Genomic DNA, 124,110 nt, shown 5'->3' on the forward strand with positions numbered 1-124,110 from the left:
TATAATCCAGCCATTGGTGATCATTCTGAGCATCTTCCCTGTTAATCTCAGCACACACGGCGAGACAGTTAGGATTAGCGTCTCGTCCGTCAAATGTCATGCAAAACAGAGCCCTGAATGCAGGAGGGGGAGGACAAACATGAAGCCTGAACCCAAATCCCTCCGCCCGCCTCGGAACACCCTCATCATGCCACCTCTCTCTTTCCCAGCAGGCTCTGTCTGCGGACAGCCTTGTGGGGTCCTCTGCGGTGGTGAGTGGGAGGAGGAGATGCATGTAGTGGAAAGTGATGGCGGAGATGGCGGGCAAACAGGCGTGATTAGCATGGCCAGCCGCCAGCCCGGGCTGCATTCATTGTCATCAGGCTGCATTAATGAGCTCAGTACACATGCAGACAATGTGCTGAATGCACGCGGCAGGACAAACACACACACACATGAGCACTCACACACGTGCACACGTATGCACTCTTGCACATACGTGCAAATTGCATATTCAGTTGAACACGCACATAAGACCGTGCAGTTAGGGTGTCAGTTATTATAAGCAGCAATAATAGTTGAATAAAGATAAATAAAGATGGCTGCTTCACTCCAATGGTTAAACTCTCCTGCATGACTCTCCTCTCTACATATCGTGAGCAAGGTCAGGTTTACCCGTATGGTCCCACAACGCACATGCTTTGTACTTAAATGATTGGCCAACTTAAGAGAAACTATTCTATGAGTTGTACGATGCTGATATTTTTTCATTGTTTGAGGAATAATTTAGAAGAAATTGCTATTTTTTGGTGTTCAAGAAACTCAACACCTTTGGGCGTCTCTGCCAAATCAATGTTTGGTCTTTTGTGACCGGAAACTTCAGTTAAGGTATAAGTGACACTGCGCTGAGACCGAGTCGTAAGAAACTGAAGCTTTGATACAGCTTGAGCAATGGATAGAAGATGGAGTGATTAAAGGAGAGACAAAAAGAGAGCTACAAAGAGAGAGGGAGGAGAGGGATGTGACGTCAACACCATGGCCTGGTTTACAAGTTCCAGGGGGAAAGGAGCTGCTTTTGCATCTCTGCTGCCAACCGAGATAGGCTCTATTTTAACACACGCACACGCAAACACACACACTGACACACAAACACACATACACACACACACACACACACGCACTCACACACACACACACACACACACACAAACACACACAAACGCATACACACCCATGAGCACATACATCCCTCTTTTTGGAGTCAGGAATACATTTGTAGGTCTTTTGTTGAGGCAGCATTAAAAGACTGGCCCAGTTTAATGGAAGAGCTACCATATGTACGGTGCTGTTAACACTTAGCATACTACAGCTTGATCATAAATAAAACATCATTATTATTTACACTCTTAAAAAAAAGTTTGTGTCTTCGAAAAGTTTTCGCTAAAAGTTAAGCAAATAACAATCTATATATCGAGTACCCAGTGGGTGGGTGTGTGCGTGCCTGTGTGTCCGTGTGTGCATATATCTATATGTTTATGTCTAACAGTCGGTGTGACCTCTGACCTTCCCTGCTGTGAAAGATTTCCCTCCCATAGGCTGGGGCCGCTGCTGTCTACTCCAACACACACACACACACACACACACACACACACACACACACACAACACGCACAGGGCTCGCTCTATTGGTATAGTTGTCGCTCGGCCACCCATTTAGGGCTCAGTCACGGCCACTTAGAGCACAGCAGACTTAGGGGTTCAGACGAACGGTGATCCAATGACATGTATTTATAATGAGGGGGTGCCAGGACGTCTTTGTTGCCTGGACACAATGTCAGAGCGGGGAGCGGCGGTGGGCTGCTGGGGCGACTGAGGGGACTAGAGGTCTGGGGGGGGGGTAAAGTAGGAGTCAAACAGAAAGAGGGAGCTGGAAGAGAGGCTGTGTGTGTGAGAGAGCAGGGTCAGACTACCACCCAACCACACACCCCTTCATGGATATGTATTCAGTCCAGAGGAGTCCTTTCTCTGTGTATTTATGCCCCTCTCTTGCTTGCTCGCTCACACACTCTCTGTGTCGCCTTCGTGGTCTGGGGGGAAAAAGGAATTTTCTGGTTACCATGAGAATATCATCTGAGGCTGAGTGCGTCCACTGGAATGCTTTTGTCCAGGGCTTCATCTGGTATAAATAAAACATACAGAATAGTTCTTAGATATGAATATGTACGGATATATCTACATGATATGTTTATTAAGGAATAGAAGATTGTTTGGCTAAGCTCTAACCCTGACCCAAGACAACATGGTGACATAAATAAGCAAGAAAAATAAAAGAGAAATAAATAAAATATTTTTGACTTCTTCAATTCCACCAGAATACAAAGATTTGTATTACCAGAAAATTTAGAACAAAACAATATCATAAATGAATTCCTTGTGTCTTTGTGTGTTATCTCTTCACCGAATACCTTAAAATGTCCAACATACTTCCCCTTTGGTTTCATGTACCAACATAAAAGTCAGTAATAGATTGTGAATACTTGAGGTGTGTTGTGTACATGTGTCTATGTGTGTGTGTGTGTGTGTGTGTGTGGTTGTGTTTCTGTTGTGGTGGCTGTGGTTGTCAGACAGCATTGTTGCAGCCAACCACCAGCCCCACCCCCACCTGCACCTTCACTACCCCCCTCCCTGCTCTCCCCCTTGGGCAGACGTGGAGGCCTGAGTGCTGTGGCCCATGACTGGAACTGTCCTTGGAGTCTGAACATTGTCCTTGGAGTCTCAACACTAGGAATCTAGGCCCGGATCCTGTCGTCCACAGTGAGACCACGGAGACACCTTTCCTTCCTTCAGTCTATTTAGCTTTAAGAAGTATCCCTTGGTTGAGTGGAATTGTCCAGCTATTGTTACAGTGTACGCTAGAGGAGGTTAAACAGCTGCACAGCCGTCCCCGAGATAGCCAGGTGCGTGGTAAAAATAAAGTGTTGAGTCAGGGAGCAGGTCTGAACATCTTGCAACTCTGTCACCTTGGTCTTCAACACTGTGCTCTTTCACCTGGCCTGGTGTGTGTTCATAGGGCTTTACATATAGGATTAATAATGTAAGTTATTATCAACGCAGGAAAACAGCGCCACTCATTTGTTTGTTTACCATTGTTTAAGATAAAGATTCAAGCCTTGTTCTCTGAATCAGAAGCGTCCTTATCTTACCACATCTAACCAATTCAAATCCCAGTCAGTCATGACGTTGCAAAACCCAGACAGGGGTTGTGTCTGGGATTATGTGAGTGTGTGTGTGTGTGTGTGTGTGTGTGTGTGTGTGTGCGTGTGTGTGTTTGTATTTTCCCTATGGCATAATTGTGACCGTCCCAACTGACTACGCCTCCTCTGAACACACTAGCCCAGACATAGAGGTCAGAGGTCAACACTGTTGCAGACGCACACACACACACACACACACACACACAAACACACACACACAGGCACACATACACAGACACGCACACACATATGCACAGGCACACACGCACAAACTAATGCATACAGCCACACACACACACACACACACACACACACACACACACACACACACACACACATCAGTAGTCATGAGGTTCTGTGATGGAGGAAGCATCTCCGTCCGCCAGACGTTTGCTCTCTCTGGTTTTATCTCCTCTTCCTCTTCCTCTTCTCTCTCTGCTGTCTCAGCACAAAACTGCTGTGTCAGACCTGTGACACCACACAGGTGCAGAAACACAGAGCATGCAAAAGCACACTCGCACAACCACACACACACACACACACACACACACACACACACACACACACACACACACACACACACACACACACACACACACACACACACACACAGTGTGTCACTGAAACTCATAAACCTGTGCACTTTGTGCCTCTCCCCCCTCCCCCCTTGCTGTTATTTTATGTTTAAAGCTCTGTGTGACAAACACCACATTTTACTCATACTTTGTTTTCTGTTTATTTTCTCTTTGCAGAACGACATCCTGGGTGCCAGAGCCCTGGTGTACATGAAGAAGGACTCTACCAGCCACAGCCAGTCCATTTGGCTAGACCTTGATTGTTAAACGGCCGCTATAAAGTGTTGCAATGAACAGTAATGTTGTGTTATAAGAACTGAAAGCCCATGCGAGAGTGAGTTGTAAAGTATATGGAGTGCTTGGTTCCACAACGCGATGCTCTCGTCAGTGAGTTATGTAAGAGGACAGCGGGAGTGAGATGGTTGGGGGGATAACAGTTGTCTATTTAATCTTTTAATAACTGTAAGCTTTTATGTCATTCATTTTGTAGGATGCATTGTGTATGTTGTATGTTGTCCCGTTCTGATTTCAATGTTTTTTTTGTATTATTATTTTTTTGTCTTTTTCAGTTCCGTTTTTCTCTTTTGTTGCAAATATGCAATGGTTTTAAAGAGTTAAGCTTCTTATTGTTGTTGGTTTAATAATGTACAACAACTGTATAAATATTTGACACTGCATGGTGTGAATAAATATTATTATTTGCATCCTGTTTCTTTTCACAAGTCTCATGGTTTTTCCAATATAATTTGCCTTTCAACCTTTGTTTATTTGCCCACGTTCAGAAACGTCACATATTATAGTGTAGTTAGCCGATAATGATTCACTTCAGGCGACAGCCTTTCATGATTGGCTATTATTGGCTATTATAAAAAAAAAAAATGTAGTTAAAGGAGGGGAGTAAGCCTGTAACGGACAGCGATAGAGAGAAAGCTAGAGAGACAGAGCCAGCCTTATCATTGTTCAGTTTGGTAGCCTACATATTGTTACATAACAGTAGAGTTACAAATGAATAATGAACAGAGCATGGTGCTTCCGACCTTCTTTCCCCTCATCGAGTTTAGCCTATTATTGTATTCCGGCTGGCACGCGGATTTGTTCGGCGGCCAGAACTAATAAAACAATATCCAGTCCAATATTTTAAATAAAAATAGAATTTGCTCATTGTTAGAAATCTTAACAAATGAAGATCATTAGGTTGGGCAGGCCCATACGTTTGATATTTAGGTCACCTCGTGCTGTGGTTCAATAAGCAGCCTGTATCGGAGCAGTGATCCTTCGATGAAATGCCGTTCATAGGCTAATAAACCATAGAAAATAAGAGATTCTATTAACATTTGTAAATTATATAATATAGGTTAGGCTTATTGATAATTTGAATATATAAATAGGATTTGAGCCAATGTTCTCTTTATGTAGTGCGATGGGTATAGGCCTATTAAATTTAATTATGGACCTGGATTTATCTTTTAGCATACAATTTATAGTATTGGCTTGCATTAAAAAAAAAAACCTGCAGATAATTAAATCATCTTACAACTACAGGCCTACTATTAATAAGACACAAGAGGTCCTAATCTAGCCATTGCAGGTTTAAAACGGCCAACATACTAAATACATATTCTAAATACTAGGCTGAATACTAAAGAAATACGATAAAGACTAGGCCCAAACGCAATATTATCTGAGGTAGGGGGGTTTTCATAATTTGCCAGACAAGCATATTTTATCCACAAAATAGAATAGGCCTATTGTAGATTTCCTTTGAGCTAAAAAAAATTGCAAGATAATACAGGTTGTCTGAACTCTATTTATTAACTATTAAGAATTATATTTCAATGAAAGCCTACTGTATAGTTTAGCCTGGGCCTAATTGGATTAGTTATGGGAGGGTGGGGGTAGCAACAAGCCATCTGAATAAATGCAAATAGGCTCTTAGTGGGCATCATGCCAGGTATCTATAGCAACCACATTTTGTGATCTTTGTCTTCCTCCATCCCTCCTTCCTTCAATATCTGGGCTAATTACTTCTGTCTCCCTCTGCCTTGTCTTCGCTGGCGGTTTCCTCTTTCCAACAGACCCTTTGCCAAAAACTAAATTTGTAAAATAAGAAGCGTGCTGGTTAAGTGATCAGTTTTAATGTAGGTATTTTTGCAGGGTAGGCCTGTAGTATTTTTCTGTTAAACCGTCCTAATAGCTCCTTACTAATATCGAATATCTTTCATCAGTAAGCCTATTGTCGCTGGTCCACTGTATGATGGGCCTCACACTTTTTTGCTATTAATCATTGAGGACTGGTCAGTCAAGGTCAAGTTCAAATTCACAGCGTGACCCCAAATTTCCACAACCACTTGACAAGTCCAATTGTTGTGTTATACTGTCACCTATCGACCACTTTCAAAGCTAAAAAAGATTTGACTTGGTTTTGAGAACTCTGTATTTCTTTTAATATAGTGCTCCCTTGTGGTCACTTTAAATAACACAGGTTTTAATGGAACAAAACACAAACGTCACTTGTCGATTGGTTTGCATTGTATATGAATCCCTAATGGTTAACACATGCCATCACATGCATAACCTCTGATTTGTTGATATAGTTACCCGATACCTACTAATCTCTTTTAAACTTCAAATATATAAAATACATTCATATTTACAAGGCAAAACGTTGAATAGGCCTACCTTAGAATACGTAAAATTGTATAAAGAGCTGTAATGTTCTTGGAATGAATAAACATAGTATAGTTCATGTCAATGTCAGGTTTATTAAAGAATCTCTGAGGCTGCCTACAGATCACAGTTAGTGTGTTTACATTCATGTTGGCACAAACCACTTTACAAAACAGATAATTCCCCTGTGTCAAAACAATTGCAACATGCACATACACTGATCCCATGTCTTTGAACGTCTGCATATGATTAAATAACTTTGTTAAAACTTTATCTATTGCATTAAATTAGCAATGGCTACATTAGGAACACAAAAGACAAACCCCAAAAATTTAAATTTAAAGTAACACATCTTGTTAACATACGTATTCTTTCATATTAAGCCACTTTATGGTCTTACGCAAACAATTGAATAGGCCTATTAATAATGTAAAAAAAGAGGAAATCATTGTTTTGGCATTTAATGATTGTCTTAATTACTCTCCAGTTCTTAGGTAATACTCTGAGACCAGCTGTTATACATCTGTTGTATACTTTCAATATTGCCCTGTGCTAGACAGAAATGTCCCTTTGTCCTTTGTACCTCTCCTTATGTCCACACACACGCATCTTATGAAACGAGAGGACAACAACATTTCCCTCCTGCCAACTCTCAGCACACAGACTCCAGCAATCACTGAGTTACGGTTACATTTTAAGCAGGCATAACACCTAAATTACTGTTATGCCATTGAGACAGGCAGGTTACAAACAGACCTCACGAACAGGGATCTCAATTAGTACAATTAACAACAAAAGCGATATGAAATATCTATTTAAATGTCAAAATTTCAGTTTCACTGTGCTATAGCAAATTCTGGAAAAGCCTATAAAAGTGAACACAACCTGCTGCAAAAAGGTCATAGGTTTAGTATTTAAGTCATAGCAAGATCATTACTATTCCCTATGAGGCACTTGGAGGTCAGTATCGAGAAACCAAAGAACAGATCCAGCCGTTGACCGAGAGCAGCATAACGGAACAGCCAGGAGTAGCAACATCGAGCAGAAACATCGCACACATGGCATTGTTATCAGGCCGACATGGGGATGGGTTGACCCACCGTGGGTAATAATAAAACGATGGACCCTGGATCCACCAGAGGAGAGCTGGGCTCCACATTAAGACGACCCACTCATTGGGGCGTCCGATGGGCAGCTGATAATAGGGGAGGCTCCCTTTGTGTCCCTAAAGCCTTCCCATACCTACTCTGAAGTAAAGCACTATCGTCTTCTTCCCTTAACGTTTGTGCTGATATTAACATTGCCGGAGCATTGTATGGTACCGACATAGATCAATTGATTCCGGGATATAGCAGAGATACAATCAACAACTCTCTCTACAAGTCTTATACCAGTGTATGGTAAAGCAGGGAGTTACATAGACCGGTGGGGGGGGATACCATGTCCCCCTGGATGTGTGTAGGATGCAACCCCAACACACACACACACACACACACAGTATCGGCCTACCACAGGTTGCAGGTTCGAGGTTGCAACAGCGAAATACACACACAATAGTGCCATACAAGGTACATACATGCCTCCAATCTACGTACATGTAGGAGGTCCCTTGGCCCCAGCACAAAGCTTCCTGGTGTTGGCACACATGTGTTTATAAACGGGCTTCCTTACCTAGCCCTCTTTGAATCTGACGCCACAGAGCCGGTCCTCACTTCCTCACCACCAGCCCAGCTGCTCGCATTACTCATCCTATAGTGAGAGCAGCGGTCCTCTCAAAGCTTAATGGTTCAAATATAGCAACTATGGTTGATATTTAAAGCCTCTGCTGGTGCCTTGTCAATGCCCCCTGAAATGTGAACACAGCAAAAAGCCAGAAGGCTCCATGGGACACACTGGGGGTCTAATGTTATACAATACTACTTTTTTTTTACAATTAAACTAGGTGATGCCGATGAGATAATTTTGTGGGATGTTATAATGCATCATATAATGCATTGTACTATTTTATATTTTAAGTATTTGATATGAGGTCATGTTATCAAGCCAATTATTCTCTGCCTAGACGTTTTAAAGTGTCAAAATCATGAACGGGATTAAATCAAAACAAAGCTGAACCTTGTCAAAACTATTAATGGCATCAACAACTGGCCTTATATGGGTTCACTTTATATAAAGTACTAATGCTCGGGTCAAATTCAAATGAAGCACATGTTATCCCCCCTTACCATTGAACGCTTGACACTGCTCTGACATCCTCAGCTCGCACAGCAGATGTGTCCAACTGGATGACCCTGTTGTTACTCAATTGAAAAAATACGATCAAGAGGGAGAGCACTATTAAACCACACTACCATCAGTAACCTCTATTCATCCATCTGCTAACAGTCCAAGATCCAAGATGCCAAGCACATCCAAATGAGTCGAAGTCCGCCTACATCACGAGAAAGGGTGCAGGTGCGTCGCACAGACACACGCGCGCAATGTGTTTATCGGCATCGTTGAGGCGGCAGATTCACAAGAAAGTAACACATCTTTGAAAAACGACTCGACGACTCAAAGATTATTGCACATGAGAGGGCCCAGAGCGGGTCACGGACGACCGCCGGTCCAGGGGGGCTTTGTGACCCACCGGCCCCCTGCATCCAGGCGACGCCTCCAACCACCGGCCTGCCACACCAGAGGCAGCGTGTGTTTGAATCCTCCTAAGTGGCGCAAACCGCCGACACCACAAACCCCCCGCCCCGCCCCTGTCCCCCGCCTCACCGGCCACCTCCAGGGGGTTTTACCGGGACGTGTAGCCCATTCGGTGCAGCTTCCTCAGGAGGATCTGCGTGAGGTCGAAGGTGGTGAAGCTGATGCCCACGGCGATGGGGCCCTTCACCCAGTTCATGCTCAGGCCCTTGTAGAGGCCCCGTACCACGCCCTCCTCCGCCACGATCTCCCGCATGGTGCCGGCGATGGTGCCGTAGGTGTGGCCCGTCACGCCCGCCGTCTGCATGCGCCGGCGCACCACGTCCAGTGGGTAGGACGCCGACTGGCCCAGCAGGCCCGCGCACGCCCCGAACGCCAGCCGCTCGTAGGAGTAGGGCTGGGGGCGGCCGCTGCGTTCTGCAGGGTGGGGAGGGGGAAGAGCCATCAGAGGGTCCCGACGGGAAGTCGCTTTGAGTTAATATAAAACGTCCTAAATTGTTGAGACGCTTTTACCTTCTTATTCTTTTAGACACAATGTAATTAATAAGTAGGTTAGGGTTGAGGCCTCTTGCCTCAAGGACACCTGGCAGGTAGGCATGTGAATAAGTGGGATTCAAACACCACTAACCGCCGCCCGGGCTTCCCTGCAGCGGTCGGGGGGGGCGTACCTGCGTGCACTTTCTTGAGGGTCTCGTAGGTGAAGAAGCTGATGCCTGCGTAGGGCACGACGCCCAGGATGGTGGGGGTGAAGCCCCTGTACAGCGTCTTCAGGCCCTCCTCCCGTGAGATCCGTCCAAACACGTGCACTATGTTACCGTACCTGTGGGGGGCCAGTGAGGGGGAGGGACGTGAACCTTGGGGGTACAGGCGATGGAGTGGGTTCAAGGAAGGACATAACGCCTCTGAACCAAGACATCGACAGACATTTCTCCTGAGGTTGAGTTTTAAATAAAGAAGGACTGGTCTAATATCGACATTTGACTTTGAGTTAGTGGGAGATGACCGGCCTTACATTTCTTTGGGTGTGACTGCCATCCTCGCACGTACCATGTCCAAAGGATAGGTCAACATGGCTGCAGTGGTACCTGCCATGGAGCCAGCCAGTAACCTTGGTATCGGAGGCAGGGCCCTTGAAAGCAGAGGTCAGGACACGTTATTAAAATCAGCCAAGTTGCCGAATATAGGAACCTTTCTCAATAAAGCACTGTAAAACCAAAATATATATTTCTGTACTTTTCTGTGCTTTCAGGATTTAGATAATGACTTAAAAAATACTTCATATCGGTCTAACTAACACACACAAGTTAGTCTGTTAAAAAACATAATCAATGTAGAACCTTTTAGTTGAAGGCATATTATGGTACTGATCACTACTCACTTCCCTTGGAAGCCATATATTCCCCCCAGGAATATCTTGTACTGCTCATGAGCACAGAACTGGATGGCAGCGTAGGGGATGACCCGCACCATGGTGGCAGAGTTCCCCCTCCACAGGCTGAGGAAGCCATCCTTCAGGTAGGTCCGGTAGATCAACCTGTAGGCCTCCTGAAGACACACAAAAACAAAGTATTAGTGTGTCAGTTGAACAGGTGTGTGTTTCACTATCAAAGAGATCAAATGTCAGATGTGCGTCAACCTACCTTGGCAGAAAATCTTGCGGAGGACACTGAAATAAAGAAGACAACACACACACACACACACACACACACACACACACACACGTAAACATTGGCTTCATGATACCCCTGACCAAATATTTGATGGAGCGAATATTCGATTTACTGAAGCGAAAACATGATGAACAGATTTTACAGGTCCTTCTGCTGTATAATATCCTGCAGGCTAGATCCCATGAAGTTTGGTAGCTTGCCTTGGAAGATGATCTTGGTTCTGTCCAACGGGGCTACAGCTGTCTTGGCCAGGGCACCCGCTAGAGCGCCCGACAGGAGGGAGTTGAGGACAGATGGAGTTGGCTGCAGACGGACAGGGACACAGCTTAGAATCACCACCTAGTTAGCAGGGCCATGGTGTTCAAATCAACCACACACACACACACACACCTTACCTCGGAATGACTGGAGGAGGCCGATGGCAACACTTCTCCCGGTGTGTGTGTTGCCCGTTGGTCCTGGACACCATTACCCATCCCCAAGAGCTACACACAGCCGGCCCTGGATGTGCTCATGTACTCCGGCCAGCAGGTGGCAACATCAGCAGTTGCTTGCAGCTCAAATGTTGGTTTGGATTGTTCTAGGAGAGGAGAGCGAGAGACAGAGGAAAGTCAAAATGAAAAGGAACAGTAGATATGTGTTTAAGATAGTAACATATGCAGCTGACAAGTTGGGGAACTTTCAATTTATTGGGCTAGCAATTGATCAATGCTTAAAGATAATTGTTCCTACAAAAAGTAGTTGTCGTTGCTTGGTCGATACAGGAACCATTCTCACCAATCAAATGGTCTGTCTAGTGTAATGGAAAATTCAGGTTGGTTAGTTTTAATACTTTAAGATTTTAATTTAAGCTCTTCAGGTTGTGTTAACTAGTTCCCCTTTGATAACCTTTTGACTGGGGTGAACCGGTCACAAGAAAACCCCTTATGTTTACGAAAAAAAATCCTGTATATCAACATTTCCCTCACATGAATATATGAACAAATGCATTGCAGAGAGAGGGTGAAACTGTGTTAAAAGGCTGTTTGAAACTCGATTCTGGGCTCACTCTGCAGTGTATGCATACATTTAAATAGAGTAATTATCTACAACTATTATGCGCTTTGTTGCATTTAGAAATCGTACATGTCCTAGACGTTATATCTCATAAAGAAATTGCCACGACACTAGGCTTGGAAGTTGAAAGCCTAACCCTAACCACAATAGCAGAAGAAAACACCCATGATCCACCCATACATTCTTTGGTAAGATAGAAGCCTGTGTTCTAGTTTGTTCCATTGAATAAGAACCATTAGCAAATAAGAAATAAAACATTGATCACTCACAAGCCCATTCGTTAAACATTTAGTAGGACTATGGCCTTACGATTGGGACATTGTTTAACCGCGGTAAAATGGATGGAGGGTAAGGGTCACTGGAGAACAATATGACTCTCGGGAAAAAATTACAGTAGGCGTTTCAGGAGATGTTTATACAATGCTTTTGTAAAAGCTGTGTTATACAAGAGCCAGAACCTATCATACACCCAACCCTACTTCCTCCCCACACCCAACGAAAGACTTTAACATTAATTCAATGTCTGTCACTTCCAGACAGTGTACATTATCTGATCTTCCGACTTACCAGCACGTTTTGTATTGGATGTTCCTGCAGTCAGTCTGATATAATTTGCCAACTTTTAGACGGGGAAATGTCCGAGTTGAGGCTTTCCCTAAAAGTAATTCAAAAACTTTAAGATTTTTGAGGTACTGGTATGTTTTGTTTAGGTCCTTCATATGCATTCTGTGTGTGTGTGTGTGTGTGTGTGTGTGTGTGTGTGTGTGTGTGTGTGTGTGTGTGTGTCAGTACTGAGGTCAAATAGCCTATTTGTGTGCGTTACTCTGCTGATCACTAGTAAATAATGTTTACGATGACGTTGCAGAAGCATTGCCACCCGGCCTCCCTTCAACATTACCTTTCATGATCCTCGTGATGACAACCAGACAGAGAGCCAGGGCTATCAGTGTTGGCGATAAATACCAACACAACAATCTTTGTACACAGATACCCCAAACGCTACTAGCTTACAACCTCTAAGTTGTTCAACACTGCCCTCGTCGAGGAGGAAGATATATAGCAATCGACGGTCAACAGTTACATACATGGTAACTTCCAGCTCGCTTACCTTTATCGTGAATTACACCCTCGTTGGTGTAGTTATGCTGTATGATGTGGTGTGTCCTATTCGTTAGCAAGTTGCTAACCAACTCTACTCTACGAATTCCGCAGCGTTAGCTATTCTGTATAACATGAAAATGGAGAGTTTTGCAGAAATTGATCAAGCCGTTACATAAACTTTCTCCATAGTGTTTCATGCACTCATTTCTCCAACAGTGACTTTGAGTGACTAGAATAGTCCATGCTGTTATCTAGCTATCTGGAGTTACTGCTGCTGTCACCGATCTCAACAGCAAGGGCGAGCCCAATGGGATTGTGGGAAATTGAGTCAGTCCGTCAGTTTCTATTGCCCATCTCTCTACAGCTTGGATAGGTCCATTCGATTGGCGTGAAAAGGAGGAGGCGAGATTGAGACTTGTTTCGATTCTCTAGAAAAATGAAGTACATGTCTTGAATGACTTTATTATAACCAATTACGCATAATACTGCCAATCAAAATTGGATTGCTCCTGCAATCCAAGGACCCAACCCATAGCTGTAAATTTGAATCATGCCATGTGAATTAGTCAGCTCAAATATTGGTCAATTACACAATAGTAAGGAGACACCCACGGGCAAATTTGAGATAAACACATAACCAACTTTAATTTCATCTAAACATCTAGAGACGCATTCTACATACATACATACAATAATATTATTAAGCAATTGGGAAAAGTGTGAAAGCCTAATGCAAAAAAAAACCTAATGGAATACAGCATTTGTAACAATATTGAGTTGACAATTGCTTATGACACAATTAGCATTAAGAGTGACCATCTTGCAGGGAAGGGAATTCAACACACACACATTTTGATTAAGAGGCTTCTAGCGGTAGTGCATAATCCTTTCAGGAGTTCCATGGAAGGCTCTTCTTCAGTATGTGAGGCTGCCCTTCTTGCCCGTCCACAGCTCTTTGAGCTCCACCTCACAGCCCAGGTCTCGGAGGGCCGCTTTGAACACATCCCCGAGGTCTCCGTGAGTCTGCAGCGCCTGGGCTATCAGCGGCTGGGCGCCCATCGCCAGGATTGGTTGGCAGAAGTGTTCCATGCTACTCACCAGGTTCCTCAACAGCATACACGCCTGTCTCTGTTGGGAGGAAATTAAGGAGACATCAGGGTAGAGTTTGGTGTCAGGCAGAAGGCCTAAAAGGAAATGCATTCGAATATGGTTGCTCTTCTAGTACCTGCACATTAACCACATCCGGGTGTGTCCTCATACACTGGACCGCTGCAAGAGTACCTCCGTTCTCCATGATGACTGTGCAGTTCTTGGGCTTACGCAGGGCCAGGACAGAGAGACAGGCACTGCCCTGCTCACACACCTACCATGGAGAAACATGTTTTGAAGCGGTTGTTCGATTTCACATTGTTTTCTACCAGATATTTCTGCCTGACAATATACTCACATGTGGGTTGCCCATATGTCTGTTCATGGCGATGACGATGAGTGGGACTCCCCCCGCGTTGACCACGGCATCTTTGACATCGTCGTTCCCGGCGATTGCCTTTAACGCGCAGAAAACCTGACGGACCAACTCCTAAAAGGGAGGGGAAAACATGCAAGCGTTAAGGGAATTGTGATGTCTAAGATATAGAAATTGTGTTAAGAACTATCCACTTGGGTGAGCTACCTGGGACTCATAGCTGTCTACAAGCAAAGTCATCATGAATTTTAGTCCTCCCAAATCACAGATGTCTTGACAATATTCATTCCTCACGGCCAGTCGAGACAAAGTAGCACACAATTCACTCAGCACAGAGAAATTATCCACATGAGCTGCAAGTAAACAAAATAACAAATACATGATTCATGTCAAATTATAATAACAAATCCGATGTCTTGACAATATTCATTCCTCACGGCCAGTCGAGACAAAGTAGCACACAATTCTATCAGCACAGAGAAATTATCCACATGAGCTGCAAGTAAACAAAATAACAAATACATGTTTCATGTCAAATTATAATAACAAATCCAATAAGGAGGTTACCCAAAATTTTGTGTCAATCCTTTATTTAAATTCTACCTTTAGCAGCTGCAGTTATGATCTTCAATCCGTTGTGGTCCTGAACAATCATCTTGGCATGCTCGTGGGCGTTCCCGAACGCAACTCTGATATCATCATCGAAGGTCATGTACCGGAGAGTGGCGCAGGCCTCTTTGACCAGTTCGCCACATTCTGTGTTATGGCTGATGGCGCCGGTAAGCAGAGGAAGCACTCCCCCTTTCACCAAATCTTGCCTGTTCTGCTCATGCTTCAAGCAGCAGTGACGTATTGTGCGAAAGCCAATAGACGTAACGGCGGGGTCTTCTCGATACTTGTTTAGGATCAGTATGAGAAGGGTTTGACCCTCTGCGTTTAACAAGTCCGGCTGTCCATTGGTCAGTGCAGACAGGGCAGAGAGAGAAGCTATTAAACCTTCCTTGTCCTCTAAACTCCTTTTGCAGCAGGAAAGAATGACAGGATATGCATCTTTTGTAGAAGCCAGGTGCCGCTGGGCAAATCCAATGGAACACTGCTCTGTGAAGCGTTTTAGGTCGGAAATGGTCTCGCTCTCTGCAGAAATGGTTGTTATGTCACCACTGTTTTTTAAGGCGTCCAGTGCCTTTAAGAGAAAATAAAGGGATGCAATGACGGATGAAGGTACATGGCATTTTATTTGGGTATTTTAGTAGTGCGCACACAATCTTCTGAATAACCTATTCCAGACTCACCTGTAAGACCTTGTGAACTTGCATTTGGTCCCCTTTTTTGTCCTCAGATGTAACTGGTACAGCTTTGACAATGCAGGTGAGATCCACACCTGCATTCATAGTAGAAATATTGGCTTACAAATGAAAACCTATAATTGACTTTTTCTGCTTATATTGTTAATAACATTTATTAACTTCCATCAAGAGTAACAGCAACGCCAAAGAACACCTGAGATAAACCCCACTGACACAATCTAGCAGACTACTCATTTAGATGATGGTGGTATTTAGATAAACATGTAGAGTAGACCATGGAAAGATGAGCGTGTGTCTGTTTGTGTGTTGCTTGTTAAAACGTTACCCTGAGAATCAAACTGCTCCACAGCATCCTTCAAAGCATCATCAGCATCCATCTCGAAATCATCCATGTTTTCTTTGACAACCGCATCGAAGGTTTCCTGTGTGATCCTACGTCTTGCCATGGTCACAGCGTTTAGTTATATTTTAGACTGTTATTTTAACCTGGTGAGAATGTTCACCGATGTTATACACCACAAACTGTGGATCACAAACCTGGCAGAGCAACAATGACTTCGCGTAAACGTTGGCGCCGCAAGTTAAGATATTTGCGCAAGATATGAAAGGCCAGAATATAAAGTTATCGGGGTTCGGCTCTGCTCATTACAGCTCAGGTTCAACTGTAATAACGGAGGGATAGCAACGATACGAATAGAAAAACCCAAAAGACGTCAGAACATCTGTTATAAACGGAGTCGGTTGTCACCATAATACCTCGCAAAGACAGAACTCGTAACATGGGTGTGCGAATATACACCATGGGGAAAACACGCAGTTGCGTTTCCTGAATATCAAGTGCCGTACATGTGTCCCGCTTTCAAATATGTCCGGCTTTACATTATTCGATCAAAACGTTCCACAAACATTACATGCAATTCAATTTTCATTTTATACTAGATAAACCAGTCAAATAACACTATCGCTGATCTCAATATTAGACAAATCACCATATGGTTATACATATTGTATATTAAGCATGGTTGGTGGCATTAATATTGGCTTTAATTCTGAAAATACTGGACCGGATATGGCCGGCTAACAGACGACCTCGACAAAAAATTTAACCATTTTCCCCAAGGTTTGTTGTTGTTTTGTTATCAGACCATTAAAATGGCGACAGCCACAGAAGCCCCGGAGTCGTGGTACCTGGCCCTACTAGGATTTGCAGAGCACTTTCGCACGTCGAGTCCGCCAAAGATTCGTTTATGTGTCCATTGTTTGAAAGCCGTGTTTCAGTTCAAGCCGACCCAGAGGATAGAGGCCCGGACACATCTCCAGCTCGGCTCGGTGTTGTATCAACACACCAAGAACATCGAACTGGCCAGGACTCATCTGGAGAAAGCGGTAAGGAGATCAGCAGATCAGAGAAAGCTGGATAAAACACTCCCGCACCATTGCCCACTACGCTCTGAACCTATTTAAATAATCCAGGCAAAAACAGACATTTGTCAAACTTAGCATCACGGGGTTGATTCTGTGAAGACCACTGCGATCAGCTTCTTTTTTAAAAAATATAAATTTAAATCAAGCCGTTTCTCTTTTTCCCAACAGTGGTTCATCTCCCAACAAGTATCCTTTTCAATTTTCAAAGTGTGAGAGGTAAAGTATGCGTGTATCTTCACGAACTACAAATATACACTATTCAACAAAAACAGTAGTCCTTCATCAACGCTCTCAGATCCCTCAATTCGAAGATGTCCAATTCGAAGCAGCAAGTCTTCTGTCAGAGCTATACTGCCAGCAGGTATGTACATAATATCTATTCTCCAACCAATATTAAGCATGCATCTTCTGTAACATCAGAGGATAGGCCTATCTACCATGTTGGAGGAATTGCATGGGATCAGGATGTAAGGGCATGTTGCTATATTATTATTAAAGATTATGAACTTCTTGTTATTAAGGTGTATTCTGCATTTTTTTTCAAAAATAACAACAACCTTTTTGGTCCAAATAACAAAATGAGTCCCTTCTTTCATCCTCATTATTTTTAGTATTAGTTTAGAATATAAAAAAAAGTTGTTCAACCTCCTCTTCAATACAAATCACTGGGCTCCACCAATAGAAAGGACTAAACCATCTACAAATGATCTGTCCTTAAAGTCTTGTTTTCCCCTGCCGTGTTGAACCTCATCTGTCCCACTCTGGTCACAGAACCTGGTGGACTCGGCCAAGCCACTGCTGCGCAAGGCCATCCAGATCTCCCAGCAGACGCCCTACTGGCACTGCAGACTGCTGTTCCAACTCGCCGTAAGACAACAATAGTCCCATATCACAGGCCCTACTTGGATATAATTGTGGACACCTGTGGTAACTTTGTTCATGTACTTTGTACCGTCTCTCTCTCTCTCCTGCAGCAACTGCACACCCTAGAAAAAGACCTGGTGTCCGCATGCGACCTTCTAGGGGTAGGAGCGGAATATGCAAGGGTCGTAGGCTCGGAATACACCAGGTCAGCCGATCAATACCACAACCCTTTAAAATATGAACCTTTTTTTTATTTTTCCAACATTTAAATATTTTTTAATATTTTTTTTAAATAATCTTTTTTCTGTTGCAGAGCACTTTTCTTATTGAGTAAAGGAATGGTAAGGTTAAAAATATATATTTTACATTCAAAATGTTTAGAAATATATTTTGCGCTCATTGCTTTTGAATCCATGTCGCTTTGGTTACAGCTGCTTCTGATGGAGCGCAAGCTGAGCGAGGTGCACCCTCTGCTCACCCTGTGCAGTACTATCGTGGAGAACTGGCACGGAAACCCCATCCAGAAGGAGTCCCTCAGGGTCTTTTTCCTGGTGCTGCAGGTCACACATTACCTGGATGCCGGACAGGTGCGGTGACATTCCCAGTTGGTTTGGGCATACTTTTATTTTGAAGTATGGATTGAAGTGCCATGTTCGGGGCAGTCTTTTTCAAGGAAGGTTTAGTGGCTTTATTGAGAGATCCCAACCCTATTAACATGTTTTTTTAAGGTATGGTTTCGTCGTAAGCTATTCATTACTAGTTAAACCTCCTTGTTTGTTTTCTGTCTTGATATTGCAAAGCATCATGCTACTTGTATATTTGTATTAGATCAAGAGTGTGAAGCCGTGCCTGAAGCAGTTGCAGCAGTGCATCCAGACCATCTCCACGCTGCACGACGACGAGATCCTGCCCAGCAACTCGGCCGACCTCTTCCACTGGCTGCCCAAGGAACACATGTGTGTGCTGGTGTACCTGGTGGGTTTGCGCACACACACACACACACATGCGCACGCACACACACGCCTCTCATAAAACTGATATAAGAGGTGTGAGATAATGTGCTATTTGCTTTACAGGTATTTCCTTGTCTTTATGTTGTCTTTGTGTATTTATCTGTCAGGTCACCGTAATGCACTCCATGCAGGCCGGTTACTTGGAAAAGGCCCAGAAATACACAGACAAAGCATTGATGCAGCTGGAGAAGCTGAAAAGTAGGTGGTTCTCTTCTCACAGTTGCCTTCCATCCCAAGGTGGAATAGTGACGGTGTTGCGTGTGTAGAGATTTGATGTTGATTCGTAGTGTTGTGATGTTGATGTGTAGTAGCGTTGTGACATGTGGATGGGTAACGTTGGGATGCTGGTGTGTAGTGTTGTGTTGTTGGTGTGTAGAGTTGTGATGTTGGTGTGTAGGGTTTTGATGGTGTGTAGGGTTGAGATGTGGATGTGTTGGGTTGTGATGTTGGTGTTTTGTATTGTGATGTGGAGGTGTTGTGATGTTGCTGTGTAGTTTTATGATTTGGAGGTATAGTGTTGTTATGTGTAGCGTTGTGATGTTTGGGATGCGTTGTGTTCCAGTGCTGGACAGCAGTCCCATCCTGCCAACGTTTCAAGTCATTCTCCTGGAGCACATCATCATGTGTCGGCTGGTAACGGGACACAAGGCTACAGCTTTGCAAGAGGTGGGTGGTCCTACCATTGTTGTCTGATTGGTTGAGAGGTTAAAGCAGTATTAGTCGATTTTCTGACCCACTTAAACACAGAAAGTACACTCCAAAGTAATCTTGTAAAACAAGCTGACATTTAGTTAACCCCCTCCCCTAGCTGTGTCTAAAAAAAATTCTTACACACAACTGCACTTTTACGACCTGGCCACTGTATTTAGAAATTATTGCTTTGTTGGATTTTAATTTGTTTTTTTTTATTTTGAGAGGGGGAAAGAGATAAAGACAAAATGTCAGTTTCTGGTGGCCCATTGTAGTGTTGAATAGGTGACCCTATGACCAAGAGACAACATCCTGGATTAGTCTAATTGAAAAGTAGATTATGGCAGTTTCACGAAAAAGAAGGGCTTATTTAACACTCCTCATATTTTTGGTGTTTGATACCAATGAAATTGTGCACTTTTTTCTAGGGCTTAAAGATTTGGGAAAACAATATAAATGTATGGAAGCATATATGTATCAAAATTCAAATGGAAATGCAATTTGCAATTCAATAAGTCATTACATTATGCTATTGACAATTCATTATGCAATTTAATTATGTCATTTGTAAATACGTTGTTCAAAGTGCATTTGACTATGAAATCCTCAATTAAATTTGCAAAATTTATAACAATAAAAATAGAATAACATTTTGTCCATTTTTTTTAGTTCCTTTATTCAAATTGAAAGCTATAGTGTCCCTGTGATTGCAATGCACTTCGCCACGCTCCGTGTGTAGCGAAATTCAAATTACATTTCAATCCGCAAAACGCTTTGCAAAATGTTTTGCAAAAGATTTTGCAAAACGTATCAGCCAATCGCGTCTGGGAGTGAACTACGTCACTTCCTCGTCAGACCAGCTGATCATCCACACTTGGCACTTTTTTTTCTATGCCTAGCATTGTGCCAGGTTGAGCTGGGTTGACGTATATAGTAATAACGTGAAAAGGCGGTGGCGGAGCTGCTGCGGGAGGCCGCTGCAGCTCTAGTGGAGCAGCGGGATGCAAGGTCCGAAACAGTGACCAGCATGCCTGCACCGGATCGCACCGGAGAAGGGCGCGCAAACCGGTGTTTCAGTTGAAATAGCGACCGTGTTAACTGGTGACCATCAGCCGAATGCGTCGCTTGTTGTCGTGGCTACGGCAGCTGTTGGAAATCGGGAAAAGACTTGTTCGTAGCTGTCCTTGCGAATGCCTCATTGATTTGTTTTCAATAAAATGTCAGAAACATACCCATCTCATTCGTATTTGGAGTCTAATTGGAAGAAACTTGTCACGTAGAACCATTTTAAGCCAAAATAAATGGAAATGTGTGTTTTTTTATAATTAATATGGGATTCGAACTAATTCAATTTTCGGGGGGAAAATATTTCAAGTGGAGATTCCATTCCACTGTGCCATTTAGGCAACAGAGACTTTATCATCTGCAGTACTAAAAAGCACAACTAGTCTTCTTCCTAAGAGCAGGAGGCAGCCAGATCAACTTGTGACCCGACTGTCCATGTTATTATAGACCATGGTATTTGTCTCGTTTCCAAAAAGAAGAGGCCATTACACCAGTTATTCAAAACCTAATGTTGTGCTTCCCTCTACTGCCTACAACCCTGCCAAAAATTATGTTATTCGCTCTTTCGCTATCATTTCGGTCGCCTGATGTGGTGTAGTCTCTTGCTCTGGATCGTCTCTAAGCAAAGCAGCGAGCTCGAGAATCAGTGTGCCACCACACAAGTTCCCAAATTGAACGGACAAGGGAGGGGGCGGGGGATTCATTGCAACACACGGAGCGTGGCGAAGTGCATTGCAATCACGGGGACGCTATAGCTTTTCAATTTGAATAAAGGAACTCAAAAAATTTGACAAAGGGTTATTCTATTTTTATTTTTATAACTTTTGCAAATTTAATTGAGGATTTCATTGTCACTTTGCATATTAAAATACAATTTGAATAACGTGTTTACAAATTAAATTATTAAATTGCATAATGAATTGTCAATTGCGTAATGATTTATTAAATTGCAAATTGCATTTCCATTTGAATTTTGCTACATATGTGCTTCCATAGAAATGCATATTTATTTATTTTTGACCAGTATTGCGATTGCAATTTAGTATGCGATTTTTCTTTTTAAAGTTCCTTTTCTTCTCTATTATTCACTAAACACAAGCAATAAATCATGACCAACACAACATTGGATACAGTCTGTTTCCTGCAGACTTGATGCATGAATTTATATTTGAAAAATAAAAAATATATATGAATCTTAATGATCTCAGTAACAGTCACAAATCAAACAAACTAAAGTGCAGAAATATAAAAAAAACCAAACGTGTCTCTACCACTATATGTAATTATCTCCAAGTTATGGTAATAAACATCTAATATGTTAACATGTTTTTTCAACAAATCAAAGTATAGCGTGGCCAGTTTTTTTTTCAATCACGTGTCACGTGAACTTACAGTAGCGTCATCTACTGAACTGTGGCCCTGTGTATCCTCTGATTGGTTCAACATTAAAAATACCACTTTATTTTATTTTTATCGCAGCTATTTGCGATTGAAAAAAAATTGCATTCTATTACATTGCAATGTCGGTTTGAATTAGATTAATCGTTCAGCCCTACTGCCTAACTACCAAAACAGAAATAAAGCTATGAAATAGTCTTGTCAATGTTTTCATGTTGATTTGGGCTAAAGCCGATAGGGCACTTTGTATGTTTTCAACCAGATGGGTATAGATATTCTGCATTCATATCCTAGACAATCTGCAGCGGAAGATATTTTGAATTGTACCTAGCTTTGCTAGTTCAACGATAGGTTAACCGAGTTGTGTTTTCACTGGTCTTTGTGCAGATCTCCCAGGTATGCCAGCTGTTCCACCAGTCGTCTCGGCTATTCACTAACCACGCTGCCCAGCTTCATACGCTCCTGGTAAGTGCAAGGAAACTGTACTTTACCAAAACACTTCAGATTTACAATCCTTTTAAAACCGCCACAACCCTCATGTTTGTTGTTATGAAGAGTTTTATTGATTTTCACCATGATACAAAATGCACATTAACAAGGAAATTGCAAGACAACAATGCATAACAAAAATAAAAGGCTGATGGCAGGGGGGACGGGGGTGGGGAGGGTTGGGTTATTCATTATTTACCCCGCTTAACATTTTTCATACAAGCTTGAAAATGAGCATGGGTATTACTGCAGGCCACACAAAGCCAGAAATAAAAGACAAATGAGAGAAGAAGGACAGAAGGGTTGTATTATTAACTACTAAGTGGACACTGTGCCCAGTTGGCCCTCCCTGCCCTTATCAAAGTCCTCTAACAGGCAGGCTGTTCCTGTGTTCAGCCATCCAGGTATTCCTCCATCCCATATCCCAAGAGAAGCAGGCTGCTTAGTGCTCCCTCCAGTTAAATATACATTTTATTTTAGAAGATAAGCCGTAGAGGCCATAAAACAACAACAGAGATAGCTGCCGCAGAACTGTCTGTTAATCATGGTATCGAGATTAATAATTATTATATTAATTATTATTAATTAAACAAACTCAACGGTATATTTTCACTTAAACAAGAACCAACGACTGTACTTTTGTTGAGAAGAAGTTTGTTTTTTCACCGCTCACTGCTGCGTCATCCAGTTGTTGCTATGATTGGTGGTAGGCCTATTCAATAACGTCCAGAGGCATTCTGGTCTCTCGCCGTTGGTGACGCCCTTTGGTATTCCAGACTAATTACAGTTTGCAAGTTAATATATGCTTTACTCTGAATTGTTAAGTGTATAATCCTAATTCTCATACATTTAAAAGAGCTCAAAGCTGGCCTCTTAAATTGAATTCCACTGAGTAGTAGTGAAAGATATATTAGGGTCATGTTCCCAAGTCAGCTTGACAGAAGATTATGCATTTAGGGCAGCCTTAGACATTAAAGGCCCCTACCCACTGGGCGACAACCCCCCCCTTCAGGGAGGAGAGGGGGATGGGGGCTGAGGTCAGCTTTGATGATCATGTAGTTTGGGGGTCTCAAGTCACGCCATTTTGCCGCCCACGTCGATTTGCAGGGCCAGAGATTTTTTTCAACCATGTTCAATATTTTGAGGCCCGACTTGTGTAAATTGAGAGACACTGAGAATAAAATCTGTGATTACAGTGGCAACAGCCAATTAGAACAAACTTTGCTACGGATGACTCAGATATCGGGATTCAATGTTGACAATCCCACATAAAACCATAATTTTCTTCCTTGTAATTTGAAAACTACTGCCTAACTATTTACCGGAGCCGTCATATTTTCCAACCTGCAAGAATCCAGGGTTGAACCATTTGTTTCAGTGGAAATTACTTTAATTAGAGAGGTGACAATAATTCCCGCTGCTACTGGGCAAAAATACACCTCGCAGACCTCCCGTTGACATGAGCGGAAGGGCTACTGAGAGCTAATGAGATTTGGTGAGTTTTCGGAGAAGACTCAGATTATCTGGCAGTAGAGTCTTCATGTGTGTAACCCCCGCATGTTCCAGTCTCCTAGTGTGGACCAGAAACCCCAGGGCCAGGCTGGCTCCTTGCGGGCAGTGGCCTGACGCTATAAATATTTGAGATCATACTTCTTGATAGGGTTGCCTCCTCAAGAGGCTGATCCCACTCAACCCTCTGTACGTTTTGCTTGGCAGGGTCTGTATTGCATCTCAGTGAACTGCATGGACAACGCCGAGGCCCAGTTCACAGCTGCTCTTCAGGTGAGTTACGTGGGAAACATCCAACGCGGTTGAACAAGCACACTGGGTATTTAGGGGAACCCTATATGTCACACACTGAGGTGACGGGAGCGATAAAGGTTCCTTGCATAAATTAAGTAGAGGTCCGTCTTCTCTCCTAGATGACAACGCACCAGGAGCTTTGGACCTTCATCGTGACCAACCTAGCCAGCGTCTACATCCGGGAAGGGAACCGGCAGCAAGAGGTGTGTGTGTGTGTGTGTGTGTGTGTGTGTGTGTGTGTGTGTGTGTGTGTGTGTGTGTGTGTGTGTGTGTGTGTGTGTGTGTGTGTGTGTGTGTGTGTGTGTGTGTGTGTGTGTGTGTGTGTGTGTTCTGTGATCATATACTCAGTTCTTATTAGCCCCTTTTCCTGTTCACAGCTGTACAGTCTTCTGGAGCGCATTAATCCGGACCACAACTTCCCCGTTAGGTAAAGCAGGACTTCATCCCAGATCCATGGTCCTATCACTTGTTGTGTGAGTGTTGCTCCTCCGGCTCTCCACTAACGTGTGTCTTTTCTGCAGCTCGCACTGTCTGCGAGCGGCAGCCTTCTACATCCGAGGGCTCTTCTCCTTCTTCGAGGGGCGCTACAACGAGGCCAAGTAAGACTGTGCTCTGATAAGCATTCGCATGCCCCTTAACACAGATGGTCTAGTTATCATGACGGCCGACACACAGTGTGACACGGTTGCACATCTGCACCAACAGGAGGTTCCTGCGGGAGACCCTGAAGATGTCGAATGCAGAGGACCTCAACCGGCTGACGGCCTGCTCTCTGGTGCTCCTGGGCCACATCTTCTTTGTTCTAGGGAACCACAGGGTAAACATGAACTATTATTTGAATCGCATCTTTAGGTGTGTGTGTGTGTTTGTGTGTATGTTTGTGTGCGTGTGCCTGATCCATACAGTCTGCCTCCCGTGTTTTTTTTTCTCCAACAGGAAAGCAGCAACATGGTTGTTCCCGCCATGCAGTTGGCCAGCAAGATCCCGGACATGTCAGTGCAGCTCTGGTCCTCGGCGCTCCTCAAAGGTAGGATCCGCTGCTCCGACGGCAGCGCCAGACTCCTACGAGTGTCGGTCTCACCGGCCGCCCGCTGACACTGCTCCGTTCCCCCTCCGTAGATCTCAACAAGTCCTGTGGGAACACCATCGACGCCCACGAGGCGGCCCAGATGCATCAGACCTTCTCCCAGCAGCTCCTGCAGGATCACATGGCGGCCTGCAGCCTTCCAGAGCACAACCTCATCGGAGTAAGCACCACCCAATCTCTCGTTTACCTTCCTCAGCTCTCTCTGTTTCTGTGTGTAACTTCATCGGTGGTTGAAAGGGGATGGCACAGTGAAATCACACGGTATAAAGAGTTTCTGTATTTTATGTAAGTATGTAAATAAATGTAACTTCCAGAGCATCTATGTAAGGTATCTTATGTGGGTTGGCCGACAATGATGGTGGTTTGCCTTCCAGCTCACTTACCGTGGGGGTATTGTATTGTAGAGCAGAGAACCAGGGCATGTGCAGTCGTTTATGCCATTAGACCCATTGCCTGTAGAGAGCGGCTGGTTGTAACCTTGTTTTTTGTTCTTTATCTGAAAACCCACCTTCCTACTAATGGAGTCTAGACAATCGAGTGTCCCTTTACTTTGGTAAACAGTGTGTCTTCTGTTTCAGTGGACGGAAGGCCTTCCACCAGTGCAGCTGCAGCCTCAGAATGGCCCCACCACCGGCCTCACCAGCCTGCTCTGAGAACGTCAAGGAGGCCTGACAATACAATCGGGCTGTGGGGCAAACGCAACGGTCAAATGAGGCAGAATAAGAAGGTTAATCTGACTCCATGCTTGGAGCTTGACAGACATTGGACAAAGAGGGTGATTTTTATGAATGGTCTCCCGTTGACCCAAGTTTATATAAAGAAAAGGGGGTGTATTACGTCCCTAGTGCTAGATTTGAAACTGAGCATGCAAGGTTTTGCATACAGCCCAATTATAATCTTGGGAATGATCTGAATGGTTTTGTTATCTTTCACACTGCCTGGCACCTCAAGATACTGTTACTGTACAGGGACTCTAACAAATACTGTCGTTTTTTAATTCCCTAGGTATGGCGTGACCATTGAGTAGTCAGTCCGACCAAAATCAATTAAGTTATCTGATGTAAATACGTGACATTGGAACCCATGATTGGATGGGCTCAGATGTGATTTCCACATGAATTGGAAAAACAAGGTTTACCTTCCCTCTCCTCCCACACCCTCCTATGTCCTGATACTCAGAACAGCAATAACAATGGCTATATTGCTATCGTTACCAAGTCTCTATAGACCCTCCTACAACACATCTAAAGTGTATTTAGTATGTTTCTTTGATCACTTTTGAGGAAAGAATGTGATGATAAAACTGTGGAATGATGAAGTATTCCATGTCTCGCAGACCATCATTAATGCAACTCTATTATAATAGAGCTGCTCATGTAATAGAGTAGACATGCTTGGTGAGGCCATCACTCACCTTGTCCAGCAGTAGATATACGTAGGCCTATCACAAGGTATATGGCTTGATAGCTGTTAGTAGGACAAGTTTTGAGACAATTTCAGGTTTTTCATTTTATTGCCAGTTGCTCTTTCAAGCCTGTTGACTCTTTTTACCTGTGTTGTCTTGAGTGTGGTGCATGTGTACATATCTCCTGGATAAATACAATCGGTCATGAAGTATTTTACTAAAGTTTGCTTAATTTAAGCCTTTTAACGATTAACCTTTTACATACTGTCCTTTCTTGGAAATGATTTACTTCAGTTCTACCCATTACTACTCAAATCCCTGATGGCACACATTTGTTCTGTTTTTAGAATTTCTTCACTAAATTGTGATAACTGTTTACTACTAGTTCATACTACTTGTTACAGTTTATCTATCGCTACATAAATGAAATCTTTCTTGCCTCCCCATACAATTGTAACAAGAAAAGGCATGGTTTAGTGACTTTAGGTTTATCCATGTTTCTTGCTAGTATTGAATATCTCAAAACAACATACTCCTTTTTTCTATAAATTTTACATAAAATGCAAAAAAATCACATTGTTCAAACACAACTTGATCAATATTTGTTGCTTTGTGTTACAGCACCACTAATCAAAGTAATAAACAGTTCAGAATGTATTTGATTGAATGTCTTTTTGTAAATCTTAATCATTTGTGCATAATGCTTTGCGTTGCTTATTCAACTATATGTGTTTTACATGCATCTTCCAAATATATTTTTTGTATGCAGATATAAAAGCAAAAGAAGTGTGCAGCTTAAAAACTAACTTTACAGACATTTAACATTTGATGCGGTCACTTTTTACTTTAATAAAACAGTTAGATGGGATATGTGTGTGTGTTTGGTAGAGTTCTACGCCTTATGTAGTTTGGCCCATTCTTAGTCTATCTACTTTAGGGTTTTTGAGGGTTTAGTGCTTCCCATTTCAGATTATGAGACATTCAATTATTATCTTAACAAAACATATTTGGAGTGTCAGCAAAAAGGACATGGAGATATTTTAGATAACCTTCTAAGCAACCATGGATAGATATTGTGAACACCAAACTAACTATTTAAAGCATTCTTTCTCTCTCATCAAAGCTGAGGTCGGAACGCCTGTTATATAAGAATAAAAGAGCGGAGTAATAAGTAAAGTTAGAACTTTATGTATATAAAGGTGTCTTGGACGGCGCTGAGAGGAGCCATTTCCTGCCAAATAGTGAGCCCGTCTAATCGCGTCTGCAGCAACGACTTCCTGCATTGTTACAGTAGTCTACTTAATGAGGATTAAGTTGAAGCTGTCATGTTACGAGCGGCCATTGCTAAATGCATGAAGAGAAAGACTTTAGGACGGATCCACATTCAAATATGTCCCGTAGGCGTCCAATTCAGTTGCCCGCTTAGTAAACTATGACACGTATATTAGAATGCAGAAGTATTCCCTATAATGTTGGAAATGCAAGTATACATGCTGCTCAACACAGCATGCAGGATAATACCAGACATTACACTGTTGCGATCTAATTGTGGCTTATTTATTTTAAAAGCTATAAGCAAAATATATGAAGGCCTTTTCAGGCATTCTTTTCTATTGCCATCTTTACAAATAAAAAGAAAAACAGCAACACAGATATGCTAGGTCTACAAGACTACAGTCGGTGGCGTCTCTATTATTTAATATTTGTATATTTAAGAACCGTCACCATTGGCCATTAGGCACTCAGGACAATTGTCATTCAATACTAATTGGCTTTGGTCTGAGGAACTTATCGTTTTGGTGAGTCGAGGATGGGTCAGACTGAAAGGTTGGGGTTTGTAAGCAGACTTCACTCATCTGTGGCAGCAGATGGAGGGGGGGGGGGGGGGGGTCGTGGATGGAGTGATGGAATGGGAGAACCATCAAATCTGACGACACAAATTTAACTTCAGATTTTTTGAGCATTTTAAGGTAGGGCAGTATGAAGCTGATGAGCTTTTGCGAACACGTCATCCTCCAGACACAACATCAAACTGAAGGAGACGTGCGTGTGCCTGCCTGGGCGTGCATGTGATAGTGTGTATGCGCGTGCGTGCATGTGTGTGTGCAAACGACAGTGCAGCCAGTGGAGGTGAACGCCTGCTTCAATTCTATTCAGATTTAAGCCTTGATGGTGATACTTGATAAGGATATCACCTGACAGGAGGGTGCATTTTTTGATACATCATCAATACAAATAAAACCCTGTGGGTCTTGTGCAGGTATCTCGGCACAAATGCGACACTTGTCCTGGGTCTGTGGTATCGACATGAGACAAAATAAGGTGCCAAGGACCACTGGCATATCCAGGCTTATTTTGCCCCATGGTGGTCAGTCACTGGTTATATTATGTGCTGTGGTCGCCCTGGTATGTTGAGGTGCGCATGCCCACTAAAGAGGACGCAGCGGCTCCATGTGTGTTGAGGCGCATTATTTGGCAACAGAGGCGGCAGCGGGGAGGGCCGAAAAAAAGAGGATATCCCCTGGATTTTTAAAAAGCAACGATTTATCGAGGTTAATTGCAGATAAAAGATCCCCTGGTCGACCATCGGGGGAGAACGGGTCCCAAATCGACCGAGTAAGTTGACTTAGGTGTATCTGAAGTTTTTCTGTGGCTGGATTGAGGGAAGCCTTTTATTCGGACTCGTCGCGAGGAGCCAGGTTTTCCTCCACCTATCTGTGACGATAGAGGAGCTGATGGGCTGCTGAAAAGTAACACTTCTCCGCAGAGCCAAAGGTTGAGCGAGGGAGGGCGGGTGGGGGGTTCGACACGAATGTATCGTTTGTGCTGTTTTTCTCTATATACGCTACCATGTATACATCCCATCTGGACTTGGATGTTGTTATTCACAAGTCGTTGAATGAGGTAAGGGTAATTACGTTAGGTCGTCATCGATGCATTGTTGATATGCTCAATCCCAGTCGGCCGGTAGTTGATCCGAGTTTCTGACTTCACCGTTCTTATTCGGAGAGGATACCCGGGGGAAACAGTCAGTCAAGCGGCCTAACATTACACACTTGAGGAGAGTGGGATGAAAGTTTGCCCTAATCGCACCATTCCCCGGTTTTTCAGATGTACTCAAGAGATTCGGATTCGGTTCTGGTTGGTATGGGTCATGCAATCCGAGGGCAATGGTGCTGTGGACCTGGGTGTTATTTATCACTTTTGTGGGTGTCCACTGTGAACTTGCTAGCATAGCAAGGTCAGATGATTGTGATAAACTGCTTTCCGAGCTAAGCTGGGTTGATGTTTTGTTGTGTGATATGTGTAGTGTTAGCTCGCTAACTAATCACACAGTCGGCTCCTCCGGAGCGGCTGAGCTGTTCGGAGGACGCCGGGTGGTCTCGCAGGGTGGGCTGGGTTTACTTTTTAAAGGGATCCGTCTCCACGGATTAATAGATAGTGTAATGGTGGTCGTTACAGTCTGGTTTCAGCCCCGTGGCACCACCAGTGTTGGTTCTGTATCTGGTAGCTGATCTTCATACTTCGCTGTGACAACCGGAGTCTTCCTCCTCTTAAAGCTGAACGCACACACACGAACTCTTCCTCTCGCGCGGCCAGATGCACGCACACACATTTCCTCTCGAGACGGAGCTCGTCCCTTTGCTCCGACAAAGCTGTAGTACATGACTCCTGTTAATACTATTCGTTTCTTCTACATGGTTTCAACCCCAAAGCATGACAGATTAACATTTGATGATTCAGCTTTCAACATTACAAGATGATAATTACAGTGTAACTATCATAACACTGTTGTCAGAACTGTTACGACCATAGGCCATGTAAGCAACGACTGTTTGTTTTAATGGCATTTTGAAAGGAAATGGAAAACTATTTTTGCGTTTGCTATTTATACAAAAGGGCTGTTCTATATATATCCGTTTTATAAAGAAGTAACAACAGTTTATCCGGCGCCGGATAATGGAGCGTGGTCTGGTGTTGTGAGTATGCTGATGAAGAGGCAATGGACAAAAACAAGATATTAAAGCGTGGAGACAACACGCTCGTGCGCATCATTAACCGTTATATATTGACATATGATACAGGATGCATAAATATGTAGGATGTCGTTTATTGATCACATTTAACTGGAAAAGAATGGGCAAAGAGCCCATTTTCTGCCACTTCCATTTTTTTTTAGAATCTAGAAAGAACAATGTCCGTCCATCTAAACAATGGCCCTGAAAGGCATCATTTGAAGATAACAATAGGTCCCTGGGTTGCTGTGTTGATCGAGCACCACTGTGAGCACAATGCAGGTTGGCTTCAGTTAGGGCCTGAGGCACTTCTCAATGCCATTATGTCGGACGGGTTGGAACAACGCGCAGCCATTTATTGAAAAGTTGATTAAAATGGTTCTTGATCTCTTTTTTGTATGTGCTCCTTTTAAACCCTTATCTTTCACATTTTGCTGTACCCCGTCTCTGCTCCATACTATGATATGGTTAAGTCCCCACAACCAGTCTTTCCGCCCTGTTTGCTTTCCAGGAATACCTACCCCAATGTTTACATTCAGAAAAAAGCCAATCCGAGTCGTTGTGTAATGAGCCTCTGTTCTGGAAAGGCTCATCGGTTTGCCACATTGTGAGCCTCTGCACATGACTTTAGGGGTCACAGGCCAAGCGCTTGGTCAGCACTTCGTGACTACAACGCACACACATCCACACATATGCTTGTATGTGTCTTTCCCTACATCTATCTATATATATCTCGATATAGATATAGATTAGACACCCACACACTTTATAGATACATGTAAGATGTCAGATACACACATTTTTAAGCTAAAGCCAATCACCTAGTGCCTTAAGATGGCAGGGCAGGTGTCTAGCAGGGTCTAGCTGGTACTGCTCAGCTCTGGGTCAGCCTAAGTGTAAATGTAGAGAAGTTGGAAGACAGGGGTTTACTGTTAGTCATCCTCTATGTATCCCCTGCCATCTTATTTAGTCTACGATATGTCTTGATTAACCCATACACATGCCTCACAGGGCAGATGAAGGCCACAGAAAACTTATATCATGTATCTTTCTGTTTAATACCCTCCCCTCTAGCTTGCCATCTGTTTAGTCTAAGGATGCAAACAGTCAAAAGAGGCCTCCCCAACTTTTAGCCACAAGGTAGTGCATGTAACATCGTGATAGAAGTAACAATATGCTTGATGAACCCGTGTGAAGGTGAATCATACAGAGCTTTGTATGGTGTGTGTGAATATGGTATTTATTGAATTATGAGTATGTTTTCGCTGTGTAAATATTTGCAGATGCTAGGCCTGCACTAAGGTTGATAAACAACGGTAAACGTTTTGACATTTCAAGCCTTACAAAGATATTTTCAAGAAAAAGTCATAAACAAATAATTCGTCAGGTTCAGGCATCATGGACGGCGGACGCATAACAGAACAAAAATGACGATGCACGTTGTGATTGTGCCATGAGATTTGTGGAATTTTTGTATCGGTAAGAGGTCATGAGTTGGTAATAATGATGTTGAAATTGAAAAATGAGAAACCATCAGTGTCAATATCTGCCTTTTCCTGTGTGTGTGTGTGTGTGTGTGTGTGTGTGTGTGTGTGTGTGTGAGAAATGTAGTTGAGCTTCCATGCAGATGACATCTGAAACCTGTCAGCCATCCTGGTCTACCCGGTTACAAAGATAGGGTCCATGTACGTGTGAGGTTGGGAGGGGGGGGGGGGGGAGAGAAGAAGGGGTGGTCTGCAGGGGTTGATCTGGTTCGGTTGGGTGTAGGGAGTGTTCTAGGTAGTGAACCTGAAGCTATACTTGAGATCAACACAACTAACAAAGAGGCATTTGAAATTAGTTCATGGCTTGTAAGATTGTGAGTACTGCAATGGCATCCCATCTCCATCACCCCTTCTATCCTCCTCCACCACCTTCCCTCCGATCCACACAGAATGTAGTTCACCCCAATCCCCTTCTCCACCCAGCTCCACAGACTGTATAATTACCGCCAACGTCGGAGCCCAACGTCTGATCCTGGACCTAAAGGGTTAAAACCTGCCTCGGCTCCCCTCTCTTACAGTCACACACAAGCACACACACACATAGCCACACACACACACACACACACACACACACAGCCACAGTCACACACACACACACACACACACAGCCACACGTGCAAAGCCACACGTGCAAAGCCACACATAGCCGCATACAATCACACACACATACACCCAGCGACATACACACACACGCACACACACACAGCCACATACACAAACACACACACACACACACACACACTGGCTGACCGGTTTAAACTGGTTCTCAGGAAAAAAAAAAGTGCTTTGTGTGTCCCACCAAATCCTGGGAAGGGGCATGTCATATGTATCTCAATGATATCAAGGTAATTAGAAATAAATATCCAAATAAATGACCACCCCCAACCTAGCCACTGGGTATGAGGCGTTTCTGTTGGGTTTCAAGTGGGTTCTCCTTCGCTGGTCCGGTTCGGTTGGTGGTAACGTGGGCTCGCCACCATAACTATTTTAAGAAGGGGGGGTGGGGCAGGGCTGTGTAGTACAGAGTATGCCACTGAAAACTAGTCCAAACAGAAAGGGTTAACCGTTTTCCCCCCTCAACACACAGCTTCCTGTATTGCGTTGTTGGGTGCACTGTGGTTCCGGGAGACCAATGAGTGGTCTCTTTATAATCGTGGTTTGGTGGCACGGGGGGCTCATTGAGGCCGTATGAGGGGACATCACCTCACTCTGCTCCGTTTGTGTAATAATGTGACTTTGTTCTCCGATTGTTTGAACCGTTTAAGGCAGTGAGCAGTGTCTCCATGTAGACCCTCTCGTGAGGGGCCCGAATGTGATTTAAGAGCCACCATGTTGATGCCTGGTCCAATACATTTGTGTGAGAGATGGATGATGTCGTTTAGTCTGTTTTGTGTGTGCGAAAACCATCAGCTCAGTCGTAAAGCCATTTTAGAGAGAGGACCCCTGTGGACCAAACTACCATCAAATAGCGTTACAATTATAGTCATATTAAAGACACTTCATTATTGGTGTATTTTAATGATTATATTTCCTATATTAGGGTCAATTATTTATTAAAATACCTTTCCTACACTGCACTCAAGAGCAGCACCACAGTGACCACATTCATCTCCATGGGTGTCGTCAGAGGCCTTACTGCTTTTATCACCTGTAGCTGATTCAAGGTCAGCCAGCACTTGCGAGGGCACAGATAATGCATGTCACTCTTTTCAATAGCAGTCTCCATTGCAGATCAGTGAATCTGATGTCTTCAGAAGGTGCACCGATTTGTGCCCTGCTCCTGACGGTATAGAATGCATTGGACTTCACATGCACTCAGGTGGCGTGGTGACTCATGCACTCTCGATTATCAGTTTTAAGCAGACACAGAAATGTGTGAAACCTCAAGGGCAACATTTAAGTTGTTAAGTTAGGACATTTCTCCCTAAATGTACAATATGTGAGGAACTGTATCAAATCTGGGTGTTATTACATTGGTAACATTGGTATGTTTCTGTTGAATTCTATCTAGTTAGCCCATTTGGGAGATGTCTAAAATACAGCTATGGTTAGTCATACATTCTGTTTATTCACTTGGAATGGGAATAGCTTAGTCTATTTAGATTCTTGCGCTGAGTCCAACTACACAAACATGCTACAGCAGTCTAACATTGTGTCTTGTATATTGTCTCTATCGTCCACCTTTGGTAGAGACAGTCATTGTCATTGTCGTTGTCGGTCATGTTTGTTCTTTAAGATTAAAGCTCAAATATGGCCCTTAAAACAGACACAGGTTCAAAGTATCTTCTGTCACATTTAGAAATATTTAAGATTTATATCCTCAACATTTAAAGAAAATAAAGACATATTGCTGAATAACCTGTTCCAGCTGTTTCTCTCAAGGCCTGCGCTTATGCTTACGACTTGATGCCAGTGGTTTTGTTGCCAAACCAACACATCTTTAGTGTTATTTCTGACAGCCCATCTCTAGACATTTATTTGCTCATAACTGATTGTACCTCAGCATTTCATTTGTATGAAGAATATCAATGGTTTTATCTTCATTGGGGCATGTCACATGATGTCGAGGCCCAGATGCAAAAACATTCCCCTTTGTCCCACAAATGATCAGTATGCATTCTGCATTAGAAAACACATGTGTGGTTGTAACTGCTAAGTAAAGGTGGATATCTGTTCCTTCTCCCCAGGAGGATGTCTGAAGAGGCGGTTCGCCAGACACGCAGCCAGAAGAGAGCGCTGGAGAAAGACGCTCCGGCGGCCTCCTCCGAGCAGTCCGACACCGAGAGCGACAGCAAGAAGCCCAAGATGGACGACCTCGAGCCAGAAAACCAGTCTGCCCAACCAAACCATGACGTCAGCCCTGCACTTACTGATGAACAGAGTCCATCCCGGGTTGAACCTGAGGCCGCGGCGAGTGGCGAGGAACCTGCGCTGAACCGGCTTCTGCTGCCTTCGGTGCCGACTGAAACCACTCCGCCGCCGAAGGAGGACCCAGAGCAGACCCCAACTCCGATCCAGACCCCCATCCAGACTCTGATCAAGACCCCGATCCAGACTCCGATCAAGACCCCCATCCAGACCCAGACCCTAACCCCGATCCAGACCCCGACCCTGACCCCAATCCAGACCCAGATCCAGACTCCGACCCCGGCCCAGAACCCGACCCCGACCCAGATACCGACCTCGCAGTCGGTTGAACCCATCCCAGACAATCGGACTGACCAAAAGGACCGGGCCAGCAGGGTAAAGGCAGAACCCGCCGTGATTGTTGATCCCCGGAGCCGGCTCCGCCCGACAGAAGCGAAGGTGTCTGGCGGTATTCTGGCTGCCGGGGAGGTGAAAGCCACCATTAAAGTGGAGGTTCAGACAGCGGAGCCTGTGGACATGAGCACCTCAAAAGGGTGAGAATAACACGTTCGTGTTTAGCTCCCATTAACTAACTCAAGATACAAATGTAGCCCTAAATATAGTTTGAGGTGATCCTTGACGTAGAAGGAAGAAACACATTGCATATGTGTACATGCGCCAAGACTTTACAGCTTATAGAAAGTGCATGCGTAGGTGTGTGTATTCATGTTATAGGTTCCCCCAGCCTCCCTCCATTTTCCCCGCTCTCCACCTGAACCCCAAAAGTCCGCTCACACAAAATGAAGCCTGTGTGTCACAAACCGGTTCCAGCCGGGGGTTGCCATGGTTTCCACGGTGTGAGGAACAGCAGGGGGGAGGGTGGTAGTGTGGGAGGGGGCTCAACACACACACACGTGATGATGACTTTTTGTCATGTGAAGGAAGAGTAGTGATGAATCCACAGGAAGTGATGTCGCTAGGCCCAATAGACTAGCGCTAATACTCAAAGTCCAATAACGTGGACACCCCCACTATGTTTTTAAGTGGTCAGTCAAGAGAGAGATCGGACTCTCTGTAAATTGGCCCAATCATCCGCATTATCTGCATGCCCTGATGTCATTAAAACTGATGCCCACATTCTGAAACAGGAGGGTCTGTTCAAAGACCTCCCCATACCTGTGATTAATATTAATCAAAGTAATTGCAAATGAGACATAAGTGTAAGCATGCTATGAAGTCATTCATCTTAAATGTTTGACAGTTAGCTACCTTCCAGTTTACCCAGCCTTCCCTTGTGAATAAAGAAAAACTTTTACCACCTACCATATTCTATTTATACCCATGCCGTTTCTATTAAAAGCTTCCCCCACATGTGGCTTGGCATTAGCGGCAGTTTAAAATAAACATATAAAGAAGGCCTGACTTGGCTTTCAGAGACACGTAAGATATCAATACTTGGAGTATTGAATTTAGCCGGAGTCATGAGTGCCACTAACTTAGTCTCCATCTCTAAATGTGTTCTTAAAGTGTGTTTAGAGTAAAGAGGGAGGAATCTTGTGAAATTAATGTTTTTAATGCTTCATGTTGACTCTGTTAGCAGCAGCGTCAAGAAAGAGAAGCGTCCGCCAGTCAATGACGACGATGACGACGACGTCATCATCCTATCAGACAATGACTCTTCCAGTCCACCAATGAACGGCCTGAGCCACTTCAAGGAGTTGGACACCGATCTGCTCATGGTAATGGTAACCCATCACATGTGTCTAAGCATGTGCACAACCAAGCTTCACTCCCCATTCCCCAGACCAAATAAGACCAGAGAGTAGCCAGGTTACGTCACTCCAAGCCCAAAGGTTACCGTGTTCGATCCCCTGATTGTTTGTAGCTTACCTTTTTGGCATGACCTCGTCTCATAACCTGGTTATAATATAAGATCCTTTTGATAAAAGTAACTGATAAATGGCAAAATTACATTGAAATGTAACTCAAATCACAGGTGTATTACCAATGAGGGGTCATTTTTTATATTGTATATTGTGGCATGGCCTACCTAATGTAGAGCTACGTTGAGTCCAGTTTAGGAGTATCACCTGCTGATGCCGAGTACATACGGGGAACATGGGGATATATCTCATGAACGTATGGAAGATTCTAATGTTTACATTTATGCCTTGATTCTCCATTTCTCTTTTTGCTTTCGTCTTATACCATTTATTTAGTAAATTCAGGCTGTTCATACTTTCTGCTGTGACAACCTACTGTCCTCTCTTGACTCAGAAAATAAAATTAGATCTAACTATGATGACGAGCAACATATTTGACAAATACATAGAAAGCACGCACAGGCTCTTGTACACTATCTGTGGTCCTCTAAACATAGCCGACGTGTTGTGTATTTGTATTCTTACCAGTATCTGCACGCTGCCACCACTGCACAGCTCTACCACCCCCGTCCACTGTAGCATGACCGGAGTTACTAATTGATGTTATGGTCTTGTGGGGGTGTGTTTGTGTGTGTGCTTGTGCAGAAGAGCAGCCCAGAGGAGAGGGAGCGCATCATTAAGCAGCTGAAAGAGGAGCTCAGGCTGGAGGAGGCCAAACTGGTGCTGCTTAAGAAACTCAGACAGAGTCAGATCCAGAAGGACACACTTCAAAAGGTAAACACACACGTGCGCACACACACACGCACACCGTCGTGAGCAACATCATCACGCCTTGCATATTCCTATAGGGTGATTTATGACCATTCTTCTCCTCTGTCGTTCCTCTCCCAGCCCTCGGGCCTGTCCGGCTCCGCCGCTCCCCCCCCCCTGATCCGGGGAACCATTACAGGGAATAAGCTCTCCCAACAGGTCAGTGGTCGCTTGACAAACCTACACACACAAATAGTGCATCTATCTATCTATCCGTCTCTATATATCTCATGTAAAAAGAAAGCAAATAACCTTTTGTTCCTCCCCCCCCACAGATTGCGACAGGTCGTAGTTCGGGGACGGTTATCCCCCCCCCTCTAGTGCGAGGCGGGCAGCAGTTGTCGTCCAAGCATGGCTCCCAGATCATCATGCCGCCTCTTGTGAGAGGGGCTCAGGTAAGACACATTTACATCAGCATTTGATCATTTAAATAACTACCAAAGCAAAATTTCCCATATTTCAAAGCAATATCAATTGAGTCTGGTAGTGTACACTGGGTGGCAAAGAAATGTGAAAGACTTAAAAGCCATGGCTTATTTTATTTTGCTTTGTCTGTCTGTCTCTTGTGTCTGTCTCTGTGGTCTACCCTGCTATGGTGCTATCAATGTACCCCTCTTCCCCCACCTGCTCTGCCCTCGCTTCCCTGTGCTGTCCCCCTCTGGGCTCTGGGTGTCCTTCCTTTTTGTTTTCCTGGTTAGCCCATCTCTGTTTCTCCACAGCAGATCCAGGCTCTCCGTCAGCAGCAGCAGCAGCAGCAGCAGCAGCACCAGCACCAGTTGGCTGCTTCTGGTGGCCCTGGTTCAGGCCCCCCTCCCTTGCTGCTGGGGACCAGAATCTCAGCTCCCGGCTCCCAGGGCCAAAGGGGTATGGGCCAGTCAGGCCTCGTTAGGGTTGGCAATGTTGGCAATACTAACTTGCTAGTCAATATGTCACAGGTATGTGGTCGTTCAAAGTTAAGATATGCGGAAAACGCACTCAACCACAATTGTGTGGAAATACAAGCTAATATCATAATTATATCAATTTTTAATATAGTTTTTTATTTAAATTAGGTGGTATTCATTGATAGTCAAAATAATTCACATTCTGTATAATTTGATCATACGATAGTTTACAAGTGGCAAGGTTCTGTCATTACCATTCATTACCATTAATAACCCATTTGTATTTTCCCCATAATTTTTGAAAAGACTGGATATTTTAGATATCAAACAACTTGTTGCATATTCAATAATGAGTGATGTTTGTATAAAACAGACGTCTGTTTGAATCTGCGATTGCGCTACTGAATGTGTTATGAATGTGATTTGGTCTAAAGATGAAGGACAAAAAAAAATGCGGACGCTCTTAAACCGGGTTGCCGTATTTGAACAGATCTTCGTCCAAGCGCTCACATGGACGTGTTGATATATAGAAGTTACTGGGGCTGATTATGGTCCCACGTTCACGCAACGCAAGGGGGTTACGGGCCTGTTACGTCCTTGCGGTACCTCCTTGCGTCCACCGCAAGGGCCTGACGTGCCCAAAAATGTTAACCTTCCGTCGAGGCAACAAGCGACTCTGCATGGTCCTTGCGTTGCGTCAACGTGGGACCATAATCAGCCCTTAACGTAGCGAACTAAACTTCAGAAAGACGGTGTGACTCTGAGAGAAAACTGCAGCTGAAATATTTCATTTCTTGAACGTTTTTACATAAAGCAATAGGACAACAAATGAACAAAATCTTGGTCGATTTCCGAGCTACTAAAGCTACGGGTACTTTGCTAATACAAGCTGGTTTAACTTAAAGTGGTTAGCAAGTAACGGCAAGAAAAACCACCACCTTGACTGACTGACCAGCGCTGTGTTAATATGGCCCAGATACCCATCACCAACTTTTTCTGCAAAATTGAAGCCAAATCAACTAAAGTAGGACATGTGAAAAGTTTTGTTTAAAGAAATACAAGTAACTTGACTGATTGTTTATGATGGTTACATTAAATTGATTCTAGTTTTTTTTTGTAACGCAATAGGTTTGATATGTTAATAGTCATTGACCGTCCAGATAAGGGCTTTTACAAATTATAACCTGTTATCTGTTATACCTATTAACCAATATAATTGTTCCATTCCCAAAGGCATCGTCAACCAACTTAAAGGCCTCCTCTATGACATCCCAGTCAGGAAGCAGCAACATGTCTGTGGTCAATATAAATGATACCCCAGCAAGCCGCCAGGCTGCTGCTAAACTGGCCCTGCGCAAACAATTGGAAAAGACCCTCTTGGAGATTCCTCCACCAAAACCCCCTGCGCCAGAATTCAACTTCTTGCCCTCAGCTGCAAATAATGAATTCATCTACCTGGTGGGATTGGAAGAAGTGGTACAAAATCTGCTTGATACTATCCACAGAGGTACATCACAGTTGCTTGCTTTTCTCTCTTATTATATGTATACAATTAGCAGGATGATTCAATCTTTCGTACAAATATGTTTCCCATGTTATCTTAACTGACAAAGCCCCTTGGTTTCCTGTTTCTGTCTATCTTAGGAAAGACGGGTGTTGCAACATCTAAGCTTAATCCCAGAGAACCCTTCACCTGCACCCAGTGCAGCACCGACTTCACCTGCCGCTGGAGGCAGGACAAGGCAAAGGGTGGGACCATCCTCTGTGAGGACTGTATGTCATCCAATCAGAAGAAGGCTTTGAAAGCAGAGCACACCAATAGGCTCAAAGCTGCGTTCGTGAAGGCCCTGCAGCAGGAGCAGGAAATAGAGCAGCGTATCCTTCAGCAGTCAGCCTCCCCGGTCTCCCACAGCACCTCCTCCACTTCCTCCTCCTCTTCCTCATCCCCATCGATGAAGGCAGACCAGCTGGGCGCACAGCAGCTGAAGCAAGTCCAGGCGAGGGTGTCCTCCATGCAGCATCAGCACCATCACCAGCATAGTAGAGGACAGAACATTGTTCACCACCACTCTTCCAGCATCAAGCAGGTACATCTTCTTTTATGTTTATGTCTATACTCTGTATTTGCCACCCTGTCAATTAAATATGTATTTGATAAACTGTTAACATTGTTTGTGTACAGAAATCCTGTGTCTCCATTGCATAGCTAAATTCTAATTCTATACAATTCATGTTTTCGTTTGTGCTGCCTTCTCTCTCCCTACCTTTGCTGCTTTGGATCCTTGATCTTCCCCTCTCCCCTCTCCAGAGCCCTCAGGGCCAGCTGTCCAGAGGCACTGTTTCGTCCATGGGGGTGAGGGGAGTCCCCCACTCGTTCTCCTCCTCCTCCCAGCTGCAGAGTGCAGTAGCAGCCGCGGCCTTGGTCAACCGGCCTGGTAAGCATGCCCATGTGTCCCGCCCCTCTGCCCAGAGCTTAAAGGTGAGCAGCAGGGGGATCAGCGGCAGAAGCAGTGTCAGCGGACACGGAGCTAGTGCATCAGCCAGTGCATGGAAGAAGCAGAGCGACAGCCACACAGGTAGACTCACTCTTAACCCCAGCCCGCCGACCTCACTGGCCCCTGCGACCTCTGCTCTCTAAACTGTCCGTTTCTTGTCTCGTCCAAAAACAAAAGTCCTGTGCTTTTTTTTTAAAACGTCAAATACAACGAGGAGTCGTACCATAGTGTATTTCCATGCGGTGGATGTGATTTTGTACAGGAGACGTGTTTTCGGACATGGCAAAAACAACTCCCTCAATCTCTTCTTCTCCTACCTTAGCCCCTCTTGGTGGTTTGGTTTCTTCCTTCATTTTGCAGTATCCCTACTTAGTTTTTTTCTTATAAAATACAAGGTGTAGGATAACCAGTTGTTCTAATAAGGTACATGGTGTAAGATTACAAGTAGTTATTCTGCCAATGTTCATATTTACATTTTCTGGGTGGATGTGTGTACACATGTGAGTTGTTGTGTGTGTGTGTGTGTGTGTGTGTGTGTGTGTGTGTGTGTGTGTGTGTGTGTGTGTGTGTGTGTGTGTGTGTGTGCTACTTATATAGATAAAGAGATTGATATAGGTGGATGGATGGACCTTATATATAATAACAGATTAACTTAAATAGACAACCACTTAAGTTCCATGTTCAGAGCTAATGTTTCGCGGGTTTACCTGTTTCCACAGGAGTAACCATGGCTTATGTCAACCCAAGTCTTTCCGGCCATAAGACCTCATCCACCGTCGACGCTCGTCAGAGGGAGTACCTTCTGGACATGATTCCATCGCGCTCGATCTCCCAGACGGCAAACACGTGGAAATAAAGTGCAAAAAAACTATCTCATACTATTCATTGTTATTGAAGTTATTACTTTTTCCTCAGTTCCCATAATACGGTCCACAGCACTCCCCAGAGGACGGTTAAGGAAGTACTCTCTTTTAAAACAAATGTTTTTGCTTACCTGTTATGGTTTATGTTATAGTTTCCTCTATTTCAACACTGCTTTTATTTTTAAGATCACTGTTTGTGGATCATTGTGCAAGATTGTTTTTACTGATTTACGGTTAAGAACATACAAAGTATCTCACCTGTTTTGTGAAGGTGACCCAGTTTTTAAACATACACAACACAGTGTGTGCACACTTGTACACACTGTTAGTGTTCTTTAGTTCTATGTTGAGGTTCCTCCTGGGGAAAGATAGCAGTACTCTGTTTTTAGGAGCGTACACGACTTACCTCTGGACAAACCCAGCAAAGAGATTACACATTCATGACATTTTTAAGTCAAATGAATACATTACTTGTATATATAGATATATATCTATATATAGATATGTATGTATGTGTGTATATGTATATATATATATATATATATATCTATATATAGATATGTATGTATGTGTATATATGTATATATATATATATATATATATATATATATATATATATATATATATATATATACAGGAAAGGCAAGTGTTCGACTTCATCTACGGGACCTTTCATACCCTTAAACAAACCCCCTTCACGTTAGGGTTTAAAAACTATCAGATAGATTTGAAAAGCTTTCAGCACATAACCCCTGTAGTTGGAAGGTATGAATTTTCTTTGTATTTACTTTAAGTTATTTGTTATTTTTACTGTTTAAATTACAATGTCAATTGTGGATTTCGCAAGAAAATTTTGCTCTAGTTTATTTTTTTCTGTCGGTTTTTACAGTGCATGCCGAACTTTAAATTTATTCTCAGTTCATTATGTTCCATCGCTCAAAGCATCATGGTCTTATTTCTTTCTACATCTGTAATTACCATCTGTATTTTGCTTAATTTACAATAATGTCAACCATGTAATTTTATTTTGTGTGTGAGGGAAGTACTGATGCAAAAGTCAAACTTGCATAGCTGAATCGGACATCATAGCCATCAGAGTTTTGAATCCGAATTTGATCATTGTCCTTCCAGTAGATGGGGCCAATGTAAGGCCTTAAATCTATGTATAGGGCCGTTTTCTTGTTAAAAAAACAGACTTTGCAATACAATAATATTCGCTTGTGCCCCTCATTGTATCGCATAACTTTTCTGCTCTCCATTCTGTACCGCAAAGTACAAACTAATGATAATGTTTGTTTGGTTTATGTTTTTCTCCCTAGCTCCTTAAGAAATAAAAAATATATACAAGTAATTGTAACCATTGTGTGTCATTTATTTGTCAAAGATTAAGCATCCGCACACTTCTCACAATAGTTTCCTTATGAATAACTAGTTATTGATGTTATTGATTAACTTCCACCACCATATGTAGGTGGTCCTATATTGTATTTTAAAACAAATTAATTGAGTTTACGGTACAGTTATTTTCCATAAGAGATTGCATGAAAACTCATTTTCATGCAACAAAAATCACATCATGATACTTGATGACACAACACATAGCTAACCTGTTACTAAACTGAACCAAATACCTTTAATTAACCTTTCTTTATAGGTCCATTACTTCATCACCTACCAACCCCGACATAAAAGGCCTGCCCAGAGGTCCTATCTAAATAACTAAGCTACCTGTAATACACTTTAGTTCAGCCTGAGGGCGCTGTGGTGCTCAGCCTGGTGGCACCGATATCCCAGCTGACCTGCTTCAGCTTCTGTTTTGTACTAAAGAAGATGGCGGCGTCCAAGGTGAAGCAGGACATGCCTCCTCCGGGAGGCTATGGCCCCGTTGATTACAAGAGAAACCTTCCAAAACGAGGACCCTCCGGTACAGACAAATGCCGTTAATACAATATGTGTCAATAATTTGTATTAAACAGTAAACCTGTTGCTAACTAGGCCTTGGGCTAATGGGAATCTGCAAATATGCTAATGCTTGCTAACTAATTTAGACTTGACAACACATAATCTATAACAATTTTAGAAATAATGTGTCATTGTTAGAATAACCGAGTAAAATAAACTACAGTTATAGCCTTATGATGAATATGGTTAATGGAATCGAAGATGTCATTATTGACTGGTAGTGCACGATCCGGTGTTTCTGCTTATATACATGCAACTGTGGCAGCTCCATTTATGACACAGGAAACGCAGAAACATGCAATTACTCAAAAACATCCATAAAAAAAGGAAATTCAGATTATCCTTAAATTGAAGGTTATAAATATGTTAATAACGACTGACATTTTCCCATTGATTCGGGATGTTTTAATATCACGGGCAACCATAAATGTAGTCAAGGGCAACATTGGTGTACTCTGTTCTTCAATCGTATGACTTTAAACTAGGACTCTAGGCTGAATTACATCCAGCGAGGAAAACTAATGTTGTCATTTTACAATATTTTAGGCTACAGTATGTTCGGCATTGGCGTTGGTGTACTGGTATTTGGATACTGGAGGCTGTTTAAATGGAACAGAGAAAGGAGGTAATTCATTGTATTGAAAACATATTGAAGGCAATGCATTTTTCCTCCAGTCTTGTTCTAATGAATGGTTGTGTGTTAAGGCGGTTGCAGATTGAGGAGTTGGAAGCCAGGGTAGCTCTTATGCCACTGCTGCAGGCGGAACATGACCGGAGGTAATGCTCATTTATAGTAATTATGAATTTTGATGACATATTTTCTGGAATAAATGGTTAAACTTATTTTATTTTTTTACCAGGACCTTGAGAATGATGAGGGAAAATCTAGAAGAGGAAGCCGTCCTCATGAAAGATGTCCCAGGCTGGAAGGTAAGCTTATAAAGCCTTTCATATTTCTACAAAGCCTCAGAAATCCCACCTTACAACACTTATCTAAATACGAACCATCATCGATCTCTAAATGAGGCATTGGCCATTAAAAGTGAACACAAACTCAGCTAGCATTAAAACAGCAGAATATTTCTGTACAAGACCTTCCTTTTAACTTTGGGTTTCTGGTCCAGGCAGTGATGTCTCTAGCCAGAACTTTTCCTATGGCATAGTAGCCTTTACGTTCTATAAACAAGCTGTGTGCATATGGTTTTATGACAATTACAATGTGAGACTGAAGTCTGATGCCGTCTTGCTGCTATACATTTTATTTTCCTGCAGGTTGGTGAGAATGTGTACCATACAGATCGCTGGATAACACCTCCCTCAGAGGAGCTGTTCAACCTAAGACCCCGTGAAGAGCTTCTCCACAAACGCTTTGGGTTCCAGTGGTATGTTTAGCATCTGTCTGGAAGGATATCGTACTGGACTGTCAATGAAATGACAGCCCCATGCTGAACCTTGTAAATGTACAATAAAGTATGATTTTTCTGTAACGTATTCAGATTTACCCTTCTTTGAAACGGCCAAATGAATTGATGCCTAATTTTCTTTCAAGAAATGTTACATTGGATACCTTAAAACCCTTAAGGAGACTTAAGAATTCAGGGGGCTGGGTGACAATTTAACTGAATTGAGCGCAATCTCTTAAAAATACCATGTAAATGTACTTGCTGTTATATCATGTATAATCTGTTCATTTAGGTTTATACCCTAGTTTACGTTTGCACTAGAAAAGAAAATATCCTGGTTGTCAGCATAACCTCTGGGAGGCTGACTTAAATATAACAACCACATTAGTTTATTTACTCAATATAACACCATATCATGAGTAACATTTCTATATCTTGTATATTATATATCTCATAATGGAAGGAGGCAGTCTGAATATTTCCCTTTATTGAAAATGTTATACATTGAAAAAAATAACTTTACCCCAGCCAGGGAGTTATGCACAGGAGCATTTCACTGAAAAACTAACTGCACAGGTCATAAATACAGACTTCTATAGTAAAATCATTTTCTCTGGGCCGTGAAGGAGGCACTTCTGTTCATTCTTCTGCCACCTTCTGAAAGAACAGACTGGTTGGGACCACCTTCTGAAAGAACAGACTGGTTGGGACCATCTTCTGTAAGAACAGACTGGTGGGGACCATCTTCTGAAAGAACAGACTGGTGGGGACCATCTTCTGAAAGAACAGACTGGTGGGGACCATCTTCTGAAAGAACAGACTGGTGGGGACCATCTTCTGAAAGAACAGACTGGTGGGGACCATCTTCTGAAAGAACAGACTGGTCGGGACCATCTTCGGAGATGCTTCCATTCACCGAAAGGGTCCCTCAACCTGGGGAGGAAAAAACAATTATTTTTACCGACAATCTAGGAGTATAGAACCAAGATCATCAAAGTCTTGATAAATTGCTCGTAGATCTGATCATATCTGACATAACACGTACAGGAGATCCTGAATAGCTACGCTGGCGACAAAATACACTGCAACGTGTATTTTCCATCTACCCAAGGGCATGAGTCCCCAATTATTTATAATATTCCGAAAGTATCAGTAATGAATTTCCCAATATACTACATGAACACCCCAATTTACCAACGCTGTAATGATTAGAAATGCTAATAAACCTGTCATTTATAGGCAACCACTTTGTTATAAAATGGTTTGGTAATCTGGAATCATCGTTTGCTGAAATTTATTGGTAACAAGCCAACCCATTTAGTAAACCTGTTATATAAGTGCCGCAGCTCTTATCAAAGAGCGGAGCCACTTTAAATTCTCCCTAGGAAAGTGGTACCCTATACTTAAAATCGAAGCACTTATTAGAGAATCGAAACACCTTATCTCAGTTGCCACTTACTAATCCTGGAACCATCCCGAGCAATTAAGACTATGGACCAACAGCATTGGGGATGTCGCCGTCAACTGCACTGGTTAAATTTACCTGGTGACAAGTAGGGCCTTCCCTGCAGACTTGAGTTCAGCATGTTAGACCAATGTGGAGATCCTGAGTGTTCTCCCACCGTCGTGTCATCCTGAACGAAAGAAATCAACAATTAAGTTCTGGGCAAAAGAAAACAGGTCAATGAAGAGCATGCAACATAACTATTTTACTCAGTGACACACTAGGGGAAAAGGCCAACGAAAAGGTGTGAAACTGAAATCGTCCTAGAGGTCAATTGAAGGATTCTTGGAGCAAGTTTGATTAACTGATGCATTGAACAATACTATCCATTTGACTGGAGGCTTGGTTTTCAGCGAAGAGAGGGCACCATAGTCCAAGTGTGTGGTTATTCGTCAATGATCACGTCAGAACCAGACATTTGAAGCAAGGAAGGACTTTTACATCAGCTAACTTGGAAGGTCATGGACATGTTATACACCAAGGTCGAAGGATGTGAGCAAAGCAAAAGGAGTTTACCTCAAGTGAACAGGCCTACGAATTCTCCACATATGAACTAGGCAAGAGAGCAGCGTTCATCGGATGAGCACTTGTCAGGAGGGGCAACACTTCACGCCAAGGACTTGTAGGTTTTGGAAGAAGCGGACCGCTTGAACGTAATGAAGCATTAACAACCAAAATCCACCTCATCTTTCCCCACCACATCACCCACTGTACAAGGTCTTCACATTACATGCTCTGGGCAAGCTGAAGTTTAGTTTCTTGCCAAATTAAACTTGGGACAAATGCTTTTGAGCGACTTGACTTCTCAGAGCTTTATATTGCCCACTTTTGAGAAGTATTCAAGTTGTCCAATCACTATGGATGCAAAGCATCATTATACAAAACAAACTTAAGTTTGAAAAAAACAAGTTATTTACCCAGGAGGGTCCCCCCTTAGTTTAACACAAGAATCATTTTTTTTGTATTTTTTCATAAATCGTTTAATAGGCTCCATGAAACCAAATTGACAGAAAAAAAAAATCGTTGATACAAATAGCAAAGTACAAAACTGATCCCGGCTGTTATTTACTGGGGCGACGAGTTACATTGATGTTCACCTATACATGTTCAGTCCATTTTACAGCACATTTAAAATGCAGGCGTTGAGAGCAGAACAAAGAAAATTGAAATTTTGGACGGACTGCAGCGTGCATTTTGCAACACTATGAACAGTCTGCCCCTCGTGTGTGGAATACTTTCTGAAAATGAATTTTCTTGGGAAGAAACTGATAGTACAGGGGCCCCTCAGCAAAAAATAAAATTAAAATAAACACTTAAGGATGTGGAATTGCTCTAGTAGCACTAAGGAATGCATGTACAAAATTCCCCCCGAAAAATGTTTAGGAGCACGGCTGTCTCTTTCCGCTCAGTTTAGAACTTGGCAGGAGGTAGGTCATAGTCAAACTGAAGGAAAACTACAACAAAAAGGTAAAGAAGCCCCATTGGACGCTCCAATGTTTCAGGGAATAAAAAAAGCTCAGTTCTGTGCCAGAACAAGGCTGAGTGTATCAGGAGAGAGCCAAGTGAATAGATGTTGGAAAAATCAATCGACAGCACCATTCAAATCAGACAATTTATAGCAAGATATTAATAAGACGCCCCCTCAACCCAGGAACATCTTAAAGTAACTTTAAACATGGTTTTGTGAATGAACGGCCAAATGTTATGGCTACATTTAAAGATGCTTAAGCTGCTACAACAGAACATACTATAAAAATAAGGTCACCAATAACACGTGGACATTTTCTTGAGGAGCGCATCTTTTAAATACAGCCAGCCAAGTGATGATCTTGAGTCAGGGATTTTTAGTCGTGTGCAGCTGAGGATAAGAAGTGGGCACACAGGTAAAGACACTGAAAGTTTCACAGACATTTGAGTTGACATAAACCCCACCAAATAACTCGTGCTCGCAAATATAGGACTGGTGGAAGAACGGATATGGGCTACCATTAGGACAATTCACTAAAGCTGAGGAGTCAAGGCTGTGCAACAAGAGCATCTTTTAAATAGGGATTGTTGTGAACCGCAACTCCAGTTCGCTCATGTTCTCTTTGGGCGTGGACAGTGAACGTTATCGGGTCGTGCAAGTCCAACTACAATGATTTAACTTTTACTTTAAGCATCCTATCCAATTGCATTCACTTACCATAGCTGTCATATTGGTCTCTGTAGGATCCTGAGCTGGCGCGGTCACCATAGCTTCCCTGGCCCCTGCAATCAAAAGAAATTCAAATTTAGTTTGCTAAGTTTCACATCACATTGGCAACACAATGTTAACGCATTGTCAAGTAATCTGAATTCCAAAACAATCCTTGCCTGTTGTCCCTGTATCCACCACCGCCGCTGCTTCCACCGCTGCCGCCATATCCGCCGCCACCACCACTCCTGTATCCACCTCCGCTTCCACCGCCGCCGCTGCCGTAGCTCCTCTCTCCGCTACCATAACTCCTGTCGCTGTTATAGCTCCTGTCCCCGTAGCTTCTATCGCCATAGCCGCCACCGCCACCTGAACAAGAAGAAATCGTGCAGGCACCCGGGTTAAGTAAGGCAAGTGGCATTTAGAAAAGTACGAAATCAAGGAGGTATGACCAAAAGCAAATGGTCGTGCTAGGCACGAACCATTATGCATATTGACACCCCTTGCCCCATGCCCTCCCACCTCTACCCCTTCCGCCGAATCCACCTCCGCCACCGCCAAAGTTGCCTCTGGAGCCGCCCCTGGAACCGCCGGATCTGCCTCTGCCTGCTTCATCCACACGAATAGACCGTCCATCCAAGCTCTGCAGATGCAATAGAAATTTGGTTAAGATACAAGGCACGCATCTTGCATATGATATTGCTTTTTTTGCTATGCATTTTGGAACAAAATAAAAATGGATGCAACATACCTTTCCGTTCATTCCCTCCAAAGCATCCTTGGCCTCATCTGCATTATCAAACTTGACAAAGCCAAATCCGCGAGACCTCCCAGTGTCTTTGTCACGGATAACATCAACTAAAATATACAAAACATCAGGTTAGTATTTATACCAATGATGGTAAAAAAAAAATAATAATAGTCAAATAATAAAAAGGCGATTCGTTGAGAAAATGGATGAACGTATGCAAACCTTTAGCGATGTTTCCATACTTGGCGAAAGCCGCCATTAAGGACTCCTCATTGGTGTCGAAGCTGAGGCCTCCGATGAAAAGTTTGCCTTCGTCATTCATCTTTTGTGGGAGGAGAACAAAAAAGGTCACATGGGCTAATGATAAAATGCGCGAGATCATTCGATACAATGCAAAATATAAAATCAAAATGTAGAATTAAAACCGCGCATTTTATTGGTTCATTCAATGCACTCGATATTGGTCGTTGGCGAAAATGGGTAGTATGTCGTCACCGTGCTAAAATGGGCCTAGCCGCCATTTAGGAACAGACCACGCCATGGTTGAGGCCTGCATTGTGACACCGATCACTTCATGAAAATGTTTCAAAATTGGGAAAAAGCTTATCGACCAGATTCACCATGTAGACGTTTATAAATAACATGATATTTAGAAAAAAAAATATCAATCGAATAAACGCGTTAATGTCGTTGGTGTGCCCCAGTAGGCCTCATGGCGGCCTCGCGGTGGGTGTTAGCACTAGGCTAGTGACGTTGTCTCGCCACAATGAAGCGCCATTTTAAACCACGTTTTAGTGGTCGTTTCACAGCCTGCAAACAGGGCCGCGAGTGGAAAATATAGGCAGGATGGACACATCTGCCTTGACACACGATTAGTTTCGTTAGAAAAAAAAAAAACGAAATCGCATACTTATCTGCAATGTTAAATGGTGGCAAACATCTATATGTAACACGATAATGCGGTTAACGGCAAATTACACCCTGCGGCGACGGCTCTAATGAGATCAAGCTCTAAACCTTAAAACCCGCCAGACTAACTATACTCGATTTATAAGCATCAATAACCTTCAAAAGTGAAATAACAAATAACACGTAAATTACCTTTAGTTTGTTGTGTGGGTGTAACAAATAGAAGCTTGCAGGGGCACCGGGCGGACGAAGTGAGGAGGCAACGGCAGAGCGCTCTCTTTTGAGGACTAGCGAGTTATTTAAATGAGCTGAGGGGCGGGGCCAGCGGATAACACCCATCTCTGTCCCGGTCTGCTATTTTAATTATTATGTGTCCTTAATATAATTGATCATCCTTCTTTACGTTCATTTTTAATTTGTGTATTAATAATACCATAAAATAAAATGTTCGTATTTCGAAGGAACCGGCGAAGTAGGAGATAACTTCCGCTTATTTTTATATAGGCTTACGTTTAGGTTAAGCATTTACAGAACTACACGATGTGTAGAGTATGTCGCCCATATAGTGGGGTTTAAAAGCTGACGTTTTTGGTTTCACCCCCCCAAAATAGACGTTTTGATGTAATCAGAGGCTATCTTCAGCGTCTGGAAAATGGAGGATGCGGATTTTTTCCGAGCACCAAAATGGTTGGAAATCCGTTCGGTCCTCCAAGAGGGGACCATAGATACTAAATGGTCTTCCAGCAAATACTCAAACGTTCCAGTTAACCCAATTGAGTGATCTATAAGTAAAGTGCTGTGCATGAAAACAAAGAACAAGTTTTTATATTTATGGAATTAGCCGCATTTTGCTTACGTGATGTGAACAATAATATCCCCTACTATGACATGTAACAGGAACGATTGTTATTCTCCGATACGGAATTTCTTCCAATATCAATATCAAAAACGTATTCGGGGTTGTAATTGTGTATCTCTTGTAAAGCCAGTGCTACTCGAAGTGTTTTTGGCGAGCATGGTTGTGTTAGCGGGGGTGGGCGGTTGTCTCTGTGATCACTGGGCACAATCCTATAGTCAAACTATTTCCAATTATGACCCATAAACTTCATCCTCGAACGAGGCCAAACCCTAATGAAATCAGTCGTGCTGATTATGGGCCAATAGTTCAAAAACGATGTGTGAACCTTTTATATGCAATATAATAAAGGCATGTTTTTTATTGTGCTCAATTTTATGATCATAGCTCCATTTGAATTGGGGTAAGAAATATGTTACGGTACTTATAGCCCTATTGCAAATCCATGCGTTTTTGCAAGGCATCTTATTGTACTAAATTACTTAATTTCAATGACTCTATATATTTGCGATGACTTAGTAATATTCTTATTTATGTGTTAAAGTAACAATTGGACAACTTCAAACATCAATATATGTGTAAGGTTTGAGGCTTTTACGGGAAATAAGTATGAATAAATAGGCTCACATTTTGATATATTGTGTTGTATTAAATCAGAATCTGGTGGGTAGGTCAAACTATTCAAGGAAGGCCTTCTGAAACCAGGCTATCATAAGGATGGCTCTTGAGAAAGTTTGATCACAAATCCACCTCTGCTGCAGAAAGATACATTCTTAAGAGTCATGAGCAACACCAAGTCCAAATACATGCTGGACTTGCTTCCCATCCAAGGAACAGTCACACTAGTACTGGTTCTTTGCTGATGACAGCATGCATATCCGTTTCAAGGTGTCTCATAATTTCAAGATCCGACTTACCGAAAATGGCTGCCAAACTTTTTCTTCAAAAGGGCAAACAGATCAAGGCCCTACCCCCAGGCTTTGTATTTAAGATCTGCCACAGAGTAGGGCAATGCAGCGTTGAGTCCAAAGCATCATCAATTCATGAACAAATTATGTTTTAACACAGTGACGTTTACTTGTGCTTATTTGAAGAGATTACAAAATAAACAAGATTAAATGGTTTATTTATACAATATTTTAATCTCATATGAGATTAGAAAAGCATCAACCACTATCCTACAAATGAATTAATCATCCAATCAATATTTTGAATATTCTGACCTCTTGACCTTGCTTGCTTCAACTATATGTCCGGATCAAGGCTTGAATTAACAATCTTAAATATGCATTCTATTTTCGTTTTTAAATAAATACAATCTTCAACAATTATTTATTCAGGTTTCTAGGCTACCGTTTGAAATACACCTTGCCTTGAGATGTCATGGGCTAATCTGAAAATTATATTCGTTTTTTGCTGGTCTTTGGTTATCTGCAGGGAGATGATGCTGGATTTGAGGAGCAGTATTGAGCCTGGATGAGGGGAAGTTCTGCCATCTTGTGGTTCTGTGTTGCAATGAGAGGTCCAGAACATGATGGGCATCCCACAAGGGACAGATAAATAATTAGCAGAAGGTAATTACATTACTACTAACTTGATCCAATGAACTTATATCTTTGTATTATCATGTGGCCCTGTGTGAGTAAGGGTCAGGTTTAGGGTTAATGTGTGCTAGGTTAGTAAAGCATTGTGATTGTGTAAAACAGTGGGAATGCTAATGCTGTGGACATTTGCATTGCCACTAAAAACCACACTGAGTATAACAAGTGCTGGCCTTGCATACAGATGCCAGATACTCACTCAACAAAAGGCTCATCTAGTGTCCACCGAGAAAGAGTGGATCTCTGCCAGGCTGGAAAACTGGTTTTCACCCAATGACCCAGCGTCAGAGCAGACAAACCTCCAGACCTGCGGACGGCCGTCAGTGGGCTGACGATCCTGACGTGTTAAACTGTTCATTTTCAAAACCAAGACTTGGCCAACCCCCTCTGATTCACACTATTCAATCAACCACACACACACACACACACACACACACACACACACACACACACACACACACACGCACACACGCACACACACACACACACACACACACACACACTCTCACAGTCGGCATGTCTGGCACACGGCCCCTGGTGATAAAGACGTTGGCTTGTCTCCTGGCCCCACACACACAAACACAAAGTTCTCCACAGTAACCACATTATTTGTATTTATTTTACTATATTCTTCGTATTCATTTTATTTTTTGTATTTTTCATTTAAAAATCAATTGGTATACACATTGAGGAATCTGGAGTCAAATTCTTTGTGTATAAGCATTTTGGGCCAATAAAGACGATTCTGATTCAAACACCAGCAAACATTTTTTTGTTGTGTGATGTGATTTCATATCGATAATTAAACAACATTTACTTTAGATAGTCTGATGCTCCAAGGGCTTGTGAAGGAAGGTCAGATGTAAAATTACATTCTATTCCACTCTATTCTGGTCGAGTGAGTCTGAGCAATTGTCCCACCTAATGGATATTACCACACAATTGAAACTAGAGTGATGATCCACAACATTCTCAACGACTACTTTTTAATATTCTTCCCCACTGCATTAAAGGCACTTCCCTGTCACGTGACCCACGGAGAAGCACCAGCTTGAGTATGAGTCATGTAGGAAGCCAGCACAGAGAAACAGCCGCGAGATGCTGTCTGGTTATGGTGTCTAAAAATAGCAACCACCAGTGAACCCCCATTTTATGCAGACTGCGTCACTCTGCGTCATCATCCCTCTGCGACTGGCCAAGCACACAAACATTAAGAACAAATAACACACACATGTACATCCACACAGACACAGCTATTGACAGAGATATCCTCATATCTCATTCCTTAGAAGAGACCAGAGAGATTCAGAATCTAAGCATAGTTGGGGTATCTGTCCATATCTCTAGGATCAGGCATCATTCTGGTGCTTCAGAAGCCTCATCCATGTGTGGTCAGAATGAAATAGCAATGGGGAAAATTTGCATGCTACAGCAATGGGGAATAAAAGCCAAAATGAAGGCCAAAAGCCTACAAATGAAGAAAACATCATTCTGTTTTAGACAAGCATCAAGTGTAGTATGTTTGATGAAAGAATGCTACGGTAAGATACATGCAATACGCTGTTGATAAGCCTTTATCTAAGAGCTTGACCTAATTCACTGATGAATACAGCTAGAAACCTGCAGCATTGCTTGGGGAGCATTATAACAAATAATCATGTAAGGGTAACGGTGAGGGGCCCATTTACATTTTGTGTGGAGGTAATGAAGAGGGCTGAATCAAACGGTATCTCGATCAACCAACAACAATGGGTGTAAGATGCAAGGGTCCTTCCTCAGGATGCAAGGGAACCTCACCATATGCTGATCATGCCTCCCCCTCATTGAAACTGCCCGTCTCACCGATTGTAAAAAAAAAAAATAACATGGAGAGGCCAGGGTGGGAAGTCAATACATTCACAAATGATATATCAGATTGAGGTGAAGTATTACCTGTAGATTCAAAGTATTTCAATTGTGGTTGCAAATATTTTAATAATTTCATTAGAAATCTAAAAATAGTATCAAATCTGGTTCAACTCGATAATGCCAGAAGAGTTGGATTTCTGTGACCTACTTTATATTACTGGCCAGGCACCAAGGCAGGGTTTCTACCATAGCCCCAAGTCTATTGAGATAAATTCTTGATTTGGCTTACTTCTGGTACATTCTGGCAATATGATTACTTGATGCAATAGTTGCAAGACATGGGAATATGCATGCATTGGAAGGCAGATTATTTCAGGGGGACATAAATGATTGATTGCTAATGAAATCTTCGAATGACAAAAGATGGTTATGTAAGTAAATCTTACAATAATGTCCTATAATATATAACAATAAAGACCTACAAATAATAGATGAATAGTGTTTATTCATCAAGGGGTTGCTAAACAAGAACAAGAGAGAAGAGAGCCCAATGCTACCACCATGTGGTTGACAGTAAAGTTACACATTCTTCTGCATCAGCCATCATTCTTTATTTACTCAAGAGAAGAAAAAGGACGGTTGACTATTCCTGTAATAGATCGGTTCAGTTGGGTCAGTGTCCATAACTTTATCCCCATAGTAATGTGTCTACTGTAATGTGGCATTCCATCAAAACCATAAGGATGTCTCTCAACCTGTTTGGCACTCCATTCATAAGTCGGGACGGGAGGGAGGGCTAATTCTGTCCTGTGTGCGTGCACACTGTGTCCATCTAACATCATCACGACCACAGCTCACATGGTGTATTGGGAGCAGGCAGTGGGCGTGTCCAAACGAGTGTGGTTTCATTCATAACTACAGTCATTATTTGAAGACAAATTAAACTATGCAGCCTGGGCAAGTCAGCACGATTGCATATGGACTACCTAAAACAAAGTCTACACTCAGGTGAGTCCGCCGATAGTCCCATTTTAATGAGATTATAGTTTTATATAATATATAGTTTTATTATTTAATAGATTATGTAAGGTCGACACTATAATGCTTATACAGTCTCAATCGATGTTTAAACACTGGGCGTATATTATACAACGGGTGGCATTGGTAGATACAGCCAAGTTGAATATTTTCTTTCAACGCAAATAATATAGGCACCCGTTGTGACGTTGAATTATCCAAACCATCAGTCATACTCTTATTGTATTGAGTATTATTGACGGTCAGTGTCTCCCTGGATAGGCTGGTAACGGTTTGTGAAACATTGGGTATCCTGATCCTCGGTGTAACGCGGGAGGGATGCTGAGGCTGAGCGTGACCAGATGCAGCGAGTCGCTGTAGTCAGCATACTGGCCGATAGAGGCTGAGGCGCCATGGGGAACCTTTATTTATTTTATTTTTTTTACCGGGGAATATAAAGGGAAATAGGTATCAGTGATAATTATTTATTAATGTTATGGAAATTTGGATTTTTGTAGCCCTGTTGTTAAAACCATTGGTATCACAAACAGAATGCAGTATTTCGAAGTGTTGAAGGCTAATGTGAGCGCGGTCGTCTTGTAACAGGCACGGTGCGATGTTAGGACGGTACAAGCTTTAGTTAAAGGCAGGTTTGTGTGTGTGTGTGTGTGTGTGTGTGTGTGTGTGTGTGTGTGTGTGTGTGTGTGTGTGTGTGTGTGTGTGTATGCACACCTATAGGCGATCTACTTGGCGCAGTTCAAAAGCTGTTGCCAGTCATCGTTATGCCCATAAACGCCTACTTTAAAGATCCGCTCAGCTGTTAGTTTGCTGGTCGAGTTTTAATGCCGTCCTGGCCAAAATAGTATTTATTTATATATTTGACATTTCTATTCGGATTAATTTCTTCATCCGTGATACTTAAACAACCAAAACCGCACAAGGCATCTCTGTGCACTGGACTTCGTCTATAATGATGTTTTTGTTGTTTCATCCCTATAACAACAACAACAATTTTTTCAGTAAGCCTACAAAAATGATGTTTAAGGGCAGCAATAGATGTTTGTAATTGCATCAGGATATGGATGTATTCACTGCACTCTATCTCTATGATCTCTATTATCCTGACAGCAATGCTTTGAAACCTGAACGCACACATGTTCACCAACAACATTAAACAATGGGCAGGATCTCTCACATGACAACTTCATAGACCGGTCAGATCAGGGGTTTTCATGGGCCATCTCCACACTCAGCACTACTTTAAAATGCGTGTTATATGTTGCTTTCTGAAAGACCAGGAACCCTCAGGAAACAGACTCCTGCTCTGCACACACAATGAACACACACACAAACAAACACACACGCATGCATGCTCAACATAACCCAACCACACGGATGTGCCGATGTTTTGTAGCAAATGATTTTCATCATTATCTATGAAGGCAGCAGATGTTTACATTCAGCTTCAGCTATGTAGTGTTATTACATAAACTTTGTCCTCACATGGGGCTGTAATGTGAGATACCTTTTATGAGCGTGTGACAGAAATGAACCGGAATGAACGGAGAAAACCTATACACAAGCCACATGCTGTAGGGACAATATCTGTCCAGCAGATAATATTTCATAGCTTCACCTTTTAGTTTTTTCCTAAATGTTATGAAAGTCAATCATAAGGAATTGCTTGCTTCCATTTTTCTCACCGTATCTAACAGAGATATCACATCTTCTCAATGACAATCTGTCTGTTTAAAGTCATAAAAGTGTCATCCTGCCAAATGCATATTGGTAGAATCTAAAACCTATAAACTATGTCTCGGTCAAATCTTTAATTTGCATCTGGAAACCATCAAGTTGTAAATCTCGTTGTAATGTCCTGGTGAATTCTTAATCTGTAGAATCCTGCCTTGACTTGGGAACCCCATGGTCTGACTGACAGTCCTCTCCCTATCTCTCTCTCTCCCTATCTCTCTCTCTCTCTCTCTCTCTCTCTCTTTCTCTCTCTCTCTCGCAGGCGCTGTACTCACATCGACCTGGACCATGAGCAATGATTTGTCCCTTTTAACACGTCTTACAGAGAACTCCACTGTAAGTGCATCAATCCGTCTGTCTGTCCACCCCCCCCCCCCCCCCCTCCATCTGGAGGAGTTGACATCATCAGAGGGGGCAGACCCCTGGTTCGTAAGGCCCTCCCCGTTCGAATGGCAAGATAACCTGGACCCAAACCAGGAGATATGTATCCCCTCCTATCACTAGAATACACTAGGAACACAATAGGAAAATATATTAATACACATCATCATCACATCACCAAACACACCGACCCCCAGGCTGAAAGCTTAGCATCTCCACATGAAGCATCTCCTACTGTGCTGGTAAAAGGTGATGATTGACAGGGAGTGACAGAAGGACTGTGCCAGGTTCAACCATGCATCAGTCTCCAGGAGGGATTGACTCACCCAGACGCTGAAAGGGCTCAGGTTTTTTTTCCCCTCCTTTAGCAGGCAAGAGAGGTCATAGAAAATAGGGCCTTGTTCTGAAGCTACCTTTATGACAATGGTGGTTCTGTGGGGCAGGGCTGCCTCCTTAGTATGACAGTATTATTGCCTGTACGTTAAAAGCTGCTCCCTGAGGCAGACAGAGGTGCTGTGGATGATATGGGGAAGCTTGCATGAGGCTAGATGTGCTGCAAACGTGCACACACAGGCATTCACACACAACCACACAGGCACGCACATACACAGACACACAGGCACACATACACACAGCAAGTTGTTGCTTGTGTGGAGGGTTAACCATGATGACTGTTATGACCATGTTGCTTCTGCTGTCATAGTTCTGCATGGGATGCTTGAAGTCTCAGGCTTTGGAGGGAATTTCCTCCATGGGAATGCTTTAGTAAACACACACTCTGTTGTGTTCCTCTTTCAGGGAATGGTGGTGGATGTGCTCAAACATGTGATCAAACGTTGCATGGTTAGCGATCTGCTTAGTGTAATCCTTTCATAACAAGAACTATTTGGTTTGCTTTTGATGCGCACATCAAAAGCAGGACCAAGAGAAAAAGAGACAGAAAGAGACAGAGAGCTTTGCGGTGCGGGGTTTGGGCTTAAATACTTCTGCATCCTAGTGACGTCATTGCTCTCCGTTTTTATCTCTTCTGAATGAAGGGCTTCTCACTAGTGCTTCGATTAGCATCCGCTGGCTTACTAAGCTTACTTGACTGGGAATATTAATCAGATGTTGTGTGTGTGTATGTGTGTGTGTGTATGTGTGTGTGTGTGTGTGTGTGTGTGTGTGTGTGTGTGTGTGTTTGTGTGTGTGTAATCCTACACAGGGTGTTGCATTTAGTGCAGTAGCTATAGAGGCCGGTGCCTACCTCGGTGCTAACAGCTTGCGGGCGCTGGTTAGCTCTGGAAGCAGCCATTGGTGTAAGCTTTGCTTGCTAGTACACAGCCTCTTGTTCACCAGGCCTCATGCCAGGCCTCCTGCCAGGCCACCCCATGGCCACACATGGTAAATGGCTGTCTTGTTGGTTATTCCAGAAAGACAAAGGCTTGGGGAGCACACCCTAAGGGAAAAGCAACTGCCGGCAGCCTCACTGCTGTTGAAGACCTACCAGGGCATCCAAAATCAGATAAAGAAGTCCATCCGCCTTTGGGAGTGAGAAGAACCCTCTACACTTGACACTGGGAAGCAACTTGAGTCCTTTCACAATAAGTGCCCTCAGGTGATCCTGGAAGAGATCTGGAAAGACTGGTCTTACAGAGAACCAACTGTAGGAGCCGAGCCGAGCCATGCAGCTTGTTCATGTCATCAGGACCCCTGATCAGTCCCCCCCCCCCGCCCTAACCCTCCTCAGTCCAAATGTTATACCTTAATCAAGAAAGTAGTACACATGTTAAATGTTGTAAACAACTGTGTTTCCATGCCTTTGTTCACAGAGGGGGCTTCAAAAAACCTTCCAGTCTGACGTTGACAGCTTATTCATAAACAATGAGCCAGACAGACGGACGGAAGGAATGAAAGGATAATCTTTTCAAAGGGAGACTTATATATGACTAATATACTAATATATAGTTCCCAGGCAGTACTGATACAGTGCAGATGCCATAATTTACAGACTGGATTACAATGTTTGTCACCACATTAAAAAGATAGGCCGGCACCAGCCTGGGCTGGCAGTGGGATTATACCATTAAAAGATGAAACCTAACCATTACATTGTGAGTTATCATTGAGTCATCAATCGATAAAATGTATGTCCCAAAATTTGCATACAAGGGTTTTCAAGTGAATGTTTGAGCACTTTATTATTGGCAATTAAATGTGGCTGCTGAGACTCGATGGGGGACTTGGGAGGGTTTTTGATTGTAGTTAGCACAACTATGGGAAGTATTTACCTTAGCAGCTGAACAGCAGTAAGACCAACGCCATAGTAATGCCAGTGCGTGGCTGCCGGCACCAGTGCTCTGACCCAGGCCTGATGGAGCTCCTCCCAACAGGAAGTGCCGGTGTCGGCCGACGGGGTGGAGAACTATGTGCTCCTGCTGGTGCTGGGTGTGTTCGTCGGCGGGACGCTGGCCCTGCTCTCACTGCTGGTCCTCTTTTGCCACATCTGCTGCCTGGGGGGACGGCGCTACTCCAGGTAGGTGGACTCATCAACCCCCCCCCCCCCCCCCCAAACACAGAGTTCAGTCACTCTCTCTCTCTCTCTCTCTCTCTCTCTCTCTCTCTCTCTCTCTCTCTCCTCTGCATAGAGCCAGTGAAGACCCGGAGAAAACCAACACCACCTATGTCGAAGACTCCCAGCCGACTCAAGGTAAGGAACAAACTAACAAAAACAACAACATAGTTGTTTGTTCAAGTTTTTCCTCACAGGATCCTCTTGTCCATCATGGCTGCTTTGTCATCATGGCTGTTCCGGTCATATTCACATCATGTCTCTCCTCTCCAACGTCTCCGTAACGCAGAGATCACCATCCGTCTGGACGAGTCGGATGCCTTCTCGATGCCGAGCTGTCAGGAGGGAGAGACGGAGCGCTTCGTCTCCACCGGGTCCACGGGCCGCCGGGTGTCCTTCAACGAGTCTGCGCTCTACGAGCAAGAGAAGAAGACAGAGGACAAGGGCCGGAGGTAGGGACTCGGCGGTGGATCTCTTGTGCTGCCGTTACAACGGCCTGCCCCAGTAGGTCGCTCAACCTGTTGGAATGGTCTAGTAACCGTGTGGGGATGTGGCCGGCCACCCAGGTTCAAGTCCCACTGAGGCCCTCTGCTAAACATCATTCCCTCTTCATCAACCCACTTCCATGACTTTTGACCGGAAAGGCGAATAAACCCAGTGAATGAAATAGACACTTTGGATCAATAAATCATTCATGTTTGTTAGTATGATACAGCACATATAGTTATGTTCTTAAACTCAACCAGGTAGAGGTCATTCTAGGATGAACCCCGTGTTTAAACAGTGCCCCATGTGATGGCTAGGTACACGCTGACCGAGGGGGACTTCCACCACCTGAAGAAGGCGCGGCTTACCCACCTCCACCTGGCCCCCACCCACGCCCCCTCCATGAAGATCCACACCATCACCGAGTGTGAGTCCACGGAGAGCAGCGTCGTCAACATCAACGAGATGCCGGGGGCCAGACTGCCCCTCACCATCTACCAGGTGAGCAGGTCCCTGCGAGATGCACATTGAATAACCTACATCTGGCATAATATGTCAATGTGTAGGCTATATTTACCCTCGCCAAACCTCCTTATGCAGGGTCAAAATGTTGTCTGAAAATAGCTTGGATAATTGGACATGTCATCAGGTGGAGGTGATTATATTTTGTTTTCATGGCCAATTTGTATCACCCTTAGTCAAATCTCCTTATTACTCCAAGCTGAACAAGATGCGTACCTTGAGCCAGATGCCTAACCGCTGCCTACCTGCTCAGTCTTGGTATGCATACAAAAACATAACTTTGATCCCACCGATTCTCTTTGTCCCAATTTTGCATTGCGTGCATTATAGTGTTCCATGAACCTTCGCACAGTAAACCCTACTGCACCCTCCAAAGTGAACGGGAGTGGTAGCATGGTGGAGCTTAACGTTCCACAAGGGGGTTCTTCCATCTAATATTCCCTCTCTACCAACAATTGGACAAATCCCATCCGTTTTGCTGTGTGAGCCAAACACACCAAGCAACAACATTGTGTGAATTAATGTCCTAACCCCCCTGCCCCCCGTTTCTCTAGCCTCCTGAGAGAGGGGAGGCCCTCGGCTGGGTGGGCCAGTCTCTCAGTGGGGGCCTGCCTGGAGACCCCCATCACTCTGTCATCCTGGAGCAGGGCAACCGACAGATCGCACAAGCCGCCAAACTCCAGCACACACACTCGCTCGCAGTAAGTCTCTTCTGTTGCGTCTTGAGAGTGTAGTCCCTGGCTTCAGCACTCAATTGACAGACACCACTCTTGCACTCCTGCACTCATCCTCCACCTACTCATCTCACTCATTCCCCTCTCACCTCTTTTGTCTAATTACGTGTTTTCCTGACAGCTTGAGGCCATCGGGGACGGGAGAGAGGAAGCTACTGAGAGGGGACCCAGAGAGGAGAGGGAGGTGTCTCCAGCCCAGACCTCCGTTCTGCAGTTCTTTTCAAAGCTGCGGCGGCACGCCAGTCTGGAAGGGGCGGGGCCTTACTTCAGGAAGTGGAAATTTGACAGCAGCCATCGAGCAGCAAGTCTGGATGCCAAAGGTTAGGAGGGTCTTTTTTCAGCAACAAGGTACAAGATCTTCAAAACAATGTGTTCCTCTGTTTTTAGACACTGTCTTGTATTGACTAAAGGCCCAAATAATGGTTCATTAAAATTAAGCCATTACAATGTTGCTGGTTAAAGTTAACATGTCTTAACATGACTTCCTCTGTTAGGATCCCCTAAGAGGAGGCCCTTCCAAAGACAGCGAGCGGCCAGCGAGACTACTGATCACACTGATGATGACTCGTCCTCTCTGGGTGGTGACGTCACTGCACCCCACCCTCCACCTCACCTCCAAAGTGGTGGTCTGCAGTCTCTCTCTGCTGAGTCTCTCACACGGGCTTCAACCCCCTCCTTTACTTCAACCTTCCTCGACAGGTAACGCCTCTAGGGAGCACTCACACAAGCCAAGCTGCCCTGTAAGCTACCTTGCCTTGGACCGACTTCAGCCGTCTGAAGTACACCATGTGCAATAATTTAATAGTAACGATGTTGTCTCTTTCTTCCTCTGTGCAGGCTTGAGGTGGAGGCCAGGGCGGAGGTGGAGGTAGGTGTCAACATCACAGGGGGCACAATAGACTTCCCCTTTCCAAACTACCAATACGCCAAGAGGCCGGAGCAGGCCACAGGGGATGGGGCAGAGGAGGGTTTAGTGGTGGACGCCGAGACACAGGTGAATTCCATGTTTGCTGTAGCCACAAGGGACAGAGGAGCAAGAGCACAACTAGCAACTCGAGACACTGACGCAGAAGAGGATGAAGAAGACGACTTGTTTGTTGAACATGAGGAGTTAGGCATCCAGGGAAATATCAAGACTGCATCTCAGAGCAACACTGTCCCAGGGGTCAGTTCATGTGATGTGATTTCACACGTGAAGAGAGAGCAGACGCTAGAGGCAGAGGAAGGGGAGGAGGAGGTTCTTGGAGCTGAGGCTCGGAGGAGGACAGACTCGGGTTCCTCTCTTTCCTTTCTGCTTAACCAGGACAACACTGAGATGCCCCACTCCCTGTACAGAGACATCTGGAGCTTGCGGGCTTCCCTTGAGCAGTATGCCTCCTCGGACCAGAGCAGCACGGATCGGGAGTCCATACGCAGTGATGCAGACAGCCTCTCCTCCCTTGGAGCTGCGGGAGCTCGCTATGGCCTGTCCCAGGACCTGGGCGATGAGCCGGAAGTGGATGGGGAAGGAGAGGTGTTTGGAAGTGCGGCCACAGGGGAGGGGGAGGCTGCAGCCGGGACAGCAGGGGATGTGGAGGGCGGGAACCGTAAGCTCCTTCAGATGGACAGTGGATATGCTTCTATAGAGGCCCCATTGCGGGGCCCCGAAGATCTGCGGCTGTTTGGGATGCCTGGAGGATCTCGGGGCAAGACGGCATCAGAGAGGAGATTGTTCTTCACCAACTCTGGGAGGAAGGGCTCGGTGTGCGAGAGCTTTGAAGCCAAGGCGTTCCAGGAGGAGCAGGAGGATGAAATGATTGGTTACACAGACGCAGACAAGAAGCTAAGAGTGGCAGCTAAAGCTGGCAGCCAATCTCTCACCATCAAGCAACCCTCTCAGCCCGGGAAGGTGACTTATAGCCCGAATCCTCTAGAATCACTTCACCTGCAGTCCAAGCCCACTTCTCCGCTTGTGAAACCACACTACTCTATCATTCCACCGCCGTCTCCGACTCACCGGCCACGCCTTCGCCGCCGTGACTACAGCATAGACGAAAAGACCGACGCCCTCTTCAACGAGTTCCTCCGTCATGATCCACGCTTCGACCAGCAAGGCTCACCGCCACGTGCCAGGCATCGGTCCAGGGTCCATCTCCGGAAGCAGTGGCAGAGGCACAAGCAATACAGCGACCCTGGGTCCAGCACCGGGGGAAGGTACTCCCCGTCACTGGAGAGACAGAGGTTCACTCCCTTACGGAGAGGGGACAGCGCTGGGTACCCTCTGGATACAAGATACCACAGCACACTGTCCCGAATCGCCAGTGCCGCCGACGAGGAAGCTACTGAGGTGGCAGCATGTGAGGAAGCGAACCAAGCGGGCATTGAGGAGGATAACAATTTACACAAAAGCGATTCACAAGAAGATGTAGAAGGCGTGTTCAAAGCAGCATCTGAGGACACTGAGGGGTCAAACACTGGTGTACATTCCACAGAGCCAATACACCGGGTCACCGATAGTGAGGTCATCGACATGGAGGGCGAAACGGTGGCCAATGAACGCACCTCTAGCCGCTTGCAGGACACTTTGCATACGCAGCCCAGTCACATGGATCCAAGAGTCGGCAACCAAAACAACAACAGCAGCCAGGCGATCAAATCCAATTTCCCTTCCCCAGAGAAGCGCGGATCCGGCAATCTGAGCACAGATGTCAGTTTTGTGGACCAAGCACCCCTCATGCCCATCCTCTGCGGCCAGAGTAGCCTGACAGACAAGATGGCAGTGTCCCTGGAGGAGAGGCTCTTCTCTGGGTTGAGGAATGCAAAGCCTGGTGAACTGGGCATGGGAGAACGCCAATGCGTGGTAGCAGTGTCCCATGTTTCCTCCCCTGATAGGAGTCCTGTATAGCTTGGCTGCCCCCCTCCTCCGCTATAACTATGTTCATTTTCATATCCATTTCTGTGATTGCACTTTAAAGATGCGTCTTACCTTGCAGGTCAATTCCTTGTGACATATTCATTGCCCAACATGTTAAATTGACCCAGATGTGGATGCACTACTATACAGTACAGTCCCCTAGGATAGACACCTAACTGTTGACCAGTCGTTTGTCTCTTCTAGAATTCCCAGTTATTTCCACTGTGAACCCATGTTCAGTGACATGTAAATTACCCATTTTTATATCAACTTTATTCTATCGTCATATGCATTCATCTATATATTTTAAAATAAATATATACTCATAATTTAATCTCATTTGCACAATAAGTAAAATAGGTCATATATTTTCAACATTGTAAGCATGCTGCTTGTGACCGATGTGGAAGTGAAAAATAGTTTGAGATTTATAAAGCACTTTCCTCATGAGAATATGTTCATCTGTCCTTGTTCCTTCATCAAATTCTGTCCTCACAAGTGTCCTTTGTCTGACTCATAAGGGTATGTTGTATGTAAGTTGCCAGCAGTCGACTAGTCAAAGTAACATTATATTAATATCTAAAAAACGATCTTTGTTTACTTTTTGCCAATTCACTGCTTCATTTATTTTATTGGCACATTGTGTCAACAAAATATGTAATTACAATATAGAAAAGCGGCATTCATCACTAAATTAAAAGATGTGCATCAGTAGGCTACAATGTCCTATTTATTTTAAATAAGGTTGCAATATTGCAATGTCTTTGGACAAAGTGACAGGGGATACAAGAGATATTCAACTCCATAGATTCAAATACATGCCTGAAGTCAGATCTCCGTTTTCAGAGATTCAGTATAAGGCAGATGTGGCCATCAAAGTTCCGTTTGAACGGAATACCCCTGGAATCGCCCGCTACTGAACTCCATAGTACAATAAGACAAATAATTTATGTCCAATGGTAACCTGAAGCAGCCAGGTTATTTGTTTAATCGAAATAGTCCTCTTTAGGGTTAAATTGTTAGTTGAAATATTATGGAACACTGTTGTATTTGCCAATTTGTATAGAGCTTTAGCTTTGTGTATATACTTCCCCAAAGGCAAAACATTTCCATTGGCGTCAACATGTCATAACGTTTCATGTGTAGCGTTACGACATTCAATAGCATTAGCGTTTCATTATAAAGAGTTCTTTGTATAAAGGTTACATAAGAGTGCGTTCAGTCATCTGTGAATGATTAATCAAGTACTACACGTACTGCTTGAAACATTGGGAATTAGGTCTGCAGTAAGAACTAGTCTAGTGCATATACTACAGAAATGATTAAATGTAGAGCAGAAAAGGAATCTGAATGTGCACTAAGGTACATATTCATTTAGAATTTATAAAATAAAAAAATACCTGTTGTGTTGCTGAATCTTTAATGTTGAAACTGACAAAAATGGTTCTACAGCTTCTGGGAAAGCTGCATGTTTTTTTGTAAAGACATTTATTCTTTTTAATACCTCCAAAACCACTTAAATAGTCATACCGTTTAAACATTCCCACCTGCATGCAATGCCAGGCATCTGAGATTCCTCTCAATCATTTGCATTGTTTGTCGTTAGCCCTGTTGAATAGAAAACCTCCCGACAGTGTGCTGACGTGGGTAGTCCCCCTCGCTCCCTCCCTCCACCCCCCTCTCTGGTGCTGTGACTCACCTGCTCTCTGATCTACTCCGAGTGATAGGGCTGAAGATGTGGTTGTATAAGAGAAAGGGGGGGGGGGGGGGGTTGACTTATGGGGATGGAATCGGCACACTTTCATTTGCAGCTCTTCAAAACAAACGATTGGATGTTTTCAATTTCAGTTGGCCTACATCTGCACTGAAACGTCCGGATATGGCCTAATAAGGTCAGGAAACACTCTTGCAATACATGTCGGTTAATAGGTATCATGATGTCTTTTGGACCTTGTCCCTCAGCATCTACAAAGTGCAGCCCCTGAGGGAAATATCGATCGCATTCCTGTAGGAACTAACCCCGGTGTTTCTGCAGGACAAACAGGGGGCAGAAGAGAATAGAGTGAACCGAGTTTGCATAATAGCAAGAAATGCTATGGCCCACAAATATTTATAGAATCGAAAAAAGATCAGCCACAAAACAGTCCGGTCTGAACATATTTTATATAAATAATAATTAAAAAATATTTATTCAAATAAGAAAACAAAAAACCAAAATCAGAAACTAGAGCCCCGATAAGTCTGTGGTGGACGTGGAGGTCGGCAAGTCCATCAGCAGAACTCTTCACCTCAGCTTCCCACAGCATGCACCTTCCATCTTCCTCATACATTGAAATATAGAATTCAGATTTTTTTTATTATCAATAACAATTCTCTCTCCCTCCCCCCCCCCCCAAGCCTTCAAAACTACATGACGTGTGTCTTACACTGTAGTTAAAAAAACGGCATTTACAACAGCAGTTTTTCTCCCCCACGGAACAGACAACAAATCCAAAAGGTAGTCTTAAAGACAGAGGGGAACTACTGAAGAAGCAGGGGGAGTCGTAGCCATGTTCATATTGTCCAATGCCATCCCAGTGGAGAGTGGATGGGGGGAGGGATGGAGAGGGGAGCATCATTCAAGGGGGTGGAGGCCAAAAACAACCAAAACTAAAAGAAAAGAAAATGCAAGAATTCTCAAAATAATCCTCTCTCACTGGGGCCCCCCATGCTAATAAACAAATGCACTCATGGCATCGTAAGACGCTTAGGACAAAAGCGTCCGCCCAATGGCATATATATATATATATTTATATATCCAACCCTTTTCACACCTAGCGGCTCAAGTCTTTAGAGACAGGCAAAGAAGAAAAATAACATCACTTGACACTTGGTCCTCTTCTCCTCCTCGCCCATCGACCCCAGCCCAGCCCGGTCAGTGGCGTGGGATTCAGGCCAGCGGTTCAGGGAATACGGGGCTAGAACATCAGTAGGTTCTCCCCCATTACATCCAGGGGCTCCAGACACCAGAGGGAAGAGAGGAGGAGGGAGAGCGTGACCTGAATGGAGCAGAGAGAGGAGGCACAGTGAATGTCTAGCGTAATTTGGTTTGTCTAACTACATCTAGCTGGAATCAGGAATTTATTTTTTAAGAAGATAACGTTAGGCTGCAATCAAGAGTGAACAGGGTCTATTTAAGCATAGGGAATCCATGCCGACCAGACAATGGGGATTCATGTGGATGAAACAGCCAGAGAGCAATGGAAGCGAGAGCAAAAGAGAAGAAAAGTGAGGGGTTGGAGAGATAACAGGGGCAGACAAGGGATCAACAGCCCACCGCAGCCCACTCCTGTCTTGCTATGGGTGAGTCATCTCTAGAACAAATGAATACAGAGCAGCCTTCCAGTCTGTACCACACCCAGGGCTCATCACACACATTGAGGGGTGGGGGCACGTTTATGTGTACATGTCATAAAAACTAAAAACTAAAACATTGAGCCCACCACAGTGCACGCTTGGGTTGGGCTGTATGCATGTACGCACTACAACGCATCTCGTACGTCCGTTGTGTTCACTCCGGCCCCCCTCAAGATCCAGGCAGGGTGAGTCAGAGCTCTGCTGACATCAACGTCACGGACACGCCTCCTCATTCTCCCTCTGCATCCATCTCCGCTCCCCTCGACCTTTCCTCTCTCGCTCATCTCTGAGCCACTCTTCAACCCTCCTGACGTATGCCCGGCCTGCTGCCTCGTGCTAATCACACGCTTGGCGGTTGGTGCACCTCGTCCGCTCACTTTCCCGCCTTAAAGACCCTCTCCGCTTTCTCCTATTCACACATGCCCCCCTTCCACCATTGCTCTCGCTTTTCCTCTGGCTGTTCATGTCTATCCCGGCATTTCAAATTAGTCCTTTCAAGAATGAAAGGACACAATTATATGCGTCAGGAAGCCGACGTTTAAGGTGACATATTACACCACCACGTGTGAGTGTGATTAGCCATTACAAGCCGTTTTGAAAGTCACAAGTGGGCGCGTCCACCTAGATCTGTGCTGGATAGATCAGTCTACCAGCCTACCGAGTGGATTGTAGCAAACGTTACTCATCCATCCGTTATACAACTAGGTGGACACGCCCACCTGTGATGAGGCAGATTTTCAAAACGGCTTGTGATGGCTAATCACACAAACACCTGTTGGTATAATATGTCTCCTTTAAATAGCACACACACACACACCAGGTGGGCTGCAGGGCGGGGGGTGAGGTCATTGCTGTTTGCAGGTGGAGAGCTTGCGGATCTTGCTGGCCGTGGACAGTCCCTTGCGCGACGGGTTGGACGAGGAGGAGGAGCGGCGCTCCACTTTGGGCTTGCTGTTGAGGGCTCCCCCGCCGTCCGTCCCGTTCACGCACACCGGCTTGGCCACGGCCCGGCCGTAGTGGGCGGGGCTCAGGTCCTCGTCCTCCTCGGCTACTTGTCCTGGAGGGAGGGAGGGAGGTGGGTTAGTGCCCAGAAGGTGACCAAGGAATCGGTCCCTGCAGATCTGAGCAAAAACTAATGGAATACACAAGAAACGAGGACAAAAACACAATGCCACAAAAAAAACTCTTTAACAAACAGGTATTTAGTGACTCACTAAGGTGACTCACTGAAGTGCTCACGTAAACTCATCGCATTGATGTTTTGCAAAAAGAGGAGTTCTAGCGGAATCGATTATGAATCAACATTTCAAGGCTGATCCTCAAGTCCAACTCTTAGGTGGCGACCTTTGTTCTTATCCTGTATGAATTTGGGCCCTATGATCGTTGGGCTTTCTTAGTGCCCAGAGGCACACCTCGACAGGCCTCGGATGTTGACCAGCCTCAACAACACCGTGTCTCCCGTGTTACGGTTGAAGAGTAAACAGCGCGTCAGAGGATATTGTGCGTGGTCAACAGACGCTGGGAGAGTGCATCACATCAGTCAGGGCCCGGTGTTGAACAGGACCTGGAGGAACCATTGATACTCCCACACAGGGAGCCCAGCCACTGGGTTTATTTTTACCACCAAGTGTCATTCAGATTCTACGGCTTCAGTGGAAATGCAGGGGGCTTTTATGTAGGGCATTCTTCCAGATCGCTCCAGAGACTGCACTGGTTATTATTGTTCACTGTTGCCAAGCAACAGACAGCACTAAGGATCATAATTCCAAATATGTTTAAGCAGCGTTGCAAAAACCTTTCTTCCAGGAATTTATGTTCGGTTCGGTGTTGTTTTGAAGCCTGACTCAGACGTCAGAACGGGATTTCAGGTTTTTTTCACTAAACCCAGTGAACTTCAACATACTTCCATGCCAACAGGAAAGAGTGTGCCCACGCCTCCGATTGTCAGGTCGGGGCTGAAGGAGATCAGAAATTATACAACAGTTAGGTCCGACTGAGAGATTACATTGGACAGGAGGCATGCCACGGTTTGGGAGCTACCATACATGTATTACTTCACTTCACACGTGTTTCTAATAAACATTAATTACATTTCAATTAATTTCGTCTTTGTCGCTAGGGGCCGCTCAATCAAAACAACAACAAAATACTTAGTTTGATGACGTCAAGAGTAGCATTGGATCATGGGAGTTGTTGTCTTCATCACCATTACTGGTGAAGATCTGACATGACCCAAGCTGAAGTCATGATCACAGACAGAGCAAAGTTATATTCATGCTACGTTTAGTACCCTTTGAGATTTAGACCGCTTCATCAACTTGTTTTGTTTCTGGCATCCCTCATTCGGATTCCTGAACTGATACTATTTACTCAATGAATTCAGCCAGCCCACTTCTCTGCGGGGAAAAGCAAACCATCCTTCATGTTCTGACTCAGAGTGGGACCGGAGTACAGGGGCTTTTCACAGACTGTTCGTTGTCAGTGAGTTGGTGAGAGAGAGCGAATCAATGTGGTGCATGCCGCTCTACAAAGAAATAACATTTTACCAATTGAAACAAAATGGTCAATGTATCATCAACCCTATACTTTGCGGATCATTCTCTTGGACGGATAAAAAAAAAAGAAAAGAATAATAACCGCCCAAGTAAAGTATTTTTGTGGGGAACGCTGCATACGCTTAGTGGCTGGCATGAGCCACTTGTTAAAATAGCACGTTGTATTAAGCTAGATCGCTATTTAACAATTATTCGCAGAAGGCGACGTGACTAGTGAGGAATAGCCACTAAGCTATTCTAACTATTCACGGAGCCTGAGGAGGAGGTTAGGAGGCATCTTAGGAGGTTCATGTGAAGCATATACTAATGACATATATCCATCAATTAGGTCTCCACTAGATTATGTACGACCACATCCACTAGGGCCCTGAAAGAGCTCAACACATACCTCGGCCAGGTGTCCCTTGGTTGGACATCAAAAGGTACTAAAAATACGTTTCCTCAGTCTTATTTCAGTAACAATGATAAAATGGCATGGAATACCATGGTGAAGATCATGCAAGAAAAATGTACGATTTCGGGTTTGTTTCAAATAAACATCCAAATCATAGCAGTTTGTCGATTTATTATTGTTGACTCTCAGGGTGGAGGCGCATCGGTGTCAGAAGGGACGGGCCGGGGGACGTGGGCGGAGGGCCCCGGGCCCCTACCTGGCACGGTGAAGTCCTGAGTGTAGATGAACTCGTCCTCGGCGTCGTACAGCTCGTCGTCGTCCTCCTGCGTGTAGCCGTGCAGGTCCTCCAGGTAGGGCACCACCGTCATGCTGCGCCACGGGTCCCGGCTCTCCGCGTTGGCCGGGAAGGGCACGGGGGGCTCGGACGGGGGGTGTTTCTTCCGCACCCAGCTGGAAGGGGACAGGGGTTTGCACACAGACATCGTTCAGGTACTGGGGCCGGTCTCACCAGCTTTACGCTAGTTCAAATGTAGCCCAGTTATGGTGCTGGTGTCTACTCGGTGGGGTTACGCATCGCAAATCCCAACGATGGGAGCTTCCCAAAGGAGCCGAGAATAGGATCTGCCACAAGAAAGGATTCTTATTATGGAGCAAAGAAAAAGGCGGGCTCTGTGACAAGTTTTAATGTGCTTTTTGGCACAGAGGTCTACAGCACCAAAAGGCAGGCATTATCTGGAGATAGCTAGACAGACGATTAGTGTGTGCAGGAAGCCATTTCATCTGGGATATCGGTGCTGAGAAACTCGGTCCATTTGTCAGCTCCCCGACGCTATGGTTTTCTTGAGGTGTGGTGATTTTACTAAATTCTTTGATAGTCCTCTGCATTGCGGCAAAACAAATAATGCCTTTAAGCGAAGAAGCAGAAAAGAAGAGTTAACTCAACAACTTAAAATCATATACAACCCAGTATGATCCTGGTCCCAATCTTGATAACTAATTAACAAGATTCAGTCAACCATGCAAAGGTTTGTTGAGTTGTCTCATCTTCTGCTGAATTTGAGTCCAATTAGTTGTTAAGTCTAACGGCTTATTTTGTCCTGGAATCTTTATAGTTCCTGTTCTCTCTCTCGTTTCCATAACATGTATTTCAACGCCTTGCTACACTGGCCGAGGTAAAGATTAAACCTTCAGAAAATGTCTGCCAGAAAATGAGCGAGCAAAATGCGGCGGTCACGGAAGCATTGAAATTAGTGTTGTCTCGGATACCGGTGTTGTTAATAAGAATAATCATTATAATATTATTTAATTTGTCAATTAAAAAGCTGCCATTATAAGTGGTTGCAGAAGTCAGGGAGACAATCTTGATGCTAGAATTTATGCTTTAGAGCACAGTAAGGTTTGATTTCTTTGCTCTATGGGTTCTGTGGCTTGGGCCAGTTGTGCAGGTCCATGGATGTGTGGGATGCAATCTCTATTGAATGGCAATTAATAATTCTATTTTTTCCCATCTTTGGTGATCAGTCATCCACATAAGCTCCTCTGTTTTCTGAGGAGGTTTGGTAAATAACGCTTATCCTATAGTGCAATTTCCTCAAAATCCTTGCACAACGTTCTAACCACTTCATTTGTAGGCTACCATCATCCTATTGAAGCAGTGTCTTTAGAAAACTTGAGGCTACATTGAAGCACTGTTGTAACAGAGTCGGTCTGACAGCCATCCCATGTGATATTTTAGTTAAAAGTAGAACCGTTTTTTAAATGAAAAGGAAATAACCAGTTAATACAAATGCGATTCAGACAGGGAATGATACACATATCACATAACACTTAAAAAAAACGGTAGAAAAAACACTTAAAACTGTAGAAAAACAACACAGCCCACTAAAGGAAGACTTCTACTGATCAATAACACAGCCTAATGAGCGTTAATCAGCCTGATCCCAACGGCCACATACAGCACAAACATGCAAATACTCTTAGACCTGAATGAACCGGTGTTACCTGTAATCAGGGTGTTCTCAGAAGAACATGAGGTGATAACTTCCGGACCGTTGCAACACTAATGCAAATGTGTATTTATAAAACCAAACCAGTTTGAGGAAATAAAAGACCTACTTGTGCTGCCTTATGTGCTGTATGGAAAACCTCTTGACAGGCTCATACTCCAGCATTCCTGAAAAACAAAGACAGACATCAATCAAATCTTGTTTTACTCTGTGCGTCTCTGTGCACTTGTGAATCAGGGTCTGTCTGCATGCGGACGTTGAAATGGCAAAGGCCCAACATGAGTCGGACTATGAATACACTCAATGACTAAACGCATGCCGTGAGCCTCGCCCGTTAAACATTTATTAGGATGACTCTAGACGCATCCAGCAGGTGTGATTAAGACCCACCAGCGCCACGGCAACTTGGCTCTCATCCGGGCACCCAGATCCCGTCCCGATTGACACATGACTGGGCTGAGAGGGACGTTACAGCGAGAGGGTGACGATCTGTCAGGGAGGCCGACTGAGAGCCCCCGCTAGGCAGAGTGTGGGCACGGTGCGTCGGACTAACAGTCTGTGATCAGTGCTGAAGGACACCTTTTGTGAGCACCAAGCTTATTTTAGACCGCATAATTACTGGCCGACAATCTCTCAGGTGCTGCGTCATCACACACACGGGCGTCACAAACACTCGCACACAAAACACATGACTGGGGGACGGGGGGCGGCAGCTCCTACGGATTCACAACATTTTACATATGCTTTTTGTACCACGGCTCAATGTTACGTGTTTGAATAGTGAAATATGATTGGGCAATTTCAAATGTAGATGGGAGAACAAGGGTCAAACAACAATCTTAAAAATGTCTGTTCTGGGAAATGAAGGCAAAGCAGGATAGTTCCAACAGTCTTGTTACACAAGATTATTTTGACTTATAATTATCGTTAAAAATCCAGACAAATGTCTGATCAAAGGTCTTGGTAAAAGGTCCGGGCTGGCTACATGACCCTGCCGACCGTGTATCGGCCCCAGGCTAGCCGGGCAGACCTCCCTCTCTTTTCCTCACCCTTTGCGTGGAAAGGCACTGCACCATTCACCTGTGAGCAGAGGCAGCAGCAGCAGCAGAGGCAGCAGCAGCAGCCCTGCCTCCACTGTGAGGTGTTTAGTATTCTATCACTGGCCCCAGATCAACAGAGACTACGTCAGCAGATGGAGGGAGCTCTACAGTCAGTGGGAGGTCTCTGATGGAGTGAGTCAGAGCGGCCCGTTAGGGTTGCAGTACCACCTACTGGTGGTGTACAGGCAAAGCTGTTTTTCCTCTGACTGCATGAAAAGTACTGCAGTTTAGGGCCATCACCTGTCATAACAATGACAGTGGGGCCCTCGCACTGAAAGTACCTGACAAGCATACCGAGAGAATCGCTCTGCAACAGCTATTTTCTTAGGTATGTGGTCGTTAACAAGCCAGCACTGTAAGCTGAAAATAGAGCGCCTTTTGAAATGAAGATCCTGGGCCAACTCGGCGGCACGAGAGTTGGAGAGAGAGGGATAGAGAGACAGAGGGATTGAGAGAGAGAGAGAGCGACGAGCTGACGCAGACCAAAAAACTCACCATTCAGCAGGTCTGACAGGAGAGGGCCGCACTCCTCGGGAACGCTGTAGTCTCCTTTCCCAATGTTCTCAAATAGCTTATAGATGTTGTCCCCCTCGAAGGGATACAGACTTGTCGTAATGTTGTATCTGCACGGGTCAGGGGAAGATACCATCAGAATCACTGCTCGAGTCAAGGAGGAAGTACAAGAGATCTTGTCCCTGCCCACACCATGACTTGTGTTAATGATGTATAATGGTTGAAGCTAGGTGAACATTGGGAGGACCATTCCTCACAGAACATCAAGATAAGGGTATCAATCTGCCCCATCTATAGAGTGACAGAAATTCAGATTTTGTCTCTCAGATATTTTTTCTTCCTTTTGAGGAGGCAGAACGGAGAGAAACCAAACAACATGAGAGTTCCTTCCATCACATAGCTTTAACAAGGACCAGGGCCCTGGAGGTCTGACCAACTTACAGTGTTACTCCAGCGGACCAGATGTCTACTTTGAACCCTGAAAACGTGTCCAGGCCATTAGCTATCTCTGGGGGCTGGAAGGCCGGGGAGCCCTGGCTGGTGCGACACGTATCATCCTCCGCAAATGGATGGAGCGCCTGCATTGGGGAGAGATAGTGGGTAGAGACGGAGCGATAATGAGACAGGGTTGGGGCAGGCCACCGACAAGCAACATCAGTATTCGACTGGCAGAGCAGCAGTCCTGGAGAAAAGGTCTTGACCCCGAATTGGGATCAAGGGAGTGGGGGGAATTGAAATCAACACAAATGACCCTAGCTCTTAACCTACATAACTGCTAGGACACAGAATTAACATGCTAGGGTAAGGGGTTTTAGTCCTAATTGGAAAATTCATGCCATGTCTCAATGAAAACAGAGAAGTCAACAACAGGGGCAGGCGGCCTCGTTGTTCCTGTTCATGCGAGTGCCGTGTTCAGTGTGACTCACCTCTGCTACCCCCAGGTCGGAGATCTTGAGCGCTCCGTCTGTGGTCAGTAATAGGTTGCCTGGTTTAATGTCTTTGTGAACTATTCCCTGGCTGTGCAAATATTCAAGACCGTCTAAGAGTTGGCAAAAGTACCTAGTAGGGAAAAGCAAAGAAATAGAAAAGAGAAAAAGGGTAAATATGGTATGCTAGGAACTCAAATGAGCAGTAGTATCACAAAACAAATACCTATACATGATTAATGAACAACAAATTGCATTCTTCATTGCACCACTAGTGAACTGGCTAACAAGCATTCATAATACTGACAAGAAGTCCCCTGAAAGCCTGTGGAGTTATTCTGAGGGGTGAGGAATCTAAACTTAGGCCTGGAGTAGAGGCAACAAAAAAGTTTACACTCATAATAGCAGACAGGGGAGGGAGTGTGTCAAAGAGAAAGGGAGATAGAGGCCCAAAGAAAGACACTTACCCGTGAGCTTGAAATACTGGAAACCTTTTCTCTGGGACGCTATCCAGCATTTCCTGCATCCCACATACGCAATACTCCATCACCATATACGTAAGTCCAGAGTCAAGGGATATTGCTAACACCTTTTAATGATGTGGGTAATCCATAATGAAAACAAGCATGCAGGCAGAAAATAGCCACCCCAAAGGAAAAGGAAAATGGCTAAGTAGTCTGTATTCATTTTTTTCTATCAAAGAAAGATACAAATTCAGCATATCTATAATATATACACACACACACACACACACAAATGTTATTTTATATATTGACGATTGTGTAGTCATACTTTAAACAAACAACCCAATGCAGTAATTAAAATCAGAACAGACTCACACACAAAAGGATATATTTTCTGTTTCTCTTCATTGTACAGCACATCCACCAACTGAATCACATTTTTGTGCAGGAGTCTTCTTAGCAGCTGAATCTCCCTGTAAATAAAAATAACAGGAAACTATGAGGTTAGATAATATGCTTAAAACCCCTCAGGCAGTTTGAGGTATTGACAAATTTAAACCTTGATCACAACAAAAAATATGAACACCTAGGTCATCCTAGAACATCCAGATTATTTCCCATCATTGGAGATATTGGCCAACATAATACATTGTGAAGCACTTTTTAAAATAATCTTAATTCCACACAGATATGTAATTTGTGCATAGTAATTTAATATTGTCAAGCGTGTTCAAAACTTTCTCACTCTCACCTTTATAAATATGTGTAAGCATATTACCTAATAGTACACTCAAATTATTTATTTTTATATCTATTTATTGCATATTAAAGCTTCAGAGGAAATGCTGAAATAAAAATGGAAAATGGGCTGTGAAGTAGTTTTTTCGTTGTGACAGTTATTGATAAGCAAAATGCAAAAATGCAGACATCCTGATCGCATTTTTCTCTGACTTCCCAATGCAATACATTTCATGAGACTAAATTACTTTGGACAATTGCAAGTACCTTAGCCTTTTTTTTGTTTCACTAATCACTGCTAAGCTATGACCTATAGTTGTACAGCCTAAATACAATATAATGTAAAAATATAATCAAAGGAACCTCATCACTTGACACTTGGATGATCACTTAATTTTGAAAGTAAACTTCCACCTTACAGGAAAGCAGAGGCCACCATCTCCTATGTTGTTACCTTTAACTAAGAACTTAAGGCAGTCAGATGTACTAAACACAATGCTGGAGGAAGAGCTTAACGTCACCTGCAGAGCTGCGACTTAAAAGGAAACCAATTGCATTGGATCACAAGTAAACAGCTCAGACAATTTTAGGATCACCAGTGGCCCCATTCTGCCTGCATGTATCTACACTCACTGGCCCCTCGCACGATGGCTGTTGTAGGGTTTTACCTCTTATCAGGTGGTCTCAGTAATTTCACTTTGTTTATCTGCACTGATATAAACACCCCCACACAAACTAAGAAACGGTGAATCCATCTTTAACTACTAGGAAGAAAACAAACAGCAATGTTCTGAAACTTGAAAAGAAAAAAACTAAACGCTGCTTTGAAAGAACAAACAGAAAAAAATAGAAGGCAGAGAGTCAGCATTTACTGTAGAGAGCATTGCGCTTGCTGCAGTCCTTCTGCAGTCTCCTGGTTCAAATGACCCTGTTTGCCTTCAGTTTATAAGTACCCCGCTGGAAGGATTTCCCCACTCAGCAAAATGGAAACAACTCCTGCACCAATACTGAAACAACTGCTCCCTGATCCAAAAGGCACCTAAAGGCAAGGTCTTGCAGACGTTTTGCCAGTTCAGAGTACGGGCCTAGCTTGTTATTGCCGGATATGCCGCTTGCATTCCAGAGTAGCTATCGCATAACTCGCCCGCTGTTGTTGAAGATCGTAATAAGAGTGTGAGCAAGTCAAATTCAGAGGCATCGAAAGTAGGAGATGTTGTGGATGGTCCGTTTGCTATCGCGGCCTTGGCAGGGGTGGGACTTCCGAACTGTCTCAGATGTAGGACAAGATAGTCTGTAGAAACATAAGCTGCTTAACCAGAAAAGTAAAATATGTGTAATGGATAACCATGGTAATTAGTCAAAGTAAATCTAATTGATTTGCCATTATATTTGAATGAAAGGAAGGAACCCAAGAAATACACACTTCACCACGACCCATGTAGAGCTGCTGGGAGAGTTGTTTCTAGTGGTTGAGCAACTGCAGCCTAAAAAACACACAGATCTCTATTCTCTCGGCGTGAACTAATTTGACAGTTGCTAGAGCTTCTTCTGTATTTAGCACAGGCCCGCAGCGAAAACCTGAAGAATATTTAACAAACGATGTGTGATTAATACATCGTTAATCTAATAAAAACTGAGGACACCGTTGAGTCAATTAGATAGATGCACATCAGCTAGATTATCACGTTATTGTATTGCAAGATAAATCTGCAATACAATAGTGAAGAACACGGCAGGGTAGCTGTTGTAGCTACTGAACAATTGGTCCAGTTATGTAAACACATGCAGCACAGCAACCATTTCATACTGCCAAAACACTAAATTGTATTTGCAAACACAAAAAAAGTACTACTTAGTAGAGTATTGAGTATAAAAGATACTTGGGTGTGGCTTATGGGACTATTTTTTTTATTTTCCCTGATTCTGAATATTGGATAAGGCTAAAGATGTAAAAAATACCTTGACTATTTGGTTTTCAATTCCAGCAGACCGTCACGGTTACACTCAAGCAGAATGGCCATCTTTCTGCATTAAATGTGATTTATCTTGTAATTCCCAAATCTAATGTTTGCCTTCACGGTCACATCAATGAGCATTATTTTGTGGCCGTGTTTGGTTTTAGCCTGACAACGTGAATCAATCAAAAACATGTTCCAGATCCTGTACCCTTTAGTATCTTGAGTGGTTGTGACCTGCATTAGTAAATCAATACTTTTCCACAGTAGCAACAAGTTAACAAAACACTGAAAAATAGAGAGGAAAAGTTCAGAAAATGGAGAAACAGAACTACCTACTTTTTCACATTGGCTTCTCCGTTTGGAATCCTCCGCAGTTTCTTCTTCTTCAGTATCTTGACAGCCCTGCGACACAGTGTCTCTGAGTCCAGCATCTCCTTTACTTTCCCATACGACCCCTCCCCCAGCAAGTCCCCCATCAAATACTTCCCAATCAGCTTGGCCCTCTTCCTGCGTGGCTGGTAGATCACCTCTGTGGAGTCAATGCGGTGGATGAAAGTGTCCATCCCCATCAGTTCATGATCATTGAGGTGGTAGTCCAGATGGTGCAGCTCTCCAGCACTCATGGTGAATAGGCCAATAGGTAGTATTTTGTTCCTATTGAGCTGCAAAGTATGTAAAGGACAACACCACTAGAAACGCACAGGAAATAATGCAGGCCAGTCCTAACAGTTGCCTCCAGGCTCTGGTTCGTCCTTTACAAACTATTCAGATTGTTGTGAAGTTGAGTCCACTGGTTACCTTTCATCTCTGAGTTGGCTATGTTTTGTTTCACAGGCTAGCATGCAAGAGTTTTTAAATACTGGGTAGAGAGTGTGTAATGGCAAGGCCTGAGTATTGAGGGAGGATGCAGGGTTCAAGCCTATTTGTAAACGATTGAGTAACATTAACTCATGGGGGAGTTCTGGGTTTGTCAGCTACAAAACTGTAGACCAAATTTAGTGTTAGTGTTTCTTGGAGAAAATAATTCTGACTGCTGTGGTTATTTCAAGGTATTCAAACAGATACAATATAAGTGAGCAAAATAGGGCACAATGTCATTCGATAATTGCTCTTTTTGAGTCCGCGGTCCTCTCCACTTGCAACTAACGCGACAACATGTTCGGCACGGGCAGCGAGTACGGCTCCAAAGCCATACAACACAACATTTCGGGTTGTGTTTCAATGCACTCCCGCTCTCTCTGGAACACGGGTGTCAAAATATCGAGTTGAGCCTCATAGGTTTAATCACCAAACAGTTGCAGCAAATCCAGTCAAACGTGTGGTATAAGCGGCCAGTCTCAGGTTACCCTTTCTTCCTGGTGCCTAGAAAAACAATGACAAGATTTTAGCACATCATTTATAGATATATGTTGCTACAAAATAGCAATGCAAGATAGTGTTGGCGTTTCAATTTCTGGATCTGTTCATATAATTGATCATCTTTCAGTTTGCATTGCTAAATACTTCGTAAACAAAAAGCAGAAGGTTGGGTGGCCTCGTATGTCTAAGCTGCTGCCACGGTTGGGAAATCTATTTTGTGTATACCGGTCCAAGCGGTTAGCTTGTTAGCTTACGGTTTGCTTGAATGAAATGGCAACATTGCTACCTTTCTTAGATGAACTTTAGACATATATAGCAACGCATCGTACTAAATCGAAACAATAATGCCAATAGCAGTTTAAACGACTATACTAAAATCATGAAAACGATAACGAAACGTCGTCATACAAGTCGAGGGGTGTTACGCTAGCAATGCAACTTTGGTGGCTGACGGCTCAGCAGCTAACTCGGCGTCGGAGGCAGGCGGTGCAGCAGACCCCCGGTCGGGAGTTTGGAAAGACGTCAAAAATGTCATTCGGGTTACCGGAGAGCAATATCAGACTCTGGCGTTATATATCAATTGGAACGAGCCAGCCTAACCAAGCTGCACAAGTCAACCTAACGCATTGAGCAGCTGCAAGCTGCTCGGATTTCAATGCGAGTTGCTAGCAAGCTAGGTGGCTAGTTGACATGCTAACCAGAGTCATAGGAAAACATCTCACCTTAATCCATAGAAATCTCGTCCCGGTGGCCAATTGTTTCTTACGCATTTGGCTTGTTTATGTATTTGATGTGGCAGGTTCTCTCATTGCACAATGAGATACGACTACGGTTTTTTTTGTCCCTTCATGTTACTCTTGCTATTCAAGTTGTCGCCATCTTGTTTACCTCCCCTAAACTCACACTGACAGCCTCCCGAGCCTCACGTTAATGCGTCAAATCAGCTCATCCTACTCCTGGAATGTTTCGTACATGGGAGAAATATTGGTAATATTGAGGAGATTGACTAGGAAGTTTCCTATACCTTATTTTATGCTCTGGCACATAATTTAGTGGCCAATTAGCATGTCGGTGAAACGTTGGAATGGTCATCACGCTATTTTGACAAATAAGCTAAAAGACGTCCTGAAAACAGACTTGAAATTAAGAGGTAAACTTTCTGTAAAATTAGACAATTGCTTAACTATAAATTAAAAATCGGTATCAGACCAACAGCAACAATTTTATTTTATTCAATTTCGGTTGGACATAATACTGTGTTATCCAGCGGCAGAGGGACTTGTGTTCCGAGTTATATTTAAACAGTGTAGCCCGGCTGATGGCGAAGGTCGTATTTCAAAGATAAGTTACCTTATTACCCTGCTTACCATTGGCTGCTCACGGCTGTCAAACTCAAAAACCAAATCGCCCCACAGAAAATGGCACATTTAAATATTCTTAAATATTGAATTCCAATCCGAGAAAGACAACCGTGCCTTTAAGATCACTGGTAGCATACCTGGAGAATTGAGGGGTTTAGCAGAGGTTTTTATCTAAGGCACCTTGCAGTTAATTCAGATGAAATATGAATAACCTGAAAGTATTGCTCTATGATGCCTACAGGTAGACTGCGTATAGTGGGAATCAAACCCAGTAGCCTGCATTTCAGCTGTGTATATTTATCTATAACCAAGATTGGCATTACATGCATGCATACTAAATCTATTAACATTTTCACATTGTAGGCCATAGAATCACCAGTGACACATTTATTTTGAGTGAGTTTTATTACATTGTTCAATTGGAGCATATAATGAAGAATAGAGGTGACATTATCAACATGTGGTGATATTGAAGCAACAAAACACGAAAGGAGATTTAAAAATAAAAAGGAGGGGCATCACATGAAATGGCTTGTGTAAATTATTTTTAAAGTACAAATAGGTTCATTTTGCAACAACAAGAGAACCGTTCTCACTTTTATAGTTCTACCACAAAATGGAAGATAAACAAAATCATGTCCAGGGCAATGTTTTAGTACTGCAAACTTAAAATGGATAAAATTGTAACTGTATTAAAGAGAACTTGGACACACACACACACACACACACACACACACACACACACACACACACACACACACACACACACACACACACACACACACACACACACACACACACACACACACACACCTCAGTAGTAGGGTCTACGAGGATTATTCTGTGGAGAGAAGATAAATACATTAGTATAAAGTAAAATAAACACAAGCACTTGTAAAAATCAATCTCAATGCAAATATCCAATATGAAAAAGCTAAAAGTTTTTATTTATTTTTATTGAGTCAATAAAATAAACAGAGAATTGTAGTTACCAGTGGATTGGGTCTGAAACGATAGGCAAGCATCATCCTCTTTCTAAAGGCATCATATTCATCATCATTTCCCCTGAGCTCGGCGGGCCGGTCCACTCCAAATCCTGCTCCATCCACAGCCGTTTGTCCCCTAGAAGCAGTTTTTGGAAAGTTTGTATATTATCTGAATTATCATAAAATGTTTTAAAGGTGGTGTCACAGGCCATATTTGAAGAGCTTTGAACCCACCTATGAACGGGTTGCTTAATGCCCTGTCCATCAGACCCTAATCCATCCCCTTCCTGCCATCCCATCTTCATCAGCATTCGGAAACCAAGATTCTCCACGGTCAGCTTGAACTCCTTGTACTCCGAGTAATCTGGATCTCGGCCCTCCTGCAATTAATTGAGAATGATGATGTGTACTACAATTTATTCATAATAACATTTTATTTGGGCAGGGGTGGTATACTGGGCCATAAACCATAAGGGAACTGTGATGTTTGTAGTTGGCACGGGATGTGTTCTCAGACATTTCTTTATCAGATAAGCTAGAGATTTTGTAGATGTACCCAACATGGCTTCCACCCCTTGAATGAACATCTTTGATTTACCTTAACGCCCACACTAGCGCCAAAAATAGGGTTAATAAAATACAGCCAAAGTGTGAAAGTTAGAGAGAAACTTGCCTTGAGTGCCTTGAAAGTCTCCATGAATTTCTCCAACTCCTCGGGTGGCAGGAAGTCACCGATAAAGTGTTTCCCTTTCCCCATGTCTGTCAGAGACTCGGCCCATTCTGGGAAAAATGTAAAAATAATAATCAAACCCTTGTCAACCGCCTTGCGTTATCTCGGTAACTTAGTGGGCCCTGAATGAACAAAGATACTTTGGTTGAAGGGCCGTCTTACCCCTCGTTTTCTCCATTTCCATCTGGCGGAGGCGATGTTCCCAGGTACCTTCCTGTTGGTCCACCTCCTCATCGCTGTCATACTCGTGCTGATGGTCTCTCAGAGCCTTTTCCCACATTATCTGCATCTCTGCCATTGCACGCTTGTGCTTCATTATCATTTCATACATTTCTTGCATCTGTGAACGAAGTACAAGAACACATCATACAGAGAGACGGTGGACATGGTGAGGACAAAAAGGAGTTCTGAGATTAAAGATCTCATTAAAAGTGCCCTGAATGGTCAGATCTTTTTATTGCCCTTGAAGTACGATTCTGTCATACCTCTTGCTGTTCTTTGAGCTGCTTCCTCTGGTCCTCAGACAGTTCCGTCACTCCTACCAGCCCTAAAGGCTTGCCCTTCTTATATCCGAGCCCCTTTAGGTCTTGCACTGGAACATAAACAAACACACTGAAATCATATTTTAGGTTCAAAATGATATTTGCCCATGAAAAGTAAATAATCAAATCGGTAAGGATTAAGGCTATATCCGGTAGTTAATTGTTGTTTTGCATTACAAGTTAATAACCAGGATATTTCTGAAGAGTTTCTGTAGTGTAGTTATAGATGTATATGAAATAGATATTCCTGTACCAGAGAGTGAGGGCGTGTTAGCATCTGGAACGTCAACCTCCTGTTTGATGGCGCTGAGAGGAATTGGCAACTCCACTTTGTCATCTTCAGACCCCCAACGACTCTTCCGCTTCCGTTTGACAGGTGGGGGCGAGGCCTCCGTTTTGGGGGTTAGCAGCGGGGAGCCCATTTGGTCGGGGACATAGGGGTAGGGGACTGGTGGTGGTGGCGGGGGGACCGCTGACAGAGGCGGGGCAGCCGGTCGCTGGACTACCGACTCCGGCACCTCTGCTGTCGCCGGAAAACTCCGGTCCACCTTCGACTGACGAAACTGCTCCACTTTCTCCTTGTAGAAGTGATGGGCTGGGCTTTGGTGGTCATATAAGAAACTGCAAGTGGATGCGGAACAGATTATAAATATAACACGCGCAAGAAATCACAAAAAAAAAAAGAAAAAAGGTTTGATACTTGGAAACAGACTCACCTGAATGCAGGGTTGTCCCGGTTGTGCTCCGCAGCAATGGCTTCCACCTCGGGGCCACCCTCTGCCACATACTTTGCCAGCTTCACAGCCACCTGCTGGGTCTCCTCGTCCACTGGGGGGGAGACTTTAAGCAGCCTATCAGTACTGGGGCTCAACTCACACTCTACAACTGTACTGTGCTCAACTGGCCCTCACACACCACCAGTCTACAGCCAGTAGGGGATAAGAAGAGGAGGGAGGAGGAGCAGGGGAACATGGGTGGTGAATGGGGAACTGCACAGAGCAAAATTTTTACTTCTGTGGTGTAACATATGTAATGCCCAGGGATGATCTTCTAATGCATTACATGTATACCATTAAATCTAATAATGATAATGATGTGATGGTGTATGATTGTGTGTTTGATTTCAGCTGAGAATCATCTGAAACCTTTCAAAATGCAAAGTGTGTAAATTGATGCTATAAACCACAACGTGAGTGCACACATGTACAGAAAAGAGCAAAGTTCCACTTACCAGTATGCGATTTCATAATGGGTTTTGGCAAGTTCTTTCTGTATTCTGCAACTCTCTTTCTGTAGTAAAGATAGTCTCTGCTGTTCGTATCATATAAAAACCTTAGAGACAAAAGGTGACCACAAATTTGTTATGACCATTGGGTCTAAAATATTCACTTATTCGAATGATTTGAATGATTGGCAGGTAAAAATATTCCAGTAAAACCATTGGTTGGTCAGTGCATATTTTGCAATCTGGCTTGTAAAAGTCGAAAATACTAAAAGGGGATTTTGGACCCATGACGTTAAAATATGTGAGAAAAACGGTCAGACTTACGAAAAAACGGGATTGTCTCTGTAATCCTCCTTGGCTTTTCTCTCTAGCTCCGCACCTCCTTCCGCCACAAATGAAGCCATCTTGTCGAGAATGAGCCTGGTGTCTGGGTCCTCTGGTGGAGAGACTTTAAGCAGGCTATGAGTATCATTACCATTTGCATGTGCGTATCAAAATGGCGTACACAGGGTGAACTGTCCCTCTCCAAGCTGGGTTGGTGGTCATGAGTAAACCCTGCCTTGAATTACCTTTCATCTCCAGGAAGTTTGAGTCTTCCACCTCTTCTTCATCCTCGTCGCCATCTGGTGAACAGAATACACTAGGCCTCTGGCTGAGGACAGGGTTCTTCTTGGACTGGGAGTAGTTTTTGAATTGGTTGAGCATGCTAGTGATGCCAAGGCCGGGGCGTTTTCCAATGAGAATGCTTTTCTTCTGCTGTGAATTTGGTGATTCAGCCGGATTAGAAGCACCTTTGGTTTCACCATTGTTGGAACCTTAAAATAAAAACATAATTAACTGTGAGAATTGCACACTATCCATACACAAAATATGTTCTTGCTTTGGCTATTTCTACCAATATCAAGGTATTGTTGCATTTTGTAGGTCAAAGTGTATGGCACTAACCAGATGCGCTTGGTTTGTCCTTATGCAACTTCATAAACTGCTGTAAAAAGCTTCCATCATTTACAAACTTGTTTGAGTTGGGCCCTTGAAAGCTAGGAAAACTGAAACAATCAGAAGGGATTAAACATGATGTAGATAATGCACTCATAATAAATAGGTTATTATCATAAATGCAAGCGTATGTTCGCTGTACTAAGGGAATAGTGAATCATTATGGATAAGTACTGGTACGAGAGTAAAACCAAAATTGCGTACCTTTGAGGCAGAGGCTTGCTCGGAGTTTGCACATTCTTCTTTGCCTGTTCTGCCATTTTGGCTTCAATCTCCCTCTTCTTCTGAGCTATAAGCTCCTCTTGTCGTATGATGTTCAAACTCATTTTGTTTTTCTGTGTTTTTATAGGCCTGTTCTTCCAGCCTCCACCACGTCCTGCCAAACAATTTACATAATGAATATATTATGAATACAATATAACTTACGTTTTAAGACTTCTACCCCTGCTCTGGTCCATCCACACAACTATAATACACATCAAGTCGTGTAGTCAAGATATTTGTCGGCACTGAGGAGACACGAAACGTTAAAAATCTGAAACTGTATAATAAAAGTGAATAACCCCTGTGTTTATGATATACACATACTACGTGTTCTAAAAAAGAGCACATCAGGTCGCGGAGGAGTACGAGTTTAGCCAGTCAGCTAACATCGTAGCATTCAGCGTTAAATCCAAACTGATGCACACATTTCAGTCCCCATCACCTACCAGCTTCGCTAGACTCCATGGTCTTAGCAGCAAGGACGTGAAACCACCGATTTAATCAATCTTCCTGAGGGCAACACCAAGGTAGCTATCTGCTATCTACCTTTCCATCCCAAGAGTACAACAGTGCAGCTAACTTCCGGTTCCGCTAAACCCGTCCTCCTCACGGAGTGTGTTGTTGTCCCTCACTGCTACCCGTCTCACCCCCACATACACACATACACATACATACTCTGACGCCACCAGTGTCAGAAATGGCAGAAGCTCCCACACGGCCCTGCCGGTTTTTTTGCCACCGGTGTACATTAGAGATCAGTCCGCGTCTACCGGTAAGGTCCTCAGGAACGATCGGTCTGTTGAACAAACGTTAAATTAGAATAGCTGTGATCCGTGATGTGTGATCTGTAGTGAGGTGTGTGGAGGCAGCTAGCCTTAGGAACACCGACACGTCGCTGTTGAAACGCTAGCCCCGCTGGTTAGCCAATATCGACAATAATGGTGTTCCCCATTGGACCGCTTTTTTAACGGTGTTGTTATTTGAGTTGTTTTAGCCCTGTTGATTGAGTGCATTTGATATGTGGAATGATATATATGATCTACAGCAGATTTACGCCAGTCACACTCTGATGCTCTGGTTGAATTCAGCAGGCTGTCCCATTACCATGGCATCTTATTCATACCTGGGATCTTTATGGTAGAAGGATAAATGGTACTGCTATTTTATATTTCATGTAGCAGAGTATCAGCTTTTCATATAGCACCGTTATAGCGTAGTATGTATGGTTAACGTCGCGTGATTTAATGTGTAGGGTCCACAAGAGCCTTCCTGCTTCAACCATTTACGGGAACCTTCTTGAATTTGACAGTGCCAGATCCTTTTATGCTTGCCCTGTATGACAATGTAGGGTCAAGGGGGTCGAATTTATTATAATTTCTTCACGCCGTGATTCACCATTGAACCACATACTGTGATTTTCTAACATAACTCAACCAGATTCTTTCAGAATACCTTCATATGACAGCACTTAAAATTGAGCAAGTATGAACATGAAGTTTGGTTGTGAAAAGATGCCAAGCCCAGTCAAACAAAGCCTAATGGTATCAATTATTTTTTTGTAATATTTCTGTATTTTTGTTGTAGGACTACACCTGTCCACGTTGTGATTCTGGTTTTATTGAGGAACTTCTAGAGGATAGAAGGTAACGGTTAAACTATCCTTCTGTCACATTTAACAGTGTATCAAATCCAACAAAGATAATTAATCAAATTCTTATTATTTGTAGATGTGTAATGGTTTGCAGAAGCTTTGATTTCAACTTGCTACACCTTGCCTCCGTATAGCGTCGAAAATGGGTCCAGATCCACCACTTCTACCAGCGATCCAAACAGACCAACGTTTGAGGTCGGTGTAACCCCAAACTGTAACCCACCAAACCCTTTCCAATGTTTGTTTCCAAATGTTGAGTTTAATATAATCCCTTCTGTCCCTCTATTTCATCAGAACATGGACCACCAGCACCTATTCACATTTCCCCCAGGCTATGGTCAGTTTGCCCTGGGAATATTTGATGATAACTTTGATCTTCGAGCAGGCCTGCCTACAGAGGACAACAGGGAAACCGAGCACTGGAGGGAAAGGGAGATGGCTTCACGACAACGGTATAGTGCCCGGCAACCACGGGGTCGTCACGTGCCTCGACGGCAGGGGACGCGCCATGAAGGAGTGCCTACTCTAGAGGGGTGAGAGACACCGATGTTGATGTTGCCTCTGGATTCCTTCCTTCCCGGCGGCCACGAGCATTCACCCCTCGGCTCCGGCTCACATTAAGAATAAAGGACATTGCAATAGACCCTTTTCACAGAGGCATCATCATAGGGCAAAGACAGGTGTTGCTGAATGCACAAATTATGGGGCTGCACTTTATAACGCACGTCCTGGGGAGTAGAATCAAACTAGTGAAAATATATAACACATTAACTAATGCCCTTGTGCCCTGGTATTAGGAAGTAGCAGGCTCATATTAAGTTTGTCCTCCGAGGACACCTCTGTGAAAAGCGTTTAGTCCTTTGCTGAAGTATGTAACCGTAGTGCTGGTTATGTACTGAATTTTGATCATTCTTGACATTCACTTGGTGTGGTTTAAAAGTCAAGGGGGATTTATTTATGTTCGGTTTCCCTCATTGGTTAGAAATGTAAAGACTTATGCTTATAAGCCAGGTAAAAAAAAAAAAGCATTATGGTCATGAGGAAGAATGTGAGGGCAGTGGGTCCTGAGGCAGGCCTTGTCCGTCCACTGCCATGTGTGTGGGTTTCCAATGCCCCAATGTTTGATGATTCCAGGCAGGTGCTCAGGAAGCTCAAGGGGGTTCAGGTCCTCCGGGAGGGGTCGCAGTTCACAGGCCAAGGCTGCTTCCTGAGGGTGCAGCAAAGGCAACTCTTTGTTTTTACTATTAATCATCAACCTTAACAAAGGGGTCAGGACAGAAGCTCACAGCAATGATGAGACAGACACTGACGTTTTGGAATAAGATTAACAAAATAGACCAAAAGAAAAATCGTTGAGTGAAAAAATACATTCACGATACATTCGCACTTAATTGGTTTACATGGTTCTTTCACTAATCAAAGCTCCTTACTTTCAGTTTGGTCTCTGATGCTTGTTACTCGATGGCAGAGAAGGCTATCTTTATTATCGTTATCAAAGAAAAAAAAGAAGCTATTTAAGGTGTAAAAACCTATGGGATGGGTCAATGCATTTCCCCAGGAGCCTGCCATCCCATGTGACTTTCATGGCAGTGCTTTTGACAGATATTCGTATATTGTGATTGACATTGTGTCTTGGGGCACATTGATCTCTGCTGTCCTCTCGGTGCTTCATCGTCTGCCATCACGCAGTGTTTATGCCCCATACCACGGCTGGCATTAGTCACTCACACTTATTGTTACTGCAGTGACACAATCGTTGGATTCTTGGAGGCGGTGTGTGGGCAGCTGTGTGGTGGTATGTGCAGGGGGGGGGGGACTCCCTGTACACGGTCGCTTATGTTGTAGCTTGGCCTTGACCTGTTTACGGCAAGATGGGAAACGTCCTCTCTGATTACAGTCATCCAGGAATTCATGTAGAGTTGTATGTTGATCTTATGCATTTTTAAGCATAGGAACCAATTATTTCTTTAGGTAATTTTGTATGATAATAAAAAGTACCCCCCATTCTATCTTCCCCCAAATCAGCCTTCTACTTGTCATAGGGTTAAGCCTGTAAAAGAAAGAATAACAATAATTATATATCTTGCATGATTTCCCTTCAGGGTGATTGTAGATGTAAACTAATAGAATGGAATATTCTATTACCAAGCCAAAGTAAATGTAGATGTAGTTGATGTGAAGCGGGCTTCCTAACGATTGATATATTCTTTCATGCAGAATTATTCAGCAGCTAGTAAACGGAATCATTGCACCCACGGCAATGACAAACATTGGAGTGGGACCATGGTATGTAAGAACCACTAAGCTTTCAACTATGTATTTCATGTCACCTCTCATTCCAAAACGGTGCACGTGCCAGTGTTACGACCCCTTGATGTTGACTAAATTATGTACTGGTCGATCACCAGATGTTCCACATTTTGCTGACCTCTCAGTTTGTTGTTCTTTCGTAGGGGAATGCTGCATTCCAATCCAATGGACTACGCCTGGGGTGCTAACGGGCTTGATGCTATTATTACACAGGTACGTCGGGGGAAGGAAAAAGTGTCCTTTACACCTCAGTGAAGAACTGCACAGTGGTGTACAGGCCTTTTAGTGTCCCTCGGTGCAAATTGCTTCTCAGAAGCTTTATCTTGCACAATATGGTACTTTATCTTTAACCTCACAGCAAATGGGTGATTATGACGTTGATAGTTATTAGATTGACCTTTTTGTGTCCTTGTAGTTATTGAACCAGTTTGAAAACACTGGTCCACCTCCTGCTGATAGAGAGAGGATCAAGAGTTTACCCACCATCAGGGTCACGGCGGAGCATGTGGGTGAGTCCTCTTGAATCAGACACACACATGCCAACTCTTTCAAATGACTAACATGTTTCTTGAGCAGGGAGGTTGAACTCAGCTTCAAACCCATGTTGTGACCCATTCAGATGGCACTCAACACCTATAATGTCTACACATTCATTGAATAACAGATGACATACGATTTGCATGATTGTGATATTTGCTAAAATTACCTTTCTTCCAAAGAATTATCAACCAGACAAAGATTCCACCCTTAGCAATACCATAACTCTTTTTCACCAACAGCATAGTGCATACTTTTCTGTATTTCTGTATACATATTTATTTCAATTTTTCCAGGTGCGGGTTTAGAATGTCCAGTATGCAAAGAAGACTACAGTGTCGGGGAGAACGTTAGGCAGCTTCCATGCAATCATTTATTCCATAATGACTGTATAATACCATGGCTAGAACAGGTACCAGTCTACCGAACTACATGACAAAATCCCACCACTAATGTGAACCATTTGGTATTCAAATACCCTTTGTATTTTAAACAGATGAATTCATACTTTTTGATATATTTCCTGCGCGTCCGTTTCTCTCCCTCTAGCACGACACGTGTCCTGTATGCAGAAAGAGTCTCAGTGGACAAAACACGGCCACAGACCCCCCAGGTTTATCAGGGATGAACTTCTCCCCTTCCTCGTCATCCTCCTCCTCCTCCAGTTCGCCCAACAACGAGAACGCCACCAGCCACTCGTAGGACCTCGCACCACTCTACCTCCACGCTGCATCCCTCACCACCCAACGCAGACGGTGCTATGGACGCAGGAACCACCACTCTACTCGGCTGAGGTTCCTAAGACAGTTTGTTGTCGCTCCGTGATGGTTTGAGCTGAGGGGGGCGGGGCTGAAAGGACGGCCATAACCCCATTTGGACTTTTCTTTTATGACTGCATCCATCTTTTCTTTACTTTCCCTCCTCTGAGAAGTTTACTGAAATTGGTCGTTGAAGCATTGTCCGTGCCATGTGCATTTCCTGCTACTGTTGCTAAGGAGTTTAGGGAAAAGGTGGGGTTGGGACTCTGGGGAGGCAGATCCGCCTACACCATCACCTACTGTGAATGAAGATGATGATGATGACGATGATTTTGGAGGTTTGCTGAAACATTGATGGGACAATTCTATAATTAATAAAATGTTGCTATTCTGATAATGCATTTTGAAAATGTGTAAATACATTTTTCTTTTTTAGATTGTAAATGGTCCAGAATTGTATCCTACCAAATCTCATGTGAAACAGTAAGGGAGTGAGTTGACTTTAATTTAATTTATTTGCACCTTTTTTCTAATTTTGAACAACATGTTAATGCATTTCAAAGAAAGTGGATTTTAACTGAACAAAACTAGTTCCGCTAGGATTTTTTAAAAATGCTTTTTTCACATTATTTTCTTCAGTAGGAATATTGTTTAAGAGTACATTGACTGGGTAAATAACCCAACACCTCCTCACAAACAACAGGATCTCCTGTAAGCAGTCTTAAGGGAGCAAAGGGCCAGACAGGAACAGGCCAAGTGTGTATCCCATACTGTGTATTTGATTTGATTTAACATCCAATGGCAACTCAAAAAACAATTTCAACTTGTTTTGTAAATGAACAATAAAAAAGTACAAGCAAAAATTATGAGATTGACTGATGGCAATGCATACCTACATATTTAGTTATTGCATGGTTAAGAGGGGAAAAAGCACAAGCTACGATGGAGGATAGGGAAATGTCCCTTTCAGTAATCACACTAATCTATTATTCACATTATTTACCTCTTGAACCTCAGTTGTACGTTGTGTTGTATGATTCTTCAATATTTTATTTTTAAATAACCAAATAGGCCCTAGAAACTGATGGGAAAACTAATTGTGTGTGTGAGAGAGACACTGCTCATTTGGGGGTGAATTTAAAACTCCAGTTTGATTCCTTGTTATGTGTGTACCTAAAAGAGCTCTCCTTTTTCAGGAAAATTACCACGCGCATCATAGCAGAGTCCCAAATGACATAGTCGGCTACTGCTGCAGTTGTTGGAGATGAGGGAAGGGGGGGGGGGGGGGGTATGGGAAATGGAGGAAGGGAGGGCTAGAGGGAAATTGACATGGCACGCCAGGATTTCCTATCAAAGTCAAAGGATGAAACCTGCTGCATGAGGACTGCAGTTTGGTAACGTATTCCCACAGGATTATGGTACTCTTTAATGGAAATGAAACATGAACTGAAAATGTTATTTTAGTTGCATTATTAACATAAAATGTGCTAAGCCTCTCTATCACTGAGGATTCTGTCTTAAAATTACAACATTCATGTGGCCCCCTTAATTTACATCTATTAGTCATGGGCTTTTTATTGACAGGCCTACGTTTGTTCATGTCAACGATTGGGCGAGGAACCTATAACCCCCCTAAACCTGAACAACTAACTGCATTGGCCAGGGTTCGAGCTCAAACCGACTTCCTAACTCACGTTCACTTTTTGGTTGGTGGCAGAACGACTAATTTGACCACTAGAGGGCGCCAGACACTGGGTGACTTCCCAGAGAGGATGTCATTGAAGGCACCCTCTAAATGTATGACATCATATGTTCTTCCATCAATACAGTCTATCGACCCTGATCAGAGCCAATTAGAGGCCTCGTTTCGTATTGTTTACGATAGATCATCCTCCGACGCTTTTAGGATACGTGACTAACCAAAGATCTTCGTAAACTCAGTGTTGAAAGTGAAGACGCAATAGTTTACAAAGAAGTCACGTCTGCTTTTCACTCTCACCTCTCTCTCCCCCCCTCCTCTCTTTGTCACTCTCTCGCCTCTCACTTCATCTCTCTTATTCTTTCCCTCGCACACCTCCAGGTCCCTTCTCTACGTCTCGAATCGCGGTAAAGACAATCGGCTGAATTTGGCATGTTTCACCGGTTCCGGCTTCGACCATGAAGAAGAAGGCGGCGGAGGGCGGTGGATATAACCACATCAACGCGGCCACCGCCACCACCTCCAGATGCACGAGGAGACGAAGCAGCAGCAAGAATTGCCTCGAGTTGGTGGCGGCTGGTGCCGGTAGCCAAGGCGCGCTGACTGTCAGGCAGTCTGGGGTGGCGAACAGCACCGTCATGGACGAGACGGAGGACGGGGAAGAAGAGTCCAAGTTTCAGCATCCGCGGCTGCGCCGTGCCGGGGGGAGTGGCGGCGGCGGCGGCGCAGGCGGCGGAGGCGGTGGCGGCGGCGCAGGCGGTGGAGGAGGAGGCGGCGGCAGCATCAGAATGAAGAACTTTACGCCAGGAGGGGGAGCCGCGTGCGCGTCTTCGGTCTCCAGGAGAGCCTCGAACATCAGCGAGCCCGGCCTTGCGCACGCAGAAGACGTCCCCGCCGCCCCTCGGCCCAGCGTAGCGGCTTTCTTCAGAGCTGCGGAGACCCAGACAACCTGTCCCGAGGATGCTGGGCGCGGCAAGAGCAAAAGAGCATCCTGGACGGAGGCGTCGCGCTCAAAGGTCGCGCTAGAGGTTTTCCACGCGACAGTGGGTGATGGTTGTAGTAACGTCGCTGCCATTTCCAGCATGAAATGCAACAAAAACGGAGAATGCAGAAGGGACTCTGGCACCGGGAGCCTGCGCTCGATCATCTCCAAGCAGGAGAGGCAGACAGGGGGGTTGGGGAGAGCCGAGGACGGCGGCGGGAAACGGGGCGCCTGTAACTCGACCAGCGCCAGCATGGACGGCTCCATCACCCCGGGCGGCTCGCTCACTGGGGGGCAGGGGGGAGAGAGCTCCAACCCGGGCGTCACACCCGTCTCGAGCGGTGTCACGGAGAAGAAGGACTCCAAAGTGTCCTTCTCCAACGCGCCCAGCCGGAAGACCTCGTCCTCGCTCCATGGCCCGACAACGAGCCAGCAGCCCCGGAACTCGGTCACTTTCCAGAAGCCGGAGGACGGACCCCAAATCGTGGCGGCCGCCGACGATGGGGAGCCCGGGGGCAGCACCTTCATGCAGCGGCAGTTCAGTAGCATGCTACAGCCCGGAGTTAACAAATTCTCCTTACGCATGTATGGCAGTCAGAAGGCAGTGGAGAGGGAGCAGGAGAGGGTGAAATCAGCCGGGAACTGGATTATTCACCCGTACAGCGACTTTAGGTAAGAGCCCTGGGGGCCGGGGGGCCATCCGTGGTGGTATTGTGAACCAGCACGAGGAGCAGGGTCATTCAGTGAGACTGTGCAACTAGTCAGCGGCACAGGGCCCGGGGAACACACACACACACACACACACACACACACACACACACACACACACACACACACACACACACACACACACACACACACACACACACACACACACACACACACACGCACGCACGCACGCACACGCACGCACACACACATAAGGTCATTGTCTAGCAGTTTCGACATCCATTCTACGCTCTGCTCTTGAAACAGTAAAGCCTCCACACTATAAGCATCTTGGAGCGGGCTGGGGGAGAACAACCTGTTGTGGAGGAGCGCTCTTTAATGGGGATAAACACGCGGGGCTCCAGACGGTGGCTGATCCGGGAGACTTAACAAAGCCCGGCCTGCTAATTCACCAACGGTCGGTCGCCGCTGCTCCTCGAGCCATTCGTTAAGAAATAACCTTCCGACGGGAACATTTGGACTTGATTTTGAATGTGTCGATGATGGAAATAACGTGTGATTCCGCGTCCGCGCGTCCTGCGCCGCGCGGCCGGGATGCATGTGCGCGACGCGCGCCGTGACGGAATGTCACCTTGAACCGAGCGGGCGACCACGTCAAGCGCTCACCGGAGACGCATCCGCCGGAACGACCCCCCAGATCATGCGTTTTAACGATGGATGAGCCTTGTATACCAAAGCTCATGCCACCGAGAGTTAAATGTCACATTTTTAACATCAAGTCCGTACATACATGCATGAATCACGTGCTCAGCCGACGTCTTTCGGCGTAATCTCCACATCTCGGGAGGATCGCATGCATAATCAGACAACCTAGATTCAGGATGCCTTTTTTTTAATTAATTTCATGGCTCTTTTCATTGAACGTAGGTTATTCTATTTTTAGCTTTATGATTACAACGAGCTTATTTGGTCGTCACACAATTCTTTAACTCCAGTTATCAGAATTTCAGAACCACAAAAGTGGACAGCTCCTTTAAAAGCCCAACTCTCATCAATGGAAAGTGGATTTACTTTGTGTGTGTGTCTGTGTGTTTGCGTGCGTGTGCGCGCGTTCGTGAGTGCGAGTGTGTGCATGCGTCTCTGTATGTGTGGTACGTGTGTGTGTGTGTGTGTGTGTGTGTGTGTGTGTGTGTGTATGTTTGTGGGAGTGTGGGAGTGTGTTTCAGTTTGTGCGTGTAGCGAAGGCCACCACTTCACACTGCACGACTTTCGGAGCTTTCGGCCTACTTCAGAAAAAAAACAAATAATGAAAAGTAACCGTGAGACTTCGATGTCTTGAACGTTGAATAAAACTACGTCAGCCACACTTTCTTTCATGCAATGTATTGAACAGAGTGTCAGTATAATGTGGTTATTGTCGCCTGTGAATGAAGTCAGAGCTTGTTGCGTAAGTCCCAATGTAATGACTCAGCGCTGCACCTGTCCTGCAGAGAATTCTGCTCGCAGAACGCGCGGCATACAACGGCTCATATACTTTCGGTGAAGTCATTTGTTTTTTTAATGCACGAATTCAGACCCAGAGCACATTTGAAGACAATGCAATTTTTATTTCGCTTGTTTCACATAAAAGAACGATATCGTTGACTGTTTGATAGAATGAGAAAGAAAAGGAAGAAAGTAAGCTTTGCTTTTTTTGTGTTCTTTTGAAATCCTATTGAAGTACAAGGCTTTTATTATCATTGAGATAGTCAGCTGGGACATTTTTATCCAAAGCGACTCTCAAATGAAAATGATCATCTTCTCTTCAGTTTGTCTTATCTTTTTATACTTTGCCTGTTCAGGTTCTGCAATGCTGAAGTGATTATTATGTTACAGGAACCACTGTTCAGTCCACAGTGAGACTTCCTTTCCTCACCTCAGTCTATCTTTGTCCTCATTACCCCCCCCCCCCTCTTCCCTCCCCTCTCTAACCCCTCAACACACACCCACCAACACGCACACACGCACACACAAACACGGCCAAACTAACACACGGCCACACACGGCAACACACGGCCACACACACACACACGCACACACGCACACACGCACGCACACACACACACACACACACACACACACACACACACACACACTCACACACACACACATACATGCACCTACACACACACACACACGCACACACACCACACACACCACACACACACACACACACACACACACACACACACACTCTCTCTCTCTCTCTCTTGGCCCCACTCCTCCCACCAGGTTCTACTGGGACTTCACCATGCTGATGTTCATGGTGGGCAACCTGATCATCATCCCGGTGGGCATCACCTTCTTCAAGGAGGAGACCACCACGCCCTGGATCATCTTCAACGTGGTGTCGGACACCTTCTTCCTCATGGACCTGGTGCTCAACTTCCGCACGGGCATCATCATCGAGGACAACTCGGACATCATCCTGGACCCCAAGACCATCAAGAAGAAGTACCTGAAGACGTGGTTCATCGTGGACTTTGTGTCCTCCATCCCCGTGGATTATATCTTCCTGATCGTGGAGAAGGGCATCGACTCGGAGGTGTACAAGACGGCCCGGGCGCTGCGCATCGTCCGCTTCACCAAGATCCTCAGCCTGCTGCGGCTGCTGCGTCTCTCCAGGCTCATCCGCTACATCCACCAGTGGGAGGAGGTGAGGGGACGCACACACACACACACACACACACACCCCCGGCTCACACACACACACACACACACCCGGCTCACACGCACACACACACACCCGGCTCACACACACACACACACCCGGCTCACACGCACACACGCACACACACACACACACACACGCACACACACACACACACACACACACACCCGGCTCAAACACACACACACACACCCGGCTCACACACACACACGCACACACACACACACACACACACACACACACACACCCGGCTCACACGCACACATGCACACACACACACACACACACACACACACACACACACCCGTCTCACACACACACACGCACACACAGACGCACATGCACACACACGCACACACACACACACACACACACACACCCGGCTCACACACACACGCACACACAGACGCACATGCACCCGCACGCACGCACGCACGCACACACACATGCACTCAAAAACACAGAAATACACATGCACACATACACACACTCCCATATCCTGACACATCCCCCCCCCCCACACACACACACACATACACACAATTGCACACTAACGCACACACACACAGACACACACACGCACGTGCACAAACACACCCAAACGCTGTGTGTGAGTGTCTGTGTCAGACTGTGAGTCAGACTCTGTGTCTGTGTTTGAGGGCGTGTGTCTGTGTCACCCCTCCACCATCCTACCAGGCAGAAAAGCACTCCTCCTTGAAACCCTCGTGCCCGGGAAGAGGTTGGAGAGAGGAGTGGGGGGTGGGGGGGGAGGAGATGGTCTGTCTAACGCAGGTCGGACGTTCCAGATCCTGTGATGTCTGCATCCTAATGACTGCCGTTGCCATGCAGCCATACGTCTCTCTCTGTCCCCACGCCGGTACTGCAGGCACCCTTGGACAGACTGATAAGCAGCCTATTACCATGGCAGCAGGTTAATCAATTAAGATGTTGGCGGTGGGGAGGGCGGTATGGGGCGTGGGCTGTGATAATACGCACCACCGGGGGGCCATTCGTTATAATTATACATTTGGCTTATTGTCTATTCAAAGTGAATGCAGAGGTGACGTGTGTAGACACTGCATCTGGGCCTCTGTGAGCTGTTGAACAGGCCCTAGCTCGGTGGCAATCCCAAACAAAGGACCTTTGGCTGCAGCCCCTCACAGCTCACTCGCTATATGCCTTAATATATTCGTTTGTAAGGACAGTCGAGTCCTCCGTCGTGTCCCCGCTCCTCGGGTTCAGAGGAGCGGGGATGGAGGAGCGTCGGTGGGGGACTACACCACCCTTCCTCTGTGGCAGTATTGGCAGGCTGGCATTCTGCAGTAGGAGAGCTGTGCGGTGGGGCCCGGGTGCTCACTTGACCTTTGGATAATTGGATTTCTGGAGACATGATGTGACACACACACGCACCGTGATGCATGATGGGAAAAGATACTTGCCATGCACGGAGGAAGGGCGCTGAGGAGTGGCGGCGCGTTAAAGTCATACATCCCAAAAGCAATTTGAGAAATTGACTATCCCCTAAACGTGTCACCCCGACGCCTCCCTGTTCCCCCTGCATTCCCACGTGTCTCTCTCTCGCTACGTGATTGTTTGCTGGGCTTGGAGTTCGTGTTCTTTGGTAGGGAGGGAGGGGTGGGGGCTGCTGAGGCCTGCAGGGTCCGGGTGTGTTGTAGGAATCACAATGATCACATGAGGAATCATAAAACTTCAGCCTCATCGCCTCGGGACTTTCACACAAACCCACTTCTGAACAAATCCTGATACGTGTCCTTTTTTGTTTGTTCTTAGAAAACCTGACATTAATTCACCTCATTGTAAAATAATGATTCTTTGACAGTGAGTTATTACGCTGCTATGCATTCCTGCCAATAACACTACAACCAAAGTTATAATGAATAAATCCTGTAATTAGTACTTTAGATTTAGTTGTTCTAAAGATGATTGCAATATTCATGAACCCTATTAATCAGCAACAAGGGGAGGGCAGCGATGTGTCACTGTCAGGGGGTTCTGTGAGTGTGTGCTTGTTTGTGTGTGTGTGTGTGTGTGTGTGCGTGTGTGTGCGTGTGTGTGTGTGTGTGTGTGTGTTTGTGGCTTGATTATTATTCCTTATGTGTCTGCATATTCCGTTTTGGATTGCATGTATGTATGTCTGTGTACTTCTGTGTGTGTCTGTGTCTGTGTGTTGGTATTTGTTTGTGTGTGCATTGCATGTGTGCCGTTCCATGTGTGGTCCCATGCGTGTGCGTGTTTGGGTTTAACCCTTGTTAGTGTTTAAGTGTGCACATGGGCCCTCGGGCTTGCGTGAGTAATTAATGTACATGGAGTGAACTGAGCGTGTGTGTGCTGGGGCAGTGATTGGCACCTTGCATCTCTTCAGACCGTGTCTCGCCTGTTCCAGCTGTGCATGACAGGAACCTGTCTTTCTGATTCATTAATCAAACTCAATGGGCCCCACAAGAGCCCCGCTTGTTGCATGCACTAAACTCTCTATGTTTTCCTGTCACTTTGATCGGAGCAAAAAAGATACGTTGTGAAAACCCCAGGACTCTCTTCACTCTCCTTTCTTGATTCACAAAAGCCATAATTACTTTAATCACATGATCATGAACCTGGCAGCCAGTACTGAGATAAGGCGACACTACATCCAACTCTTTCATCTCTCCTCAAGCTATGACTGCACTACCTATTCCGTTCCTGTAGGATGAAGCCGATTCCAACGCTTTTCCCTGCTCCCCCTCCAGATTTTCCATATGACCTACGACCTCTCTCTTCCCCGCTCCCTTCCAGATTTTCCATATGACCTACGACCTGGCCAGCGCGGTGATGCGGATCTTCAACCTGATCGGGATGATGCTGTTGCTGTGCCACTGGGACGGCTGCCTCCAGTTCCTGGTGCCCATGCTGCAGGACTTCCCCTCCGACTGCTGGGTGTCCCTCAACAAGATGGTGGTACGTATGCGGGGAGTATGCTTTGGAATTCCTGCTCCGTCTCCCACAATAAAATATCCAAAAGTGGATGAACACGACAGAAAGGATTTTGGCCTCCTCCGAGTCACCGTAGTATTTGTTTACAGAGTTTGAGGACAGCAAATATTGTGAAATATAGACACATAGCATAATAGTTACTTTGCAACTGGTTTCATATATTCAATGTTTGTTTTGCTTTTTTGGTTATTTTGCTTCCCTAGACAAGAAGCATTTAATAAATGTTGAATGTTTTTGTGATGTTTATCTAAAAGTTTATTGCTATATTATTCATCCTAGCAGTCCTAGCTTTAATTACTCTGACAATGAACATCGCACCACCATTCAGGAAGGCAGGAGCCACAGAAATCTATCACTACAGCCTATTCCTTCACAGCATCACGACTATTTCTTATACCTGCGTGGGTTTTTCATCTCGAAGTGGCAGACGTAATTACGATCAGCGCCATTGCCCATGCAAGACCTGTAAACAGAGAGGGGAAACATTTCATTCCAGTTTACACTTTTTTTCTTAGCGATTATGTTTTTAAACTTTACGTAACTTAATAAGGTAGAAATGTGCAAGATGTTACGGACTCAAACAGTGAGCGGTGAATGGCTTGCCACCATGATATCAATCGTTTTTTTTTATCAAACAGAGGACCCAGGCAGGGGTAAGAGAGAGAGGGAGAGAGAGAGAGACGGAGAGAGGGGGGGTTAAGGGACGGGGGACAGGGTGAGAGAGGGATAGAGGTGAAGGGGTGGGTGGGAGACGAAAGAGCGATGTTTGCACACCTCCGGATCCTTCTGGTTCTTTTTATTTTTCAGCATGGGTGTGATGATGACAGGGAAGATAAAAAGGAGGGACAGGGAGGGATGATGGGGGGAGACGGGGAAGGGGGGAGACGGCGGGGCAGCTGGGCTCTTTGTTGCCATGTCTCTCTCAGGGAGATAAAAGCTATTTGTTTATTGGTCTATCCGTCAGCCCAGCCTTCTCCTGGCTGACGGGAGACGGGCTTCGCTGAGCCGCGAGGCACCGCTCCAAGCAGGGTTTAAACGGATGGAGTTTTGTTCCTCCACTCTCCATGACAACCTATTAACTTCCCTTTCAAAGCAGAACCTCCCATGGAACAATTATCAAACAGAAGACACACACAATGACGCTGAAGGAGTTGGCTTATAAAGAAATATATATTTGGAAGGAAGAGTAATATTTTGAGAAGGAAGAGGGAGATCTTTCTTTAAAGTGTCACACACTATAATATTTTGGCGGTTCAGCTTTTGAGTAGTTTTATTCTAGTGTGTTGGAGTGCCTCCCCTTAGGAAGGATGTATTTTGGAAATATTCCTTACACTGTCACTTCCTGTTTAGCTCCTGCCAAATTCCAGACTAAATCCCATGCAGCTTACTCCAGCGCATGTTACACCAACACAACCCCCATCACCTCTGGAACCAGCAGGCCCTATGGAGACATCCTGGTCCAGCCTTGATGTTGCAGTCCTAGCGGGTTACGCGGGGATGGCTGTACGCACTGATGTTGAAACACGGTGTGTTTATACAGTGCACAGCAGGAAGTCCCCAAAGCATGGACAGGTGACGGCCTGCCCCCCTGACTCCCTGGCCGGCTCCCCTCCGGAGCATCAAGGACACCCGGTCTCTAGAGGGCCAGCAGCGTGACACTGTGGGGGGGGATTCTGTCAAGGGGCAGGCCCTGCTCTCTCTCTCTGTATCTCTCTCTCTTTCTCTCTCTTTCTCTCTCTCTCTCTCTCTCTCTCTTTCTTTCCCTCTCTCTCTCTCTCGCTCTCTCGCTCTCTCTCTCTCTCTCTCTCTCTCTCTCTCTCTTTCTTTCCCTCTCTCTCTCTCTCTCTCTCTCTCTCTTTCTTTCCCTCTCTCTCTCTCTCTCTCTCTCTCTCTTTTTCTCTCTCTCTCTCTCTCTTCTTTCTTTCCCTCTCTCTCTCTCTCTCTCTCTCTCTCTCTCTCTCTCTCTCTCTCTCTCTCTCTCTCTCTCTCTCTCTCTCATGCTGGGAGCTGTTTAGTCCCACTTTCGAGTGGCAGCCAGGCTGTCCATCAGTGTGAACTGGGTGTATATTGGGGCGGGGGGGTCAAGGGGCAGTGAGTCGATGAATCCAGGGACCCGGCCCTGCGTGGAGGGTTATGCTACAGTCCACACACTGCTAATTGGATTGGATGGGGACTTGTTATACCTGCAGGAATATAAATAGTTTATTTAGCCTCGCTACACGATTCATAATCACTTATTTCACGCAGTGTGTGTGTGCATAGGTGTTGGTGTGTGTGTTTGACGAGAATCGCCGGTTTGTGGTGCAATACAAATGGTAACCCGCCGCTGGGCTGTGTGTGTGTGTGTGTGTGTGTGTGTGTAGTTTGACATTAGAGTACCACAGTGTGTGTGTCACAGCAACACAGGAGAAAATGGGTAATAATAGCGACAGCAGCACCGCTTAAAGAGAGACATAGAGTGTATAGCTTCACCACTGTTATTACAACTGTTGCTACTTTATTACTCGGCCGTAACCCTTACCACCCACCATATTCACATTTCACACAAGAGGCTCGTCTATCACTTCTCTCTCGCACTCTCGCTCGCACTCTCTCTCCCTTTCTCTCTCTCTCTCTCTCCCTCCCGCTCTCTCTCTCTCTCCCCGCCTTCTCTCTTGTCATCCACCATGCTTGAGTGTCTCTAGAAAGCATTATTTTATATGTATTTGTATGTATGGTCTACATTCCCTTACCAACCTCGCTCGCAATCGCTCTCCTTTCTCTCACGCTCTCTCTCTCTCTCTCTCTCTCTCTCTCTCTCTCTCTCTCTCTCTCTCTCTCTCTCTCTCTCTATCCCGCCTTCTCTCTCTTGTCATCCACCTGCTTTCGTGTCTCTGTAAAGCATTATTTTATATATATTTGTATGTATGGTCTACATTCACTGTTTACTTACTAAACCGATTTGGGCCCAAGGGGTGTCTGATGGTCTGCAGGAAAGAGTCCATCGCTTTGGAGTACTCTGTAGGGCTTTTAGCAGTGTCACACGACAGAAAGGGTTCACAAACTGTGGGGACAGCTGTAATGGACTATGAGTAGGTGTTGCATGGCTCCAAACGAACCAGCCATACCAACAATGCACAGCACACCACTTTATTCACAACTAAATGTGCAGCTCTATTTTCTTATTGCTTTCTTGGCCATATTTAGTCAGCCCATGTAGACGAGTCGTGGTCAGGTTTCCTGATCAATGACGGAATCTTCTTCTCAGCACATTGTGGATAAAAGAACAACCGCAGACGGTAATCAGATAGCTTCATGAAGACCACTCCTCCACCTCACTCCTCCTCACTCCTCCACCTCGTCTCCTCCTCACTCCTCCACCTCGTCTCCTCCTCACTCCTCCACCTCGTCTCCTCCTCACTCCTCCACCTCACTCCTCCTCACTCCTCCACCTCGTCTCCTCCTCACTCCTCCACCTCACTCCTCCTCACTCCTCCACCTCGTCTCCTCCTCACTCCTCCACCTCGTCTCCTCCTCACTCCTCCACCTCACTCCTCCTCACTCCTCCACCTCGTCTCCTCCTCACTCCTCCACCTCGTCTCCTCCTCACTCCTCCACCTCGTCTCCTCCTCACTCCTCCTCACTCCTCCACCTCGTCTCCTCCTCACTCCTCCACCTCGTCTCCTCCTCACTCCTCCACCTCACTCCTCCTCACTCCTCCACCTCGTCTCCTCCTCACTCCTCCACCTCGTCTCCTCCTCATTCCTCCACCTCGTCTCCTCCTCACTCCTCCACCTCGTCTCCTCCTCACTCCTCCACCTCGTCTCCTCCTCACTCCTCCACCTCGTCTCCACCTCACTCCTCCACCTCGTCTCCTCCTCACTCCTCCACCTCACTCCTCCTCACTCCTCCACCTCGTCTCCTCCTCACTCCTCCACCTCGTCTCCTCCTCACTCCTCCACCTCGTCTCCTCCTCACTCCTCCTCCTCACTCCTCCACCTCGTCTCCTCCTCACTCCTCCACCTCAGCCCTGCTGCTTACTGTCCAGCTCACAAATAGGCCAGGAGTATTAGGGCAGAGAGACCAAGAGATAGAACCACCAGACAGAGAGAGAGAGAGAGAGAGAGAGAGAGAGAGAGAGAGAGAGAGAGAGAGAGGGAGGAAGAGAAATTGATGGGGAGAGGGAGGGAGAGATAAAAATGTAGAGAGAGAGAAACAGAGAAAGGTGGAGAGATAGAAAAGTAGAACGGTGGAGAAATAGAGAGAGAAACAGAGAGAGAGAGGGAGAGAGAGAGAGAGAGAGAGAGAGAGGGAGGAAGAGAAATTGATGGGGAGAGGGAGGGAGAGATAAAAATGTAGAGAGAGAGAAACAGAGAAAGGTGGAGAGAGATAGAAATGTAGAATGGTGGAGAAATAGAGAGAGAAACAGAGAGAGAGAGAGAGAGAGAGAGAGAGAGAGAAAGAGAGAGGGAGAGAGAGAGACAGCACATGGAGCTCTTGATAAATCACTATAAAGAAAACCAATGGCTGTGTGACAAGGCTGGGCCAGACACCCTTTTTTCTAGGCTGTTGAGCTGACTCTGGGCTGCCTAAATGTCAATGTCAGCCCCAGAACCAGCAGGACTACTGTTCCTCTGTCTTCGTCCAAGGTTCTACTTCCTTACATCTCATAGCAGTGGAAATCTATTCCTTAACTTCATCGCTTGCATGATTTCATTTGTAATATTATATTATACTCAGTCATGCAAATATTAAATATGACTCATTTACATAATGTGTATACATTTCGTACTTCATGTCCGATAATTGTTCCTTGAATTATTGACACTAAACCAAACTTTCATCACTGTGTCATTGGAAAATGATGCATTACTTGTCTCTGCACTGATGCGGGATAAAGTGCTAATATAAACATTGTGTAATGACCTAGAGAGCCAGGTTATATTTTAAATAATGGAGGGTGTTTAATCCTCCCCGTGGACCAAGCGATATTTACTAATACATTGCTATGTACTACACCACTACACTATTCACTGACACATTACAATTAACAATAAATAAAGCCCATAATTGTATTTGAACTTTTTCCAACACTATCTTTGTCTCCTTCTTAAATAAACACAACTCACACACGCACAACACACACACACACACAAACACACACTGTTGAACGTCCACATCAACCTCTCGCCCTTGCTATTTCGGAGGCAAAGTGCGGGCTGTTCATCTATTATTCAATCAGTTTCACTCTTCTGGTTCTCTTTCTGTGTTCACATACACCATTTAACCATGTCCCCAAATTGATAGAGCTTATTTTATCATGGTATGTTCCCCATTCCCACCAAATCAAGGAACTGAGACAATTTGCTTCTGAGAACTGAGACAAATCCCACCCTTTCAAGTTGTGTATCGCTGATACTAACAAGTGATTGTCTCTTTCATGTTGCAGCTTCTTTGATTTTTGCTTAACAAGTCATCAGGGCTTTCCAAGTTGTATCAGCTGGGGAGGGAATGCTATTTTTAAGATCTACCTCAAATGACCTCTTACATATTTGCGCTGAAAACAATGAATAATGCATAATAAATGAGGACTTAACTAAATCTGTAGGTGGCCCCCTACGATTAAGGATCATTTGGGATGTGTTTACGGCTATTCATCACAATGTTTTCCAGCAGCTTTTTGTTTGTTTTGCTGTTCGTGACTTCATTGTTTCCATTGTTCCCACACTGATACAAAGTATGATTAATTTCATACACTTCTCACATCTGGTCTGGTTCTCAGCTAAGTGAGGGGTCAGCACCTTCACCGCCGGCCCCCGCGTCAGACCTACGTCAGAGCTACGTCAGCGCATCCGTCGCGAGAGAAAAGGACCGTAGATACAAACCAAGGCGGGGTACTGGAGCGCTATATTAAATGGATTTCACGTGTACAGAGCCCTTAAGTCCCCCACTCGAAGCGGCTGGCACACGGCCACTGCCAGAGAACATTGTGCTTCTATATTCAATTAAAAAGAGGCCTTGGCGCCGCCGTAAGACTTCAGTCACCAGTCCTGAAGAGGCTCTGATTCACATTTCTGGACACGTCCTGTGCGAAACCGTCGCCGTCATCCTCAAAGTTAGATAGACTCAGCGCATGGGGCTGCCTCCCGTGACGGAGGAGTCGGCGCTCTCTGAGGGTTGCGTGAGGCGGTGGCCACTTCCTTTCCACATAAATGCACCGCGGCCTTGAATGGATATGGTTAATGGTCTCTCGTTATCACTTCTCTCCCAGGACATCTCCTGTAAACTTTCCTTACCTACCTCGCTGATGAGGCCTCCCAGGATTCCCCTGACGTCGGCCTCCCGCTTTCTTTTTTCCTCCCTCTCCCTCTCTCTCCCTCTCTCCCTCTCTCTTCCCCCCCTCTCTCTCTCCCTCTCTCTCCCCTTCTCTCCCTCTCCCTCCCTCTCTATCTATCTCCCTCCCTCTCTAGCTCTCCCTCTCTCCCTCTCACTCTCCCTCTATCTCCCTCTCTCACCCTCTCTCTCCCTCTCTCTCCCTTTCTCTCTCTCTCTCCCTCTCTCCCTCTCTCTCCCTCCCTCTCTCTCTCCCTCCCTCTCCCCTTCTCTCCCTCTCCCTCCCTCTCTATCTATCTCCCTCCCTCTCTATCTCTCTCTCGCTCTCTCCTTCTCACACTCCCTCTATCTCCCTCTCTCACCCTCTCTCACCCTCTCTCTCCCTCCCTCTCCCTCTCTCTCCCTCTCTCTATTTGCGGTTCTACTGCATTCGTCCCCGGAGTTCTAATTTATACCGTTCTTCTCTGGCGGCCATGTGGTCCCAGAGGCCTCCCTATTGTGGCCTCACGCTATCCTTTAACAGCCCGCTCTCTTTCCTGGAGGGAGACGGAGAGACAGACGACCAGAGAGAAAAAGAAAGATGGACAGGGAGAACAGGACACGCCTTTTGAGTGTTACGTCTGGTCTGATGATGTCATAGTTTGTTTACCGGCATGTCTGGGTTTTCTGTCTGTCTCCTCTCTCTCTCTCTCTCTCTCTGTCTCTCTCTCTCTCTCTCTCTCTCTCTCTCTCTCTCTCTCTCTCTCTCTCTCTCTCTGTCTCTCTCCACAGAATGACACCTGGTCCGAGCTGTACTCCTTCGCCGTATTCAAAGCCATGAGCCATATGCTGTGCATCGGTTACGGCCGGCAGGCGCCCGAGAGCCTCTCTGACATTTGGCTCACCATGCTGAGTATGATCGTAGGAGCCACCTGCTACGCCGTCTTCATTGGCCACGCCACCGCTCTCATCCAATCGCTGGACTCCTCCAGGAGGCAGTACCAGGAAAAGGTGAGCGGGATGGGGGAGAGAGTATGAACGCCCCACCACTGAGGGGGCCAATGTCCCTGCGGAGCTCCACGTGTTTGTGTGTCTGTGTGTATGTTAGTGTGTATGTGTGTGTGTGGTGTTTGTGTGTGTGTCTGTGTGTGTGTCTGTGTGTCTGTGTATGTGAGTGTGTGTGTGTGTGTGTGTGTGTGTGTGTGTGTGTGAGTGTGTGTGTGTGTGCGTGTGTTCGTGTGTGTGTGTTATGTCACCCCCTTCCCTGATAGGTTCCCTCCTTGGCTGAGGCAGCTTTTTAAAACCTTGCCGGCGGCGGTTGTAATTATTGTTTTGCTCTGTTCTTTTCAATGAGCCTGGCTTTGTAAAGAGAAACTCCGCCGCCACTTCACAACCCGCCGCGGAACAATGGCATGAAGAGACGGGGTGCCGAGCTGGAGCACCTGCGCGTTTCCACGTTTAGTACACGTAGTACGCGTCAACACATCTCACTGCATCCTCTCAAATAAACCTCCTCCAGTGGAAGGGGGGGTCCCAAGGGTCACACGAGAAGCCTTGCCTCGTATGACCTTGTGACCTTCAGAGCCCTTCAGAGCCCTTCAGAGACACTCCCTGTTTATATAGAAATCAAATAAAGAATGCAACCTGTCCAAGCAGGTCGGGTGGGGGGGATGTGAGGGGAAGGGGCTGTGAGGGTGGGTGTGGGGTTAGGGCTAGCACTAGCCCCGGAGCGCTAGCGCTGTGGCCCCCGCCCCGGAGCGCAGCGCAGCCTGCTCGCTGTTTCCAAGCAGAGTCTCGCCGGCTGGGGAGCCAGTGGGAGTGTTGCTGGCTTGCCGGCAGCCAATCAGAGGCCGCAGGTCTGTGCGGCCAGGTAGAGCCACATCGTATGTGGGCTGGAGGCTGACGTGAGTTGTAGGGAGGGACGGACAAAGGGGGAGAGCCGTGGAGAGCTGGAAGTGTGTTTGTGTGTGTGCGAGTGAAAGAGAGCGAGAGAGAGAGAGAGAGAGAACGAGAGAGAGACAGACAGACAGACAGACAGACAGACAGATAGACAGACAGACAGACAGACAGACAGAGACAGAGAGAGAGTCAGAGAGAGACAGAGAGAGACAGAGAGAGAGAGAGAGAGAGAGAGAGGGAGCGAGGGGGCAGGTAACTGGGAGTGTGTGCATTTCAGATTATTCAGTATTTGTGTGTGTGTGAGGGCGAGAGAGGGTGAGGGTGCATTTTGGTTTGTGTGTGTGTGTTTGTGTGCGTGCGTGTTTGTGTGCGTATGGGAGACATGATGTCCCCTTGGGCAACAGCAGCGGAATTGATGAGGCAGCAGACCTGTGCGTCCTGCCAATGTCGTCCTGAAGGTGACGTAGCCAATCATGGCCGCTTCCCTCTGCCCACTCCAGCCCGCATCTCTGCACTCTCCCTCGATGTCTCTCCCTCTCTCTCTCTCTCTCTCTCTCTCTCTCTCTCTCTCTGTCTCTCTCTCTCTCTCTCTCTCTCTCTGTCTCTCTCTCTCTCTCTCTCTCTCTCCCTCTCTCTTTCCCTCTCTCTCCCTCTCTCTCTCTCCTCTCTCTCTCTCTATAACTCTCTATTGGCCTTATTCACTCCACAGCCCCTAACACATCCCTCTAGCCTGTCTTTCTTCCCTCCCCCCTCCTCACCACTTCATGGCGGTGCTCTAGCCTTTGCCTCCTATGTCCCTCTATTGCCTCTATCTCTCCTGCCTCACATCCCCGTCTCTCTCTCTCTCTCTCTCTCTCTCTCTCTCTCTCTCTCTCTCTCTCTTTCTTTCTCTCTGGTTGTGTGTGTCCTTGAGAGAGGCTCTGGCTGGCTGGTGGCAGGGGGGTGAAGGAAGGAGTGGGACAGGAGGAGGAAGGAGCGGTTCGGGAGACAGAGAGGACTTGCCATGCATGCAATGTCCCAGTGAGTTATGTATTTCAGACAGAAAGGACTTGCCATCCATACGTCTCGGTGCAATGTCCCAGTCCCAGACCGAGGGAGCTATGTATATCAACTCCAACAGACTTCTGCCTTTTCTTCGTCTGGGGTTGGATTATTCTTCCTAATGTGTCTTGGATGCGAGCTGTGTTTCTTCACTATGAAGTTACTGGCTGACAACCCGCTTAACACATTGGACACGTGGTTGTCGCTTTCCAACGGATTTAAAACGACAACAGCAACAACAACAACAACAACAACAACAACAACAAGGCGATTCACCATGGGACCTCGTCTGTTTGGGGTGGTGTGCTCCGTGAAACAGATGGTGAGGGTCTGTCGCGGCTTCAAAGGCGCTCTTCCTCTCGGGGACTCACCTGTATTCACCAGGCTTCACTCGCAACATGGGGCTCCCCCCCCCCCCGCCCCAATCACGTTATCTCGTCTGCTCTGTCTGTAGGACCGCATGAGAAAGATACACAGCCTGTTAGCTAGGGGATAGCACTAGGAACGACTGAAACATCATTTGGAGTAGCATTAGCATAGAGCACATAGCGTAGCTTAGCTCAGTTATATTCTTATGCTGCTAACAGCAATAACTGACTCACTCTAAGTTAACAAATGATCCAAAACGTAGCCCTAGCAAACATTCACCCTCACAAATCTCATTAGTCACATGTCTTTATTCTACCTCCAGAAGTTTCTCCTCTGCTGGCCAATGCCAGTGCAAGAACCAGAGACTGCAGATCCCTTTCGGATGGGCTGTCAGATTCAAACATACACATATTTGTATTTATGTGTTTGCCACTTTTCCATAAGGATTAGTATTGGATACATGCTTATTTAAAACATCCAGAGCCGAAAGTGCCAGCCTGGCCAGACAAGCCGATGCTGATAACAGCCCTACTGAATGGATTAGCTGTGCCTGTGACTCGGGGGCTAACTGGGTGTCATTCTCAACATTTCTGTGGTGTTGGCGGAATGTGCCAGCTAGCATTCGACTGTGGCGCTGGGGTGGATTATGTCGAAGCCTCAGAGTTATAAATATATATGTGGGTTATGTTGAATTGCGAGTCTGGAGCTTTTCATTAAGGTCATATTAGAACGCAAAGAACTTCTAACGCCCAGCGTATTTGTAATATAGAGATTGTTTTTGTAACCTTTGGTAAATGTCAACAGGTGACCATTGAAACTATGTGTCTTCTAATGAAGGCAAGACTCTACAATTTGAATAATATATACTAGAAAAATATGCATTTAGTTTGCATTCAAGTCTTCGTGTTATTGTGATTTTCCGGTCTTGTGGACTACTGTGTTTTTCCAAACACTGTGATTTATGATGCCTTCCAAAAGCGACCAATAGGGCAAGATGTCATGGCACCTTTCTATCGGAACAATGATTGACAGCTAGTGATACCCTTCGGACATCCAAAAGACATCCGGTAAAAGGTCAGAAAAGGAAACTAAGAGCCAAAAATACTACACCAAAGCACCAGCGATGCATCCATGTTTCCAGGGAGGAATACCAATGTTCAACGCGGTGTTTACGTAGACACACATGCAGTCGCCTTAGAGCGACACAAACCCAGCAGCTGTCCGTCAGTCAGACAGCAGTCAGACAAACAGTTGTAGCTTACTGGCACCGTGCAGCAGAGAACCAGATTGTTCTGTGGCTTCTCCTGCGCGTGCCCTTCCTGTGGCTGCCATCCTCCCAGAGCAGTGATCATTCTTGCTCAAGCCCTGTCACAGACTGCTCCCGTCACCCAGAGAGAGGCCTGCTCTGCAGAGACAATGTCCTCAAACATCACCCCCCCAACCTAATGTTTCAGGAAAGGATATATCCATCTCCCAAAAGAGATATCTACAGTGGCATATTTATATATACGTATATATATTTTTTTTTTTTCCAACTCCTCAAGACCCATATCATCTTTTGATTTAATTTGAGTAGTTGAGACTCAAAGTGAGTTGTTATTACTTTTGCCCATTTAGAAGAATTAAGTCGGTTAGGCTAAGCCATGAGTTTGGACTTCAGAACTCATTCTAAAAGTGTCTTAGCAATGTAACGTCAGAGTTTAGGCTGGGAATGAAGTGCATGAATTATAAATCCACGTGGTCTTTGGGGATGAGCCCGAATTAGACTATCCCATGGAAGTTGTACCAGGAGCCTGGTGGAAGGAAGAGGAGAAGAAGAAGACGAAGATGAAGAATAAATGACAAGAGAACAATAAAAGGAAAGGGGAGAAAAAATAAAAGGAAAGGAGAGAAGTGCTAAGACTAGTGGGAAAAAAAGAAAAAAACATCGGAAGTGAAAGACTTACGAGAGCGATCCCTCTCTGGGGATACATGTGGCGGACAAAGTGACCGAACCCATAGATTTAACAAGGGCTGCATTTAGCATCGACTGTGCAGTCTCAAAACCACTCTGACAGTCCACACAATGCGGCAGTCTGGATGGGATGATGTCCGGGATGTCAAGCGTGTGGCGGCGTAGACGCTGTCATCAAATGACACAGAGGATCATTTTGAGTCTGTTTTGTATCGCTGACAGACCCCTCGGGGGGCTGTGACGCATTGGCCCAGCCACTCGCCCTGCTCCCTCCTTCCTTTTCTTTAAGTGACACCAGAGAGCTGTCGGGTCACCGCTTGTCCAAATCAATACATCACATCTCGGACATGCTGCTCAATAGGCGGACCGTTAAAACCTTACCTTCCTAGACCGTGATCGGATCAGCCCTTCATAACGCATCGCTCAATGTCCATTTCCATAGGAGGGTGGTTGTCCTCTGAACTTAGCGGGTCGGGGGGGGGGGGGACCTCATAGTCGTATGTGTCTCCACTGCATAGAGCTGCAGCACAAAGCTGTGGTTTCCTATTTGAAAGCCGGGCTGATTATCATGCAGAAGGCCCTCCTTGCTTTACAAACAGCTGCAGTATTAACTGATCCACCCTGGCTGACACGGACACAGTTCAACAGGCCACCTCCCGTCTGCGGATGGCACGCAGTGGCACTATTAACACCACCGGGGCGTCCTGCTGCATTAATGTTGCACTAATGTTGGGGGCTTTTGTTTTCACACATTCCTTCGTGGTTTTTTGAACGGTAATAGGTCCCCCCACGTAGAGGACAGGGTTTGGTCAAACGACTCGTGAGGAGGAGTCAGCTACAGGCAAGGTCAACAGATACTCCAAGTCGAATAACAATCACAGCAATGCATTGATACTGATGTCCCCATCCACCGTACAACGCAAATACTCACACACACACACACACACACACACACACACACACACACACACACACACACACGCATAAACAAAACATCTGTTTGTTTTTTTCTGCTATGCTTTGCATGAACAGGTTCAATCAGCAAAGTAATTCAACATTGCCAATTGCTCTTTTTTGTTTATGTATCTGGGGCTGGTCTGACCTTGTGTCTCCATTTAGAAGGGCACAGCAGTGCTAGCAGGAGGTGCCATTTCACAGTGTGCTGGGGGATCAACATTGTATTTCAGTCAGGCTTATATCTCTGGTGTGTGTGTGATGTATTGGACGGCCATAGAGATGGGTTCGGGCAGCAGCAGTGAAGGAGTGTTTAATAGGACCGTCTCAACATAGAGATTTGGAGGACAGGCTTGCTGGCCTAGCTGTTGTCACCCAGCCTCTTTTTGGACAGCTTTATAGCTTAGAGAGCTTGCCAATTCACACGGTTTAAATGGTGCACATTTAAACTGTGTGTGACGTGAAAGGAAGAATCAGTTTTTATTTTTTATATATTTAAAGATTACTGCCTTGTTTTAGTGCGCCTACCACATTTCACTTCATGTCTGTCCCCAAAACATCGAGGTTTCTGCTCACTAAAATATGTAAAATTAAGAATCTGTTTTTATTGATATTATCTTGACGTTCTCCAGCCTTGTTTTAGGACCACATTTATGTGTTTGTCTGTTGCCAACACACCCAGAGAAAGACCTTCTGCGAGAACGTGTCGGCCGCAGCCTTGTCTGTTGGCACAGTGGATCGAGTGTGATTAGCATCCTTGTGAACTGCTAGCGGCCGCCTGGGACGGTGTTGTCCGTGATACTTTACATGCTATTGATCAGGGATTGATTGAATACCCTTGATCAGTCGGTGTGCTTCTCGCCGTGTGGCCGTCTGAAAGGCCATGGCACCGTGTGATGTTTTTACAACCGCAGAATTGGTCCAAGGCTAATTTCACACTTCAGTGATATCTAACTACTTATCCCTCGGGATTTATGGGTGTATTCATCGTTTAACCAATAACCAATATAAATATAACCGCAAGCGGTGATTAACGGGGTCCGAGCAAAATTAAAAGTCAAGAACACACTACTGGAAGATATATATATGACATATAATTATGAAGGGAAGATGTTCCACTTAGTGCAATACTGTGCCTCGGCTTTCAAGTGAGTTGCAAAGCAATGACCGAAAGTCATGTTCAGCTTGTTCATGATGCTATGATCGGGATTTGAACTCCCAACCTAAGGATATCCTGTACAAGGTATTATCCCATTGAGCCACTGATAAACCTGAACTGCAGTCTCATTCACATGGCCAAAATGTCTATTGATAAGCATATAACATCCAGAAAACTCCAAGCACACATTTCTCAAGTGAATTAAGGGCTTTCTTAAAAGCAAATACCTAAAAAATCTTTGAAACTTTGGGGAAATTAAACATTTGTATCCCAGAACATTAACGGAAGAAATATAAATATGACAGAGTTAATTATGAAGGAAAAATGGTTAATGAAGAAGGTCCCCTTAATGCCATACTGTGTCTTGGCAGTCAGATTCTTGGAAGCTAATGAGCCGTAATGTTGATTGCCTGATGAATTCAGGTGCTGTTCAATGTTGTGTTTCTTAAATGAGTGGCAATGACAGAATGTCATGTTCAGCTTGTTCATACTGCTCTAATCAGGATCCAAATTTATTAATTTATCATGTTTAGCTTTAATATGAAATTGTGGGAAAATTATACATTTTTATAAATTTTATAATTTTATAAATGCATCTGATTCTTACGGAACCCGTAAAGGGACATCGGGTAAAAAAAAATGTTTTAACGTTTCTCGTAAAAGTATCTGGTGCGCACGAGAAAGCATCTGGTGCGCACGAGAAAGTATCTGGTGAGCATGAGAAAGTATGTCGTGCGCACGAGAAAGTATGTCGTGCGAACGAGAAAGTATCTTACGCATATCGCTGGCAGTGTCACTGGCACACACACACACACTCACACACACACACACACACACACACACACACACACACACACACACACAAGCACACACGCACACACACTGCCACTGATATGCGTTCGATACTTTCTCCTGCGCACGAGATACTTTCTCGTGCGCACGACATATTTTCTCATGCGCAAGAGATACTTTCTCGTGCTCACCAGATACTTTCTCGTGAGCACAAGATAATTTCTCGTGCTCAAGAGAAACGTTAACAATTATTATTTTTTACCCCATGTCCCTTTACGGTTTCCGTAGATTCTAGAGATTAATATTCGGAAAGAATTTTGAGTCCAGGTCAATCTGGTGAGGAGAAATAAGCCCGATTCATGATTTTTTACAATAGCGCTACCTTTGGGTGCAGTACCACAAATTTTGGTTTATGGGTAGAGAGGGTTATTGGTAACCATACTTGAAAGTTTTCGACTTACGGTATTGGCTGCAGTATGACTTTTACAGAATTTGAGGGGAAAAAAAAAACATTACAGAAACAATAGTGGCCAAGCAGCTTCGCTGCTCGGACCCCTAATAAAAAGGTTAGCTGTGATGCGAAATATAAAAAGGAAATGGAACCATCTTGGTCTATATATATCATTTCAATGTATTTCTGTATGAGTACATAGAAAATATTCTTGGCACTTAGAAACAAAATTGTTTAGATATAAATAGAGATAAACACATTCATCAGATGTCAATATGTGACGTTAAGTATTCCTATGTTTAAAAATCTAGTACACTCTTTTTAATGTTTTATTTGTGGCAATTGATGTTGATGGTTTCTTTTACCTATTCCCTGTTATAATGACAAGCTATTGTTTGTCCACTTCTCCATTGGCTCCCAGTACAAACAAGTGGAGCAGTACATGTCGTTCCACAAGCTGCCTTCAGACTTCCGGCAGAAGATCCATGACTACTACGAGCACAGATACCAGGGCAAGATGTTTGATGAGGAGAGCATCCTCGAGGAACTCAACGAGCCGCTTAGAGAGGTATGGAGACACCAGAACACACACATGGATGCATGTACACACACCCACACACATGCACGCATGCACGCACACACGCAAACACACAGACACACACATGCACCCCCACACACACCCACAACCGTAAGAACACATGCACGCACACACACACACACACACACACACACACACACACACACACACACACACACACACAGAATCCATACCTCCACAGAGTCTGCTCCCCATTCACTCTACTTACTTTCACTTTGCACACTATATTTAATATTGACATACATGGATATTTGATTTGATACATATTTGAAATTATTCATTGGTATTTTAGATACTTTGTTTGTACGGGTTCTCATTTTTTCTTAATTTTCACAATTTCAATGAATTCCTCCAATTTCTCCTTGTCAGGAAATCGTCAACTTTAACTGCCGTAAGCTGGTGGCGTCCATGCCACTGTTTGCCAATGCTGAGCCCAACTTTGTGACGGCCATGTTGACCAAGCTGCGCTTTGAGGTCTTCCAGCCCCATGACTACATCATCAGGGAGGGAACCATCGGCAAGAAGATGTACTTCATCCAGCATGGCGTCTGCAACGTCATCACCAAAGGCACCCTGGGAATGAAACTGTCTGACGGATCATACTTTGGAGGTACATTTGTCATTCTCCAGTTGGTTTTGTAGTAATGGATATTTCAAAGTGTCATTCAGAATGTAGAAGCACAGAAAGACATTTCATATATATATATATATATATATATATATATATATATTTTAAATATTGGTATATTAGATTGTTATTTACCTCATAGCATAATTGCCTAAGTCATATTTTGTCCAAATTGTGATATCTTACCTAAATCTACTCTCCTAACGCTTATGCTTATTTGCTGTGCCTCATTGGCTATATCCTAAGCCAATCAGAGAGCTTTTTGCATTCCATAATCAATTTCTGCCTAAATCATCAATTTGACCCAAAAATATGACCTAGGCAATTATGCTATGAGGCTGAATATTGTTATATTATAATATATTGTTTCAAATTGTGTGCACATATCATGATGGTGGTGATACATATTCTGTATGTCGTCTAATACAGTGTAATATATATCACATCCTATAATCCCATCGCTGTTTTCACTGCTGAACCTCTGCTTCTCCCTCCCTCCCCCAGAGATCTGCCTGCTGACTCGCGGCCGCCGCACGGCCAGTGTGCGGGCGGAGACCTACTGCCGCCTGTACTCCCTGTCTGTGGACCACTTCAACGAGGTGCTGGAGGAGTACCCCATGATGAGGAGGGCCTTCGAGACCGTCGCCATCGACCGCCTGGACCGCATAGGTAACGCTGCTCAACCTATCAAGGTCCATGGATCGCAATGGCTATAACACTGACGCTATTAGGACCAGTGCCCGGAAAACGACATTCAAGCTGAAGTGGTAATGGTCAAATCAGCGGCTGAACGTGACCTGTGGTGTCTCTTCAGAATGACAGCCGACACTGTAATGATACACTCCGGGGAACATTGATACCTCTGTTTTCATGGGGCCTCGTTCCCGGAGATCGGTTGTTCCCCGGTGTTAAAGGACAGCACATTCTATGGTTTTTACTCTCCTCTCTCCTACTCCGTCGTCCTTAGTTCCACATGAATACCCTTTGCTTCGCTTGCGCTTTCCCCCAAATTAGCTCATATTTGTACGTGTCTGTAAAATTGATCTCTTTTTTCCTCTAAACGTCCTAACGCAGGTAAAAAGAACTCCATTCTGATGCACAAGGTTCAGCATGACCTCAACTCCGGCGTGTTCAACAACCGCGAGAACGAGATGATCCAGGAGATTGTCAAGTACGACCGCGAGATGGTGAAGCTGGTGGACCTCCAGCGGCCGCGCGCCATGTCAATGACGCCCTCCATCGGCGGCATGTTCGCCCCGCCCGGGACGTCCCACGGCGCCTCCGCCATCGCCACCCTCCAGCAGGCCGTGGCCATGAGCTTCTGCCCCCAGATGGGGGCCGGCCCCATGGTGGGCCCCGGGACCCTGCAGTCGCCCCGCATGGTCAGAAGGTTCCAGGTGATGCAGAACCTGGCCAGCCCCGTCTCCATGTCCCCCCTGCAGGCCATGACCCCCCAGGGACTGGGAGGGGCCTTCGGGATCTCCAGCCCCCCGGTGCAGAGCCCTTTGGCCGGCCCGGCGAGGACATTCCAGTACATGGGCGGGGCGGGGCCCTCCGGGTCCCAGCTCTCCCTGGTGCAGCACCACGTGCCCAGTCCCACACAGACCCAGCAGAGGCCCCCCTCACACAAGAGCACCCACTCCCTCCACGCTGCCACCCTGAGCCAGGACGCCCGCGCGCGCTCCGCCTCCCAGACCTCGCTCCCTCAGGAGGGAATGCCGCACGCGGCCTCGTCGGCGCCCAGCCCGTCTCCGTCCACACGCACCTCCAACACCTCCATCGGCCCCCCCCAGCCCCCCCACCCTGTCCAGCCGGGTCCCTCCGGCGTCGCCAGGCCGGCGGCCCCTCCTCAAAGGGTGGCCTTCGCCTCGACCCCTCCCCCCGGGGGGCCCGCCGCCGGCGCGGGGCCCGCCGGAGCGGCGCCCCCAGAACGAGGCGTTTCCAAAAAAGATTCCATCGTCAGCCTTCCAGAGCTAGACTCTGCCAGAAACCGGCTGTCTTCCAACTTGTGACCCTGGTAGAGGTTTCAGGAAAGAGGCCTTCTTTTATCGCTGGCAGAAGACAAAGTGTTCTAGGTCGTCCAGGCCGATCCGTTGGCTGGCTCTTTCCACCAATCAAGATTGGCGCCCACGCCACCAGTTGTTGGAACTGGATGCACTGTGCGTCGGTGTGACAGGAGGAGGGGAATGCACAAGTAGAAGACTGACACTATGCCTCGGAGGAGACAAGTTAACGTAGAACCACTAAGGTTGAACTGGTGTGACGGACCGGGCCAGCTCCTTTAGTCTTAGTATCACCCCTTACACTCTGCTTCCAAACACGTATATCGCTGTCTTTACTGTAATGAAATGGAGAAACGTATAATTAATGTAACTTGCATACTGTGTAGAATCCATGCAATGCAATCTAGCAGGAGCTGGACTTATAATGAAAATCAGGGACTTGAAGTCAAATGACAATGACATTTTACGCTTTCAAAAAGTGTTTTGGGTGTAACTTTTTCCGTATAAGCTGTCGTAGCAAAAGAACACATTGCTCTTCATATTGTTTAAAATAATAGTGAAAATAGTATTTTAGACCGCTGGTCGATCTTACATCGATGTGTAAATAGTTAATGAAAAAACGATCAAAGGATATTATCTTCATTGTATCTATTTAAACCAAAGTTGAGGTCGAACACACAGTCTGGTTGTGTCTGTATCAACTAAAAAAGAAAGATAGAAGAAAATGCCATTTATTTAACTGCCTTGATTCAACATTAGAAGCCATACATTTGGTTTGTGTGTATGGTAAGTGTATATATGTGGGTAAACGTTTGTGCGCGTGAGTCTGTCTGTATGTTTCGGTTCCAATTTATTTTTGAATAGACAATGGAATTTTCATATTCTGGGTTCTGATTGGTCAGGCCGGAGAGAGTCCTGATAGGCTGGGTGACGCCTCGGGCGCCGTTCTGCATTCCTCTAAACCTAGGGATTGGTCTATCGTTGCGGCAGGCCCAGTGTGTCTGTCAGCAAGCTTTATGGAAGGAACTATTTGTGATCAAGTCACACTGTATAATTGCTTGTTTTTGTCCAAGTTTATTGATTAACACATGCAATATAATTCTGCAATACTCTTACCCCGCCTATATATATAAATATATATGAATATAAATAGCTATAAATATGCTGTACAGGAAAGTGATTTTCTTATTATTTCTTTTTTTTATCGTGAAAACTTCAAGAATCCAGCAGCTTTTGTGGCTTGACTTTAATTATTGTATTCCAGCGACAATGTTCTTAACCAAAAATGTTTGAGCGCTTAATAAGAGGAGATATCGCTTTCTTAATCAAACGAGACATGGGAGAATCCAATAATCTAGACTATTGAAAAAAAGAAAAAATCCCCAGATATTTGTCCTTAATCCTAAAATAGCCTAAATGCATTGAGAAAAAAAAACACTTGACCTTTACAAAAAACAGAAAGTCCTTATTCTTAAACCTTGCGGAGTAGCCTCCGCCTTTCACAACAGAGAAAAAACGAACAAAACAACTGAATGTCTCTCCGCGTTGAGTCTCTCCATGTTAGACCCTGTCATCAAACATTTGGGTTTGAGTCTTTTGATGAGAAAATATATAACCGTTGTATAGCTGGTGTACTTCAAAGCCTTCTCTTGCTGAATGTATGCCGTGAGGGGAGAAGGAAGACAGCTAATCAGACATAAACTGCCATGTAAATAAAGGGACCGAGGAGAAGGGGCTCTGATGCAAGGGGGTGGGGGGTGGGGGACGCTGTGTGACCTGTTGAGTGGCTGCGTTGTTTTGCTTGGGTTTCAAGGTGTTCAGCGATTGGGCGAAAGGGAGCATGAGTTGGTTAATTTTTTCTTTATTTAAATGGTTTTAACTTTGAGCACTGAGGACATCGGCTTAAGCACCTTGTGTCACACGATGACCTTGAAATCAAAATCAATGGCTCCGTTGTATCCGCAATGGCCGCGCCACTTCACCCTGCCTCCATGACATGGTTAAAGCGTGAGGTCACAGGAAGGGAAACCAATTAGAATGGAGAATAGGCAGCTGATCCCGCGTGTAATAACAAACAATACGTCCAACTTTTCCAGCTTTGGAGGTCATTGATCCCAGAGCCCAACCTGTAAAATCAATGCCATGGACGTTTCACTCAGGTTCGCTACCTTTCCAGAGGCATGTATTGATTGTGCAGCATGGCTTCCCATCGATTAATGTAGACTGCCCCCCCCCCCCCCCCCCAACACCCACACCCATAATCAACCTGTTGATTTAATCAAACCCAAAATGTCCCCTTGAACTGAGATTGGATTAGAGCAATGTGAGGGAACATGTGACCCACGTGTTGTTGATTAGCAGATCTTCTTCTACGATGCTGCCGTTTCTTTTAAATCAATTCTCCCGAAGGCCGGCTTACTCTTCAAACCAAGTATAGGTGATTGTGTTTTAAAAGGGCTTCACTAGATAGTTTGTAACTCATGGCTCATTGTTCCTGTAGAGTATCCATGTTCCTTTGTTGGTGTGTTGATCTCCTTTATGGCTAACATGCACTAATCCTGTTCTTTGTCATCAATTGGGCATCAATACATTGGCCCGATTCATCAGCAAACCCTCATTTTCTATTATATTAGTTTTTTCCTATGGGAAAGGTACATGCCAAAATGCCAATGCGATTATGAATGACTTGAGTCCAAATGAGTGAATAGCTGTTGTGTGGTTCGATACTGTTCCAGTGCAAACAATTGGTCCCCTATTCCCTATTCCTTTGTGCTAATATCAGAGTCCGCCCTATTAAGCTGCTACCAAGACTGTGCTGACATTATTTGAATGAGTCAGTGGGAGCAAGAAGGAAGGAGAGAGAGAGAGAGAGTCAGAGAGAGAGGGTAATAGAGAGAGAGCAACATACAGAGAGAGTGGAGAGAGGGATAGAGAACAAAAAAATGCAAATTTTCAAGGCAATATCAGACACTGTCTCTGTGTCATTGTGCGAGAAAAAAGAAAAAATCTATTAAGTAACAAGCTATATATCATAAAGTGTAACTCAACTCCCGCTCTATGGAGGACATTCCGGAACCTTCCGCAGCGTTCAGCGTGAGCCCTCACAGCCCGAGGCGGCGGCGGCGGACATGGCGTGACGCAGAGCTGCGCCGCACCGCAGGGGTCATCTGGTTGTTCATTAAGCTGACGCTAAGTAAGCTACGTCAACACGCGCGTGTTGATGCGAAGGAGTTTTCACTAGCCTGACGTTGGGGTGGTGGTGGAGGAGGAGCAGGAGGAGGAGGAAGGGCTTCGAAAGTGTGAGGGTTCTTCTCTTGGACCTTGCAATGAGGTGGGGTTGAACTCCTTCCCCCGTGCTTAGCTCTGACTGACTATAAATGAGAGTTGTTGTTTTCTTTCTGTATCAGACTTGAAAGGAACTGAATGCCTTGGTGTTAATGTGTTAGCAAATCAGGGTCTCCCTTACTGTTCTGAGGTGTGTCTTTTATTTACTAGTACCTTTTCTTTGAGTGGTTGTTTTTAACCATGTGCCCCATGCACATGGGCTGTATATCCCTTGTGCCTAGTACCTGGTTTCCACATAGTCTATTTTTGTGGTATGTATGTGCCTGTAAAAATGCGAAATATGTGTTTTTATTTCCAACCTTGCAATATATGTACAAACATTATCTATAGACTAGTGTTGCCGAAATTAAAATGACAATGTCAGTATCTTTCATTTTTTCCCGGATTTGGGAAAACACAAAAATTGCACATTTCTGTTGGTTTGAGCCTTCCAACACCATGCGCGCTGTACTCATCCTCTGCACCATGTGGTGTGTGCACGCAGCCTGGCGCACTGCTGTGTTTCTGCCACATGCTCTGCTGGAGGACGAACACTTTTCAATGGGAGAGGTGTGGGCCGGTGGTGTGCGGCGGCGGTCTAGACGTCCAGACGACCCCCGCGGTCACTAACCAGTACACAGAACAAAAAAGAGATCATTTTGAAGAGATGCCTACAAAACATGAAAACCCTCTCTCTCACACACACACACAAAAAAAATGGATACTATTCTGTGCACATGTGTTCTAAAATTCTTCATAGGAATACATGTTTTAGCCTTTTAATATTCAAACAATGCTGGTTAACGCACTAATCTGTCAATTGAAACAATGAATCTCCAAGACTGTGAATTTGGCCTGAGAGTCCGGGGTCTGCGCTCCTGTTCTCCACTCGACGGGTTCATGAGCTACCCTGTCAGGTTATAGCATAGCCTACTGCATGCGTGTGTTGTTCTTCTCCAGGCAGAGTGCTGTACGTCATTCTTAGTGGGACCTTCAAACCTAGACAATTGCTGTGTACCAACTACTGTAACATGATTTAACTTAGTGTTAAAAGTTATATACCTTAGTGTTGTAGCTACTGTAGCCTGCTTAGCTTATCTAAGCCTCCCTTTTCTGCTTCAGGACTCTGTGTATTG

At 44.8% G+C, this 124,110-nt stretch overlaps 11 protein-coding genes across 18 annotated transcripts; 6 read left to right on the top strand and 5 right to left on the bottom strand.

Annotated features, from left to right (window-relative positions):
• Positions 1-9,242: 9,242 nt before the first annotated feature.
• Positions 9,243-13,269, bottom strand: slc25a42 (solute carrier family 25 member 42). Of its 2 annotated transcripts, XM_079750385.1 has the most exons (9): positions 13,000-13,269; positions 12,459-12,546; positions 11,231-11,415; positions 11,036-11,138; positions 10,806-10,831; positions 10,544-10,710; positions 10,178-10,294; positions 9,834-9,985; positions 9,243-9,582 (listed from the first exon to the last, which is right to left on the bottom strand). In XM_079750385.1, the coding sequence occupies exons 3-9, from the start codon at positions 11,309-11,311 to the stop codon at positions 9,257-9,259; spliced, it is 972 nt and encodes a 323-aa protein (XP_079606511.1). In that variant the 5' UTR covers positions 11,312-11,415; positions 12,459-12,546; positions 13,000-13,269; the 3' UTR covers positions 9,243-9,256. The 2 variants fall into 2 exon arrangements, with proteins under 2 accessions (XP_079606511.1, XP_079606510.1); XM_079750384.1 differs by lacking the exon at positions 12,459-12,546.
• Positions 13,270-13,618: 349 nt separating this feature from the next.
• Positions 13,619-16,578, bottom strand: armc6 (armadillo repeat containing 6). Its single transcript, XM_079750381.1, has 7 exons — positions 16,090-16,578; positions 15,750-15,838; positions 15,061-15,640; positions 14,665-14,810; positions 14,440-14,571; positions 14,218-14,355; positions 13,619-14,120 (listed from the first exon to the last, which is right to left on the bottom strand). Exons 1-7 carry the CDS (start codon positions 16,208-16,210, stop codon positions 13,908-13,910), a joined length of 1,419 nt encoding a protein of 472 aa, XP_079606507.1. The 5' UTR covers positions 16,211-16,578; the 3' UTR covers positions 13,619-13,907.
• Positions 16,579-16,854: 276 nt separating this feature from the next.
• On the top strand, positions 16,855-27,658 carry mau2 (MAU2 sister chromatid cohesion factor). The gene is made up of 19 exons (XM_079750375.1): positions 16,855-17,150; positions 17,358-17,375; positions 17,485-17,550; positions 17,961-18,056; positions 18,164-18,258; positions 18,367-18,394; positions 18,485-18,640; positions 18,882-19,028; positions 19,174-19,264; positions 19,629-19,732; positions 22,607-22,684; positions 24,425-24,490; positions 24,631-24,714; positions 24,889-24,938; positions 25,033-25,110; positions 25,217-25,328; positions 25,448-25,538; positions 25,631-25,758; positions 26,177-27,658. Exons 1-19 carry the CDS (start codon positions 16,917-16,919, stop codon positions 26,249-26,251), a joined length of 1,797 nt encoding a protein of 598 aa, XP_079606501.1. The 5' UTR covers positions 16,855-16,916; the 3' UTR covers positions 26,252-27,658.
• A 1,825-nt stretch (positions 27,659-29,483) lies between these two features.
• LOC307085543 (transcriptional repressor p66-alpha) lies at positions 29,484-42,799 on the top strand. Of its 5 annotated transcripts, none has more exons than XM_079750362.1 (11): positions 29,484-29,619; positions 35,251-35,964; positions 37,008-37,149; positions 37,939-38,067; positions 38,185-38,262; positions 38,379-38,498; positions 38,802-39,038; positions 40,221-40,494; positions 40,632-41,074; positions 41,296-41,563; positions 42,202-42,799. In XM_079750362.1, exons 2-11 carry the CDS (start codon positions 35,255-35,257, stop codon positions 42,336-42,338), a joined length of 2,538 nt encoding a protein of 845 aa, XP_079606488.1. In that variant the 5' UTR covers positions 29,484-29,619; positions 35,251-35,254; the 3' UTR covers positions 42,339-42,799. The 5 variants fall into 5 exon arrangements, with proteins under 5 accessions (XP_079606488.1, XP_079606490.1, XP_079606492.1 ...); XM_079750364.1 differs by having other exon boundaries at positions 38,823-39,038; XM_079750366.1 differs by having other exon boundaries at positions 38,826-39,038.
• A 1,375-nt stretch (positions 42,800-44,174) lies between these two features.
• ndufa13 (NADH:ubiquinone oxidoreductase subunit A13) lies at positions 44,175-45,798 on the top strand. Its single transcript, XM_079751513.1, has 5 exons — positions 44,175-44,269; positions 44,854-44,932; positions 45,013-45,084; positions 45,168-45,237; positions 45,580-45,798. The coding sequence occupies exons 1-5, from the start codon at positions 44,176-44,178 to the stop codon at positions 45,697-45,699; spliced, it is 435 nt and encodes a 144-aa protein (XP_079607639.1). The 5' UTR covers position 44,175; the 3' UTR covers positions 45,700-45,798.
• Positions 45,799-48,167: 2,369 nt separating this feature from the next.
• Positions 48,168-51,330, bottom strand: cirbpa (cold inducible RNA binding protein a). 3 transcript variants are annotated; one of them, XM_079751066.1, is made up of 7 exons: positions 51,243-51,330; positions 50,364-50,463; positions 50,142-50,248; positions 49,937-50,033; positions 49,570-49,759; positions 49,400-49,464; positions 48,168-49,072 (listed from the first exon to the last, which is right to left on the bottom strand). In XM_079751066.1, the coding sequence occupies exons 2-7, from the start codon at positions 50,461-50,463 to the stop codon at positions 49,059-49,061; spliced, it is 573 nt and encodes a 190-aa protein (XP_079607192.1). In that variant the 5' UTR covers positions 51,243-51,330; the 3' UTR covers positions 48,168-49,058. The 3 variants fall into 3 exon arrangements, with proteins under 3 accessions (XP_079607192.1, XP_079607191.1, XP_079607190.1); XM_079751065.1 differs by having other exon boundaries at positions 49,919-50,033; XM_079751064.1 differs by having other exon boundaries at positions 49,913-50,033.
• Positions 51,331-58,412: 7,082 nt separating this feature from the next.
• On the top strand, positions 58,413-65,682 carry cbarpa (CACN subunit beta associated regulatory protein a; the record flags this gene model as incomplete). The annotated part of the gene is made up of 9 exons (XM_079750632.1): positions 58,413-58,460; positions 60,878-61,020; positions 61,133-61,194; positions 61,346-61,508; positions 61,860-62,043; positions 62,619-62,765; positions 62,920-63,118; positions 63,293-63,497; positions 63,636-65,682. The coding sequence occupies 9 exons, from the start codon at positions 58,413-58,415 to the stop codon at positions 65,680-65,682; spliced, it is 3,198 nt and encodes a 1,065-aa protein (XP_079606758.1).
• A 2,153-nt stretch (positions 65,683-67,835) lies between these two features.
• On the bottom strand, positions 67,836-81,987 carry stk11 (serine/threonine kinase 11). Its single transcript, XM_079750382.1, has 11 exons — positions 81,823-81,987; positions 80,078-81,103; positions 77,435-77,518; positions 77,049-77,138; positions 76,582-76,714; positions 76,097-76,233; positions 75,638-75,765; positions 74,152-74,209; positions 72,293-72,486; positions 69,905-70,144; positions 67,836-68,729 (listed from the first exon to the last, which is right to left on the bottom strand). Exons 2-10 carry the CDS (start codon positions 80,362-80,364, stop codon positions 69,933-69,935), a joined length of 1,323 nt encoding a protein of 440 aa, XP_079606508.1. The 5' UTR covers positions 80,365-81,103; positions 81,823-81,987; the 3' UTR covers positions 67,836-68,729; positions 69,905-69,932.
• Positions 81,988-82,857: 870 nt separating this feature from the next.
• On the bottom strand, positions 82,858-87,788 carry sugp1 (SURP and G patch domain containing 1). Its single transcript, XM_079750325.1, has 14 exons — positions 87,651-87,788; positions 87,145-87,316; positions 86,890-86,990; positions 86,514-86,759; positions 86,269-86,392; positions 85,951-86,051; positions 85,436-85,559; positions 84,973-85,340; positions 84,663-84,769; positions 84,340-84,517; positions 84,121-84,227; positions 83,682-83,827; positions 83,454-83,583; positions 82,858-83,302 (listed from the first exon to the last, which is right to left on the bottom strand). Exons 1-14 carry the CDS (start codon positions 87,667-87,669, stop codon positions 83,276-83,278), a joined length of 1,950 nt encoding a protein of 649 aa, XP_079606451.1. The 5' UTR covers positions 87,670-87,788; the 3' UTR covers positions 82,858-83,275.
• Positions 87,789-87,895: 107 nt separating this feature from the next.
• rnf126 (ring finger protein 126) lies at positions 87,896-93,295 on the top strand. Its single transcript, XM_079750302.1, has 9 exons — positions 87,896-87,976; positions 88,789-88,847; positions 88,990-89,050; positions 89,150-89,388; positions 91,073-91,141; positions 91,309-91,378; positions 91,581-91,674; positions 91,999-92,114; positions 92,252-93,295. Exons 1-9 carry the CDS (start codon positions 87,902-87,904, stop codon positions 92,402-92,404), a joined length of 936 nt encoding a protein of 311 aa, XP_079606428.1. The 5' UTR covers positions 87,896-87,901; the 3' UTR covers positions 92,405-93,295.
• Positions 93,296-94,800: 1,505 nt separating this feature from the next.
• On the top strand, positions 94,801-119,659 carry LOC307085496 (potassium/sodium hyperpolarization-activated cyclic nucleotide-gated channel 2; the record flags this gene model as incomplete). Its single annotated transcript, XM_079750313.1, has 8 exons — positions 94,801-95,813; positions 98,082-98,505; positions 101,314-101,475; positions 108,595-108,813; positions 116,843-116,989; positions 117,389-117,629; positions 118,152-118,316; positions 118,722-119,659. The coding sequence occupies exons 1-8, from the start codon at positions 94,948-94,950 to the stop codon at positions 119,657-119,659; spliced, it is 3,162 nt and encodes a 1,053-aa protein (XP_079606439.1). The 5' UTR covers positions 94,801-94,947.
• Between the last annotated feature and the right edge of the window lie 4,451 nt (positions 119,660-124,110).

Source organism: Pollachius pollachius, assembly GCF_949987615.1.
Source record: "Pollachius pollachius genome assembly, chromosome: 14".
Classification (NCBI taxonomy): Eukaryota; Metazoa; Chordata; class Actinopteri; order Gadiformes; family Gadidae; genus Pollachius; species Pollachius pollachius.

Coding starts and splice junctions, on each gene's coding strand:
- slc25a42 (XM_079750384.1), bottom strand. CDS start 11,311: ATGGGTAATGGTGTCCAGGACCAACGGGCAACACACACACCGGGAGAA. Junction 10,832..11,035: donor AACCAAGATCATCTTCCAAG/GCAAGCTACCAA, acceptor TCTTTATTTCAG/TGTCCTCCGCAAGATTTTCT. Junction 9,986..10,177: donor GCAGTCACACCCAAAGAAAT/GTAAGGCCGGTC, acceptor GGCCCCCCACAG/GTACGGTAACATAGTGCACG.
- armc6 (XM_079750381.1), bottom strand. CDS start 16,210: ATGGCAAGACGTAGGATCACACAGGAAACCTTCGATGCGGTTGTCAAA. Junction 14,356..14,439: donor GACATATGGGCAACCCACAT/GTGAGTATATTG, acceptor TCTCCATGGTAG/GTGTGTGAGCAGGGCAGTGC. Junction 14,121..14,217: donor CGGATGTGGTTAATGTGCAG/GTACTAGAAGAG, acceptor TCCTCCCAACAG/AGACAGGCGTGTATGCTGTT.
- mau2 (XM_079750375.1), top strand. CDS start 16,917: ATGGCGACAGCCACAGAAGCCCCGGAGTCGTGGTACCTGGCCCTACTA. Junction 18,395..18,484: donor TCTTATTGAGTAAAGGAATG/GTAAGGTTAAAA, acceptor CTTTGGTTACAG/CTGCTTCTGATGGAGCGCAA. Junction 19,733..22,606: donor AGGCTACAGCTTTGCAAGAG/GTGGGTGGTCCT, acceptor GTCTTTGTGCAG/ATCTCCCAGGTATGCCAGCT.
- LOC307085543 (XM_079750362.1), top strand. CDS start 35,255: ATGTCTGAAGAGGCGGTTCGCCAGACACGCAGCCAGAAGAGAGCGCTG. Junction 38,263..38,378: donor GGAATAAGCTCTCCCAACAG/GTCAGTGGTCGC, acceptor CCCCCCCCACAG/ATTGCGACAGGTCGTAGTTC. Junction 40,495..40,631: donor GCTTGATACTATCCACAGAG/GTACATCACAGT, acceptor TGTCTATCTTAG/GAAAGACGGGTGTTGCAACA.
- ndufa13 (XM_079751513.1), top strand. CDS start 44,176: ATGGCGGCGTCCAAGGTGAAGCAGGACATGCCTCCTCCGGGAGGCTAT. Junction 44,270..44,853: donor TCCAAAACGAGGACCCTCCG/GTACAGACAAAT, acceptor ACAATATTTTAG/GCTACAGTATGTTCGGCATT. Junction 45,238..45,579: donor AAGATGTCCCAGGCTGGAAG/GTAAGCTTATAA, acceptor ATTTTCCTGCAG/GTTGGTGAGAATGTGTACCA.
- cirbpa (XM_079751064.1), bottom strand. CDS start 50,463: ATGAATGACGAAGGCAAACTTTTCATCGGAGGCCTCAGCTTCGACACC. Junction 50,249..50,363: donor GTATGGAAACATCGCTAAAG/GTTTGCATACGT, acceptor TGTATATTTTAG/TTGATGTTATCCGTGACAAA. Junction 50,034..50,141: donor TGGAGGGAATGAACGGAAAG/GTATGTTGCATC, acceptor TTGCATCTGCAG/AGCTTGGATGGACGGTCTAT.
- stk11 (XM_079750382.1), bottom strand. CDS start 80,364: ATGAGTGCTGGAGAGCTGCACCATCTGGACTACCACCTCAATGATCAT. Junction 74,210..75,637: donor CCTGTCAGACCTGCTGAATG/GTGAGTTTTTTG, acceptor TTTGTTTTTCAG/GAATGCTGGAGTATGAGCCT. Junction 70,145..72,292: donor TCAGGACTTCACCGTGCCAG/GTAGGGGCCCGG, acceptor CCCTCCCTCCAG/GACAAGTAGCCGAGGAGGAC.
- sugp1 (XM_079750325.1), bottom strand. Junction 86,393..86,513: donor AAACTTCCTGGAGATGAAAG/GTAATTCAAGGC, acceptor GCCTGCTTAAAG/TCTCTCCACCAGAGGACCCA. Junction 83,303..83,453: donor GTTTCAGACCCAATCCACTG/GTAACTACAATT, acceptor TTCTCTCCACAG/AATAATCCTCGTAGACCCTA.
- rnf126 (XM_079750302.1), top strand. CDS start 87,902: ATGGCAGAAGCTCCCACACGGCCCTGCCGGTTTTTTTGCCACCGGTGT. Junction 91,675..91,998: donor GGTCACGGCGGAGCATGTGG/GTGAGTCCTCTT, acceptor CAATTTTTCCAG/GTGCGGGTTTAGAATGTCCA. Junction 92,115..92,251: donor TAATACCATGGCTAGAACAG/GTACCAGTCTAC, acceptor CTCTCCCTCTAG/CACGACACGTGTCCTGTATG.